The 144,179-nt window shown below is 39.9% G+C and overlaps 6 protein-coding genes across 10 annotated transcripts in view; all 6 read left to right on the top strand.

Annotated features, from left to right (window-relative positions):
• Nucleotides 1-3,300: 3,300 nt before the first annotated feature.
• On the top strand, nucleotides 3,301-11,762 carry stip1 (stress-induced phosphoprotein 1). 2 transcript variants are annotated; one of them, XM_039778274.1, is made up of 14 exons: nucleotides 3,301-3,448; nucleotides 5,224-5,433; nucleotides 5,531-5,672; nucleotides 5,991-6,132; nucleotides 6,444-6,609; nucleotides 6,752-6,878; nucleotides 7,902-8,004; nucleotides 8,330-8,450; nucleotides 8,639-8,735; nucleotides 8,835-8,959; nucleotides 9,067-9,103; nucleotides 9,231-9,334; nucleotides 10,991-11,163; nucleotides 11,251-11,762. In XM_039778274.1, exons 1-14 carry the CDS (start codon nucleotides 3,440-3,442, stop codon nucleotides 11,321-11,323), a joined length of 1,629 nt encoding a protein of 542 aa, XP_039634208.1. In that variant the 5' UTR covers nucleotides 3,301-3,439; the 3' UTR covers nucleotides 11,324-11,762. The 2 variants fall into 2 exon arrangements, with proteins under 2 accessions (XP_039634208.1, XP_039634207.1); XM_039778273.1 differs by lacking the exon at nucleotides 3,301-3,448 and adding an exon at nucleotides 3,494-3,556.
• A 2,365-nt stretch (nucleotides 11,763-14,127) lies between these two features.
• rps6ka4 (ribosomal protein S6 kinase, polypeptide 4) lies at nucleotides 14,128-26,878 on the top strand. Its single transcript, XM_039776746.1, has 18 exons — nucleotides 14,128-15,200; nucleotides 16,192-16,263; nucleotides 16,758-16,825; nucleotides 17,001-17,151; nucleotides 17,349-17,464; nucleotides 18,411-18,518; nucleotides 18,668-18,748; nucleotides 21,383-21,486; nucleotides 21,766-21,916; nucleotides 22,021-22,182; nucleotides 22,437-22,562; nucleotides 23,639-23,772; nucleotides 23,933-24,026; nucleotides 24,193-24,363; nucleotides 25,592-25,783; nucleotides 25,868-26,027; nucleotides 26,318-26,481; nucleotides 26,591-26,878. The coding sequence occupies exons 1-18, from the start codon at nucleotides 15,113-15,115 to the stop codon at nucleotides 26,876-26,878; spliced, it is 2,430 nt and encodes an 809-aa protein (XP_039632680.1). The 5' UTR covers nucleotides 14,128-15,112.
• Nucleotides 26,879-30,091: 3,213 nt separating this feature from the next.
• flrt1a (fibronectin leucine rich transmembrane protein 1a) lies at nucleotides 30,092-100,749 on the top strand. Of its 4 annotated transcripts, none has more exons than XM_039777574.1 (3): nucleotides 30,092-30,866; nucleotides 85,306-85,536; nucleotides 96,500-100,749. In XM_039777574.1, the coding sequence occupies exon 3, from the start codon at nucleotides 96,577-96,579 to the stop codon at nucleotides 98,629-98,631; it is 2,055 nt and encodes a 684-aa protein (XP_039633508.1). In that variant the 5' UTR covers nucleotides 30,092-30,866; nucleotides 85,306-85,536; nucleotides 96,500-96,576; the 3' UTR covers nucleotides 98,632-100,749. The 4 variants fall into 4 exon arrangements, with proteins under 4 accessions (XP_039633508.1, XP_039633507.1, XP_039633506.1 ...); XM_039777573.1 differs by lacking the exon at nucleotides 30,092-30,866 and adding an exon at nucleotides 59,100-59,732; XM_039777572.1 differs by lacking the exon at nucleotides 30,092-30,866 and adding an exon at nucleotides 59,100-59,736.
• Nucleotides 100,750-123,166: 22,417 nt separating this feature from the next.
• zfpl1 (zinc finger protein-like 1) lies at nucleotides 123,167-127,625 on the top strand. The gene is made up of 8 exons (XM_039777594.1): nucleotides 123,167-123,354; nucleotides 124,723-124,830; nucleotides 124,923-125,034; nucleotides 125,527-125,720; nucleotides 125,913-125,991; nucleotides 126,100-126,291; nucleotides 126,467-126,590; nucleotides 126,715-127,625. The coding sequence occupies exons 2-8, from the start codon at nucleotides 124,729-124,731 to the stop codon at nucleotides 126,899-126,901; spliced, it is 990 nt and encodes a 329-aa protein (XP_039633528.1). The 5' UTR covers nucleotides 123,167-123,354; nucleotides 124,723-124,728; the 3' UTR covers nucleotides 126,902-127,625.
• Nucleotides 127,626-129,464: 1,839 nt separating this feature from the next.
• si:dkey-273o13.3 (repetin) lies at nucleotides 129,465-139,522 on the top strand. Its single transcript, XM_039777563.1, has 9 exons — nucleotides 129,465-129,483; nucleotides 130,013-131,339; nucleotides 131,733-132,017; nucleotides 132,282-135,024; nucleotides 135,596-135,618; nucleotides 135,885-136,046; nucleotides 136,812-136,878; nucleotides 137,091-137,195; nucleotides 137,437-139,522. The coding sequence occupies exons 3-9, from the start codon at nucleotides 131,809-131,811 to the stop codon at nucleotides 138,217-138,219; spliced, it is 4,092 nt and encodes a 1,363-aa protein (XP_039633497.1). The 5' UTR covers nucleotides 129,465-129,483; nucleotides 130,013-131,339; nucleotides 131,733-131,808; the 3' UTR covers nucleotides 138,220-139,522.
• A 2,032-nt stretch (nucleotides 139,523-141,554) lies between these two features.
• rom1a (retinal outer segment membrane protein 1a) overlaps nucleotides 141,555-144,179 on the top strand; it is a 5,167-nt gene continuing 2,542 nt past the window's right edge. The window contains exons 1-3 of the mRNA XM_039777590.1: nucleotides 141,555-141,693; nucleotides 141,955-142,187; nucleotides 144,046-144,179. The exon at nucleotides 144,046-144,179 is cut by the window's right edge and continues 297 nt beyond it. Coding sequence (XP_039633524.1) covers nucleotides 142,038-142,187; nucleotides 144,046-144,179 — 284 coding nt within the window. The 5' untranslated portion in view covers nucleotides 141,555-141,693; nucleotides 141,955-142,037. The remainder of the gene's footprint in view (nucleotides 141,694-141,954; nucleotides 142,188-144,045) is intronic.

Below are 144,179 nucleotides of genomic sequence, written 5' to 3'. Positions count from 1 at the left end.
TCCCCTAGCAAGCTCGGAGGTCCAAAGACTCACGTAATTCAAAAACATTTTTTGAAAATAACAGTAAAAAAACAGTATTTTTTGTAATTTACAGTGCTTGTTTGTGGTGCATTTTAAAATAAGGAAACATATTTTAGGCATATGTCACTGATGTTACTGTATGCCTCATATTGAAGCCTATACATAGTCGTTTATGCATCACTTCCATCACTTAAATGTTCGCCCTCCCTCCTCTTTTACCACTTTGTTTGAGATAATTGTAAAAGAACACAAATCTGTTTGGCATTTTTTATAATGTAATCAGGTAGTACTTAGCCAGTAGGCCTACGCAAAATTAAAAACATTAGGGCTGGAGTCTTATCGCATCTTAAAGCCCCCCAAAAACGCGGGCGGTGTGAACGCGCCATTAGACATGAATTAAGCAGCATCCGTGGCCGGGTTGGTTCAGTGGTAGAGCAGGCACATATACTTTGAGGTTTATGTCTCGACGCAGAGGTCCAAGTATCGAATCCGACCTGTGACGATTTCCTGCATGTCTTCCCCCGCTTTCTCACCTCGCTGTCCTGTCAAATAAAGGTGGAAAAGCCCCAAAATAATCTAAAACAAATTGAGGAGCATCCAGGTTTTTGAGCCAAATTATTTGACTTTATTGGTCAATCTTTAGACTGGTATGTATAACCAGTGATCAGGATCAGGTGATTTGTCCAAGGATGCTAGTTTTACTTTGCACATAGAAAAATAGTATCAAGATCTCAATAGTTGAGGCATTACCTTCCACATGAAAGAGGGATGAAGTTGCTGTGCAAAATGAAGTGGAGAAGGGAGAATGAGATAGATAGAGAGCACACCTACAGCCAGCTGAGACTTTTTTTTTTATCCTAGTTCTGAACACAAGTGTCAGTCCATCTCCCTCATCCATAATAGGATCCTCTTAGCCACAGAAAAACACAAAATTCCCATCTAAATCCTTGTTAATCAACTGGAAATCAAGGCACATGTTATAAGCTTCATCTCATTTGCTACAGTCCAAGTATGGTTGGTTGCAATGCTCTACTCATATGTGGACCTCAATGGATTCCTGGTGGTGTTTCAGCAGATTAATTAAAATAAATAGAGATGGAGGCATCTTGTCTGAGAGACTATAAGGAAAGACAAAGGAAAAGGCTGCACCTGCTCTGCCCTTCGTTTTGCACATAGCCTGAGGCTGATCTCAGCCTCAGAGTTTCTGTGTGACATCCTCACTGAGAGTCAGAAGGTCACTCTTTGATCTTAACACATGGCTTCTCTGTCTTGTGTTTCCTCGATCAGTGAATCCATGGCAACAGCAGCATGAATGGTCTATTCAGGATGGCCTCCACTACATCCTTTGCCTCTGAGAAACTAGGATTAGCAAACAAGTTGTGTAATGGATTAGACTTTATCCCAGGTGAGAAAAAAAAAAAACTCAAATTTTTAGCTGCTTTCTGAATACTCTGAATCTCTTTAATTTCTGCTCTGGAGTCCAAAAATAATTATTCAGTTACTAAGTCATGATTGCTATAGCACCACTTAGGTTCTGAAGTAAAAGAATATGATATCTTTATGGGTTTTGTTTATGCAGTTCTGGCTAAATGGAGATCATGCTATTACAAATAAAAACAGTTCAGATGTGTATCGCCCATACACTGTTTAAAACAGGTAGCACCCTGTAGTTAATGAGTTGGGACTAGTAAAATGGGCTTGTACCCCACTTCAAAATCTGGGGATGAAATCAGGATGACAGAAGCATTTGCCTACATCTGGTCCCCTGTATTGTAAATGCTGGGATCTTTAGTAAATCAAACCCATTTATTAATTTCAATTTCTGCAAGTATACTGTGTATGTTCACACACACACACACACACACACACACACACACACACACACATATATATATATACCATCGCTAATAAATGGTAAATTGATAGTTAATTAAACTTAAGTTAATAGTTATTTTACTGTTAACTAAATGATAATTAATAATGTTTACTAATTGTTATGCTATAATTTGTTATTTTAACAGCTTGTTCACACACATCATAACATTTTTATATATTATATTAAGTATTTGTTAATGATTAAGAAACTGTTTATAAACCGTCAATAAACATTATTTGGATGGCTATTATAAAGTTGCATCTGATGAATACAATACTTTGTTAATGGTTAATAATTTTTTGTAAAGCATATAAACAGGATAGTTATTATCAGTGTACAAATAATCAAATAATCATTGCTTTTATAGATTGCCAAATGAATGTTACTTGATGCTTTATAAATCATTTATTAATCATTAACTTATTATTAAGCATTAGTTGCAACTTTACAATAGCATCCAAATAATGTTTATAGATGGTTTACAAAACAATTATTAACCATTGACAAAGTATTAACTATCTAAACTATCTAAATGTATAAACCTATTATTTTATATTACACTAATCTATTGATAAAATAGCATGAATAAGGCTATAACATTACTAATAATTAGTAAACATTATAAATCATTTCATTGTTAAGTCTCCCCCATGAGGAATTCTAAGTAATGACAACAAAACTGTCGGCGCGTCCACATGATACAAGCCTTCCATGACCTCTTCCACACAGTTGCTAGTAACCAAGGAGGACACGGAGGATTAAATAAACATGGTGGACTCTTCAGAAGAGGTAATTATCTTCACTCCAGTTTCTGCCCGGGAAAGTCACAGTTGCCACAATCTTCTGAACACAGCCATACAGACAAATACAGAGAGAGTTTTGGCAATGGCTTGAATGTAACGGACGTTCATTAATATAAAAAATGTATGCACTAAAGCTTTAAAATAACTATACAATAAAGTTTAAATTACTATCAATATACAATTTATTAGTGATTGTTATTAAGTGTTACCTATGTTTCTATTAATAACACCATGATGACATCACATAACCTTTTAAGTTTCAATAAAAAGGCCATGCACTGTACAGCCTATAGGTTTTACTCATGGTGTATTAAGATATTATTTGTGTGTACGTCCTAACAACTGTCAAATTAAGCATAAAAGATTTAATGATTGATCTACACATGATTTGTTTGTTTTTTACGCTTAGCTATGTGTTGAGACTTGCTCTATCATTTCCATCAATGGTCCTCCACTATCTCAGCTATCCCCAATGTACCATCTATGATATACTATCAGTCAGCCAAGTATCTACAGCTAGGAGAGCATGTAGCACTTTCTTGTTTATTCCGTCAACTTCTGGAAGTTTCAATTGATGGGCTATATATTGCCGCTTAGAATAAACCTCTCGGGTAAAACGTAAATCTGAACGTTGATTACTGATTTTCTACACCTCAAACTGGCAACCTACATGTTGTTCAAGGGGAGGAGCTAATTCACACTCCGCAGTAGTTTCTGGAAGGAACCTCATGCTTGCACCATGGAGAAAGTGAGTGTCATACAACTATCTTCACAATTCTTTTTTAACCTTACGTTATCTTTAGAAATAATGATGAGTTCCTTCGATTATACGTGTCTTTACAATAATGCTTTGGAGGTTAGTGTAGTAAGCCACCTCTTTTCACTTGGACTTCACAGTTTGCTAATATCAGACAGCTAACGTTAGCTAGCTTGCTATTTTAGCGTCAATCCGGTAGTAATGTGTTTTGGTTGATGTTGTCCGATTGGGCTTGAGGTTGTTACCCAGCTCAAGGTATCTTGAAAACGCTAGTCTGCAATGTAACGTTAACGTTAGCTAGATAAACTGGAACCTAGCTAAATTGTGCAAACTTATCTAGCAAGGTTAACCGTTTGTTAATTTGTGTACGGCTGTGGCTAATGTATGATTGCACACGGCAAGGTTAGCTAACGTTAACTGTTAAGCTAACGCATATGACTTAAATTTATCACAGCTGCTTTATCATTGAGGTTTACCTGCCACTGCAGCCATTGCCATTGCCTTGATATAGCAATATACGCTAGCAAATCACGACAAGATACCCTTAACGCGAAGTAACTCCTTAGTTAGCAAATTATTGTACCCCAGCTAACATTAGCTAGCTCACAATGTGAACGCTATCATTATTAAGGTGACGGACAAATGAGAGCCATAATTAAGCCAGTAACGTTAGGTAAATCCCTGTGTGTTGAAATGTGTCAGAGGACCAACAGCTAAACTGCGACAGTCTGTCTGTAGCACATGCTGCAGGAGTATTTTTGGATCGGCTTCAGCGTTGTCCTCAGTAGCCTGCACTCAGACCAGAGGATCTTTCTAGATGCACACGGCGCCGCTGTCATGGCTACAGCCGCATTTTGTCGTGTGCCGCGTCCTCTCGAAAGTTCTGCAACTGGCCAGTTCAATTATTTGGGTGTATATAGTGTAATATCCTTCCAGACTCTATTTTCATTTTGACCGTATCTATTGGTTTGTGATTATGTGTGCATTCATAATGGCTAATAGAAGTGTACTGGGGTTTCTTGATGCACCAATGACAGCCTCCAAAAGAAAGCAGCATCATCATCATCATCAATTGCTAGACCTCACTCAGATGAACATTCAGAGTCAGCTTTAGTGGCCAAGAAAGTGTGAACACATACAAGGAATTTGATTCTGGCTTTTTGTTGCTCTTAAAGTACATACACAGAAATAGGCATATGGCTAAAAAGGACATCAAAGCTGACAAAGGTAAATGTATTAATTTGACTACTATACACAGATAAAACTTTGTATATAAAATAGTGTACATATACACATTCATATGCATACACATACATACGTACACATGTAGCTAAACAATCATCTCTGATGAGGATCTCTGAGCATTGTAAACAGTAATACAATAGGGCAATGCAAAGTGCAAATGTCCAGTTCTTGTCCATCCCTTGCTTGACTTGAGAACAATTACTTATTGTTTTTTCTTAATATTTGAGTATAGCCCTGGTTTTCGAAGTACACAGCTGCTTACATGGCTTTGGCTCATATTAATTGTGAGGACCATGAATTTACATTAACAAAATAAAGACATATGTTCTGGGTCTAACATGAACAGCTGAGTGGTTTTTTTTCAGTTCTGCCAGTGGCAGCTGCGAAAGATGTCTTCTCTGTAGTCAGATCTATATAGGGGATTATGTGCGTGTGCTTTTGTGTAATAGTTATAGAGCAGTCACAGCAGGAGAGCTGTAGTATTGTGAATGTGCCTCTGATTGAATTTTTCTGGCTCATAGGTTTCAGCATTGAAAGACCAGGGCAACAAGGCGCTGAGCGCAGGAAATATTGATGAGGCTGTACGTTGCTACACCGAAGCTTTGGCCCTTGACGGTTCGAACCATGTCCTGTTCAGTAACCGCTCAGCTGCCTACGCCAAGAAAGGCAACTATGAGAATGCTCTCCAGGATGCCTGTCAGACCATCAAGATCAAGCCTGACTGGGGCAAGGTGAGGTGTCATTTATTTTGCCATTATACTGTATGTATGACGTGTAAGAATACAAATTGAGAAGGCAATCTATATTCTTTCAATTTTGATCAACCAGGGCTACTCCCGCAAAGCTGCAGCATTGGAATTTCTTGGCCGATTGGAGGATGCTAAAACAACTTACCATGAGGGACTCCGGCAAGAGCCAAGTAATCAGCAGCTAAAGGAGGGTTTACAGAACATTGAGGCCCGGCTTGCAGGTAGGAACAGTTGATTTTGTGATGTCTTTTATTCTACATTACAATGTGGAAATTGTGTGAGTCACTTTTCCCTTCTACGTGGGTACAGGATTTAGCGATAGCTGCTGACAGGATCACTGCAGTAAAATCACATTGGGAGTGCTCAAGTTTTCAAAAGGAGAGTAGGCATTCCACTTAGGTTTTGAGTGTGATTCATTCAGTGGATAAGTATAAGGGGTTACAGAGGAGAGAAAGCTCTGTTGAATTTAATCCTAGACCAGTGCAAGATGGACTGGCCATATTGTTTTTACTAATAAACATAATTGTTTGCTTCACCAGAGAAATCAATGATGAACCCCTTCGCCCAGCCCAACTTGTATCAGAAGCTGGAGAGTGATTCTCGGACCAGTGCGCTACTGTCAGATCCCAGCTACAGAGAACTCCTGGAGCAGCTCAGGAACAAACCATCGGAGCTTGGCACGTATGTGCATTTTCAAAAATGTGTCAGCTTTAACGACAACGACTGAGAAAAAAAAAATAACTATCTTTTTGTTTCGTTGGGTAGAATTGCACAAACACTCTTACATAGTATTTGTAGGCCCACTGTTCCATATTCTTTTGATATTGTAAAGGATCCTCCTCTGTGTTGTGCCTCAGTAACCATTAGCATGTATAATATTGAGAAGGGATGGATCAGAATCAAAAATCTCAAATTAATTTGGAAAATGTGCATTAGCCCTGAATACTGTGGTATTAGAAATGCATTTGTTTGTTTGCCTAACTGTTTTGCAGGAAACTGCAGGATCCCAGAGTGATGACCACTCTCTCTGTGCTGCTGGGACTGAACCTCTCTGAGATGGAAGAAGAGGAGAACCCTACTCCCCCTCCTCCCCCCAAACCCAAAGAGACTCAGCCACCTCCTCCCAAAGAGGAAGACCTTCCCGAAAACAAGAGAAACGTAAAGTTTGATTAACTGATTCATCATACTTTTTTACTTTAAATGAGTTTTAGCCATTTTGCCTCTTCTGATGAATCCTTATTCTTAGTTGTTTTGTTTTTTTATCCTCCAATTTCCTTTTTTTATTTTTATTTTTTTGCAGGCCTTGAAGGAAAAAGAACTTGGGAATACTGCATATAAGAATAAGGACTTTGATGTGGCGCTGAAACATTATGAAGAAGCAATCAAACATGACCCCACCAACATGACCTATATATCTAATCAAGCAGGTACATAGTCTCACATGTTGGAAAAGCGATGACAGCCTCACACATTTGCACCGTTTGACCCATAAAGTTCATATATAGAATTATTCTGAGTTGTCCACCACAATCAATTCTCCTCCACAATCAGACTTTGTGATTATTTGGAGTTTCTGCCACTGGGCTAAGCACCACAACTAAATCCTCAGATTTGAGGAAACTCGTGATTGCCAACAAAACATGTTGTTGCATCATTGGGGGGAGGGAGGTATAGTCAAGTTTATTTATATAGCACATTTAAAACAACCAAAGTTGAACAAAGTACTGTACAGGTATGACATGCAACAAAGGTCCCACAGCTGGAATGGTAAACATTCGTCTGCCAAGGTGCTCCAATCGCTCAGAATTAGTTGCGCCACAGTTGATCCATGTTTTGTATGGATTTCGGTGCCACTTAAATGTCTGCGCTGCCCTCTGATGCTCCGAAACCAACATTGGAGGCAGCAGAAGCATCGCTGCATCTCACGCTAGTTAACACTAACGTTACACTTGGCAGCTGGTAACGATGTTAGCTTACCGTTAGCTAGTAGCTGGGTTAAACACGGTTAAAAAGCTGACCGCTAAATGGTGTAAAAGTGTCTGTATTTCACTGTAGAGAATTCCAACACCGGGACATACAACAGTCTGCCGCTGTAAACCTTGTGGTGCAATCAAAGTTATTGTAAAATATCCTTTTCTTATTGTTTTTTGTCATTAAACAGCAATTTACTAGTGAAGTTATTATTGTTAAAATTTATTATTACATTTTTAATAAATCATTTTAAATTCCCCTCTTTTTTTGTGCTGATCCGATCCGTGACTCAAAACTGTGATCCAAACCGTGAGTTTTGGGATCCGTTGCACCCCTACTCAGAATGCACTAAAATATTGACCCAACAGTGTTACTACCAGTTCAGTTCAGTTTAACCAGTATTTAAAACTGACATGATTATTAACTTAAAATCTTGACTTTGAATGTTAAATGTGTACTCATTTTTCTTATCACTTCAGCTGTGTACTTTGAAAAGGGAAATATGGAGAAGTGCCGAGAGCTGTGTGAGAAGGCCATTGATGTTGGCCGAGAAAACCGGGAAGACTACAGACAAATAGCAAAGTGAGTTCTATAGTATTTATTTATTTATTTATTTTTGTCTTTACTTGAGTGAATCTACCCACACTGCCCCTCAACCTTGAGTACAGGACTGGTATTTTGTGGATCTTATAGATTTACAAATTTAATTTTTTATTTTACAAATTACAAAATTATCGGTCTATTGAACTTGAATTTTTTTTCAAGAGCATAAACGTGGTTGTGTGACTGGGGTTGTTGGTATTTGTTAAGAATTTATTACTGAACTATTCTTTTCTTAAGTTAAGACCTCCCCCATTCTGAGTTTGTGGCTCTTATCATCTGTTGTCTCCTCCTTCTCTTTGTATAGGGCCTTGGCTAGGATTGGAAACTCCTACTTCAAGCAGGAAAAATACAAAGAAGCAGTTCAGTATTTCAACAAGAGTTTGACGGAGCATCGTACTCCCGACGTCTTGAAGAAGTGTCAACAGGTGCAGTGCAAGCGGGTTTCCTTGATTTTTCAACTGAATGTAGCTGAATGGCGACATTATTCAATTATTCAGACTTTACATTTTAGGTGGTTTAAAAAAAAAAGTTGTGCTAGACCTGCATGTGGACAGGGAATGAAAACATAAGTGGACACTTGACTTATACAATGATACTGTAATTGGTTCGGCAGGCAGAGAAGATATTGAAGGAGCAGGAGAAACTAGCCTACATCAACCCTGACTTAGCCCTGGAAGAGAAGAACAAGGGCAACGACGCCTTCCAGAAAGGTCTGTGTAATAGTTGTCGTGCACGTTGGTTGATCATTGTCATTTCATTCTTATTTTAAGAACTTGTATAAAGATGAACTCGTCTTTTATTTCCCACAGGAGACTACCCCTTAGCCATGAAACACTACTCCGAGGCCATTAAGAGAAACCCCAAGGATGCCAAACTCTTCAGTAACAGAGCGGCCTGCTACACAAAGCTGTTGGAGTTTCCACTTGCCGTGAAGGTACAGCCATCCTTACCACGCAACTCAGTGACTCAGTTAATGAAATTCTAACCTGACAAAAACAAATGACCTTAATAATCTTTTTTTTTTTTTTTTTCTTTTGTCAGGATTGTGAATTGTGCATCCAACTTGAGCCCACCTTCAGTAAGTAGAAAGCTTTGTATTTACCATTTAATTCAAATTTAGTTTGAAAAAGTTGTATTTTATGCTGTTAACTGTTAAGTTCAATTGTAGTTGGTTTAACACCTAAATGAAACACATCTGTCCACAGTAAAAGGCTACACGCGTAAAGCAGCTGCCTTGGAGGCAATGAAAGACTATTCAAAAGCTATGGATGTGTATCAGAAGGCTCTGGAGCTTGACTCTTCCTCAAAGGTATTTTAATTGTTACTACACAGCTCAGAAAATCATATCAGAATTTTCAAGGCCTTGAACACTACATATGTGACAATATTTTGGAGAAGTATGGAAATTTACTAGGGTATTTACATGATATTACATTTTCCAGTAAGGCTCAACTGTTGCAGGTTTAGTACTTAATCTAGTTACTGATCTAAATAATAGGTAATCACCTGAATCCCATTTTGTGATTCAAATAATGCAAAGGTCACTTTTCTGAAAACGGGTAACTTGGTAGTTATGTTGAAGTATCGATAGTGTTGGTAAGGGTTAGGTGACCATCAAAAAAAAATCTGAGCACCAAAATCTGTAAACCAGATCAAAAAGTAAGACATTTTGAAATACTCTGATGGTGTCTTATATTATGCTTTTTGGCTTTTCCCCTTTCATTTATTGTGTTAAATATGTTTTTGTGCACGTTATAGGTTTACAAAGTGAAAAAGCCCAAAGTCCACCCCAAAGGCACTTATCATCTTCCAGAGAAAACAGTGTTCACAAATTGCTCCAAACCGCTCTATTGTAGTCCAGCCTTTACTTCAGAGACAAACGCGTGCCACTTTGTAACACACTTTATAATGCTCGCCTAGCTGCTAGCATGTCTAGCACTCCCTCATACCAGAGAATGTCTAATAAGGGGAGAACTTCCACTCTCTGGAAAATTCCTGGTTGGTACAATGGGGCTAATAGGGATTGAGATGGGGAGTGAACAGGCTCTCCATAGACAGGCTCTGCTCATACTCTGCAACTGACTAGCTAGCAGTACTTACTGCGCATGTGCGTCTCCCAACAAAGATGGTACAGAAGTGAGATGCCTCACTCTGTAGCTAATACAGAGAGCTCAACACACAGGGTGAAAAGAGGAGCTGCAGCAATTTGCAGTACAACAAATATATGGTGTTTTCTGAAAATTAAACCACATCAACCTATTCTGGTACAACCTCTAAATACAATTATGAACCTGAAAATGAGCATAATATGAGCACTTTAAAGGTCCCATGGCATGAAAATGTCACTTTATGAGTTTTTTTTTTTTTAACATTGATATGCGTTCCCCCAGCCTGCCTATGGTCCCCCAGTGGCTAGAAATGGTGATGGGTATAAACCGAGCCCTGGGTATCCTGCTCTGCCTTTGAGAAAATGAAAGCTCAGATGGGCTGATCTGAAATCTTGCTCCTTAAGGAGCAAGGTTACCTCCTCTTTCTCTGCTTTGCCCGCCCAGAGAATTTGGCCCACCCGTGAGAAAGAGGCATCATGGCTTTCAAATGAGCAAAGTGGCAATTGGTCAAGGCCACACCCCCACACTCCACCTTGCCCCTCCCTCTCTCCTCGTCAATAGCTACAGACACAGAAATGGCACATACTAAGGAAAGCTCATTGTGGGACTGGCTCTAGTGGCTGTAATTCTGCACCAAGGCTGAATTTTGGGAAAGAGACTTCAGATACAGTATTATGGGACCACTAATGTCTATATAAAAGAGACTTCCGATACAGTATTATGGGACCACTAAGGTCTATATAAAAGCATCCAAAGAGCACCATGTCATGGGAACTTTAAGTGTTATTCATACTTGCTGGACAATGATCAATTGGCTTTTTTTTTTTTCCTTCATAATTTGCCCTCTCCACATTCAGGAAGCCACAGAAGGCTTACAGCGCTGCATGATCAATCAGACCACGAGGAATGACAGTCCTGAGGAAGTGAAGAAAAGGGCCATGTGCGATCCCGAGGTGCAGCAGATTATGAGTGACCCAGCAATGCGCATGATCCTTGAGCAAATGCAGAAAGACCCTCAGGCGCTTAGCGAGTAAGTTTACCAACCTTTTTTGTGTCACTTTCTGTCTCATGGCATGATGAATTTAACATTTTTACTTTTTTTCTGTTTGATCCTCAGCCACTTAAAGAATCCAGTCATTGCTCAGAAGATTCAGAAACTCATTGATATCGGACTGATAGCCATTCGTTGATGAGAACCAAGAGACTCAAAGACAACAGTGGAACAGCGTGCAAATCCCTCCAAAATATTACATCCTCCTTTCTTGCCTTCAATTTCGAAATGATGTTGTCTTTAGTCTCCCTGAGACTTGTGTGTGTTATGTTTTTAAAAAAAATCAGTTTCAGAACTTTTTCATTGAATTTAAGAAAGCATCTTGTATGTCATCTGGAAAAGTTTAGGACACCAGAAAACATAAAAAAAAAAAAAAAAACTGGATTCATGTGTAAAGATGCTCAAATACATCTTATAATAAACAGCACAATTCAGTGCACAAGTATGTGCAGTGTTTAAAGGGGAAATCCACCCTAAAGCAGATCACATATTCCTATTGGTTTATGTTTTAAGGAAATAAAACAAAAAAATAGAAGCATTTGTAAACTCAAAATAAAGAATATAATATAGATCACAAATTGAAATTGTCAACATTGGTCATGGTTCTTAACTCTCTTATTGTCCTCTTTTAGGCTTGACTAAACATGGTGCTTGCTGAGATGTCAAGTTTGTTTACATCACTTGGTCATCTCCCACACCTCAAGTGGAAAGCTGAATCTATCCTATCTACTGGCCACTCATGCAGGTCCTGAATCTTGTAAACATGTTAGGTATTATTTTTGTACATGAACTTTTTTAAGCTTGGCTTTCTTTGGTTTAATGGATGGTTTTGTGTGCAGCTAGTATCATAGGAAAGCGTTGAGCGTTACCTTGATCGTGGTGGCTAGAGTATTTATCTAGACAACTTGTAACAGACTTGAAAAACACTACTCTATTCCATTAAGAGTCTAGAGGTATTTTGCCATGAAAAGTGATTTAAGATTGGTCATTAACAGTTGAAGGTCCCATGGCATGAAAATTTCACTTTTATGAGTTTTTTTTTGGAGAAGTGCCGAGTTCCCCTAGCCTGCCTATGGTCCCTCAGTGGCTAGAAATGGAAATAGGTGTAAACCGAACTCTGGGTATCCTGCTCTGCCTTTGAGAAAATGAAAGCTCAGATGGGCTGATCTGGAATCTTCCCTATATGATGTCATAAGGAGCAAGGTTACCTCCCCCTTCTCTGCTTTGCCCGCCCAGAGAATTTGGCCCACCCATGAGAAAGGCAGACATCATGGCTTGAAAACTGGCAAAGCATGGCAGTTGGCACCCTCCACCTTACCCCCAATAGCATTTAAAGCTACAGACACAATTCAAATTTAAGATTTGAAGGCAAGACTTGTTGCCAGTTGAAGTATTAGCAAGACAAAAAAATACTGTAAGAAATTCACTTCTCTGTGAGAAAGAGCATGATGAGTTTACCTAGTAGCAAAACAGTCCACGTGATTTGACGATGAAGTTTAACTTTGTGCAGTCAACATGAGGTGCGTCGATAATTCAAAGTCAAAGTAGATACTTTTGTCTGGCTTCAAAAATTGGTTTCCCAGACCTGAAAGTAGAAGGCTGCTGGTCAAAATGTGACAACTTGCTTGCCTTAAATATTTTAAAAAGGATGGGAATACTGTGATAGTTAAATGGTGGATTTACCTTTCTAAACTAGCAACTATTGGTTGAGTAATGGGGGTCACAATTATCTCACTTCAGGATGCATCTTTAATGTTTGTTGACTTGTCTTAGAGTGTCGCAGTGCTACCTGTCACTACTTCCTAAAGTGTGTTTTGCCCAGCGAAGAAGTTTTTTTATTTAGGTAAACCGTGCCAACCTCGCATAGCAGCAGACTGCTCAGCTTCTGTTTTCAGAGAGGAAATACTGGTATGTGTTTATATTGCTAAGACACTTCAGATACCTCAAAGTCAACACATCGTCATAGTATCTCTGCTATGGTTTCCAAGAGGGACTCAAATATGTTTGAAATGAACTGTGACACCTTTTTGTTTTCACATTAACAGAGCAGAATTGCTCTATCTGGATACTTTTTTTTTTTTTTATATAACTTATGGCAAACAACACAGCAGAAATGCAGGTGTGAGAATTTCAACATCAAAGTCCATTTTAATCATAAACGACACGCAAAACAAACATGGAACTCTCATGATGCAAAATAAATTGTCCAGAGAACAGTAATGAACCAGTGGAAATCACGTGTAAAGTGAATTATACAGTATCTGAATGTATTTTAAAGGTCAGTGGTGGCTTTTTTGTCGTATAATAAGACCAACAGTGTTGACAGTGACTCAATGCAGTAGTAGACCTACAATCTATAGTACGGCCTTAGTGTGATTTTAAACCTAGCAGTGCACACAAATAAAAAGTACAATAAGAGATTCTTCATACAAACAATTATGCTTGTCATCATTTATACACTTAAAGCGTAAAATGGCATCTTCAACATACAGTACTGTTAATATGTTGTATATATTGGCAAATATAACTTTCCACAGTTTGGGCATATACAAGTTGAATGAATTCCTTGTGTCACAAAGGTTAACGTAAATGAAACATTTTGTTAGTGCTTGAAAAACCGTGATAAGTGTACATACACCGGCACATACGGTTCGCATGTCAACTGTAATCTAGTTAAAAGGTGCTGGGGACTCAGGGACCCCACAAAAACCTTATGAGCCACCCTAGACCATGTATCGTTATTGCCCAGACCCATGGTTTTTCAGCCATTTGAACGTTCATGTTAAATTATTTGGTTGTATATGGTGAGAAATATGCACAATGTATCTCCAGTTTATCATACGGATTGAAAAATGTAGCTAACTAGCTACCGTGTTTGAAAGGTTCTAGTTAATCCTGTTCTCATCTAACCCGTTGTCCTGCAGCATCGCTCCTCCCACACTGAGGGTTCACGTCATCACGTGACTGACCGTCGCCCAGGTTGTGTCGAAAGCATCCTGGAATATAGCACTTAGCTAGCTAGCTATCCGCTGACAATAAATATTAAGTGAAGTGCAAATATTTTTTACAATGGGCGAATTGTTACCGTGGCTCTAACGTTAGTGGAGGCAAAGGAAGATAAGAACCTACCCAAACTGGCATTTCCAACATGGCTGAAGAAGCCAGTTAACAAAGCTAACGTAACTATACATTAGCGTTAGCCAACGTTCAAACTTTGACGGGCAATAGCAGCAATTCGTTAGCTAGGTGCTAGTTTGCCAATTTACTACTAACGTTACCATTCCACCCAGCCAGGTAACATAGCTATCTTGTTATTGTATCAATTAGCTGTGCTAACTTAGTAGCGTCGTAGGTGTTAACACACTAGCTAACTAATTACGCGTTATTTTGATCAGTCGTTGATGCAAAACTTGCGTTAACGTTATTACTAAATAACGTCAGCTAACGTTAATTATGAATGTTTAAGTTACAACTGTTAAGCCGCTAATGCTAACGTTAGCTATTTAAACTTCACTGTAACTTTTATGAACACAATTGCTTAAAATCAGATTCAATACTAATTATCTTTCACGTAGCTAATAGTGAAAAATAAAGCGAACAGCAGCTGTAAAGTGAATAGCTAACGTTGCAAATCTGTGTTTTGTGATTACTTTCGGCCAATCGCATGTTATAAATAATGCGAAACGCCAGAATGTCAAACGCATGGGGATTAACGTTAGGGCAGCAGTATTGTCTAGAAAACACAGCTGTCCGGTCATTTCGGTAATCCTTGTATTCTTCATAATGCAGCTAACGTTACAGCTAGATGTTTATAACTGCTGAACGTGTAGTTTAACGTTAAAGTCTTGTAACGTTATACCTAAACATTTGGCTACTTGCTTCATCTTAAACAGTCTGTATAAGTCTATAGTCCACTTTAATTCAAGTTATGTCTGGGGACGCATCTGATAGTAGTGATGACTCCGATACAAAAACAAATGAAAAGGCCTGCACCGTCAAGCATCAAATCACCAATGGTAAGTCAAGTATACGGTTTGTAATCAAGCACGTTATATACACTGCGTAACCACAAATATAGAAACCCCTGCACAGTGTAATTAATTCCATCATTTAATGTATACATTTGTGAAACGTATATTTTTGTAATTGTTAAAGCTTTGTCAGTTACAAAAATACGTCGGATTGCATTACATTGCAAAGTGATTCTAACATTTATTTTATCGAACAATATTATATCGAAAGTGTCGCAATAAGTATGCAATATTTTGTTTATTTTATTTCTAGTATATAATGGATTTTTATGTCCTTCAGTAATTCAAGTAATTCATTTGAAAAGATTTTGCCCAACCATGTGCCAAGCTTTCAGAGCATCCGTGTGTAAGACCCAAGGAGACCTGTTGTTGCCTTATAGTTTGTTTATGGAAGTTGTATATATCTTAGAAAATAATTTATAGTGTTTAAATCTTTAAAAACAATCTACACAGAATCGCATAAAGCAGATAATTGCTGCTGTAATCCCTTACTGTGTTGAAAATTTCAGGTTAGTGGCAGATTTAGCTAGTGGTTAGTGGTCTCACTCGATATTTTTCATCAGCTGTGACGAGTAATATATTACTGTACTTACTGTGTAGATATTCATTAAAGTGCAACAACCTTTTAATCTATAGAGAAAAGTGCAGCAGGTGACATTGTCATAAATTATAATCCAGCAGCTGCTAACTAGTGAATCTTCAAAACATTGAATTTAATACATATTTATATCAGATGCATGTCTTTCACTCTTACAGCTTTTTACACGTATAGTAAAAGTATTATTACTTTGCCGTTATATGCTTTTTTTTTTGTAGAATGCTGAAAGTCAAACACAGTTCATGTGTTGGGCTAAATTGACAAACTCAAAGTTGGAGTATGGCATCTATTAAAAGAAGATAGCTAAAAACAGCAGGCAGCAGAAATTGAGCATATTTGCCGTATCTTTTAATTGTGGTATTTTCTTTCTGCCACTAGCTAACCTCACAGGTCACACTGAGAGGGTCGGCATGGAGAATTTTGAGCTGCTCAAAGTCTTAGGCACTGGAGGTAAGTGTCTACATGAAGCATACGATATAAATGCAGTTATTGTCAAACCTGAAGAGAAAAATTAGAAGGATGCCAGTATGAGGTATACCCAAAGCAGACAGGGTGTATTTTCCTGCCATGGTTAAATATCTTAAGGGTAAAGTGTTTCAAATTAATTTTTGTTGAGTGTGAAGAGAAAGCCTGCTGTCCCTGATGACATAAATGCTGGTAAAACATTTCTTTACATTCATATCCTGGTGTGGAAGTAGCAAATCATTAAGACAGAATAAGAACATATCTGAAAGTTTATAAGGTAGACTGTAGATGTATCTGTTGTTAGATATCATCCATAATGTATACCTATGAGAGATCTGAGAGGCTGTTTCTATCAACAAAACAACCCATGCATAAATTGTGTGTGCAGGAATGTTTTTTGCATATATTCCAGTTCAGTTTTCCTTTTTACTAGAAGTAATTTTAACTACTGGATGAAATATTTGTTTGTCTTTGTCTAGCTTATGGAAAAGTGTTTTTGGTCAGGAAGAACACCGGTCATGATGTGGGCCAGCTGTATGCTATGAAGGTGAGATTATTTGTCTAAAGTATTAAACTAATTGTGATCAAGAAAACTTTTTACGATTTCTTTTTTAATTTTTTAATTTTATTTTTTTTATGTAAATGATTCACAGATTTTGCTTTTATTCAAAATGTATTTAGAATACTTGCACAGCACAAGTTTATTTTGATTACTACCCTAGGTGTTAAAGAAAGCAGCTATTGTTCAAAAGGCAAAGACAACCGAACATACTCGCACTGAGAGGCAGGTGCTGGAGCACATCCGCCAGTCTCCCTTCCTGGTCACGCTCCACTATGCCTTTCAGACGCAGAGCAAACTCCACCTCATCCTGGGTGAGTGGTGGCACACTACAACCGCATATGGAGAACTTTCCTCAGTCTTAACAGTGCGAAATAGATGTTCTCTTTATGTTTCTGTTTATTACCGTTTGTCTATTTGTGGACATTTTGTGCACGTGTGCTTGTGTAATTTTTGTATCATGTTTCTTCATTCTCCTTGTGTATTTTCATGTGTGCGTGTGTGAGTACAGACTATGTGAGTGGCGGGGAGATGTTTACTCATTTGTACCAGAGGGATCACTTTCCTGAGGAGGCGGTGCGGATTTATATTGGGGAAATAATCCTGGCTCTGGAGCACCTGCACAAGGTGGGTGTTGATCCTTCCAGCTCTGTAACTTCAAGCTACAATTATCGGCAGAAGAAAGACAAGCACACTTACAGAGACACTACACCAACATATCACCTTTTATATTGTTATATGCTGATGTGTTGACAAGCAGTTGAGCAAGCTGTCGCGTAATTACACAAATATAGCAGACACAGAGTAACATCACCACCCCATTGGAGGCCTGACAAATGTAGGTGCCATATTTGGTGGTAACCACCAACATCTTGGTTAAATAAATGGGCCTTTAGCTGCAAAATGTTTGACTATCTTCACCAGATATTCGCTAAGTTTGTCTGTCGTTTGGTGAAGGAAGGGCAGGAAGTCCCCTCTGGGCTCTTACTTAACTGCCTGAAATACTCTCGAGCTCACCAAAGTTAACTAGTTGTTACCCAATAACGTTAAACAACTACTGTTGCTGTAAGTGTTGCTCTTAACCCAGGTCAGGAACTTCAAAAACATTTTTAAAAATGAAGTGCACAGACCACCGTGTGGAAGGGAGGTAGAATGTGTGCATTTTCAGGGTTGTTTTGAGAACATTACGAGTACACCCTGGATGTTTTTATTAATTAGCAGTAGTGTGTAACATTCTAAGTTTTGACCTTCAGCAGATGAACTGGATTCACAGTGCAGCATTTAAATAAATAAATAAATCTTGACAACATAAACAACATAATGATGACTTTTATGGGTCCTTGCTTTGGATAGCAACAGCACCCTTGGTGACTAGTATTCTCATTTCCTGAGGTGATGTTGCAATTAGGGGTTGCACTTCCATTTGTCTAGGCAGTGTTTACTTTGACAAGTTTAGGGATTAAAACCTCTCAATGGGGTTGGGTTGGCATTATACTGCATGTCAGCTCTGTTCACACATTGCTGCACTTGCAATAAATATAACTGGTCATTTTTCACTGTGTTTGTTGTTCAGCTTGGGATTGTATACCGAGACATCAAATTAGAAAACATTCTTCTAGACAGTGAAGGCCATGTGGTATTGACGGATTTTGGGCTTAGCAAGGAGTTTCTGGAAGAAGAGGTATGTAAACACGATACCAAAATCTAAACATGTGGACACTGATACATAAATTGTGAGTTATCTGTTATTGCAATCCTAACAATATTTTATTCATATAAGACAAGAACATTTGTATTGTTATACTTTGTCTTCCTGTTTTTTCATTACAGAAGGAAAGGACCTACTCTTTCTGTGGCACCATTGAGTACATGGCACCTGAAATCATCAGAGGGAAATCTGGGCATGGCAAGGTAAATGTATGAGAGTAAGGCAGCAAGCACTGAGGCCTGTACTACGAAGCAAGATCAACATGTCCTGGATTTCTTTCAGTTATCCGGCTTCACCTAACCTAACAACCGCGGTCCCGCATAACCTGTACTACGATGCTGGTTATCAACTAGTTCAGTCAACTCAGGGTTTCCCAATCCAGCGGCGCGCGCGTTCACATAAAAGAGGCGGTGTTTGCACACCACGACCAATCGCAAACATCTACCAGAGCAGCATATTTTAAACAAGAAGAGCAAACTATAATTCAACATAAATATGAAGAACACAGACAGCGGTTTTACAGGCATAACGCGAAACAGTCGCTGCTTCCTAAAACAGGAAGGAAAGCTGGCAAAAAAAATTAAATAAATAGCCGCTGTAGATGTTTAAATCACAACGCTTATTAATATCACTTCCTCATCAGTCAGGACCAAGATCTGACCATAATTACACTTGTGCTTTCCATAAACTGTCGTTGCTTTAGCCTATAATTTTAGTTGCAACCCTGGCAGTGGGAAGCGATCGTGAGAGCAAATAAAAAATATAAAAAAATAATTCAAACCGATGTGCGCATTGGCGACACACGGCTCAAGAAGCCGATATGTAATTCCCTCCCATTTATAATATATATATTTCATACAAATACCAATCAGGGAATGTTAACAGGGTTGTCGATCTCTAAATGTTTTAACTTTTATGAGCGCATCTCTCTCTCTCTCTCTCTCTCTCTCTCTCTCTCTCTCTCTCTCTCTCTCTCTCTCTCTCTCTCTCTCTCTCTCTCTCTCTCTCTCTCTCTCTCTCTCTGCACCGAGCTACGCCTGATCTTCTTTAAGAATGGTGACGCCGTTATCAATCGAGTATTGATTGGTCAGTAGGCGGTGCTTTTACACCGGTTGATCTCTGATCTCCAACTTAACCTGCTCCTGACCAGGTTAGGTGTTCAGTATGAGTTACCACGGCGATTGAACCCGATAACAACTGATCCACCTTCGTAGTACAGAAAATCCTGGGTTGAGCCTTAAGTTAGCTCGTTAACGCCAAATCCTGCTTCGTAGTACAGGCCTCTGGTGTTCAGTGTTCAGATAATGCAAGTGTTCCATTGAGATCCTTGGGACTTAACCATTTAGCTGTAGATATTTAAATTAAAGTTAAAGAGTAAATGCTGTAGAGCCGAGTTTAGACCACAGGAACTTTCCCCCGGAACTAGGAACCTTCTGAGGACTGTTTCGACCTCATAGACCAGGGTCTAAATTGACTTTTGGGGACATTTGGGGTGGGGTTTGCAGGGATGACTGATTGGTCAAACACACAGAGCGGCTGCTTCAACTCACTGACTGCTTCATTCTTTAATCAAGGAAGTACTCTTAGTATCGATTTATGACCATTTTAGGACGACAGAGGAAATTTCTCTTTGTTTGATAACATTAAAATTACATTTAGGTTTTGCTCTCAGCTTCTCAACTTATTTTAAAAGAAGACAGTGAGAAATTTGATTTGAAAAAGATTTGTGCGAGCCAGTGGCCACACTGAACTGCAGGGTGCAGACTTGTGTCTCGGGCGAGCGACTGAGAGAGCGTGGCGGTGTTGTGAAAGAGAGAAATAAAACCTTATTTTCTGATGGTCTCTCAGCGGTTTTGAGGCACAGTGAGACAAAATCCATTCATTTTCTTTCCAAGTGTTTTTTTTAGATAATATAAACTAGTTATTTATAAAATAAATAACTATTCAAAATCAACAAAATTGAAAAGGATGTTGTCTGAATGAATAAAACAATAAAGCAACTAATCTACCCTCCAAACTACAAAGTAGGCCTATGTTCAGTTGCAACAATTAGACTAAGCTCTCCTCTCCTCTCCTCTCCTCTCCTCTCCTCTCCTCTCCTCTCCTCTCCTCTCCTCTCCTCTCCTGTCCTGTCCTGTCCTGTCCTCTCGAGTCTTCTTGCTATGCCCTCTCTCCTTCTATGTTGTATACACACACAAACACTCGCCTCAAATATACACAGAGTTAATGCATGTTTGTTTGATGTTATTTGCCTGACAAAGGAACTACCTAGCCTACCAGAGTTTGCTTGTTTTCATTGACGACACTATTTTACACCAGACAAACTGGCTTGTTGTTAAGCTGATAAGCTTAACTGTGGACTATTGCATTGAGAGGTTTTGATAGTAGTTTCATTTCACAACAATGACAAACAAATCTGAGGCTTAGGGCGAACTAGGGCAAACTCTTTTTTTGTTACCTGGCTGGCTGTCACCAATGAAGCAGGTCATGGAGATGTGGATGCTGCTCTGCATGGTGCTCGTTTTGTGTGCGTTAACTGTGGTGGCTGTGACAAGGAAAGTCGAAGAGGGAGGGGCAGGGGGCTTGTGCTGTCTCACAGTCATCTAGTCAGAGGCCAAAAGGGCATGTGCTAGAGCACCACCTGGGGGCTATCTGTGCATGTGGTTGTACCATACATTAGATCAAAACACAAGATTGAGATTTGTGGTTATGGAAGGCAATCATTGTCATAAAAGACAACCCAGGTACCACTAAATAAATACACAGTGGGTGTCTTATCTGCTAAAAGTTTGTCCTTTTTCCTGTAATGTTTTTTTTTAACCTGTTTTCTCCTTCAGTCGGTAGATTGGTGGAGCCTTGGGATCCTGATGTTTGAGCTTCTAACGGGCGCATCTCCTTTTACCTTGGAGGGGGAGAGGAACTCCCAGAGTGAGGTGTCAAAGTGAGTGTGGCCAACCTCGTCTCCATAAAACATACATTATATTCAAATTATCAACCTTCCTTTTTCCGTATCTCAGACATTTTGTTGGGAAGTACCTTCTTTCATTAATCTATTTAGCACAAATTGGAATTGCAAAATTATACATGTGGTTATCGTTAACAGTGAAAATCTTAAAGCTGCTCTAGAATGTTGTCATACAGTATCATATGAGTATACTATGTTACCAAAATGGGCATTATTTTTTATCCTTGACTATCTTCTCCACCCCTCTCCCGTCAGACGTATTTTGCGCTGTGATCCTCCGTTCCCCTCTATGATTGGACCCACTGCTCAGGACCTGCTTAAGAAGTTGTTGGTGAAAGATCCCCACAAGAGGCTGGGCTCTGGACCACGAGGGTCTGAAGACATCAAAGCACATACCTTCTTCAAGGTCCTACTCACCTCAACTGCCAGTCACTTCTTTTATCTCTCTTCCCCTGTCACCTCTTCTCATTCATCCTTAACTCTCTCCATCTGCTTTTCGTTTCCTAACAGGGACTGAACTGGGCCGACCTAGCACAGAAGAAGTTGCCAAGTCCATTCAAGCCAGAGCTGAAGAGTGAACTTGATGTGGGGAACTTTGCTGAGGAATTCACTGGGATGGATCCTGTGTACTCTCCGGCCAGTACGCCACCAAGCACTGACCGCCTGTTCCAGGTTAGTCATTGCTGTCTGAACCTTGACCTTTTTTGAAAAGCTGGAGTTCCAAAATAAAATAATTGTAAATAATATAACTGCCATCTGAAAAAAACATTCTGACAAAGTGAGTGCTCACCTAATCGTGAGTTTGGGGAATTTGAGGTAGTATTTCTCTCTCGCTCTCTCTCTCTCTCTCTCTCTCTCTCTCTTAAAGCTGATTATTCAAAGTGTAGTACCTCATCATACACCTAACATTACTTCTGTAATTTTAGGGATACTCCTTTATTGCTCCCTCCATCCTGTTCAACAAGAACGCAGTTATGGGAGACTTTGTACAATCCCAGATTGGGGCTGATCGTCCAGCTTCAGCCTCCGTTCAACGCAGTGCAATGTTAGAGGTACGGATCTTGTCTTAAGAAGCCATTTTGGTAGATCTGTCCTTGATTACATTTTTTTGCAGTTGACTAACACTCATACGATTTTGTTGACTTATCGGTTAGTTTATTTAATCGACTTTCTTCACAAAGAATTATGCAAGAGCACTACTTTAAGTCTTGTGTTTTCCAGAGATGTGCTCATAGGTTTCTTGGAAATAAGTTATTCTGCATGAAAAAAAGCCTAAAACATGACTAATTGACTAAAGAACGTTCGATTAGTTGACTAATCAACTAAAAAGGGGATGCCCTAAATTTTGGATTAAGATAGTTATGTTTTTTGGGCAATTAGGGTTTTGCAAAACCAGCGTATCTTAATTGGAAGCCCTTCTGTAATCTAGACAGATGTAAAATAGCATCTAATATAGGCAGTGTTTCTTAATTGAGAAAGACAGGAAGGAAATGAGGAAAATAAACTATTTGATTAAGCCTATGTTATTAACCAAAGTTGGCTTACCTTATTTCACATCATGTTTTGTCGTATTTTATCAAGGGCTAGGCAAGATTGAAGAAATATAAACATTATCAGGAGACCCTGTTCTCAAAGCATTTTATAGTGTTACAGTATCTGTTTAGAAATGGAAAATCTCAGGTCAGCTTGTCTAGTTGATCACATTAGACTGTGTGAAGTAAAGCTACTGCATTGTTTTCAGCCAGTAATCTGAGAAATCTGATGTAATAATGTATTTGTATTCTTTAAAAAAAAACAAAAAACAGAAGTGTACATCATGGCTCGTTATATTTGAGGAAATCCCACAGTATGATTGCAGTGATACATGATTTTGGATAGATGTTGATATACTGACCAGCACGGTTTCATCTGAGTTTAAATTCAAATTGTATCTCTGTATAAATCTATAGCAAACCCTTCTCAAGTATATAAATATTGACTTTTCAGGTTGTATCACACATTGGCCAATGCACACCAAAGCCAGGTCCTTTTAACACTGCTGGAAGCCATATCCTATTGCACGAGGGAAACAACAAACGCAGTACATCTCCTTTAACAGTGTGACTCATACCATCGCTTCTTTGTTCAGGAATCCCATTTTTTTCAGCACTATGAGCTGTGTCTTCATGGGCCACCCCTAGGCGAGGGTAGCTTCTCTGTGTGCAGGAAATGCCGACACAAGCAAACTGGCCACGAGTATGCCGTCAAGATCGTCAGCCGCAGGTAAGTGGAGATGTGATGCTGCTGCACCATCTCAGTAATAACTTTGAGTTTGTGTGCATTACTATGCTCTACAGTGTCACTGTACTGTGGTGGTATAAAGCACAGAATGTGCTTGTTGACATGTGTTAACTGTCTGTCTAAACTGTATTGACTGTGTTAGAATGGAGGCAAACACCCAGAGGGAGGTTGCTGCTTTGAGGCAATGTGAGAGTCACCCAAACATTGTAAAGCTGCATGAAGTCTATACTGATCAGGTACAGTGGAGGAAACCCACACAGGATGGCATGTGCAAATACTGATATACTGTAATATTAACACAACAAATAGTGAATATACTGTATGTACTTTCAAGGATGGAAACTTAAGCAATGTGCAACAGCAAAACCATTGCATGAACTCTTCTTTTCTCTTCTCTATCAGTACCACACATATTTAGTGATGGAGCTTCTGGGAGGTGGGGAGTTGCTGGAACGGATCAAGAGGAAGAAACTCTTTGGAGAGGCCGAGGCCAGTCAGCTGTTACAGAGCCTGGTCTCAGCTGTTAGCTTCATGCACGAGAATGGAGTCGTGCACAGAGACCTCAAACCAGAGGTGGGCTGGGCTAGGCTTTGATGGCTTGATTAATTCCTTAGAATATACAGTTAAACCAAGTAAAGTGATGACTAGACTCTAATGACACAATAGCACCGAGCAGTGTCTTGTGCACAACACATGCATGTATGTATGATTCTTTATATATGAAAACAGTCAGTCTAAAATAATTGCATGCATAATTCTACTCTATCACATCATATTGAAATAAAAAATACATAAAATAAAATAAATAAATAAAAATGAAACTTCCAGAGAAGTTGGATGTCAGAAAGGAAGCCATGGCATGTGGATTTTTTTGCCCGAGTAATGTGGTTAGTGAGATTAGTGGGAATGATACCAGTGTGAAGATTTAATTGTCTCAGTATTTTTCCACTGTGAACTGCATGTGTTCTGTGCGCCCCTAGGATGTTTAGCATAAACTGGCTGAATACAGAGTTATAACCGACCAGCTTGATATGTAGGGATGTTAGTGTGTGTGTGTGTGTGTGCATTCATCTGTACATGATTTAATCGAGGTAAACACAGTGGACAACTGTATAATGCATAATGTCTCTACTGCGGTACGGCACTTTCCAAAATGAAGGCTGCAGATTTATAACACACACATCCTGCCGTCTTCAGATGGCTGTGGGATTTAATTAACTGAAGGAGAAGGCTTTGATATAGTATAAAGCTGCTGGGAATGGCAGATAGTTGTAAGAATCGGCAATTAACTTTTAGTTCTGCACAGAGTGCAGGGTACTGGGATGCCTGTTGTAATCGCATAAACTTAAATTTTTGATGCCATTCTAAATGCATTTACTGGTTGGAGGGCATTTAATTAAAACAAGTTTATCTACATTATTCCATAATTCCTGCACATTGCTTCTTAACTATTGAGCTTGCGCTTGTTGACAGAATCACCAAATGATGAATCATGGTCAGATGAGTGATGTGGAAAGAGCTGTTGTCCAACTGCATTTAATCAAATTTTCACCAAAATATCAAAAACTAATCTGTTTGACCTGTACTCCCACATTTGCACCACATGTGCTGCACTGGGCACAAAAATACCACACACACACGGGTAAAGCATACAGGAACATACCAACTTGCAGTATTTAGTGGTAGTGCTAGTATTTACTATTGGTATTTAGTAGTCTTTGCTCTGTCAGGAAAGTAGAGCGTAAAAAAGAACAGAAACATGAGAGCGGATGATCATGGATTTGATTTGTTTCCCTTGCAGAACGTGCTGTTTTCAGGTGAGGGGGAGGACTCTGTGCTGAAAGTAATAGATTTTGGATTTGCCCGCCTGTGCCCTGCAGGCAGCGCCCCCCTGCAGACTCCCTGCTTCACGCTGCAGTACGCTGCGCCTGAACTTTTTGAGAGTGCAGGATACGACAAAGCCTGTGACCTCTGGAGTCTTGGGGTCATCCTGGTAATTTAACTTAAATCTGCTGATTCTGACTCATCAGTAGGGCTAACTGAAGTACTAATGACTCTCTGTGTGTATTTTCATCAGTACACCATGCTGTCAGGCCAGGTGCCATTTCATAGTGAGCAGCGGGGGATGACCTCATCATATGCTGCTGACATCATGCAAAAGATTAAAGAGGGCGATTTTTCATTGGACGGGGATGCCTGGAAGGGCGTATCGGAGGATGCCAAAGAGCTTGTTAAAGGTATGTGATATAGTTAAAGTGACACATTTGTGGTCTGCCTTAATTATTTGGTCAACATTACAAAACTAACATAGTATGTTCGTTGGTGGTTTCTGCCTGCCCTGTTGGAGAATGTGATGGTGGATGGTGTAGGGAGTTCCAGTGCTTGTAGGACTCGTCAGCAGTCTGAGAAATGCTTTTTCCCACATCCTCTCTTTGCCAGTCAGCTTGTTTTGTCTGCGTCTCTTATATCTTGTTCTCTTGTCTTTGTGTTTCTTTGACTGTTTTATCCCTGTCCTCTATCATTTAAGGCCTACTGACAGTGGACCCAGAGAAGCGTCTTAAACTCTCTGATCTGAAGGAGAACAGCTGGCTGCAGGGCGGAGCATCCATGTCCACCACTCCTTTGTGCACTCCAGATGTGCTAGAGTCTAGTGGGCCTACTGTCCGCACCTATGTCAATGCCACCTACAAGGTAATAGCATTGTGCACAGAATTTGGCAAAGTTCTTAAAATAGATGATTGCGTGCACTTGAATGAATGAATGTTTCATTTTACTTTTCTTTGTTAATTCCTCTCACCAGGCTTTCAACCGTGGTAAGAGAGAGGGCTTCTTTCTGAAAAGTGTTGACAATGCTCCCCTTGCAAAACGCAGAAAGCTGAAGATGACAAGTACAGGTGTTGAGACCCGATGGAGTTCATCCTCATCTTCCTCCTCTTCTTCCACTTCCTCCTCTGCCTCCGCCTCTGCCACAGCATCCAAAATACAGCCAAAGCAAACTGTGACCACAAAGCAAACTGTGACCACAAAGCTAAGCCTTTGCAGGCGAGAGACAGAGAGAGCAAAAATGGAGGAGGTACGTGTGCGATGAAATGAAGCAGCCAATGTCCGCTAAGGTGGTGATAGGGTCACCCAGGCCCAAACTAAACAAAATACTGACAATTACCAAATACTGGTTTAGTTTTAGTGAGTTTAATACAGAATTGTATTCCATGTTTTAACAGCAAAGCAACTTTGTTCATCATGCTATATTCTCCCCAGACCAAACTCTATTTTCCTTGAGTGGATGGAAGAGAAGATGGTAGAAGTCTAGTTTGGCATTTTTAAGATGTGCAGAAATATGTGGCCTTGAGAAAAATATTATCAGTGAGTATTCGCTTTACCATAGCATGGTGATATCGCACACTAAAAGTTACAAATGAGACATTTACTTATTTTCACTGTGGGTAAGAAACAGTGCCTGGCTATATAGGGATAAAGGGAAAAAGGAGCCATAAATGAGCAGAAGCCATATACAGCAACACAGTGAGTATATCAATTGAGCCGTTGTGAATACACACACATTTGCACATAGCGAATGAAAGGTCTTTCCAGCAATTCACAGGCCTAATCCTTTGATTGTCTCTACTTATACTGCCACACGTATAATGATTAGCAAAAATCGGCAAACATTTTGTCTCAAGGGCTGTGCCACATGTAGGCACTCTGCTCTGTAAAGATAGCAGTTTTATGGAAACTTCATTTTTTTGCTTTTGGACTATTTGCAGAGAATGTAAATGATCAAATGGTTAAAAAAAATAAATAGGCAAACTGCTGGAAGGACTGAGCACCGAGGGAAATGCTTATGACATGTATAACCTTTGAGATTGCAGAGGATGCTGTAGTTGGATCTTCTCTATTGGATGCAGTTTTAACTTTGTGTCAGTCCTAAGGGCACTGACATTGTAAAGCAGTCACAACTCCAATACACTACCAACTCTACAGATCCCATTGAACACAACGTGGGGGGCATGTCTTGATTGATGGCTCTGATAAAGTATTTTGGCAATCAGTTTGACTTGAAGTATCTCGCAGTACTAACCAAGTGTCCAACAGTAGCACCTATAAAAACAGATGAAGACACAGAAGCAGTCATGAAACAGAGTGCGTTTTTTTTCCTCATATTTGCTGTAAATTACTCTCATTATTGTGCCGCTCTGAACATAGCATGCTAATCTGTTGTGATGAACTGTAAGAACCTTTTCTATATTTTGGTATCACAGGCGTACTAAGGAAATGCCTCAGAGAATGTTTTAATGCTATCATGTGCAGTTTGAGTGTTCGCACGTAGAGCAAAATCCATTATGGGGATTTCGCTTGTACATTGCCTTGGGCTTGTGAATTTTAAAAGGGTATTATTATGTTTTTTGTTACCCTATCAGACCAGCGCCATATGTGACTATCACAAATACAATGATTTGATACCATGAAATATTGTTGTCCCTCAGCTTGTTGTCACCTGGGCTGTAAGGGTCACCCAAATGTCTTTTTTTTACACATGAGGTTTTAAAACGTATGGCTTGAAAATTCAAATATTGTTACAGAATGAAACACTTAATCATAACTTTAATATGGTTCTAATGAGACCATCCTGCAAGTTCTGTATATACTCATCCTTGATTTTAGAGCAAAATAATTATGTATGTAATGATTTAAAATTTAAAAACTGTTTTGATGGTATATTCATTTCCTGATGTATTTTTTAATTTTTTTGAACATGTTGCACAGTCAGTTGATCAATTATACACATTTCAGCTTTAAAGGTGCTTTCATATTTATTACATGTAATTGATTTTGAATTTAATGCTGTGGTAATGGGATTGAAAATTAAATTGGCTCTTGTGTACCAGCATTGAATGTGTAATGTGTATGCGTGTGTGGCTGTGTAAGAGCATAAATGACGCTGGGAGGGTGGTTGTACTGATTTTTATTTTATTTTTTTTACCAGAAGAAGCATTATTGCAAGTTACTGTATTATTTCCTTGTTGTTTTTCGCCTTTGTCTGTTTAAAAGCTAAGTGGTTGTTTGTGTTTGAACATTGACATTTTGACATAAGAAACTGTGCTTTTATTGGTGTTGATATTCTTTTGTTGTAGTAAATGATGTTTCCTTTTCTCTTTCTTTTTTTGAGCATTACAATTTTAATGAAATGCACTGTCACTGATGTCGTAACTGGGAATTTATCTTTTGCACCAAGATTTTTTCGGTTGGTGCAAAAATAAATATGACTTTTAAATAAATGGTTGTGTGTTTTGTCTTTTGAGTGTTGTGATTGCTTTGTAAATGCGTGTGAGAGTCAGAGTGCTCATTAGTTTGAGCATGGTCAGCACCACCTACGCTGAGATCCATAAATGCTGCTGGTGAGACTTTGAATTATTGGTATCATGTCAGACACAATTAATTATACAGCAAGTTTGATAACCTTTCCATTTGACAGAAGCCATTCCAAAAATGTACCTATTTCATAACGAGACGAGACGGAAAAGCTTTGACCACAGAATGAGATCAGCTTCACTCTTAAATTGTGGAGCCATTGCCAACTCGCGAACCTATGTATGTTATTCCAATGTATCTTAAATCCACTATTCAATCTCTTGATTTTAGCATCTGTTTACAAAGACGAGTTGCCACAGTCGGTAATGTTCATAGAGGCTATAAAGTTTACAAAGTTACCTCTCTCTCGTCTGGACAATGCATTGCATACTGCACAAAAAGGACCGTAGTTTTTTGGATCATTTTTAAAAATAGGTAATTTTACTTTGATTTAAGTAGGCTTCTTTTTAATCGCAGGTATCGTGTTTTGCTACATTTTAAGTTGCATCCGTTACGGAGTAACAAGCACATTAAAAGTCCTGATAAACTGTGAGGAAGGAACAGAAGACACATTTAATAAGCCAGGGGTCTTCAACGTTTTTTAGGCCAATGACCCCTAACCTTAAAGAGAGAATAGAAGGGACCCCCTACTACATATATTGTATTAAATTGAGTTGAATAATAAACTGGGCCGACAATAAGGTGTAGTGCGGCCTAAAGCCAATACACATTCCTTTTTATGGTGCCCTACAATACTAAGCTAGTATATCATCATGTTTTAATGTCAAACGTACTTGTGGAAGGCACAGTGAATCTAGAAGCTTACCTGTATCATACGTAAGCGTATCTTAAATGTTGTTGATTTGGCGGGCCCCCTGCAGTGACTCTGAGGACCCCCTAGGGGTCGCGAACCCTCTGTTGAAGATCTCTGAAATAAGCAGTTGGCAGCAGAGAAGAGGCTGCAGGTGTGTCTGCAGAAGGCAGCTAGCTCCAGCTTCGGAGAGGTGACACTCGGAGAGGTGTGTTTTCCCCACCTAGCTAAATCCTAACCACGGAGGGGGCGCTAGCTGTCATTTTAACAAAAGGGTAAACGATATTCTCAAAACAAGCAGTCAAATCCAGCATCACGTCCATTTTGTGTATGGTTGTGGTTACCATTATTGTACCTTGTCACAGTAAAAAAAAAAAAAAAGGTTGCATCTACCAATTTAATGCACCTGGCGAGCATGCTAAGTAACCCAAATCAAACACACCCAAACATGGTTATGTTCAGGAAAAGATCATGTTTGGGGTTAAAATAGACCCTTTTAGCCAGAAAGTTGCACTTCGTTGCACACTGGGTGAACATGGGAGAAGTTTACATTCAGGGCACACTGGATCTGGCTAACAATGCTAAACATGCTCACAGTGGATCCTCCATCAGCGTCCAGTCAGGAACATTTACCTTCACTGAGGTGTGTGAGGATGTTCTGCTGTTTTTGACAATATAGCCTACTGGTAATCCCAGATGGGACTGCAGAGACTCTTTCAGTTCAAACATTTGGAATCTGAGAAGCGTAGTGGGACACAGGGACTGATCGTGTGTAGCCTACTGGTAATACTGGGACAGGGAGGCTGAGTGGACTGATATCTTGCTTTGAGAATAAACAAGCTGAGAAGCTGAACCTAAAGCAGACTGAGGAGGACTTATGGTGGAGGAGACTCCCAGAATGCTGTTCAGACAGCAGGTGAGTACAACACACTTCCTCAACTCGTGTGTGTGTAAAATGTACAGTCTCCTTGTGCTTTATGTGTGTTTGTGACTGCATTACATAACATACATAAAGTCTCTGTGCTGTTGCCTTGGTGATGTTTTATTCTGCTGTTGATTCTATAAGAAGTTTTATTTACCCGCACCCGCTGGGGTTCCTATAGCTTGTTTTTGATTGTCTGAGTTTAGTCTTTTTTTCTGGTTAATTGTAGTAAAGCTACACTAAGGGGCTCTGTAGGAAGGCAATTGCATATTTATAATTGATACTCCGATGTAGCCTTTGCACAGGCTGCAAAGTGCTGTCTATTGAAAAGGAATGTATTGTTGGTCCGGACCAAAGGGGTTATGTTGCTGATGTTCCACTAGTGTGAATGTTGACATAGAATGCAATTTATTTTGTAGCCTAAATACTTTTAATTCAAGAGTAGTATCATATATCATCACACTTTCCCTTTTTCATTTTTATGTAAGTATTTAATACTTTTACTTTTAGTACTTTTACTTTAACTTGAGTAAAGTTTCTTTAAAGTAACAGTTCTTTTACTTGAGTACAATATTTTACTCTCTCCATGTCTGGCCTTTATTCCTTGCTTATTTATTTCTGTTCTCCAACTTGATTTCGATGTTCTTGAAATTCCTGAGCTTTGTGACTGTCCAAATCTTTTACTATATTTTGTAGTAACAGTATGTTAGGTGGCAGGAACCGGAGAGTGAGTGCAGTGATTTCAACCTCTTTTAACACTGTGTAATAGTTTATTTTCAGTCAAAGAATCCCTATTTCCTGCTGATATTTTTTTTGAGCTGCTGCTCAGAAGTGATCATCTGATTGTCATGTTCTTCACTGTACATGGCACCAAAGATTACCATTCAATTCTCTTTCTTAGTTTCTCTATTCCTAGCAGGGAGCTACAATATCCTATTGTGTGTAATAAGTTTACTGTACCATTAGATGGCTGCTGTGTGCTGTCCTGTGTCCGTTGTGTCCTGTTTTATCTGTCCTTTCATCTCATCCTGTGTCAGCTGTTCCTTTTCTCATTTGGTTTCTTCTGTGAAAAGATATGAATGCGTCCCTGTGCTCAATACAAATCAATTGTAAGATACTTTTTTTTTTTTTTTAAATGGCTAATATTGGATTACTTGATTGTTTTATTAGTCATCTAGCTAAATGATGCGATGCATGACGGTCAGTGGGACAGGATTAGACAGGTTACACTTCCCCACGTGAATGTTTGAAACATTGCTCGGGACAAGACAGCAATTAACAGCACAGGGCACGGGGACACAGCCGACACGAGGCAGGACAGAAAAGGACACCTAATGATACAAGACCTTCATTACACGGGACAAGACACTAAATTACGCCTTCTCGCTATATTATACCCTTTCTCATGTACTGCCAAGCCAGGAGCCTGTAAAAGACAGCGTGAGGCTTTGTGGCCTGAAAGAGAAGCACTGAGCAAAGGATCTGTTGAGCTGATTTAAACACCTCTGTGGCCTTTTGTGTTGGATGCAGTTCTTTTTGCTAAATTAGCTAAATGGTATCAGCACGCTAACATAATAATAACAACCAAAATGACAATGCTAAGATGCTGGTTTTTAGCAGGTATAGCATTTACCATGTTCACCATCTTAGGTGCTAAGATTTGCTAATTAGCACTTAGCATGAAGTATAGCTGAGGCTGATGGAAATGTCTTGAGTTTTGCAGGTATTTGGTCATAAATGTGTGTGGGATGAAAAGTCATGGAGTTACCAGTCATTAGGGTTCATCCTCTGAGCACCATGAATATCTGTACCAGATTGCAACTCAATCCATGGAATAGTTGTTGAGATATTTCAGTCTGGACCAAAGTGGTGGACCCACAGACCGGCATTGCTATGGAGCCACAAAAGGGGATATCATATTGGTGGTGATCTCGCATGCGATAACACAAAAGCAAGGAGAAAGCAATACAACTGATTGGCATGCTTTGCAGCCCGCTCATTGTTCGCTCGCTGCAGATGAATTCCCAGCTGAGCCTCTGGGCTAATCAAACTCTTCGCTTCACATATTCTACAGAATGTGTGCCGCGGCAAAAGGCCGCTGTTATTGGCATCGCTTACAAACAGCTGCACTTTCTTGAGGGCAAGGGTTTTGTCTCTGCAGGAGGAAGCAAATATTTGCTCATAAAACTCACACTTTCAGTCACAACAAGAATGAAAGCCAACAAACTGTTGGGGGGGAACAGCTCTATTGGCATTGTAAATCGAAACTGTTTAGATTTTGTAAGGAATTCAACATTAATTAGAAGGTAGAATTAAAGTGTCATCTTAAGCTTAATAACAGTCACACTTACACCCATGGAAGGTGCCATAAAAAGCTGTTATTAGTTTTCTAGTAACAATTTACAGTCTACCAAAAAATACCTTCGAGATGCGATCCATTCACAGTTGTGGACAACAATATTTAGTAATGTGTTACAATTCTTCGTAGTGTAAGACCTTGCAGCTTTAATGAAGCGATGAAATGTAATGTGGCACTAAAACAGGTCTGTAGTGTATATGGGAGGGTTGCTACTCTTGCACAGCTGTCCAGTGTAAGCTTTATGTCAAAAACTGTACACTAAGTGTTTTAACTGATGAGGGTGCTTAATGAAATATTTAACAGCCTATTAAAATATGTGGTTTGTCACAAAATGTTGCCCATCAAGGACCCACAATGCTCTATTAGTTCCCCCATGAACTCTGACGCTGTCCGTGGTCCTGAGCGCTGCACCATAAATTCCACACCACCGGGGGTCAGTAGGGGGCTTGGCACTGACAGCACAAGAGCCACAGTGAGCAATTGAGAAGCGATGGATAACATGAATATAATGTGTCATTGAGTCATTAATCAAATCAATCCCCGGGTGGATGATTTGCACAGAATAAATGTAATATATTGAGCATGACAAAGACAGATCTGGATGGAACACTTGCTCAAAATCATCAATTACAGTTGGTGCGGCTTGGAAGTGACCCAAAAGCTGAGTGCAAATGTTTTCTCCTCCACAAAAGGGGGAAACATTTGCCGGTAGCACCATCAGAGCAGATCACACATACAGATGTGGTCTTAGATTTCTCTATTAAACATGTCAATAGATAAAAAAATGGTTTGAGTTATGTACAGGCTTCACGGGGAAGCAAGGGGCATCAAGACACTATTGACTTGTTATATAATGGAAACTGTACAGTACTATTATACTGGTTAAAGGAATAGATTGGAATAGAAGTGATGTCATCAGGGTTATCTTGATTTGGTCTTGAGACTTCAAATATTATAGTATAGTTATAAACTGAAAAAATAGTGCATTTAACAGACAGTGAGTTGAGTTGAATTCTGGGAATTGTAGGATCCATCCCCTTTTTTGAAGCTTGACCTATACTACTAACTAAAAGTTAAGATTTCTTGGCCTCTGCCGCACCAAGTTTGACCATTCTCATTTTCCCTCTTTGTAATGATATAGGCGTTATATAGGCGTCAAAAATACTGTTGTCAGTTGATCTCCAAAATGACGGGGACTATTTTTTTTAATTGATGGTCGTGCATTTCAACTTTGTGTTTATGTCATTGTGTTGAAGAGGTTTCATTAACCCAAGGGTCAACACATTCTCATGGCTTACAGCTTCCTCTAATTTAAGTTAGACATTAAAAACAACCAGTAAGAGGTTTTCACCTGGCAGTGACAGTTCTCTGTATCGTGGCTGAAAGCACATAGCATGCTTGCTGTTATGCTGCTTTGTCAAAGAGCATCATTAAGTAACAACCTTGTGGATATGTAAGAATGATCCTTTGTAGTGTACGTGTCCTTCCTCCCTCTTAACTTTGTCCTCCACTGACTCGGTGGCATTTACACAAAAACTTTAATTTTGCAGTAGCTAACATCTGTCAATGGATGTCAAAAAACTGACTCATGCCGTGAACACAGAGCTTCTTTACTTAATCATGCAGGTCGACCCAAGAGATGCTGAGAGGATAAAGAAAGATATATATATATATATATATATATATATATATATATATATATATAATATATATGTTTCTTCAGCAACATATTTCTTTACTATATTGACTGGGAAGATAGCAATTGGGCTGAGAAAGAAAGAAAAGGAGTGCACTTGAGATGCCTTTATTAATATGTCGACACAATGGGATTTCTGTTACAAGTGTATAAGAGGCTCATAGTAGATAGAAAGATTTTTACTTTAAGTTTGTCTTCGCCCCCACTAGGGCAGCACAATATATCGTTCAATTGTTCAATTTGTAGAAGAATGTTTGAAATTATTTCCTTTCATTTGTTTGAAATTCAAAACGTCATTTGTTGTATTTCAGAAGAACAATGTAACCAGTAGAAAGGCATAAGTAATAAACACTTATATACAGTGGGGAGAACAAGTATTTGATACACTGACGATTTTGCAGGTTTTCCCACTTACAAAGCATGTAGAAGTCTGTAATTTTTATCATAGGTACAACTGTGAGTGACGGAATCTAAAACAAAAATCCAGAAAATCCCATTGTATGATTTTTAAGTTGCATTTTATTGCATGACATAAGTATTTGATACATCAAAAAAGCAGAACTTTTTGTATATTTGGTACATAAACCTTTGTTTGCAGTTACAGAGATCATACGTTTCCTGTAGTTCTTGACCAGGTTTGCACACACTGCAGCAGGGATTTTGGCCCACTCCTCCATACAGACCTCCAGATCCTTCAGGTTTCGGGGCTGTCGCTGGGCAATACGGACTTTCAGCTCCCTCCAAAGATTTTCTATTGGGTTCAGGTCTGGAGACTGGCTAGGCCACTCCAGGACCTTGAGATGCTTCTTACGGAGCCACTCCTTAGTTGCCCTGGCTGTGTGTTTCGGGTCGTTGTCATGCTGGAAGACCCAGCCACAACCCATCTTCAATGCTCTTACTGAGGGAAGGAGGATGTTGGCCAAGATCTCGCGATACATGGCCCCATCCATCCCCCCCTTCAATATGGTGCAGTCGTCCTGTCCCCTTTGCAGAAAAGCATCCCTATAGAATGTTGTTTCCACCTCCATGCTTCACGGTTGGGATGGTATTCTTGGGGTTGTACTCATCCTTCTTCTTCCTGGCGAGTGGAGTTTAGACCAAAAAGCTCTATTTTGGAGATTGACCGTCATCTTGAACTTCTTCCATTTTCTAATAATTGCACAAACAGTTGTTGCCTTCTCATGGAGCTGCTTGCCTATTGTCCTGTAGCCCATCCCAGCCTTGTGCAGGTCTACAATTTTATCCCTGATGTCCTTACACAGCTCTCTGGTCTTGGCCATTGTGGAGAGGTTGGCGTCTGTTTGATTGAGTGTGTGGACAGGTGTCTTTTATACAAGTAACGAGTTAAAACCGGTGCAGTTAATACAGGTAATGAGCAGGTCTGAGCGATTAATTGCATTTGCGATAATATCGCGATATGTTAAAACGCAATTTCCTAATCGCAACGGCTGCGATTTGGTCACATGACTCGCGAGAGCAAATCAGTCTGCACTCCGTAGAGAAAGCATCAACTTGGCACTCTAACGCTACGCCATACCTTGAGCTGATCTCTGTCATTCAAACAACTCTGAGTTGAAGTTTAAAACTTTTACAGCCATTTTAATAAAATGAAGGGTTTTGTTCGGGCTTTAGTCCATACATGCAGTTAATGGATACAGGCACACAGAACTGAAGGCTCGGTTGGCAACGATTAGCTCTGATTAGCGGTTAGCTCCGTTATAAAGATATGGAGTGGAGGAGCTGCCACTGAGAGGGGTAACAATCAGACTCTGATAAATGACGTTCGGGGAACTTTCAACTCCAACGGTTTTATTAGTACAGTTAATCCCACGGCAAGACCACCAGCAGCATGCTACTTCTAACGTAACGATAGCCTCTCTGAGCAAATGCAACGTTGACGGTGTCATGCACACGGCACGCAACTTCACGAGGGGGAGGGGCTGGAGGCAGCTCCTCTCTGTGCACTGTAAAAAAATACGTGTGTGTGTGTGTGTGTGTGTGTATTTATACACACACACACACTATATTTTATCTTATTTAACTGTCTAGTGTGTAATTATGTGTTGTTCATACTATACAATGATTTATTGTTTGTCTTAAAAAATAATCGAATCGCAATATTTGGGAAAAAAATCGCAATTAGCAATTATTATTTTCAAAAATCATTCAGCCCTAATAATGAGTAGAGAACAGGAGGGCTTCTTTAAGAAAAACTAACAGGTCTGTGAGAGCCGGAATTCTTACTGGTTGGTAGGTGATCAAATACTTATGTCATGCAATAAAATGCAAATTAATTATTTAAAAATCATACAATGTGATTTTCTGTATTTTTGTTTTAGATTCTGTCTTCTGTTGAAGTGTACCTATGATAAAAATTACAGACCTCTACATGCTTTGTAAAAAAACCTGCAAAATCGGCAGTGTATCAAATACTTGTTCTCCCCACTGTAATAACTAATATCTGTTTTATTTATCGCAAGTAATATCTTTATCGTGATATTCAACAACATTATCGCATATCACATATTTTCCTCATATCGTGCAGCCCTAGCCCCCGCCCTCTCCACTCTGTAGTAAAAGAGCCTTCACTAACCGACAGGTTCTCAGAACACAGAAACTATGTATTGATTCAGCAGCTAAAAAGGCATTTTCAATTCACATACCTTTTTAAACAGCTTTCCCTGCGCTTTTTACTCCTACCAGTTCCATTAACCTCACCCTGCCCTCTGGCACCCATCACCCCTCTCACTGTCTGTTAACCCTGTCCACTTTATTCTCATCCCATCACTTCTGGTTCAGCTGAGATATGATCATTACCTTTCCGCACACGTCCATCTTTAGGCATGATTGTGCAGTGATACAAATACCAGTGTAATGTGCGTTGTAAAAATGTAAAATCACCGGTGGTAGTATCCACAGGACAGTAACATCCACTTTAACAAGCCTATTCAGACTGTTATAGATTCAGTTGGCAGCGGTGATGCCGTGTACAAACAAATAATCCAAGTCTGTTAAAAAAAAAAAAAATAGGTAAACATTATTGCAGCATATAAAAAATCCCACCAGAGCTTGAGCAGGGCAAACCTGAAAAGATGACGAGGCAGCTTATACACATGTTGAACATGTCAAACTAAGAACGTGTGGCATGAAAAGAGCTTTCATAAAGAGGAGGAAGGAGCAGAACAAAATGAAAGGGGGAAAAAATCATGGCGGGTGCACTTGTATGATTTCCTAAGCTTTTGTGTAATATAAATTATGAGGCATATCTATCTCTGCGGCATTGTTAAGTGCACCTCCTCGGTATCTGATCTGCAGGGCTGTGAGCAGTTTATTAAAAATGGAAGTCATTCTAAATGAGCCCATAATGCTCAACCCTTTCAGGAAATCTTAATGGATCCCAGCCTATCTCTGACAAGGTTAAACGCTTCAGGAGACAGCGAGAAACGTTAACAGACTAGATTATGGAGAGAGATGAATACTAACCAGCACGTAGATTCAGCTGGAACATTAGACAATGTCATGAATGAGTATTTTTGAACAGCTAAAGAATGTGTTGACTGCATACTGTAGCCTTCATGCTATCGATTCTTCATAACGTCTTACGGCTTGCACTGAATTATCCAACACAAAACCACATTGAAACTCCTCGTACAGCGCCGAAAGCTGAACACACTGCAACTCTTTGTTTTCTTACTTTGCATTACGGCACAATTCCTTTTAATTTATTTTTCAGCTCCTACTACATGAGTCCTGTCTCTGTGCGTAACGTAGAGTTGTTCCTGCGATCCTCTACGACTTGTAACATTAGACAGCCAATCAGCAGCATTATTAGATCTTGTTAGAAGATGCTGCATGCTCATTGGCTCACTGACGCTGATGAGATCTACTCCTTAGGTATTGAAATCAAGTATTGAATGACGAGGCATTTTTCAATACTCGATACTTTAGAGGCAATTCAGTCGGTGCCTAAAAAGTATTGAATTTGGTACCCAGCCCTAGTTGTCAAATTGGTGAAGATATTTTTTTTTTTAAGTTGCTGTGCATTGAGCTCTCAAAGCCAGCTTGTGCATTTCACAGAGCTGCATTTTGAATGCTTTCACTTAAGCAGAAGACTGTTCTCTGCCCAGCATGTTAACTGTACCTTTCAGAGAAGTTGAGCAGCAGTCCAGCCTCTAGAATCAGCTGCCCTGCAGGCCTAATATATTTAATAAATGTACATTAATAACTGCACAAAATCCTGTCGACCAAAGATCATCTGAGCAACCAGATTGTTGGATTGCCATTCACGCGGTAGAGTTAGTTATGTGAACTATGAAATGTAGATGTTCTACCAGGATGAACTGTCACTTCTGCCTCTCCTATATGGCCTTCAGATGACACCACTCAGTGGATAAATTCTGCCTCATTAACTCTGAATAACTCAAAGCAGAGCAATGTGTGGTACACCTTTATGACATGAGATTGTTTGAATAATACAGTGTCTTTGTGTGTTTGGCGAGGAGTGCCTTCAAAGTCTTTGGGGTAAGCTGTTCGTATGCATCTTTAATGCCACACGTCCCCATGTATAATGAATAAATATAATCTGGATATGCCCACAGATGCCATGGAAACTGTGCTTAAATTAACATCCTGGTATGTGAGCACATCCTCTGAGTCCTTTAGGAGCTTCTTGTAACTGGAATAAGATCTTGGCTGGCCTTTTGTGAATGTGATGGTTACATACTCATTAATATGTGTGCCCGATCTGACATGACTTATTGAACTCTGCTGTGAAACCTATGTAAGTTTACTTTAAATTACAGTAGGGATCTTTAAGTTTCCATTTAGGGCTGCACAATTAAACGCAATTTTATCGCAATATGGACTAGTGCAATATTTGAAAATCCCAATATTTGTTACAGCCAAAATATGTGTCAAACCATTCTGAATTTAGCATTGTGGTGCTGCAGAGACATCCCAGCCTACAAATCATATCCTACAGACTAAAGAAAAAAATCTTTGTTTGGTACAGATCTTCGCAAAAAATCACACTATAATCATTTCAATGTTTTTAATTTTTTATTGAAAATGAGAATAATGATACAAAATTCATAATTCTCTCCAATATCGTGAATCATATCGCAATTGCAATATCAGTCAAAATAATCCCAATATTTTCCTCATATCGTGCAGCCCTATTTCCATCGATACCAAATATATTCTGAGTTTGGAGGCTAATATGTATGAAATGATGTGAAATTTGATGCAGCCGTAAAACATAGGGTCATGTTTAAACATTTCACTTAAAGAAAGCATCATATAGCTGTAAAGAAATGTTGGGACAAGCAGTTACTGACTATATATGTGATTATATCATACAGTGTGGATGTGTTTTTTAGATTTAGATAAACATACAGTGAAATTTAAAGGAAAACTCAGATGTTTGTAGGAGACTGTTCCTTTATTCATGAGGGTATCAGACATGGAGGCTGTGAATGGCCAGTCTGCCTTTAAGGACACAGGGCTTTCAAAAGGACAACCTGTCATGCATTATTATGTCTATCTGTGATCTGGGTCAAGCCCTTGTAATGCATGAGTGCATTTACAGGCACACACAAGAGCGATATGCAGCACACAGGGCCGGCGTTTCAGAGGAAATACAATCACCTCTATTGTGGACTCTGCGCCGCTCTTATTAACAGTCACTAAATTGCTCTTAGCTGATGTGTATGTGTGCAGCAGCTATCTGAGCGCCTACAGCTATCGCTGAAGCCTCACAGCAACGACGCATGCATGGGCCACATTTGTGCTGAAATTGGCACAAGCTTCTGAAGGACACATGAAATGCATTCCTGCCCTTGTGCACAAACAACAAAGCATAGTAATTACCAATGAGATGCTGGATACTCTGGATGCAGGAGTAGGGGTGTGTGTGTGAGCGTGAGGTGAAGGCTGAGAGAGGGGATACTGCACGATAAGGGAAGAAATCTGTGTTGTGGTATCTTCATTATTAATTTAGTTCTCCTCATGCATTGCCTCACAGTTATTTTCATGAATTGTTTCTCACTTGCATAGATAGTACAAACCGATACACACTGCTCATGTGTGACAAACTTTCCCAAATTGAGGATGAAGATATATGTTTACTATTTAGTAGCCTCTTTGCTGAGAAACTTGGCAAAGAACAATCAACCTACACACTCCAGTTCTTTTATACTATGATGAACAAAATAGTGCATGCATAACTGGAAAACAAAAACAAGTTTTTGAAATGCAATTTATTCATTAGGAAACCCCGGGGTAGACCCAAAACATGCTGGAGAGATTATATATTTCAACTCCTTGGGAACTCCCAGGAGGAGCTGGAAATTGTTGCTGGGGAGAGGAACATTGGGATGGAATTCATTTATTCCAATCATCATGGGCACTGTAGTTATTTTTTTTATATTCGCGCTGCTGCTGGAAATACTGAAATACTTTAAGGGCACCAAATGTATATTCATCCACAGCTGAAAATACAACAAATACACTATTTACTCCTGTTTAAGTGATGGCTACTAAAAACTACAGTGCCCATGAATACTAACGAGCACATAGATTCAGCTGGAACATTAGACACTGTCATGAATGAATTCAGTGAGTATGTTTGAACAGCTTGAACAAAGAATGTTTTGTTCAAAAAATGTGTTGACTGCATACTGTAGCCTTCATGCTATCGATTCTTCATAACGTCTTACGGCTTGCACTGAATTATCAGACACAAAACCACATTGAAACTCCTCGTGCAGCGGCGAAAGCTGAACACACTGCAACTCTTTGTTTTCTTACTTTGCAGCGTGTTTTTCTAGATGCTGCGCATTGTTCTATTCTTGCATGTGCAAAAATAGAACAAATGAACAATTTAAGTTAAAAAAGAAATCATGGAATCAATTTATAAACCAAAATGTATTCTAAATGTTTGACTCATCAAAGTAACCCCCTTTGGCAGATATAACAGCTGAACACACTCGTGGCATTCTTTCTACAATGGAAATCAAATATTCTTCAGAAAGTTCTTCCCAACTCTGTTGCAGAAGTTCCCATAAATGTGTGGCACTTGTAGGTCGCTTTGCTTTCACTTTTCTGTCCAGTTCATCCCAAACCAGCTCAATGGGGTTTAAGTCTGGTGACTGTGCTGGCCACTCCATGTTTTTAAGCTTCCCATCTTGTTCTTTTTTCCTAAGGTAGTTCTGGCATAGCTTGGATCCTGGGTACCTGGGTCATTATCTTGCTTTAGGATGAACCCCTGAACAACTAGGCGCATACCAGAGGGTACTACATGGCGCTGCAAAATGCTGTGGTAGCCGTTTTGGTTCAGGGTGCCTTTCACTCCGTACAAATCACCAACCCTGGATCCAGCAAAACAGCCCCAGACCATCACGCTTCCTTCTCCATGTTTGACAGTTGATGTCACACACTGAGGAACCATCCTTTCGCCTACTCGACGGCGTACAAATTTCATCAGTTATCAAGATTCATCAGTCCATAGCACCTTCTTCCAGTCTTCAATAGTCCATTGACGAGGTTTCTTGGCCCAGGCAAGCTTCTTTTTCTTATTTTGACGTCTTAGCAATGGCTTTCTTGCTGCAACTCGATCAATCTAACCTGCAGCTCGAAGTCTTCTCTTTACAGTTGAAACTGAGACTTGTTTTTACGACCACTATTAAGCTGTGCTTGAAGCTGTTGTCCTGTGAGCCGCCTATCACGCAAGCTGTTGACTCTCAGAAACTTGTCTTCTGATTCTGTTGTGGCTTTGGATCTGCCAGACCTCTTCCTGTCAGAGTTTCCCCCAGTTTCTAAGTGCCTTTTGGTGGTGAAGAATACTGTACTCACTGACACCTTGACTTTCTTCGCAATTTCTCTGTAGGAAAGACCAACATTCTTAAGTGTTATGATGGTCTGTCTCTCTTCCATTGTTAATTAACTTTTTCCTGCCATTTTTATAGCAACACACTACTTTCCGCAGTACAATACTGTTCAAATAATGCTCACGAGGGTACGGTACCACAGTGTCTTCCAACAATACTGTTATACACAGAGGGGGTTGTAAGTAATCCAGATGAGTTGGAACACCTGTGGGAATTGGTAGCACCAACTTTCAAAGCTTGATCAACCTCCATTGCTGCAGAACAGCTTTATGTTGTTTACCCATTTCTTGTTCCCTGAAAAAGGCCTTTTTGTAAAATTCTGAAATGTACATTATTTTTCAGTTTTGGGTAACCTTACTTTTTTTTTTAACCTCAGGCAGTTCACCACTTACCTTTGTACCATTTCAAGCTATTCATTGGACTTGAACTGCTAAAATTTCAATAGAAAACTAAAAGAATTGGGGTGTTCTAAAACTTTTGACCAGTAGTGTGTGTGTGTGTGTGTGTGTGTGTGTGTGTGTGTGTGTGTGTGTGTGTGTGTGTGTGTGTGTATATATATATATATATATATATATATATATATATATATATATATATATATATTTAATCAATTAATCAAGTCATGTTTAATTTAATCCAATTGGTCCTTCCCAGAAAAGGTCATTTACTGTAAACATTCAGGTATAAAAGAGGGAACATCATCTTTTTGATGCTGTTGAGGTTTTGGCAGATGTTGACCTGGATGGGAAAAATAAGAAAGGCTTGACAGAAAATGAATGACAGCAACATCCAGAGCTGTTCTCACATCTTGGCATGAAGCCATCTACTGCACCAGGGAGGGGGGCGCAGCTCTGACCTCCTTGCAAACTCTGAAGCTTTTCTGCCTCCTTCTGTCATAAAACCATTTGACGTAGGCTAGTGGGAAATAAAGGACTGTATTGCACTTGAGACTCACTGCCTACATGCATAGCAGATCACTGGATCGATAGCTGCCCTCGGTTTCTCTCCCAAGTAGCTCCCGCTGGGAGAGCGAGTGCTGTCACTGGCACTGAAACTGCTCCCTCAAATAACACCGTTTCAAAGGTGCCTAACATGTCCATAGCCCACAACACTTTCACTGTTAAATTACAGATAACAATATTGCTATATATGTAGGCGGCGAGCTACATAGGCCTACCGTGCACCTCCCCCTCCCCCCCCCCCACCTCCCAACAAAACCATACTTTTTTGAAAGGTCTGGATGTGTAGAATATGAATCTGAATGTTAACATTTACACTACCTGTTTTAGCCCTGTGAATAGGGAAACCCTAAAAAACGATTTTAAGCGATTTTAACACATCAAGATGGTCCTAGTCAATCAGAACAGCTTTTAGGTGACCCATTACACACTCAAACTTCACATATGATGACTTAGGTCATATATCTACCATGCTGCTTATTGTTAGTTGTCTAAAATTAACATAGGTAAGGCCTTATATTGATATAATGAGCCCATTTCATGTATAGGCCACGACCTAGATACGCCTATCCTGCAACCCCAACCCCCTCTCCTAAAAATATCATGCTTTTTTGAAAGGTCTGAGTCTGTAGAATATGAATCTGAATGTTAACATTGAAATTTTTTTGATACACTACCTGTTTTAGCCCTGTGAATAGGGAAACCCTAAAAAACGATTTTAAGTCGAGATTGTCCTGGTCAATCAGAACAGCTTTTAGGTGACCCATTACACACTCAAACTTCACATATGATGACTTAGGTCAAAGGGCACCCTGTACTGCTTCCTGGTAAGTGACTACAATGAATATAGTTAAGGCCTAATGTTGATTTAATGAGCCCATTTCCTTTTGAGTTTGAGTGTCATGTTACACCTGACATATGTATGAAAGATGCATGTATTTTATTGATTGGTAAAAGGGGGTTACGGTAGGACCTATGTAGCTCGCCGCCTAATGTACCCTCTCATTTCTGTCAGGTGGACTCAATAAATAAAGCCTACGCATTGTATCTGCTGTTCAGTTATTTCCAACCACTTTGCTTAAGGCTAGCGCTACTTCATAATTTCTCAGGCCTTCTTAATTCATATACTTTACAAATATCCTGGATAGTGCTCTGCTTGTTATTATTCATGTCTTAGTCTCGCACTTCCTCTCAGACCTTCCTCCAGGTTTATTGGCATTCCCTTAAAGGTCCCATGGCATGGTGCTCTTTGGATGCTTTTATATAGACCTTAGTGGTCCCCTAATACTGTATCTGAAGTCTCTTTCCCGAAATTCAACCTTGGTACAGAATTACAGCCACTAGAGCCAGTCCCACAATGAGCTTTCCTTAGTATGTGCAATTTCTGTCTGTAGCTATTGAGGAGGAGAGGGGGGGGCAAGGTGGAGGGTGGGTGTGTGGCCTTGACCAACTGCCATTTGCTCGTTTGAAAGCCATGATGTCTCTCTCTCATGGGTGGGCCAAATTCTCTGGGTGGGCAAAGCAGAGCAAGGGGAGGTAACCTTGCTCCTTATGACCTCATAAGGAGAAGATTCCAGATCAGCCCATCTGAGCTTTCATTTTCTCAAAGGCAGAGCAGGATACCCAGGGCTCAGTTTATATCTATCGCCATTTCTAGCCACTGGGGGACCATAGGCAGGCTGGTGGAATGCATATTAATGTTAAAAAACCTCATAAAGTGAAATATTCATGCCATGGGACCTTTATAACCAATCACAATCGTCTTGGGCTGCGCTAAGCCCCAGACACAATGACGGTGCCTCTGCAATATAGCCACAGGAAGGAACTTGTTTTGGTGGAAGATGTGTACATTCAAAAGTTGTTTTAGTCGTGCAACAGAAAATTCACATTGGACAGATAGTCTAGCTAGCTGTCTGGATTTACCCTGCAGAGATCTGAGGAGCAGTTAACCATAGTCCTCAGAAATCCACCGCAGTTTAGAATACCAACACCAAGAAAGCTGAAGGTGAGGGACATCCAGCCAAAAATTAGGGACATCTGGCGGAATTTCAGGCGGCACCTGAACAAAACCCCGCAAATGAAATGTCCTCGATATAGACTATTCATGACCAAAGGCCAAAGATAGCACTGTTAAGCAAGTTAAAGAACAGGTTTACAGGAGATAAAAAGTACAACACAGCCACATTAAGATTTACAAATACTGTGTAAAGTGTCATGTAGGTACTTTTGTTACACCATGGCACCCACTGCTATAATTATTATGAGTCATATTTCTGTATTTCTGTATCGCTCTCTCTCTCTTCGCCATTGTTGCACCAAATGATTGCTCTTGGGGGGGAATTGTTAGGTCTCTGTAAATTATAGAGTGTTGTCTACTAACTCTGTAAAGTGTCCCTAGATAACTTTTGTTATGATTTTATTTGAAACATTTTATTGAATTAATAGGTGTAGGCCAACCCTCAATCACTCAGGGAAACAGCCAACATGTACTCTCCAGATTTACGGATACATATTTAACTTAAAATAAATAATGACATTTGATGACAAAAACATTTAATACCCCAATGTGTTACATGTATTTCTTTCACTTTCTTCAAAATGAAAATGAGCATATAGTATTTAAGGTTCACTAGGACAAAGATGCAAAACAAAATAAAAGGTTGCATGTGTTTTAATGGTACATTGATGTGGTCCGACTGCACTGACAGCTTGCTTCTTTTAATGCATAGCAGGTCCGACAGTGCCACATCGCACACATATGATATTGGGAACACGCAACACCACAGTGAATGCAGACAATGGTGAATATCTGTCTTCCACCAGCAGCCCAAACCTGCCTGTTAGCTGAGTAGCGCTGCATCTGGTTGTTGTTTTGTATGTTGGTTCTGATTGCGTCCAGTCAGACTGGGCTGAGAGGTATCAGCCTTTCTCTGAGCTCTGTTTCCAGTAGCAGGTCTTTCCTTCGCTTTCTCTGACAGTCACTATTTCTTTTTAATGCTGAGCTGCTGAGAAACTCCCAAGCCAGAAAGCGCATTGTGTTACTATGACAACCGGCAACCGTGGGTTGTCATGGCATTAGCTGCGGCATAACTGCATATTAAACAGTTTTCAATACGGTGATTTTGATATTTATTGTTCCGATATGTTTGAGAACATTAAACGTAGTTTGTGTGAATGTAAATGTTTTTATTGTGGTGAAACATAATCAGAAATGCAGAATAAATGAACAATGATATGATAAATCTTGGGGCGCCCTTGGTCCGTCCTTAAGGCACCCCAGGGTGCTGCGGCACCCACTTTGGGAGCCACTGATGTGGAAACTGGAAGCACTGGCTTTAGTTCTCAACTGGAAGACGCTCTAACTGTAATTTTGAGTTAACAAACCAACATGCCTGTAGGGGAGCAATCAACCAAATAAGCAGCTGTGTGCTTTTTTAAAACTAATAATTCCGTTTTATGTTTACATTCCATTTGTTATGAGAGTTTTGTGTATGAACGTAGCCTACTCTCTCTCCTCTCTATGCTGGGACACGCTGTGATACACACTGTATGTATGTTGTCCATGTGAGGAAGTACTGGTGATGTATGAAGAGAAATCAGGGATTTCCTCTTAACACTCACTCACCCCCCTCCCCTCTCCCCCCCCAAACAATATGCATCTGTGGTGATTTTGTCTCCCTTCCCTGCCTTCAGTATTTCCATCCCGTATGTTGTTCGACAGAGTAAGTCTGCTCAGTGGTGTGGAAAATTACATCATTAATTGGGAATCCTCAACAAGGAATCTTTGATAAGTAATTTAGCAGGTCTTCAGCGGTTGTGGGGGATGAGCTTCATGGTGAGAATAACTCACCCTCTATAATCTATTAAAGAATAAGGCTGGCAATATTATATACAGTATTTTTGTTATATATGTTGTTCATGAAATCCCATTAAAAGACAACGCCTTAGTCTGTCTCACACTGCTTTCCGATTTCCTGACCCTGTCTTTGGCTTTCAGTCTCAATCCCATTTAATTATCAAGTCCATCCCATTACTTTAAATTTAAGCGTCCTAGAGGAATAAATAGTGTATTTGTTAGGGACTATTTTCCGCAGCGGATTAATACACATTTGATGCACTTGTGAGTATTTCCAGCAGCAAGATGGTGTATGTTGGGATTGACTCAGAAAACTAAAGTGCCTAACTGGCATCACCAGACTTTTTCGAAAACGTGTATTAGTCTGGAACCTCTTAGTTAATTTTCGATTTCCAAGGGGCGTTATCAACGACAGACCAAAATGCCTTTGCACGTAATTGAATAGACCTACAACCAGTCAGAGCAACGAAACCGTGTAGCTCTGAGGGACATGCAAGTTGGGGCGGTTCTTGTTTTAAAGTGCCCATATTATGAAAAAAACACTTTTTCTGGTATTTGGGGTGTTCTTTTGTGTTTCTGGTGCTTCCACACACATACAAACTTTGAAAAAAATCCATCCATGCTGTTTTGAGTGAGATATGGTTTCTGAATGTGTCCTGCCTTCAGTCTCCTGGTGAGCTGTTCAAAATCGGCTCGGACTGTGACGTCACAATCCGAAATGAGCTGGCTAACCGCAACCGTTAGCTCGTAGCTAATGCTAACACTAGCATGGTACCTCGTTCACAATAGCAAAGCACTGCTACAACACACACAAGTTCACCATAATCTACAAAAGAACTACTTACATGTGCACCCTCATTTAGAAGTCTCCCAGCTAATCCTGCCTTGTAAGTGACTGAAGTTGGAGAAACAGCCTGTCTTTTACTTCTATGGAGCTAGCTAGCTGACATTATCTACATCTGAGCTACTGAGCATGTGCGAGTGCAATCAAAGATAGTACAGAAGAAGAAGAAGAAAAGAGGTCTCACTCTGTAGCTAAAACAGAAACCAGGTGAAAAGAGGATCTACAGCAGTGAGAGAGAGCTGTGCAGTACAACAAAAATATGGTGTTTTTTGAAAATTAAACCATGTAAACCTATTCTGGTACAACCTTAAAATACAATTATGAACCTGAAAATGAGTATAATATGGACGCAGGAAAAACATGACAGCCTGATCACAAACTTTTTGAAATTACACAAACATTTTAGGCAAGAAATAGACAATACAGTAACAGAATCTTGATTCAAATTTCTTGATGTTTTTTTTGTTTAATGTGAGGGAACCAGACATATCTGCCAGAGCAAATGAAACATGAGCTGGTAGATTTATCTGGTTTACAGGCCCATATTTATGGTTATGAAGAAACATCGTACTAAACAGTGTAGCTCACTGATGTTTAGAGAGGCACAGAGGAATAACATATATTATTAGGCTTTAACTACCAAACAATATTTATTACCAGCAATGTCAAGTCATTGCTGTTTGGGATTTGTTGAAAATAAGAAAAAAAACAAAATATCTACAGCCTTATTACCACTGCTGACCCTCCACAGGGGGTATTGCTGTGCGCAAACACCTCTTTAACCCAGAGTTTCTCTTCTCTTCCTCTCCACCCTGCTCGTCCTGCTGCGCCAGCCTGCTCTGTGTGCCAAGAATGCTTCACATCTGCCTCTGCAGGGTACAAATGATGGCTGCGATGTGGATTAAAGAATGTGCGCCTCTGTAAATATTTGGTTGTACCTCAGTGAGTCCTGTGGGTAAATGCCACTCTGTATGGCAAAATACCAGCAGGGCTGACTCTCGACAGTAACCCCCGCCGTCTGAAAGAGTCCAGCCTGACTGCAAGTCCTCTTCCCCCGCAGGAAGAGGATCCAAGGAATATTTAGTGAAGTAGGAGAAACAAGGTCGTAATAGATGAGACCAACATCACTTTTATGAACATATATATATATATATATATATTAAATTACCCACAAGGACAAACACAACATTCCAAGCAGTTGGGATTCATTAGTCAGCAGGTCATGTCATTTAAGTTTAATTTGACAGCTGCTTTGGGTTTAATTGAGTGGTCGGACTCATTTCATCCAGTCAAAATGACTGTTATCAATGCTGTAATAGATTACTACCCTTTGTGGTATACAGTAGTTAGATTGGTTTGTAGATCGCATGAATACGAAAAAAGGATATTAAAGTCTAAAATGAACATTTTACTCGTCCCTTCCTTCCACGCCTGTTTATCACCATTTTCTTTCTCCAGCCATAAGACTGATTTCTTTTTCCTCCTTTTTCCTCCTGTGTGTTGAGTACTGATTGACATGGTTTGCCCATCTATTGCTTATTTTATGTGTCTCTAATGTATACAAAAAGCAGCCGGATGAATGGTTTAAAGGGAGAATGAACATTGAAATTGTCTATGTAAATGGCGAAGAGGGAGACATGATTGCGTTAGTACGTAGTTTGAGGCCCCATAGAAAGGTGATGTGACTGGAAAGCTGACATTGTTATGCTTCCCACAAAACCCATTTACTTTCACATGACTGTGAAATGTCCTGCCTTCATAAGCAGTCCTTTTGAACGTTACATGCTTTTCTCAGTTTTATCTCGCTGTTTAAAATTGGATGATGTGACCGGTAGGGAAAGTTCAGCTTCACTTCTTTAATCTTTATATTGTAGAAATTCTGAATATGTAAATGTGTTTCAGATGAAGAAAGCTGTGAGCCATTTATAGGAAAAGCCCACTGTTGCAGGCTTCACACACTGTACGCTAAATTTATTATCCACAAATTATTCTGTAATTGTGTTTTATGAGGTACTTGTATTAGATCTTGAGGGGTTTTGTGGAAATGTACTGCAATGATTTATACCTTCTTTTTTTTTTTTCAGTTCCTGGGTTTACCTGAAAGGGTGTGAAGAAATCAAGAAACACACACCATCCAAAATGTTGATCCATCTCCCTCTCTACAGTGTTTTTGGTGCTGCTGTGGTATCTAATGTTTCCATTCAATACTGACATCACACTTGAGTGTGACTTCAGTCGTGGAATTGTGATTCTCATCGGATGAGCAAAGTTTTTGAACTGAAGCATCCATGAGGTAATGCCTCTGCACTGAAATGAGAAAGTAATGGCTGCAGTGTGTTTGTCCCGGTAGAATTCATTTCTAAATCACGTTACAAATAGCATCTTAAATAGTCATGTACAATGATTCCTTTAAACTGGTGGAAATATTTTGGTGACATGAGTCATGTTGTAGAAAATGTTATTGGTTTTGCAAAAGGTTTTGTCTTTGCATCTGGGGCTGTTGGAGGCAATGTATATATGATATTTTCTCTGAAAGTTGTATGCCGTGTACAGACCGCCGGTGACAAAGCCACAGGCTGCAAGTGATTTTGAATGGAAGCCGGTGACATGAAGCTACAAACGCCTGACACTGTGATGGGCGTGACACGCTAGAAATCAATGCTGAGCTGGCCTCAACCTTGTTTAGTGCTCCAATGACGAGATGAAGCGTCAACCAATCATGTTTTGGTCTGACCATCTCCGGTCACCTGCTCTTTCCTCACAGCTCCTGTTCTGTTCCGTCGAAAAAAATGGAAGAAAAACATATTCTCGCGTTTAGCCAGTTCCCAGTGCTATTTTTTTTAAACTTTTTTTATTTTTATTTTTTACCGCAACATTAACTTAAAAAAAGCAGTAGGAAGAGTAGGTAATGTATATTTTTTTGTAACGCACAATGGCTAGCTGTGATACAGTATTATTTAGCTAAATTAGCTGTTCCATGTAAACAAGCCCATGACGATAAACTACGTCAACGAGCAACACCACAACGGCAACAATATAGCTGTCCACTCTTGGCCATTTTGTAGCTTTGTAGTGTGACCATACGGTTAAAAGAAGAACCTAAAAAATTTTTTTTTTAAATCGGCTTTCTTACACTTTATTTTCTGCCAGTGTTGTTGTTTTTTCTGTGCTCTTTTTTCTCACTGGTTGGATGTGGGCGGGACTCAGTTCATTGCGTGCACCAATCAGGTTTTAGCAATACTAGAATCAGACTGATCTGACTGATCTGATCAAACCACACCCACACAGTCCTGAAGAATTAGCTCATTTTGTATTAAACTCTTGATAGATAATACAGTACCTAAGGATATTTTTTCCCCCAAACTTTAACTAAATTGTCTGGCAGTGATATACTGTAGGAGTGTAAGGCTGTCTGTTTTAAGCCAGTAAGGTTTAAATTGGAGAGTAAGATATTGTATTCTTTATGCTCTGCCTCTTGCAGTAATTGTGGTTAAATAAGTACTATTGTATTGTATAGCTTCAAAATATTTTACTGCAAATTGCCTACTAATTCTACAAGTTTCTAGCCAGACTCATACCAGGTCACAGCTACATGTTGTGTGTTCACCACTGGCTCATCAGGACGACCCAGTGCTATCATTTAGTCTGCCGTAATTAAGGAAGAGACTTGCCAGATGAGGCAACTCTTTGCCAATTTTGTGTGGTTTTACCGCTGACATGTGTGACCAGTGACAGATGCAGCTTATTTACTAGTGCACATGATCATTTTCATGTGTTTGTGTGTCTGCTTTTCGGTTAGCTCTCTTTTCCCTGCGGTGACAGAACTGTGGCTACACCCAACATCACGTCAACTACTCATTCGTGGTTGATCATTGGAGGATTCAGCTTCATGCTCCCAGTCAACACAGCAATCAGTGTCTCTGTTTCCCGTAAATCTAATATCTGCATGTCCCCATCTCCACTACAGTTGCCACTGAAGCAGCCCCGCTCCCCTGTGCATAATAGATCTTCTTTCTCCCTCTTGCACTCAAAATTCCTTGTTTCAATAATTAGGGTTTCTCTATTGTAAATTATCATTCTAGCCACACAGATTTGTTACATTCATTGTCAGGCCCCTGTAGCTTTGACTCTTGCACTCCTAATGGTCTTATTAATGCTTGGCTGTAATTTAAGTTTATTCTAGCATTACACTGAATGCAATTTGCCTTCTGTATGAGAACTTAAGCTAAATGAGTAAATGTTAATCAGGTCGTCCAATTTAGAGGAGCCTTTGGTGTTTGTGTTCTGCATGACGATCGAGAATAGTTGAATGGAGAAGAGGATACAGTCCAGGAAGATGACAAAAAAAAAAAAAAAAGATTTCAATGACGGCCCTTAATGCAAAGATTTAGTCCATGCTTTCTTTTCCATTCTGACATGTTCCTGTTTAAAATTGCTATTAACAGCTGCATCAATACTGCACTTTCATGCTGGGGATGGAGCGGCGTGTTTCCGCGCCAGCTGCTACAGTTCAGCAGGCTGTTTTTCTTGGGTATCTTGACTTGTCTTTTGGTGTGGTCATTAAGATTTTCTACCTTGCCTCACATGGTTTTCAAAAAGTCAATAAGAACCATTGTAGCTGTTCTGAGGTGGCAGTGTGAATGTAATCAATGTCCTTTTTCTCACCAGTGTTCACAGCTTTAGATGGACTTAAAAGTTAAGAAAACACAGGAACTAGTGCACCTTCAGCCTGAAAAGACTCCCTGTTTGCGGTGAATCGAACCTTAAACAGGCTGAAAACCTGTTAACAAGGAGAGAAGTGCCACACATTGGTAAGGGGGATTTATTACCCAGTCAGGGTGTTGATTAAATGACAGTAAAGACAAACTGAACTACCCTTCACTCCTCGGCTTTGCATGGTTTACAGCCTGACCTGACATAAATATCACTGTCAGCTTGCCGCTGAAGCTTCTTATAAAAGAGCGGGTTGATAACGATTACTGAACAGTAACACCGCAAAGTTTTTTTTAGCTGTGAATAACACAGCCATGATCATCTTTTTTTCATCTTTTGTTTGCATTTCCTCCATTATAGAGCAAGCTACAATACCACCATAGATTGAAAAAAAAACTTAAATGTGCATTAAAACCAATGGTGATGTCTTTAACATGGGCCAAAGCCTTGTAGACGTTGTAGTCAACTGTATTCTGTAATATAACGCCCATATGCTCCATCTCTTTCCCCCTTGTTCTCACTATCTGCTACTCTTGTTTTCCCACTGGGTAGAGGAGCTATAAATTAAAGTGGGGAATTACTGCTAACTGTTGGAATAAATTAAGGCGCCTTTGCGTCTGTAAACACCGTCTGACTGCGTAATTACACTCCCACTCCCACTGAGACGCCATGGGGAGGGAGGATAAGGAAAGAAATGCAGCATAGATGGAGAGCAGTGGCAATGGGTGAGAGGAAAGATGAACAAAGTGTCAAAAGGGCGGTCAAATATTAAATTCACTCCTTTGCTGAGTCCTGGAGACTGCCTTAAGGCACTCCTACAGATTAGGGGGGAAAGGTGACTTTGAACACCAGGATCTCAATCACCATATTGGTAATTGCATCTTAATAATATAAAGCAAAATACTGCAAACTACCTCAAAATAGCATTCCCCACTACTGCAAACTGCTGTTTCCTCTGAAGTAGTCTGGATCAAAGGAGGTAGGCTACATTTTCAGGATAATTGCCTGACATGTCCCTCTCCTTCCGCTCTGTGTGTGTTGCCGTTCTCAAACTCTATTCATCTCGGGACAACACACTTTGAGCTAGCAAGCTACACGCTGAAAATGGCAAGTTTTTAATAAAATTTGGATGGTGCAATGAGGCAGGCCTGCTTGGTTCTTTTGGGGAATGATTGTAAAGATTTACACAGAATGTATTTAGGCATTTACTATCTAACTGGGACGTTTTGGGATCACAAAACACAAAACCGAATATGTCACCACCATACAATACAGTACTTTACGGCTGTCAGTTTACAAAGTAACATTAGTCTCTCAGACAATTTGTGACAATATTTAACATATCATGAGTGAGGCAGAATACTGTATAGGTAGAAAGTATATACACATCTCTTACTCATCTATACAGACAGGTCCACGTCATGGAGCCAAAAAAAGGCCCCAAATTCTCAAGAAGAGTTTGTTCTTCATATTAACCTTATGCAGGCGCAGCCTTTCCATCTGTATGATATACACCATTTCCTTAAGCCATTGTTTAAAACAGGGTGGATGGGTAGACTTCCAAGACAGGAGAGTGAGCTTCTTAGCAACCAGCATTGCTAGGTGCAGAGCTGCTTGTAAATCACGTGACAACTCAAAAGTTCCCGTAGAGCAACCAAATATAGCATGCGCATGATCAGGCTTTAGAGAGCCAGCCGAAGATCTCTGTCCAGTAATTATATAGTGTAGGGCAGAACCAGAAAAGGTGTGCTAGTGATCCTTCAGCCGAAAGGATCAGATTTAGAAGACACTGATGGGAAGATGCGGTTCAGTTTTGTTTTTGAATAATGCAGTCCATGCATCTCAATACTGGAATAGCCTGTACCTCGAGTTAATAGAACAACAATGGATCCCTGGGTAGGCTCACCATTTTAATGACATTGACTCGTCCAATCATGGATAAGGGTAGCATCCTCCAGGACTCAATATTTGCTTTCAGTTTTTCTACTGACTCCGTGCAGTTAAAGAGATCTAAAGAGATGTTCTGGGTTCCGGGTCAACTTAAGTCCAAGATAAGTAAAACAATCCTTCACAACTCTGAAAGGTAAATTTTTTAGGAATGCATCTGTGAGTTGATCTATTAATTGCATGAATTTGCTTTCCCCCCAATTAATAACATACCCAGAAATGTCTCCAAAGGAATTTATGTAATTTAATAGGATGGGACAGAGACTGCTGGGTCAGATAAACAGACACAGAGGTCGTCTGCATATAAAGCCACACGAGTCTCTGCGGCACGAAGCTTGATACCTTTAATGTCTGGGTGTTTCCTGATGCCAACTGCCTGGGGCTGTAATGCAATGTTAAAAAGCAGAGGAGACAAAGGGTTCCCTTTGCAGGGAGAGAACAGGCTGGATTTATCCCCATTTCTTAGTACAAAAGATTGTGGGTTGGTGTATAATATTTTGACCCATTCTATAAATTTATCACCAAAGCCAAAAGAGCAATTTACGTTTAACCATGTATCCAGCTAATTTTAAATAGCTCACGTTACTGTATTGTGTGAACAGTTAACTTAATTTAATATTGTATGTGGCGTTTTCTTTTGCGGGGTGCAAATGTTCCACCAAAACAAGTTTCCTTCCCGAGACCATTTGCAGAGCCGCCGTCTCTGCTTCCAGAGCTTAGTGCCGCCCTATATGATTGTGATTGGTTTAAAGAAGTGCAAACAACCCAGAGCGTTTTTTCTCCTATCCCATGTGTTTGTGGTGTAGCCAGACCTTAATCCTGTGGAGATAGGTCTGGCAATGTGTATTCTATATCGATAACGTTTCACTTCCAGGATTGTTCAGGTGCTCCCCGAAATTCCGCCAGATGTCCCTCATTTCGGTCGGATGTCCCTCCCCTTCCGCTTTCTTTGTGTTGGCATTTTAAACTCCGGTGGATTTATGAGGACTATGGTTAACTGCTCCTCTATCTGACTATCTATGTCCAATCTGAGTTTTCTGTTGCACGACTAAAACAACTTTTGAATGATACGTTCCACCAAAACAAGTTCCTTCCCGAGGCTATTTTGCAGAGTCCCCTTTGCTCCGTGCGGAGCTCAGCACCGACCAAGACGATTTTAATTGGTTTAAAGAAATGCCAATAAACCAGAGAACGTTTTTCTCCCATCCCGGAATGTTCTGTGGACTAGACAGACCCTCCTCCGCAGCTCTGTAGAGGAAGGTCTGGCAATGTGAGACTACCTCTGGAATTACCTGCTGTCTCTGTCTCAGCACTGTTTAGGGATCCTTTACATATTTTAAGCGCTTGGGCCTTGTGCATTTTCTTCTGAAGAAAAACCTGTTGAACATCACAAAACACTGAAGCCCTCACTCAATCTGCAGTCTAATTACAATATGGCCATGTTAATGGCAAATCACATTTAGCAGCACAATAGTTCATTGGATGGACTGAAAGCCACTTTATCACAAAAGGATCTTAACAGCTGGCTATAAACAAGAGCCAGATACACACGGCCTTCAAGGACAGTACCATCATCAGCCTGAGCGTATGGCAAACCACAGTTAGCCTGTATTATGAGGACCAGGTAAATTGAATTAGCACATTTGAAAACACCCACATCAACCACTGACAAGCCATACACTCAAACAAGGTTGTAGCCAGTACAACCCAACTGAAGTAGTAGTTCTTTCAGTGCTTCAGCATGCAGCCCAGGCAGCTAAATAAATGAAGGACAGAGTCCATAAAGCTCAGCTCACCTTACTATATGATTGTACAGCAGCTGCAAAAAATCTACAGTCAGTCTGCAGAGCCACTAAAATGTCTTGACCTGCCAGCATGACCGTGATTGGACTTATCGACAGTGGTGGAAGAAGTATTCAGATCCTTTACTTAAGTAAAAGTACTATTACCACATTGCAGAAATACTCTGTTACAAATAAAAGTCCTGCAAGTATGTAAGTTTCATCAGGAAAACGTACCTAAAGTATAAAAGTACTCAATGCAGAAAAATCCTCCCATTTTTAGAAACGATCAAAACAGTTCTGTCAATCAACTAAGTGTTTAATCGGCTAATAATTTCAGCGGGACTTATAGATATATATTGTTGGGTAGTTTCATTTTGAATGTGTTTTGGTGTGCGACAATCATAATGTGTTAAGTAACTGGTAACTAAAGCTGTCAGGTTAATGTAGTGGAGTAAAAAGTACATTTCTTTCTGAAATGTAGTGGAGTAGGAGTAGAAAGTGGCATGAAAAGAAAAGACTCAAGTAAAGTACAAGTTTCTCAAATATGTACTTAAGTGCAGTTCTTGAGTAAATGTACTTGGTTACATTTCACCACTGCTTATCGATGACTTGCATGCACATAATGACAGATAGCTCCTCTGCTGTGACTGTGTTGTACAGTATATTTCTAGTATGTCTACATGTAAGGAGCGTTCACATTCAGCGTCACGCAGTTTGCCAGGGGCATGCACCTTTGATAAGCAACTGTGACAACTACAAACTAGTCTGCTTACTCACCAACCCATACATAAAAATCACCTGTCACAACATTTTTAGGGAATTGTGGCAGCTTTAATGAAAAGGTTGCAGTTCTGTGACTCCACAGTGCATATATCATTCAGATTCAGGAATATTTGGCTGCACATCCCCCGTGTATACCAGAGAGACGTCAAGCGTAGAGACAAGGCCTGTCATAAGGCTGAGAAATACCACTCCTCAAACGGGTTTAGTTTAGGTTAAAGACCTCCTTGCCTTTCTGTCTGGCTTCATCTCTCAGTGAGGAGAGCCACCCTTGTAGGTTATTTGCTCCAAACACCCAGTCTGTTCCCCTCTCTGTTCAGAGGGCTAAGGTTATCATTTGGCCACGCTACAGCACTCTCAGATGTTACAGTAATTGTTTCTCTGAGGAACACTGATCATTTTAATGCACACACAAAATTACATCAAATGCATCAAGAGCACAGGAGAAATCGTTGAGTGGCTGCATTTTTCATTTTTCAAGGTCCTACTGAATCATTAATGTTATACGCTGATGCTCTGCATTGTAATTATAAGAGTCACTGATCTTTGCCTTTATGTGTAAAATTCTGCTTTTCTACACAAATCACAAGCCTGGCTTCTCATTGAACATGATCGAGGGACATAAAACAATATCAAAACTGTAGACACAGCACATTTTGCGTGTGCTTATATAAGTAGGGGAAGAGGCTAAAACTGTGCCACACCTAATCACACTAGCTGATTCACGGAGTGCTCTCAAGCAGACAAGTTTTGGTTTTTGATGCACAACTGAAATGCAAGCAGCTGGTCTGAGCTTAGGGATTCACGACACTCTGTCCACACACGGCTCGGTTCCTTCTACGTGCGAGCCTTGGTCCACATCACTCCGGGGACTGGAGCAGATGTCCAACCAATTTGAGGACCATTTTGAAAATGCTCGCTGTCAAGGCTCGGACTAACAGTGCCATGATTGGACAGAATCATAACCTGCCCAACACGCTGCGTAGATCAGAGTGGAGCTCTAATTAAAAAATCTAAAAAACATCCATCAGTCTGACAAATGGGGAGTGAGACTAAGACCATCCAGGGCAAAATATGTGGGCAACTGTTGTTTTTCCAGAATGCAACTGCAACGTTTTTCTAGACAAAACCACTGGGCACATGGATGGATGGATGGATGTATAGATAGATAGATAGATAGATAGATAGATAGATAGATAGATAGATAGATGTTGAGTTAATTTACATTTGTAACATTCTCAATGATCTGTATAGCTTATTTTGCCCAAGTTCCCACTGCAGTTAAAACCCAGCTGAGTGAAAGGAAGGGAAAGAGAGACTTGTGAAATATGCACCGTGTCTCACTGTTATTCAAAGGACACATAGAGGAAAGGCTTTCACAAATGCGTTCCAGCCTCCTCCTCCCTCTCTTTTAATCCTCTCCATCCTTTATGCCTCATTCTTTCTCTCCTCTGCTCCTCTTCTCCAGCCTCAGCCGGAAGATTGTAGCTCGAGATTTTTTTTCTTTCAGAAAATAAAACACATTTCAGCACCTCGGGTGCAATTTATTCAGTGCAAATAGGGGATATAGCTAAGGGACCGCACACTTTCTTTTTGCAAAGGTGCACGGATGAGCAAGCACGGACCGGTCCGGTGAGTAATTGACATAATAAGGCGCACAAGTTCGCCAGCGACTCGGACACGTTTTATTTCTCAGTATTACCATACAGTATAGCCATGTAGTGCCGCAGCGGGGAGATAACCGGGCGGAGGGAGCAGTTACAGAGAGGAGACAGAGAGAGGGAGAGAGAGAAAAGGAGAGGAGGAGAGAAAGGAGCTGGCAGCACATGATCACACAGGCTATCCAGTCACTGATCAACTGGAGCATTCATAATTGCGCTTGCGACAACATATGGGAATACAACAAGGCGAGATTGTGGTCACACCTGCTTCTGGGGGACACCGGAGGACCCGTGCGGGAAAAAAGGGCGGCCAAATCTGAGGGACTTTGCATCAAACCCAGCCGAGAGAGAGCGTGGCATCCGAAGCACCATCCGGTAGGTGAGCCTTGATTGATGTGCAATGACTGCCAATATATGCTGTTCATCATCCGATCTGGCCAAAATAAAAAAAAATCATGCCATCAGTGTTTTATTGCGCCTTATAGCCCCAACTAGTATTTGACACACAATTGTCTTACGGTTTAAGAAACAACCAGGTCTGTCTGTGAAACAATACAATCGTCCTTCTTGGCAAATATGCCAACCCCTTGATTAAGGATAGCCTACGTTTCTTTTTTCTCACTGAATTGCCGGCAGTCACATATATAAGCTTCTGGTTTTGAAGGCCCAGTCTGGATATAAATCCAAAGAAAGGAAAATAGACAACATAAAAGCTACAGGGATTGGGCAGTGATGGGCATGCAAGAGAAAAAACAAACGGCATATTGAAGCCACAGTTCACAATTGTGATATTTCACACACCTTTGCACTTGTAATGTATATTTAATGGAGTAAATGTCTGCATTTTAGAGCAATCAAAACAATGCTTTCATCACTCATACACTTAAATAATATATAGCCTACTATTTTGGTTTAGGGTTAAATGATGACTGTAAAGTTGGTATGATGTGTATTGAATAACCTGAAGGTATACATGCGTGATCGTGCGCGCACACACACACACACACACACACACACACACACACACACACACACACACACACACACACACACACACACACTGCTGGGTTCCCATTAACTTATCTGACTTGTGGATAGAATGACTGCATATATTACTCCTGCAGCAGTGCCTCCCACCATGCATGCCCATTAAATTGTCATTAAGTTGGTAAAACAGTTGGATGTAATAACGCTGCGAGCTAAAATCAAAACGATGTGCTGTAAATCTAAACGTGTAAAATAATAATAATTATTATTATTATTATTACATTATGTCATCAGTACAAAAATCAAGCCGTTTTTTTCATGTAAATGTTCTGTCAATATCAACAATGGCTCTTTCAAATACATTATTAAAAGATTTTGGGAGATGATGTCGACCAAACGCAGCCATGTTTTCTATGCAGCTCATTAAATAATCCTGTGTGCTGAATATCAGGATGAATGTAGATTTGGCAAAAACCCACAGAGGGTTCACTTCACAGAGGCGGAAGCAAACAGGGTGATGAGGACTCGTGTAAATAAGAAACTGCAGAGGCTTGAGACATGCCCGCCACAATAACTTGATCTAACCTGTGCGCATGGCACTCGGGCGATAGACAAACAGATGGCATCGCCAAAGGGATTCATCTTGCGAAAGTTGGAAGAGGTATTCTTGGATGGACTACCCTCTGACTCGCTGGCACCAAGGCCTGCGTCTGGCAGTAATGATGGCAGTCACGGTGAATGGCCTCGCTGATTACATCGCTCACTTTTATGACTTGCACACGCCTTTTAAAAAAATAAAATAAAAATCCCCCTAAAAATCCACCTGTAGTTGCAGTGTAACTGTGAGCTGCAGAGTGTTGCTGAATTGATTTGCATGGCTTCATCATACATTAATAAATATGCAAGAAATTGAGGTTTGCAATTAGATGACCAGCTCAGGCGCAATGGAGCTTCTTCTAGTGCTATTAGATGACTGGGTCATTGACATGGTTATTGAATAGTGTGGCTTTGTAATTCATTCATTTGTAATTTAATTTATTTGTTGATTTGAAGTTAACTGTAGCTACTGCAAGACCACATCAGAGCATGGGGACAGTACAATACTTTTTTATTATCTGTCAGAGACTGTACAGCAGTCCTGTTGGATTTTTCATTATGTGGCTGTAAATCCAGTTCTTTCACAGTGTAGCCATGGATGCTAGTTATAAACGTTTATATGGCTGCAGTACTGAGCTGCCTTGTTGATTACTTCATTGAATTAAAGAAAAAACATTTAAAATCAGTATACTGTGTCAGTTGATGAATGTCTTTGGTAAGTAGCTATGTAATAAGCAGGATAATGTATTGGGAGCCATTCATTATTGCAATTCGTCTTGGGTCTTACTTTGGATAATGACCACCTCACTGTAAGTGTGCCTTACTTGGCAACCTGTAGCGGATCAGAGACCCGTGCTGTTGCTGCCAGTCTCAAATTATTAGTGCTCGTTTCAACTGGCTGTGAATGCGAGCTAACATTACTTACATTACTTATTCACGTTATTGACGTTTGACTGATGGCTAGATCATTGTGTACTGATCTCTGTCAGATTAGTTTCAACACGTCACACAACATCAACATGGCTTTTTCGTGTAGAAATAGATCAAAACAGGCGAGAAAATGCTGCACCAAAGATTTCACAGAAACAAGAATACATTACGCCCTTTATACAATCATTCTCAGTGTTTCCACAAAACAAGCTCACAGAATCCGACAGACATGATGGCAGTTTCAGCCCAGCCAAGCTAGCTGCCCTCAGCGCCAGTACTTTTTGCTCACACTGGGAATATTAGAACTTCCTGTCTTTAAAACGTTACAGCATAGCCATTATATTTATGACAGCACGGTCATTATAGGAATGACAGCTTTCCTGCTACCCATTGTTGCCATTACAGCTGAAAAAATTATGGTTTGCAGTGTCTGTGGTGGGCAGTAAGTAGAAACCTGTCAGAACAGACTGGAGGTGGACTGAGCAGCAGGATTAACACAGCTCATGAAAATAACTTCAGTTTGATTTTGACGGAATGCACCTATACTCACTATTCACTCACATTGCTAATTGCAAGGTAAGTCATTCCGAGAATCCCACTGTGCTATTTTCAATGCCAATGTGGTAAAACAATGCTGATTAAGGAGATTCATAAGTACTAATTAGTACTGCTCAGTAACAAAAGGGGAAATTTATGAGCTTATAGGTATAACAAGGACCGTTATTATCATTAAGTAGTGTACACCTACGTTCATCTGGTTGAACAGATAAAGTTGTAAATTTTCAGCAACCTTTTAGCCTCTTTGAGAATTCTAATTTCTGCAATATGTCTGTGGGCTTACACCTGTTTCTAAGGAATTTGTCATATTTTAACAGCATTTTGCATCCAACTGTTTTTGTTGTTTTTAATGAAAGCCGTTGTTAAGCCACTTGCCATTTGCAGCAGAAACAGAAACACAGTCCCTCTCTTCTCCACGGTGAAAGCATTAGAGGGGAGGAAGGGAAGAGAGGGCTTTCTGGAACCATTGGGGCCTTTGGTGTTGGTACCCTTGCCACAGGCCTGCACTTAGCTGGACAGCCTCTCTTTGGCCGTGACCACAAATTAATTAGTTGTACATTTGCAGGGTAAACAGCACGTTGAACCACTGCTGACAAAACTGAGGTTCATTGGATCAGTGTTGGCTGGGAGACAAGAAAGGGGCAGCTTGTGACAGGATGTGTCTCTATACCACCAGCTAATCAAGCATCTCCATAGCCCAGTCTTAGCTCACTCTCCACTCACAACATCCGTCTTTCTCTTTTTCATGTTGCAATTTTTTTCATTCAGATGATAAATACATATTAACTTAATTTACATGTAAATGAAGGTATTACATCATCTCCTTTGTGCGACTTTTTGAGCATCCATTAGCGTATTTCATTGGAGAAGAGTTGGCAATGCTGTCTTTCGTGGATTTATCCAGACATTTATTGTAAACTTCCTGCCATTCTGTGCAGCAGACGCCTGAGTTTTATGAGAGCTATTTATTTGGCAGAACGGGAGTGGCGATATCAGCACATGCACTCCAAACCGAAATCCTTCCAAGGCAAATAAACTACAAATGGACATGAAAACATTTCCAATTGTTCCCTAATTGCTGTTGATTGTTGTAATGCTGATTGCAAATTAGAATGAAATATGATACATAATTAATCAATATTAACCACCACAAAGGTCTAAATATGTTCAACAGTATGTGGTCTTTACTGCATTTGTGTGCGAGGTAATTCATAGGATAGCAGGTTTGGTAAACTCAAACACAATCCTGTGTTAAAGCCATCCATTCTCTACACTGGCTTTATTTCTGCAGCTTAGTGTGTCATTTAACAGCCACCTAAGACAAAAAGTCTTTTCAGGTGCTGCGATGCATGAAATTTGACATTTCGTTTCCAATAATCAAAATGTAATGAAGTCAAGCACTGAAAGCATGCAAATAGACCTTAGGTATATCACATATTACACAATGCATGGTGTAACCTGTTTTGACATGAAAAGAGACACATATAGTCACATATCTTACAACTGAGAGAAAACATAGTCCACCTTTATTTGAGTGGACTGATATGGATGTTTATAAACAGGGAATCAGTTCATTAAGATGTCACCGGGAAGAGCAGTAAATACCAAAGCTGGTCAAGAAGTTAAAACCCTTCAAAAACAATGACATGGCTCCAAATTCATCCAGCCAGACAATGGGGGAGAGATCTCTGTTTCATACCTCTCAATATGGACAACATCCTTGACTCAGTATCACATGTTTATGCCCGTTTTGTACGTTTTCTTTTTTCCTCCAGTTTGACCTGGTCAGGGTGTTTGAAGCCTGATGGATCAGTTGTTTCTTCAGCTTCTTGTAGATATTGGTGGTGCATTGGAGCGGCACGGCTCACATTATGCTTCCGTGGAGATGTTGCAGCCTTTAGCTCGACAAAACGTGGGATTGCGGGGTCCTAGATCGGTGATTCCCAACCAGGGGTTCTCATACACCAGGGGTTATGTTTGCTAGGGGGGTAGTGGAAAGATTGCAGAGTGGTTAAAAAAAAAAGAAAAACATGTACAAATCAAGTGTAACACCTGATACCAAGTGTTACAATTGAGAGTGCATCAAACTATTTAACAACAGAGAAGAAAAGTTGTTGAAATAATAAGGGATAAATGTTGAAATAGTTTGCTAAAAGTAATCAAACGGTTGAATAGGTGACTGAAATATATAGATAAATGGTTGAAATAGCTCAAATGAATGAAACAGTTAAAATAATTGTAATAATTCCCACTTTTATATAATGAATAGTATTCAGTGACAATCACTTTAAACACATTTGAAACGAGGGGTGGTGAAGGTCCATCTAGTTGGGAACCACAGGAGGTTAACCACCAGTGCTGTGCCTGCTGTCTAACTGCTCTAACAGCCAGGCCTACAGTACATAGACACTCCTATAGATCCGACTCATCAGACCACAGGCTTTGGTAAATATTGCAAACAAGGTTGTGAGGTTCAAGCTCACATTCTAATATTGAATCTAAGCCAGTGCAGGTGCAAAGATGAGAGATGATGACAATTTCATGATATAACTACAAAGAGCAGACAGGAACTGCTCTCCCTCCCCTGCTATGCTTCAGTCTCGCTGTGTGCGCCGTGCATATCTTTCCCTGATTACATCAGCTGTGGTGCTGATATAACCATTTACTGTGGTTTGAGGCTAAAGAAACACAGCTTCCTGCATTCATTTTGTCTTTTTCGAGTATTCAGAATGTCTGCCTTTTTTTTTTGTTTTTCTTTTTTACAGAAGAGAAAAACTCTTGATGCCTCAGTCTTTTCCAAACACGACGGTTTAACGAGGAACTGAGGAGCTATACTTTGGCTGTGCATGCAGAGTGACCAGTTCATCTGTAGATGAAAGCCATTCGCAGATGAAAGCTGTGCGGTCATCATTGCATTGACATAGTCCAATATGTGGCTTTACTTTTAAAAGTGGTATCCTTGTATCTGTGAATTGAATGTGGAATAACAATAGCTGTTGGAACAGACATCAATAGCTTGAAGCTGCTTGTGAGAGTGTACTGAGCTGGAATAAAATCACAATTCTTCTGACTCAAAAGAGCCTGTGTTGCTCTACCACAGGCAATGTTATTTCCTCCTTCTGCCATGTTGACAGACTGAAAAAGCAAGCTGCATCATCACTCAATTTTCATTTTGGCTTTCATTTAAGGAACAGGCTCTACAGTATAGGTACATTGATGCAGAAGACGCGATAAATCAAACCTTCTGCCTGCTTGTTGGTGCATGCTTTTCCCATTGGAAATATGTTCTTCTAGCAACTTAATTTGCTCTGCGCTACACATTCACACCGACATCTTTTAAACAATATGTAGCTCGAAACCGCTTCAATACAACATGGAGCACAACTACTGTATGTAAAAATACGGTTTATCTGAGTATAATAGCAATATCTCTGACAATACAGTCCCATGCGCCCTTGATAAAAATGTTTCTGCTTGTACACATACATGCTGGGTGGATTTGTGAAATATTGCTCATGTTGTGTTAATCTAATAACTCTTATTGTGTAACACAGGGGAGAATGCCGGAGTTTGAGGCCTAAAGTAAGGTGAACAGTGAACATGCTGATAATTATTATTTGCATGAATTTTAATTAAAAAAACACATTTAGAAATCTAAAATGCAAAACACCAGCAGCGAATGGTGGTTTTCCTTTTCTATGTTAAGGCTGTAAATGAGACATGAAAGAAGCTTTCTGGGGCCGAATGGTATTGACATTTGTAGACACTAATGCGTTTAAATCCAGCAAAAGGAAGAATGTGTCTTCCAGAGATTTAGTGATCTGTTAAGCCCTCTTGTACTGTAAATCAGTGTCTTATGAAATGCCCAAGCATTCATTCTCAGTGTCGTTTGTTAGTAACGGCGCTGTATCTGACGTGTTGACAAAAATACACGCAAATTCAGTAAACTGTCAGAATCACTGAGTAGAGTGCCGCTCAATTGCAAACCTTTGTATGGCCCAAATGTATTAAATATTGATGTTTCCCATGAGGTGGAATATGAGTGAGTTGTATAGTATCTGCATGTGTGATGCCTGGTTGTGTAACATGAAAGGCTTCAAGAAATCTATTAATCTGTAAATCTGCTGCAGCAGAGCAAAGAATATCAAGTAACTTAATGTCAAATCCAATGTACAGTATGTGCTGATATAGAGTATTTCAAACCCACACATGCTGCTGACACCTTTCTTAGAGTTAACTAAGCTGAAATGTTCCCTGTGCCGTGCTGTGACTGCAGTTTGATTGATGGTCCAAAAGTCAGAGAGAGAAGCCATGACATCAGATTTTGTACACTGTGTTGTTTAGTGCAGCAGGCTCCATAAAGGGGTTCACAATAGTCCTCATTCATCATACAAGAGTAGAAAACAAGCATTTTTTAAATGGACTGTTCGTTTTTCTGCTGTTTACTAGTAATTGTAGTTGGATCATAATGGGGCAGCCCACCTCCAACACATTTACATGCACATATTCTGGTTTTTGCCCTTATTCCGGAAAAAGACAGCATTCCGACTAAGCTGTTTACATCGCTAATGAAAATGAATATACCATTAATATTCCCGTTTACGTGCAGCCGTGAAGTTTTCCACCGGTGGCAGACTTGTTTGACAGTGCCAACATAGCCTCCCTCTTTCGTTCCTTCAACCACCTTCTTGAAAAGGTTGGCGTTGCGATGTTTGCGCATATGCATAAACGTGTTGATACCCAAGTCTTTCATATTGTTTTAAACGTAGGTGTGTGTCTTCTTCTGACCAGAAATGTGGGCTTTTCTTTTGGGCATACATCTCTACCACAGCTGGTAGGCCGGTTGGTTTGTGTACAACCATAGCAACACACAGAGCTGACCATAAGCCTTAAACAGGCGAGAGGCCGTAAACTGACTATAAAGTGTCACAGACTGCGGTAAAACCCTGATTGAGACGCATATTCCAAATGCGCTGTACACATGTCCAAAGAATGATCCTAAAACCCAAATAATTCCGGCATATGCCACGTCTTAATCTTATTAGGCCTTATTCGGAATATCCAAACGGAATGTGCTGTTAAACAACCTGTTTCAAATTCGGAATATTGTCATATTCTGAATAATAGTAGAATATTATTGTGCATGTAACTATACTCATGTGAATGACTCCACTTGTAATTCACTGGAGTGCATACAGTATGTGGCATCAAGACGAGACCCTTCACATCACATTATACACATTAAAAGCATGCATAAAATACCACATTGTTGTATACGGTTAATGTCGTGGTGAACCCAAGGGTGCACTCATTTGGACTAATGCATTCAGAATCACTTTTGTTGTGGTAATTGTGCCACATACATGAACACACACATTTCCTCACTCTCTCTTTCTCTCCCTTCAGCATTTCTCTCTCCTCTTTCTCTCAGACGTCGACCTCTCTTCTTTCTTTCAGGCTGCCATGTTATTTTTTTATTTTCATCAGATAGACAAATGAGAAACAAGAGAGAAAGAAAGCCTCGGGGCTCGTGTCCTCACATCATCACCACTCCCTTTATCTCCCCTCCCTCCCTCGCGTTCTCTATCCTCCATCTTTCTGTCTTCCTGAGTGACAGCTGGCAGCCAGTAGGGTACAGTGGGCATGCCAACTCTGGTGCAGATATTTGCCAACTGACTTGAGAAAATACACATTTGAACGTGACTGGCTATTGCGTGCTGTAGCCGTGGATCTGTCCTATTGCTGCTCTTTTCTGGATAGCTCAAACACATGCAGCACACATTACATTCTCTGCTGCCCAGAGAACTGTGTGGCCATTAAAACATGCAACAGTACATTCACAAAAGGCCTGTAAATGAATCCAGGGGGACAGACTCGAGGCAGAGACAACGCAGGCAGCTGCCATAAAATCCACCATTTAAAGCAGCAGGGCGGGGAGAAGAATTGATTAGAAAAAAAACAATTACATGTGGGCTGATTTTAAATTAAGATTGATTTTTTTTTAAATATAAGGATGAAGATAGATTGACAACCTTAAATCCATTCCTTATTTGTTAACATATGATGCAGATGTTTGTGTTTATTGCTTCTGGAAGGCTACTACGTTTGGTTTCTTTTTTGTTGTGACTGGAGCAATAATTAAGCTCCGCTTTGTTGCTCATGTGGCTTCTTTCCTCTCTTTTTCTTTCTCCAAAAAAAATAAATAAAAGGAAGGCGCTTTGCATTTAAATTCAAGAGCTTTATAGCACACAGCAAAAGGAAGACATCTCCTGTAATGACTCTGCAATATGCAAACAGCACCTTTATTATACAAACAGTGTGACATCCCACTCCCCCCTGTGCAGTAACAGTCACAGATATATACACACATATATATATATATATATATATATACACATATACATATATATATATATATGTGTATATATATATATATATATATATATATACATATATATATGTATGTATATATATATATATATATATATGTATATGTGTATATATATGTGTATATATATATATGTATATATGTGTATATATATATATGTATATATGTATATATATATGTATATATATGTGTCTCACACTTCAGACGGTACAGTTGATACTGAGCTGAGTCTTAAATATGTGACGTTGTGACTGATAAGTGGGGTTGAAAACAGGAGAATCAGGCATAGAAAAGGAACAGCAGTTATTATTTCATAATTTCCAAAATGTTCTTATTTTAAATAATTTCCCCAATGGCAGACGTTCTTTTTTTCTTTCTTTTCCTCATTTCTTCACTTTAAATGGGAAGTGACATGTGATTTGGGTCAGGTTCTCTGGTTGATGCAGACTGAACAGGAGCTCTGGAAATCCAAGATCTGATTAGTGTTTTGTGGGGCCTGGATTGCAGAATTTTACAGCAATTTACAGAGGTCAGTGGTTGCAAAGAGGAAATTACAAGACACAAGATTACATAAAGCATATTAAAAGAAAACAAAATGTGTGTCTATACTCACACTCAATATCGCTGTGTAATCTGGGATTATTATAGTGCAGAAGGAGGGCATGTCCAGCACTTCATGCAACGCAGAAATGCACAAAATAAAAGAAGAAATAGACAAAACACAAGGCTCAGACTTGAACCTTAAGGGATAAAGCAAGACAGGCGGTAATGAAAAATCAGGGATTTTTTGTTTTGCTTTGATGGTGGAGACAGGCAGAGAGAGAGAGAATCTGAGTCAGAGACAGAAACACCAGTAACAACAATCTCCTGGAAACATGAGACAGTTCACAGACATTTCTATCACATCTGATATATGTGCTCTTAGCACCAGTTAAAGGTGTTAACATCCAGCATCCTCACACTGAGTGCTACCATTTCTACAATAACAGCTGAGACATTTGTTTAATTGCCAAAACAACCAGGGCAGCCACCACAAAGCCTTTACACTACAGACGGCATTATGTTTTCTCTGCATTTCGTTATAAAGCAATTTATAACAATTTATATATTTTTTTACAACTTCCTGGTATTTTATAGATCAAACAATGAATCTTTTCAACTAGAAACCTATCAGAGTAATAAGAAATGGAAATAATTGATAGTTGCAGCCCTAATCTTTAGCCTAATTTATTAAAGTGACAGACAACCGTTTGTCTTTAGTATTTCCATGCAATGCATTGGGAGCATTCCCAGTGTCAGACGTCACATTTGCATCATACATTTCCCTCATCCATTCTTATTTCTTATATTTTTAGCCCCCCCAGCTAACATCCACCATTTCCAACACTCTTTTTGACAGAGAAAGCAACAGGAATGAGGGATGTTATAAACTAAAACCAGAGTGATGCATTTTTTCAGCCTGCTGGTAGATCACGTCTGCCTGCTGAAGCTGCTCCGCCCTTTAGTCATTTAAGTCACACTATAGGTTTCAGTGGTCATTGGAATTCCTTTTTACGAGCCCACTGATCAATCCATCCCGTAATTCAATCCCCGGTCAATCATGTTTAAATGAATAATTCACAAACCATGACAGAAAGCTCAGTGAAATGGCTGACGAGCAGGGCACTGGCCTTATACTGCAAGGAGACCTGGATGGAGTCTAAAATAAAAGTGGATAAGCTCACAATGTATAAAATGAAAAGGGAACATTTGTGTATCACTGTGCTGTGTTCAGATGATCTGTGAGCAACATAATCAACATGTTCCCAGAAATCTGCCAAAGTGGACAAAACTGATTTAAATATTGTTGTGATTTTGCCACTATCAAAATTAAGGCAACATTTCAAAGCTTTGTTGGCATATGCACAGAGAAGAGGTTGCCATCCATAGAACAGAAATATTTAAGGCCCTGAAAACCTATTTTCTCATTCAGCTTTTTATTATTAGGGGTCCAACATGAACATATTTTTGTAAAAGTGAGGATAGTTGTTGGTTATTTCATATTTGAGATTTTTGTTTTTTTGCTCTGTGCTCTTCTCCCTGGTTTGAGGTGAACTCTGTGACAAAAGAGTGATGTCACATACGTCCATGCACCAATCAGGAGGAGTATCTGGTTCAAATGTTGGTGAGTTGTCCCAATGAGTCAGATTAGTTTGTGTGTGTTTTTTTTTTTTTTATCTTAAAGATGTTTTTTTTAATTATTTGATTGTTTCTCATTTAGTCATGAATGTGGAATGTTGTAGAGAACAAGCAAAACTGGAGAGTAACAGGAAAGGAGAAAATTACTTAGATGAGCATTAATGCAAATGTGTGCCGTAACTCAGGTGTGAAACAGTATTATGACTGTGTACAGTACATTTAGATGTGTAATAGTACAGTACTTTGGGTGGATACATTCGAGACAAGCAGTGGAACAAATGTGATAATTGGGGTCGCTGTAGTAAAGTCTCAAAGTCAAACTTCATAATGACCATGCTGCTTGACTAATGAACATGCTATATACATTTATAATTGGCATGTATTATATACATTGCAACATGGCGAACAACTTTGCCTGTAGGATCCATTCGCTTCACATATAAAACTTTCATTTTTATTATTAAAAGTGAAAATTTCTGCTCACAGCTTTGTTTTTCTCGTGAAATTTTCACTTTGTTGTTACAGATTGATGCTTCCCAAAGACCGCTCGTGAGCAGTCAGCTATATATATATATATATATAGCAGCACAAACATTAACAACTAGCCTGTGCTAAACCTTTGTAGCTTCACAAGACCAGAACATAGAAGCAATCATAGCTTGTTGCACCACCCACATTAGGTCAGATTACAGCTACACATCAGCCGCTCGCAGTGTGGAAGCCCCGTCAGGGTGCAGTAACCAGCAGCCCACACAGACGGGGTCCAGATGGACAGGTTTACTGTTTCTGATTTCCTTCCCTCCTCCTGCCACCGAGCAGTCCTCTCTTTGCGCTTCAGGCTTTGTGCCTTGTGAAATGAAGTGTGATGATCAATTGCGCTGAAAATTTCTCAGAAGGTATAAAATGGAGTTCTGTGGCGCCGGTCTGCCTCCTGAATTTTTTAACTTTCCACTGTTCAGAAAGACAAACTGCTACCCTTTATGGAACAGCCTTAAGCAGTTTGATTATTAATACTGTCTGTGTTTAATATTACAGTAGAGAGTTGTATAATATGTAAACAAATTACAGTACATTTTTATAATTTATGAGCTCTTTAGAAAATTACATTACACCCTTTTTATACAAGTATCTGGTTTCTTTATATTTCTTAACTAATAAAAGAGGAGCGCTTGACCCCTCTGGGAGTCCTTCATCTGTATTTTTTCAGTGTTATAGTTTTCAGTGTCAGAGTCACAATCTGTCATATTGCCATGGATCTCTTCCAGCACACGCACTCTCTGAGAATAAAGCAAATTAAAAATAAAAAAAAGCCAGGAAAACATAAAATTTCTTGACTTTGAGGTTATTGGCTTTGTGACTGGAGAGAAGGTTTATGGTGGGGAGCTTTTCAAAGGCTAAAAGGAGACAAAGGAAGCTAATCTCACTTAGAACGGTAAAATCTGCTATATAGCTAATGAAGTATTATACTGTGTTCAATGAGGTAGAGGCACTGCAGAGAGCCTACGCAGTGTGTGCGTGTGTGTGTGTGCGCTTTGTTGTATGGGTGGGGGTTTGTTTGTCAGGGGGCTGTGGTGATAATGCTGCCATCAAGAAGTGAAGTCTTTCAAGGGAGAATGAGCATGTACGTCAGGAGGAGAGGGAGAGAGAGCTGGTGATTTTAGTTCAATAGAAAGGACATAGTGAAGGAAGTGTAAAACCAAAATAAGAAACAGAAGGGTAGTGAGAAAAAGCAATATATTATGACCATGCCAGTGTGTTTGCTAATTTCAGACCTTAAACTACAAGTGATGTAGAGTGAAATTTAACTACTTTTTTAACTGAGTTTTTCATTAATATCCATATAGGATAACAAAACTAACATACTGATATTTAGGTGTATGTTTGGTCACGATCTTATTGTACAGTGTTAACATGCTAAGATTTGCTAATTATTACAGTTTATACTAAGGGGGACATTAAGATCCATGCAGCTGCCCTGGAAGACGATGTTGGGGGATTTAAACACCAAACACAGATCTAAACCAAATTGCATGGCAAGCCATCTACTAGTTATTGAGATATAATTTATATCTGTTAAGGAAAAACTCAGGAGCAGCACAACTTAATTCACATACGTGAAGAAGGTTTTTGGAAAGTCCCAACTCTCTGAAGTTTCTCTTCCTGAAGGACTATTTAAACTTCAGTGTAAACAAAGATATTGCAGGCGCTGTAAACACAGATGCTTAACCCAAATTCTTCAGCACAGACAGAATGTGTTCAGTGTTTACTTCCTCTATGGCCTTGGCAGGATGAGGGAGCACTGTGTAATCATAGTTGTTATGTCACCCGTCATCTAAGGAGACACACAGTTGAAGGACTACTGTGCTTGGAAAGGTTATGAGGTTATGTTGAACACTGACCTGAATAGGGCTGGGTAGGCATTGACTGAAATGCCTCGTCATATAATACCCAATTTTGAATACCTAAGGGGTAAATCTCATCAGCGTCAGTGAGCCAGTAGGCATGCAGCGTGCTTCTACCAATATCAAATAATGCTTTTGATTGGCTTGATTGACATTACACGTTGTAGAGACACGCAGGAAAAACTCTAGGTTACACAGAGATGGGGCTCACGTAGTAGATTTGTGCCGTAATGTTGAAATTTCTTTTTGTTTTATAAAATTGGTATCATTTAGGAACAGGTATCAAAGCCACGGTATTGGTATCGGAAAAAAATTGAACGATACCCAGCCCTAGAACTGAATGAGACCTGGATATCACTGTCTCAACTTACATAGCATGAGTTTGTAAGCGGAAAATTCCAACTACAATATCAGTCTGGACCAAAGTGGTGGACAGACGGACAGACATTGCCTTTCATAGAGCCATTCATAGAGTCTTGACACCAGCATGGCTAAAAATCAATTAGTGGACTCTTGAGACCTGCTCGAGAAATTAAGCACAGTGAACTTCAAGTCTGTATTACTTTCTTATGGGTTCCCGTTCTTCTGTATTTGGGTCCTATCCCTTACCTACCTTATTCACAGCATCGTGACATGAATGCAAACTTGAAATGGCTATATTCAATATTTTTATATTAACAATGGCTCACATGATTGTATGCAAAAACCCACAGAGATTTACAGCCGAGTCTGCAGTTCTCCTCAGTTCTATGGAGCTTTGTAGCGTCTTTCAGCTCACTGCTTTGCTCTTTTCAGCCTTGCAGCTTTACTGTTTGGTTCCGTCTCACCACTCTCACAGCATTGTTTTCAGCCGCATCAGGCAGCTGTTTTTAGTGACAAAGCTCTAAAAACCCACTGTACTGTACACTACCTGCCAGAACCAAACCACAGACAGACACAGTCATAGACTAGCTGGTGAACAAAGTGGAGAATTTAGCAATATTTTGACTATTTCCCTCAGGAATTGGTGGAGACAAAAAAGGGAGTGAATATTGGACTTCATCAGGTGGATAGAAACACGACTCCAGATGAAAGTTAATGTTGCTCCATAACTGCTGGATGTGTCAGTGAGCAACTTAGAATGTGAAATGTTGTCAGTGTTGTGTTCACAGCTTCAGGAGCCATGTCATTTGATTTTCATACCATACAGAAATTGATCCAAACTTATTTTTTAGACTAATGGCTTCCATTTTAATCTGAAGTAGTTCACATTTTCAACCATACTTTTGTATACGATTGTTGATGTGAAATGTATTAGCTGTAAGTCCAACAAAGGAGTACGTAGGAGTCTGCAGTAAAACATCCATACAGATAACACTATTACAGCACAGTATATTTTCACATTACTGTAACTGTAAAAACAAGAACATGGTAGTGCTATGCTGAAGCGATTAATCTAGTGAAAAAAGTTAATGTTATTTAGTTCTGTAAAATGCTGTCAATGTGATGATCGGACACATGTCAAGGTAGAGTTGCTCAGAGTCAAGGGCATGCAGTTTGAAAGATGACGACTATATTTTTCTCAGCAGGAGAGCAAATGTCATCAGTCCTGGAAATATGGCTGAGCAGCAGCGCTGTGGTCAAAGGTCATTAGAGACAGTGTTATCACAGACTAATAGAGAAAATAACAGTTTTATTTTTAATATGTCAATGACATGATGCATGTTTATTTTGAATTTAATTTCGATTTTGCCTGCATAGGCACATAGCACTGTGTTTTTTAGGCTCTTGATCATCTGAGTCTCCAGAGTGATCTGAGGATACTCTCAAGGCTTTTTCTATCAAGAATGCCTCAAGAAAATGCTTGAAACTGTTCTTTACCTTGGGTTCTTGTTTTCTGCTGCTCTCCATTTGTCAAGTCCTGCTCTATCATTTTATGCTTAGCTCTCTTTTCCTATTACCTCATGTGCAAGACAGTATGGCAGCCCGTGGGATATGTCAACAGACTCATTAAATTATTAGACCTTGTTTTTTATGAACTCTGTAGCATACACAACTAGCTGCAACCTCTTAATATTCATGCAGCATGACCGAGGACCACGTGTATCAAAATAATGCAGTCGCATACAGAATAAGACAACCAAGTACCTATTTTGACATGTAGCTTTTTTAGTATTTAGTGCCGTTACGGGTCAGGATATACTTTAGATGCACACAATGCACAACAAGTCTGTTGTTCTGTTCTGCAGTCAGTCTGATTGACGTGGCCGGTTGGATCAGCTTGGGCTATTTCTGTCTCTTTTGGTCCGAGCTCGCTGCAGGCAGGCGAGGTTGGAACACGGTCTGCTCGGCTGAGTGGTCGAGTGAGGGCGACCCATCACGTATACAGGGAAGACTTTTTTAGAGGAAACATTTTGGAAGGTGAAGGCACTCACTGAACTGCACCTCCTGTGAGCTGCAGGCCTTTGAATGACAAGGGAACAAGCGTAGTGGTCAAAGCAGCGAAAACATAAAGAATGTAGGTGGTAGCTCACCTGGTTGAGCGTGCGCCCCATGTACGAATGCTCAGTACCTACTGCAGTGGCCCGGGGTTCGATTGTCATTCCCCTCTCTCTCTGATTTCCTGTCTTCAGCTGTCATGTCAAATAAAGGCCTAAAATGGCCAATAAATAATCTTTAAAAAAAAAATTAAACAGTGGTCAGTGATATAGCACGGTGTGTTGCTCTCTCTCTCATGGGGCTGTACATGTGTCATTAAACAGGCCATCCAGACATGAGTCATTTGTGAGATTAGTCTTTGTTTTCTGCATGCTCTCTGTCCCTCTCTATTCTTATCCTGTCTAATTTCCTCTCCGTCTCACACGTCCACCCCCACCCCCAGCATGTCGACCTTGTCCCTTATTCCAGCTTGTTCGATTGTGAGATGGTCAACTGTTTGTGTGTGTGTGTGTGTATGTGTGTATGTGGTTGAGGTGTATGTGTGTATGTGGTTGAGGGGACAAAGAGGAAACCTAGAGGTGGGAGAGAGAGCCATGGAGAGAGAGCAGTGAGGTGTCCAGCACTTAAATTGCCTGTTTATTTCCAGTCATTGCATCAATTACACTGGTACAGCTTGCAAACGAGCGTGCCGAGTGTTTGTGTGTATGTGTGAGATGGGGGTGGAATAGGGAAACAATTAAAAATGATACATATGGACATTTTTGTGCTGTACTGTGCAATTTCTGGCGAGTCCCAAAAAACACACGGGGCTGTTACCAGCGAGAGAAGCAAAGAGAACTCAAACTGTATTTTGATTGTGATACGTTGGACAATCAGTGAAGTCATGCATAGAGAGCGCACGTCTGAGTGTGTGTGTGTGGAGTAGGCAGCATGAGTTTGTCCGTTAGGTGTGTGTTATAAGGGCTCGGCCAGTGGCTGCCCTGAGATCAGGAGCGTGATCGCCGGCTCTCTGGGGAAGAGGGGCGTGTCTGTGACAGGCTGCAGTGATTAGTGGAGCTCAGCGGGCAGAATTTATCAGACTCAGCCGAGGCCATGAACCATTTCGGTCTGCAACTCTGCAATTTGTCTACCACTTGGCGTCACATAACAGCCTCGATGCGGCTTGCTTGTGCACGTTTGCAACATGCACGATTGTCTTGCCTTGTGCATTTCCGAGTGTCCTCCTGTCCTAACGCGAGGTGTATTGAAATTCATAAATGGTGAGATGCAACTCACATGTTTGGATGACAAGGCCTTTTACAGGAGGGAAATGTACAGTATCGCTGTCAATACAATTTGATTTATACTTACTTCAGTTATTCTATGACTTTGCTTTAAATGCATGTCGAGAGAAAAAAAGACAATATTGTTGATTAGTTTATTTGTAGGACTGCAACTAAGGATTGTTTTCAAAAAAACTATTTTTCAATTATTAGTTGCTCTGACGATCGATCGACTAATTGTTGCAGCTCTAGTCAGTTGACAGAAGATTCATCTGAAACAATTGTGATAGCCAATTAATCATTGAAAGTCATTTACAAAGTAAAAAAGCCAAAGTTTAATTGGCACCATCTTCTCAAAAAGGACTAAACATGCTTGGGTTTTGGACTGGTTAGTCGGATCAGTATCGTTCATTTGAAGTTGTGTTTCTGGCCACCTATAAGTCCAATAATCGCTATCTTTTCGCTCCTTTTTTGGTCTCCTCAGAGAAATATCTGTCTCTTGAGCTGCTTAATGCTCCACTACTGTTTGTTCACCAGGTAGCTGCTAGTCTATAACGATGAGGGTTCACTTCCGGGATTGTTCAGGTGCCGCCAGAAATACCGTCGGATGTCCCTCACCTTCCGCTTTCTTTGTGTTGGAATTCTGAACTCGATTTATGAGGACTATGGTTAACTGCTGCTCAGATCCCTGCAGGGTAAATCCAGACAGCTAGCTGACTATTCAACCTGAGTTTTCTGTTCTGTGCAACTAAAACAACTTTTGAACGTACACGTTCCACCAAAACAAGTTCCTTCTCGAGGCTATTTTGCAGAGGCGCTGTCATTGTGTCCGGGGCTTAGCGCCACCCATGACGATTGTAATTGGTTTAAAGAAATGCCCCAAAACCAGAGCACGTTTTTCTCCCATCTCGGAATGCTGTGTGGACTAGCCAGACCCTCCTCCGCAGCGCTGTGGAGGAATGCGATGCGAGACTAGGTAGCTGCTAACTGTGTCTGTCTGCTGTTTGGTTCTGAGCAGGTAGTGAACAGTGGGTTTATCAGAATTTTTTGGATGTAAACAGCTGCCTGCTGCGGCCAAAAACCACACTTTGAGAGCGGTGAGTGTGAACCAAAACAGTAAAGTTGTGGGACGAACAGCTTAACAATGCTGCTGAAACTCTCTATAAAGCTCTGTAAAGCCAAGGGAGCAAATTCACAACAAGCAACCCATTTCACATTGTCACTTTGTCTTCACATTGATTGTAATTCTGAATATAAAAATACAGGCCATAGCCGCTTTAATACATCGCCATGGGTTCTTGGACCTGTAATGGGCATTTATTCACATTTCTTTCACATTTTAACAACGAAACGATTAATGTATTAATCAAAACAACTGAGAGAGGAATTGCTATTGAAAATGATTATAACTTTCACCACTGTTATGAAGCCATTAGATTTCCTGCGAAAGAAATGTCAAAGTAAATCCATGTATTAGAGGAAACTACTTTTAATCAGCCGCTGAACAGCCAATCATGCTGGCCTGGCTCATTACTGTCAAAAGCAGAGAGCATGAAAAAACATGGATGACAGATTTAGTGGCCGGGCTCTATCCCTCTGGGATGCATACACCGTTTTTATGGTAAGGGAAACAATTCATCACAGAGTAATTCATCAGTGGATAACTTTTAATTAATGTTCAAATGTGGACCTTTTTAAAACAGCAACCTCAGTTCGCCCCCCCTCTCTGTAGTGTTTGTTTCCTTCTCCCGACGTCCACACCTCTTCTTCGTCTTTTTCCTCCTTGTCCTTTACTTGCGGTTGGTCTATTTACTCATCTGCTTTCACTTCAACACTATCCCACTCTCTTTTCCTCTCCACTCTATATTCCCTCCATGTTTACATTAGTTTCACTGGCAGGTCCTTGCAGCGCGGTCCCTGCCAATATTTGTGTTGTGGTGAATGCTGCCCCCTATTTCCAACATTTTATCATCTTAATATCTCTCCCGAACACCTCATTTATTTTCCTATGTCCATTTGTTTTTCTCCTCTCCATTTTCTCCCCTCTGCTCTGCCCTGAGTTAGCAACATCAAGGCTGAGAATGAAAAGAAATGGACGACCAGAGAGCACAGAGGAAGAGGAAAGTATTGGAAAGGCTCAAAATGGAGCCAGCAGGATCAAATTGGACATAAGCACAGCGTAGATGTAGACATCCACATAAGTCCACATAATAGGGGAAAAAAAGAAGAGTCCGGCAGATTAATTCTGAATGAAATTTAAGACGAGAGGGAGAATGAGATGAGTATATTGAGCATTACATACTGCATTACAGTGTCTGTTAATTAACCGTGTAAAAGCTTTCTTATTAGGACTGATGCACTGCTCAGTTAACGAGGGAAGAGAGAATGCTCTTTCAGTTGTCATTGAGATGAGCCTCAGAGGAAAAAGTGAAACCACAAAGCACTGAATAGGAATGAGCGAGTACAACTTTCGGCACAATGATAAAGAAAGGTCCGCGCTAACTGTCCATGTGAAATCATCTCACTTAGTGGGCTTTGTCTCAATTATCTGTCATCTTTGTCATCCCAGTCTATGCTGCCCTCCGCCACCTCCCTGTCACTGAATAGACATTATGTGCAGCTGCGTTGAAAGTCTGATCACATCGCAGGGTATCTGTGTGTGAGGATAATGTGTGTGTGTGTGTGTGTGTGTGTGTGTGTGTGTGTACACACACATTCTTTTATTATAATCTTTTATTGACATCCAAAAGGAAACCGTAACTAAAGGATTCACTATAGCAACAGAGATATGTAACAAAGCCTGATCCTCAACATGGACACCTGATATTTTGTAGGCAAAAATGATCACTATACGATTAGTCATCATCAGATGTTTCCACAGCATGACGTACAGATTATGACTTTCATTAATAGTTCATGTTTTGGGAGATATGACGGTTTGCATTCTGTCTGAAAATAATATGAGCAGATTGTTATAAATTTCATGTTGTGTGTTAAAGAGCAACTTGCAGGTTGAATCTATACTATATACATTTCATAGAAATAATCATTTGAAAAGTAATGTATGTTGTACTTACAAGATCTAAGGGCAGAAATCAAGTCACGTAAAGGACGTATGGTGTGTGGTAGTTACAACATGGTGAATTACTGTGTTTGTGCAGGTGGCACAGTTCCAGCCTGTCTGTACAACGAGTCTGGACATGTTTTTTCAAGCTGCAAGAAATCACTCCAAAGCCTACTCCTTCCTTCCAAAATGTCCTTTTTACATTTCTGTTCATGTGACAGCCTGTAGTGCGATTTGCAAAAATCCACCACTCCCTGTTCAGATGCACCAATCATGGCAAGGGGGCTGTCTAACGTTTTGGGCTTTAGCAGAAAGGAGGGAAGGACTGAGAAGTCGTTGATGTTAAAATGTTTTGGCTAAGTCCTGGATCTTCACAATCCTACCTACAGCACCTTTAACGCAAAGACAAGAGAGTCTCACAAGACTGGAAACAGGGCAAACAGCTCAGTTTGAAGTTAAAAATACACTTGGCAACACCGATAAAACTGTCTTCTTTACACGTTTATGGATGAAGCAAACAAGATACAGTGTGTTATGAACTTTAGAGGTTTGTTTCCCCCTGCTTTCAGCCTTTGTTAAGCTAAGCTAACTGGCCCCTGGGTGTAACTTCATATTTACCGTACAGACAGGCAAATAAACATATTTCCCAAAATGGCACTATGCTGTTTCCCCACTATAATTATCCAGTCATTTTGACTTAAAGAACAAAATGGAGGATAAACTGGCAGGAAATACTGCAAACTTGCACAGATGCCTTTTAATTGGATTTTTAGAAATTTGCTGTTTTCTAGCTTTTGATTCCTCATTTGGGAAATATTAATCCAAAGCTTCAACGTTTGAGAAGGATAATGTAGTGGCAATATGTTTACACTACATTAAAGACTGTGAGGACTGGCGCTTAACAATTTGAAGTATCTCAAATCAGACCTGCATACACTATATCACCACTTTTTGTTACAGTAATAGGAAACAAGCCCAAGTACATTTTGAGGTTTAGTTTTAACTGTCTTCTTGCAGTTATTTTCAGGTTGCTGAGCCAGATCAGAGCTGCAGCAGTCCAGATGGGAGACAAAGAGTGTTTGCACAAGCAACTGCGCCTGAGTCAGCAGATTTTTCACAACAGCAACTCTGCAATAGCAGCTGTAGCAGTTGGCTGTCTAAGATCAAACTAAACGTCAGTCTGGGAAGGAGCGACTGTGCCGGTGTCACTGTGATTGACGGCTCTTGTTAAGGGCGGGATTTCTAAGAGGGGAACAGCGGCTCAGTCTTGTCAAGGGCAATCAAGAGGTGTTTGGCAGAAATCCAATTGGAGATTTCAGCTGGAAAATTGGAGATATGCAACCCAACCTGTTTGTCAGAGCTGTGAATCAAAAGGTCAGATGAGTGTCATGGCAATGATAGAAGGAATTATGGGATTTGGTGACAGTGCCAAGGAGTTTAGTGTAGTGAAAGAAGACAGTTTGGCCCTGTTGGACCTCCTCGGAGAGGAAGACGCGGCCCCTTTTCATGATACCTACTGCACAATCTCTGCTTCGGCTGTCTCTCCCAACATTATGCCCCTGAGTTCACTTAGTAACAACAAACTAGAGTTGCTTCTCTGATGGCCATAGTGAGTTACGGCAATTATTCATATAATAAAAATGTTGCTTTTCTTAGATGTGTTTGTTTCTAGCTGTCATAGCAGGGCTGCACGATTATGGAAAAAAATCACAATCACGATTATTTAGGTCAATATTCAACTCACCATTATTTAACACAATTACTCATTGTCTTTTGGAAAGATGTTGCATTTATTGAACTGAAAAAAACAGTGAAAAGGTGAAACAAATTAACAGTGAAAACACCTTGAACAGGGAAATTTCCCTTAATGCTTTTACCGTTTGACTTTTTTTCCCCATTCAGAACACAATACATAATAAGAGTTTACTTGCAAAACGTAATGTGCAAAAATAATTGTTTTTCTCGATTACTCTGTTTTTGTGATCGTTAGGAGACAAAATCGTAATCGCAATTAAAATTTTGATTAATTGCACAGCCCCATGTCACAGGTGTATAAAGTTGCTCTTTTCTCGGATCTAAGTTTAACATAAGTACCATGCTAACCAGGCCCTCGTGTTGCCCCTGTGTGTCACTTTGATTGCACTCAGTATGCTGCACTGACACCCAGGGACGTCACTAGGATTGAAAGACAGGGGGGGGGCTTAGCCCCCAGGGTATTTGTAACTTGCGTTTGCAAAATCTTTGCACTCACATCTTTCGTTACTGTATTAGAGCTACACTTATGTCAACCACCAGTCAATAAACCAATATGTTGACAAGTCAAAAGTGACAGACATATCCTCTTCTTCCATTTCTACCCTGTTCCTTCTGTCTTATCCTTTAAGATAAAACAAAACCCTGATGCTAATTTCATGACTTTGAAATGCATATTGGTCACATGAAACAACATCCAAAATGTCCAAAAACAGACTAATAAGTTGGTAAGTTAAACAAATATGACAAATAGCAGTACAAGAAAAAGAAAAAAAATAGGCATCACTGCATACTTTATCATGTAAGATATTAATACAGATCCTATTTAAAGTGGCTACTGTCTAAATACGATAACCTGATGGCGGAAGGAATAAAAGATTTGGAGTAATGATTACTGTATATACTGTATGTAGGATTGCTTTCATTTTATTTTCACATGTGTATCTGTGGGCATGTGCTCATCTTTAGCCTAGCCTACATTTAGGCAACATCTACATATTTATTTAATTTATCACAGCCAATGAATGCAGAAAGTTAAATTGGTTAGAATATAGCTAGCATATATAATAAATATAATGAAATAATTTAGTTACGGCTATGCATAGTGCCTAGGCCTGCCAACAAATGCATATTGTTACAAAACGATCCTTAGACCTTGACAACAACATTCTATGGGGATTGATATTGTTTTAGAATATGCTTACTATAGAGATATTATTGGCAATGAATAAAGAGTTGTGATTAGCTTGCTAAGTTAATAATTTCTTGTATTTCCCTCGTTCACTCCAGCTAGATTATAGTTTTCCATAGCAAACCAAAATATCCCCTTTCCTTTACCTCAAGAAAACGTAGCTAAAGGTAAGCAGGTCATTAAAACAACTTACAATTTCACTCTGTATCACTACGTGTAATCAGTCTTCCTACGTGTAATCACTCTTTGTACTTCTGTCTAACTTCTGACTTTTCGGCAATTTTTTTCTGCGTCTAAATATCAATGAGGATAAATCAAATTGTTATTGTTGTTCTTATTATTTAGGGGGGCTTAGGAACATTTTGGGGTAGCTTCAGCCCGCCTAAAATAGGCCTAATGACGTCCCTGCTGACACCTGGCATGGAAGATCTTTTAATCACAACCCAACCGTATAACGGGTGGTATACTGGAATTAAATCAAGGTGCACTGTCTGCCCAGCACATAGATATTTGGCAGCTTCTGCCATTGTTTTAGTTCCAGTTTAGTGGCAAGATTACATTTCTAACTCCCAAGTACTGATTGTCATCTACATCTTTTCCCCTTTTAGAGGTTTTGGAGTGGGAGATTTGAACAGAGGGAGAGACATAATGAGAAGATACTGTTTGACATGCAAGGGACAGGTGTAGGTACAACAACAGGAAGTTAGTTATTGTAGTTTGAGCGCTGATTTGGCCCAATCACCAACACAATCAACAGTTGAAGCCACAGCAGTGGTTTTCACACACAGCCCAGGGAGGCTATTAAGAAGCTTCACAACTCTTAGCACCCGGTTGTCGCAATTAGTGTAAAAAAAAATGGCACTTGTTCTCTGAGTCATAACTCATATAAATCCGAACGCAGACACACGTTACACACATTTCAAGATTCAGTGTGGCTTACACTTTTCAGAGGATATGATTGTCTCCAATGTCCATTGCAAATAATTGTCCATATATCTGCTTAGAAATCAAAGTAGAAATTACGCTCCTTATAACTTCAGAACTAGCCGAAATTGCCGAAGTTTTCTTCAGCATCAAAGTAATCCAGTAATAGCTGTCGGTACGTTCATTGGAACATTGCAAAAAAGGAACTGGTAATAGCCAGTTTTTTTTTTAATACTTTTACTGGTGCAGGGCGCAGTGGGGGGCCCCACAGTGTCAGGCTTTGAAAACCCCTGATCTACGTGAATAACTTCTGCAGATACTTTGTTGAAACGCTCCAACAAGTGTCCTTGTAAGTTTGTTTGTTGGAAAATAATTTTACAGAGCTCATTGGAGGCAGCATGTTCAATCCTGCTTAGTAGCTTTAGATGTCTGATCAGATAAGGTTTGGTTTCATGACAAGAGCAGTTAAGCTGAACCGACTCGAAGGAAGACGGCGTGCTGTCTCGTGTCACAACACAGTCGATGTGAAGGAAAGACAGTGAGATCAGGGTGGAGGGGGCTGCTGGCAGAGTTTCAAGGCCTCGTCTGGAAAAACAAGAGAGATGGTTGGTGGTGGTTTATAGTTGGGAGCTCCGATGTCATTAGCCATTTTCTTTTCCAAGTATGTGACAAAATCTGCAAAGGGGAAGTGTGAGAGAGACAAAACTTTGGTTGCCTTGGTGGAAGTCTTCTACGTCAACATATTTAAGCTGAAATTCATATCATTCTTTTAACAGTTTTTTGATCTTAGTTTATTCAGCAACCTTATGACTATCATGGCGATGCAATCATCAGCTTACCGTAAAAGAGCACAACATTACATTTGATGTAAAATCAAGGGGAAAGTAGTGGGTTTTTAAAGTTTGCTGACTTGATACTTTTATAATTTGCATTTAAACCACTTACACAGCAAGTTCAGTCAGATTTCTTCCTTTTTAGAAGTTATTTTGATTAAACAGAGTCACAGTCATTACAAATGCACATCTGATTTATTTGGAATAAATGTAATGACAGTTTGGTAAATGAAGAATAAATCATTTAATCCTCTAACCAAGACTAGATTAAGAAAAGTAATAAAGATGGAAACTGGAGGACTGTATACAGAATGACCTACAGTAACAACACGTGGCAGTCATGCAGAAGGATCTGTAATGCCATTACAGTTTCATCAGAAAATGTAACATCTTGACATTTTGATTGGCATTGATGGTCAGTTGTGTTTCCTTACGATTTTTCTGTCACTCTGTTTCTCCACAGAGAACTGATCTAAAGCCCGTGGTGACAGCTGATCGACACCGAAGCTGAACATAAAAACACAGAAGTAAGAGTTCTTCCTGAAAAAAGTGAGAAGGCGCACCAGAGTTTAAGGACTACATGTCGACAAAATTCGGAGAAGATACAGTTTGGAGACTCTGAAGGAATCGTGTTGGGAAGAATAGTGCAAATGGTGCTGCAGCACCTCCTTCCCTCGCAGCCCCACTTCAAAAAGTAAGCACGTTTTCACTTATTCATTTCAATGCATTTGAAATAGTTATTACTTTATAGTTTATAGCTTTTACTATGTAATCAAACCATAAAGTATTTTCTTCTGAATTTAAATCAGTATTAGAATGTATCACTGACCTGTATTGTACATCTCCTTACTCTATTTTAACTATATAGCCCCACATATTAACATTACATTATAGTCACCGTGCTAACCATCTGTTTCTCTGAAAATAATCACCCTTTTGGGTTTGTCAAAGGTCTCCAGGTACTTAACAACAAATAACAGTGTTCTTTAGATAATTTCATAGAGCTTCCAAAGACCCCTCTGTCCACTGCATGATAAAACTATTCCCCGAGTTCTGTCTCTTTTCCCCAATCCAAACAAGATGGTAGCTAGAAATTAAATATCTACTTGCTACAATTTGGACCATAATTCAAAATTTCTTTCTAATATTTTACATTTTCATACACAATTAAATAATAATATTTGGCTTGTTTTTTTTGTTTTTTTTACAAAAGTAACAAGGATGTAGGGCAACAAGTAAAAAAAACAAATTAAATTAAAAAAAAAACGTTTATACAGCAAACAGGATATGTTTTCAGTCTTTTTTTATTCTGGTACCTTCAGACAATGCCAAGTGTTGTCTAACAACCTTCTGGGGTTTTCAAAGATAGGCGAGTAATTATTTTTCAGAGAAATGGAAGTTTGTGACTCAAACGAATGAACTCGGGCTATATCAACCCCATCTACTGTGAATCTAACGCATCGGGCCTTTGTATAAGGATCAACATTTCTAAAGCATTAGCCTGCAACTGAATCGCTTCAAAATGCAACATGATTGCTGCTTGAAAGTAAGGAAACTGTCTCTGTACCAGCAGTTCTTTCATCATTTTAGCATTTTTATGAAAGAAATCCACTCTGGTTCACGTAGAGAAGTTGAAAGTAATGACACCTTAAAGCTATGGCAAACAGAAACAAAGCCAGAGGAGCATCTCGACTGTACAGTACACCTCCTTTTCAAATGGCGGCAGTAATTATAAGAGATAAATGAAGCCATTAAACAAACAAACACTTATCAACAGTTAAACAGTGGGCAATAAAGCTTGATTATCCCCTCATTTTCTACTTTTGGGCAGGAGGCCAAACACAGTATCAGTAAAGGTTGCTCTAAAAGCCAGCACCCATTAATGAAATATACTAACTCCATGACTGCCTCAATTTGTTTTTCACTTCCAAAGCCAGCACATATTGGTTCACAGCGGCAGGATTTTACTTTTCTTTTTTCCTCCTGCGTTACTGGTTTCAAATATAAGCCATGATTCTAATTGAAAGGTGAGATTACATTGAATAATAACAATTTTCATAGACGCACCTTCTAAATCAACAAAAATATAATATGTTCAGTTTGGGCCAGTCTGACCAGATTTCAGCGGTGAAAGTGAGATCATTTCAAGTCATAAGAGAGTGAAGAGTTCTGAACGACTGTGCGAGGCGTCTCGGGATTCAAAGCAACTTTTTGCTTAAGATCCGAACCCTCCCACAGCTGATGTTTCAAGTAGGAGAAACCCACACACACCGAGAAGTCATAGCCAAGGATTTTTTCTGAGCCCCGGAGGCGGCCTGTATCTATTTATCTACTGTGATTTCTCACATGGTAAAAGAAAAGTGTATACAGCTCCAAACAAACAAGCAAAAGCCTGCATACATACACTAGTGCTTTTATAGCTTTAGTGACCTTTTTGATATTAATGGACGTACGTCACATTCAAGCCATTGCCAAATAAGTTGATAAAAAGCTAATTAATTATAATAATAATAATAATAATAATAATAATGAATATATATATAAAATGAATCAGCTCCACACAACTCTCTCTATGTTTCTCAGTATGACTGTGTTCAGAAGATTGTGTTGTTCGGTGACTTTTGCACGCAGAAACTCGAGTGAACATAATTACCTCTTCTGAAGAGTCAGTCATGTTTTTTTTTTAATCTGCCGTGTCCTCCTTGGTTACTAGCAACTGTGTTTGTGTGCGTGTGTGTGTGTGTGTGTGTGTGTGTGGGGGGGTTGTCATTACTTAATTCCTCATGGGGAAGACAGATACTACGCATTATAGGTACAATTCCAACTCACAAACGTTTCCTCACATTTATTCAATTACAATTAATGGCTCTGTTAAGAATTTTGCAAAGTTGCACTGCTGCAGACGGACAAGATTTTATGAGACAAAAGTGGATTTTAACAGGATGGTATTTGCCAACATTTGTCGTTTCAGTCAGTTCAAGGAAAAGCAAGTATTTGTTTACCTTTAGATTTTTGTTGGGACGATAAAAAAATGGGATTAAGCAGATGTTGCATAAAGAGAGTTATATAGAGGGAAAAAGAGAGAGAGAAGCTGCGACAGATTGAATGCTATGGAATAGAATAAGCCAAAAAAAGAACAAAATTGCAAATGGACAGATGAAAACGACAGTCGACAAAGCATTGATATTTTTAAATGTAACACAAACAGGTGTCAGGCCAGACAAAAGAGAAAGGAAGATGTGATCGTAAAGCGAGGTGTGATGATGAAGCAAAAGAAAACTGGGTCCCAGTCGGCCGCCACATCGTTCCCAAAAGCCACACATAAGTGGCAAAACTGTTGCAGGGAGAGTGAGGAGAAAAATCTGTTTCTTCTATTACAAAAGCAGGCACGTAGATTGTTCAATCAATGCAGACTGAAATTGAGCCCTCAGATGTCCAGGTTGTGTGTACGAAGAAGTGCACAAACATGTTTGGATTATGGGAAGTACAGTGTGGGATTTGATGTGTAATGTCAGAGGGTGTATATTAGAATATGAAGACCCAAGTAGCTGACAGCGATGTGAGTAGATTGGGAGCAGCAGGCTGAGCTCATGGCACCAACATGTGATACACTCTGCTTGTACTTTTTTTATTTTGGTGGATTTGGGATGTATCCATGCACAGTCACAGTATAAAAAAAAACAATATTTATTTATTTGTTGTTTATTTGAATAGGGACAGACACAAAAAACATAGATTATTACATAAAGAACAATCCGATGCCTGTATCACAGTCTATATATAATATTAGGTTGGCAGAATATTTTCAGTACACTGTACAGCAAAGAGAAACCTGAGAAGCAAAGCAAAAGTTATACTCAAAAGGCAGTGGAAATAGCTTTGCTACATGTTCTGAAAAGCAGCAGAATTCTGAGCCTTTAAAAAAAAAAAAATCTTTCTTAATGTTATTGTCACTCCCAATAATCACAAACTTGCAGGAGAAAACATAAGCAGCCAATCACAGTCCTTGCGGTCTCCACATGGTATCTCTGTAGCTTCCAGCCCTGATGTGTAGTTCCCTTTCTTTGAAGAGGAGTAACTTTGGAGCCTACACAGATAGCTGCTGTAGCTACACCATTACCCCTTTAACGCACTATAGCCCAACCCATACTGGATTTTTGAGGTCTATACTGGGATCAATATTTGTGACTTTAAAAAAATAGAAAAAATTAAATAGCATAAACACATACATCAAATATAAACAATGCAAACAATAAACATCAATCTTGACACGGATCACGTAGCTTTAAGAAATTGTTTAAGAATTTTGATTAGAAGATACATACAAATTGGGCAATTTTTTAAGTGTAAAAATCAACTTGTCACTGCTTTCCAAACAACTATGACAAACTATGTAATGAAAACTTTACTTTGAAAATCTGGATATGAAAGGCTTAATTAAATTTTCACTTTTCCTGGAACAAAAAGCCATTATGATGTTGACACAAACACACATTTCTATATTGGTCATTGTGAGTACAACGACAACTCTGCAACAGCTGCCTGCCAGAAACTGAAGTCAGGACATTAATGCAAACCAAATACCACTGTCTGCTTATTCAAATAGAAAAAGTGCAAAGTATGTTAGCTTCCCTTTTAATGTGGACTTGTCGACTTATATTCAGATTCAATACAACAAAAATACAGACCTGACGTGAATCCCCCCCAAAAAATCAATTTGATTTGAAAACAAATGTTAACTTTATTTTTTAATAAATACATAAATAAATTAAAGGGCTACTGTAACATCTGATTACACGTTGAACAAGAACAGCCACAAAAAAATAAGTATATAAAATACATAAATAAATTACATTGAAAACAAATAAAAAGATGAAAGATGCAGTTGTGCAATGTTTAAAAGTAGCCTCACAGCTGCTGCTAATGTTGATGATGTGTGAAAGTCCGCTGTGTTACTACGACAGGGCGGGTAAGCAGCAGTGAAGTGAGCAGTGGTCAGGTGGCTTACAGGCGTTGGACCTCCAGTATACCTGACAGCCCTGTAAAGGTGTCCGATACAGAGAGCTTTTTCATTAATGTTGTCTTCTTCCTGTTGTTTTTTTTCTGATGTGGATTAATTTTCACCCTGAAAGCACAGCCTTGTCATGTGACTCAGCAGCCTGGGCCTCCCACAGCCCTGTATTTATATTGAAACTTGTCAGGGTTGAATTGAAATTTAACCAATTTAGCTAACCAACCTCCCTCTCTCCCTTTCTCACAAATAAAAAGACTATCCAATCTAGAGTCCTAGCTGAAGCGTGACGACCGCAGCCTGACTCCCTCACTTAAAGGCAGATGATACATTTCCCTTTATAAGGCCCATTAAAAATGATCAAGTATGTTTTCTCAAAACGGGGAAGACTCTTCTTGAGAATAAACTGTTTGCTCTATTTGATGCAGCAGCAGCATTACTGGAAAAACCAGCAACATTACGAACAGAGCAAATGATTTGAGAAGCCAGTGAGGCATTGATCAAAGACTGTATTATGACCACTGACACAGACTGACTCATCTAGGGTTTATTTGCCGGCTAGTCTGCCAAGCTCGTCCTATCTCACTGCCTCATCCACCAGTGTGGCACAACAGAAAATCTCCCTCTAAATATCAAGACCTTTATTTTTAAATTGCTTCATAGATGAAATCCAGAGCCGTGTAGGCCAGTTGTTTTTTTCCCCTAATTAGCGAAGAAAGGGAGGGAAAACTTGCCTGAGAATATTAAAGTAATTTGAAATCAGAAGGGCAATTTTTAAGTTTCAAAGTTGAAGGTTCAGGTTTATTGTCATTATGCAATACAGGATTGCACATGAAATGCAGACACACACACACACACACATAAAGAAAATGAATAGAACAAAACAATAAGAAAGTAGCACTAAAGCAAGAAATCGATTTTTTAAATATATTATTATATTCTATATATTTACATGCTGATGATTAGCAGGTATCGATCTTGGAACCCAACGGCTATCACTCTGACGACGATTTAACCTCTGGGGGCAGCGGCTAATATTTCGGGGGTTCCACTGTAGTCAGTGAGTATCAAGGCAAAGACTTCCTCTTTCGTTTGCCTGGTCCTGATTAGCAACTTGAGACGCAAGAATGGAGTTGGAGTTGATAGGCGATCGTCAGACGATAGTCGATGGTTTCGGAGATTGCATTTCAGCCAATGCATTCCCTCTCTTTTGCTCTTCACACAGACTATGTCCCTGCATGTAACCAATGCCCGCTCAAACGTGATTGATCAATCCTACTCGGACTACAAATGGAAACCGTAACGCTTCCGATACCAAAATCCAGATTCTGCATTCATATGCAGATATCTGTTTATTGAGATGAGGCAGGTATAATGTTTACCATGTTTGTCATAGGTCAGTGTGTGAGCATGCTACCATAGGCTAATTAGCACTAAACAAAAAGTACAGCAGAGGCTGATGAGAGTGTCGCTTTGCAGGTAATTTGGTCATAAATCAACATATTGGACAAATTCAAATTGGAACCCCCCCAAAAAAAATTGACACAATGCAGGAGCATATTGCTGCAAGGAGCTGCGGTCCTTTTGTTAATGCTGAAAGGATTTACCTGTAATCTGGCTGTCACTGAGAAACACTGAGCCAAAAGAATTCAGAGACAGCAGCAGCTGCAGTGGGAAGGACAGGGAATTAGACTGATGCCACGCCAAAACATATTATAGTGCTGTAAAGATAAAACATGTTATCGTGCTCTAGCTCCATATTTCAAGTCACTTCAGGGTCATGTGAGCTCCATACCCACCAGCAAACAAAAATCCCCAAGATGAAGGTACAAAGTACATCCCTGACTGTGAATTATGTGAAGCACTCTATTGCTGCTGTACTATCTCTAGTACTTTGCTATAGCATTGTTTTAAAGCAATACTGAGTAAAGTACACAATATTAACGGTTAATTTGTTGGGTCAATATTGATTTGTATTGTTATTCTTAAACGTGATTGATCAATCCTACTCAGACTACAAACGGAAACAATAACGCTTCCAATACCAAAATCCAAATTCTGCATTCATATGCAGATATCTGTTTATTGAGATGAGGCAGGTATAATGTTTACCATGTTTGTCATAGGTCAGTGTGTGAGCATGCTAACATATGCTAATTAGCACTAAACAAAAAACAGAGGCTGATGAGAATGTCGCTTTGCAGGTAATTTGGTCATAAATCAACATATTGGACAAATTCAAATTGTGACCTTGCAGATGTTGAGATATTTCTCAACTAAAGTGGTGGACTGACCAATAGACTGTTTGAAGAATTGTTTGTTGGATTACTCAACGTTATTATTTTTTTTCTTTAAATTGGACGATTATTAAGCAAAACATATTTTTGGAAGTTCATTTGAGAGGATTGGTTCTGTTATTTATTTATTTATACGTATGCTTATTATTTCATATTTATATGGCAATCAAGTACACACATACAGAGTCTCTTTGAGTCTCAAGTGCTTTGCATTATGATAATCTTACAGTCAAATGTGTGTGTTGAAAGATTTGGCCTGGTTTTAGTTAAATATCTTGACTCTAGATCTGATTGTTCATGTGCAATATGTAATTTATTAGGAATGGAATTTAATCATTGGTTTGTTTGTACATGTAATTGAATAATTTAGGCTCTTGGTGGAGTTTTCTTTACTTAATCCATCTCAACACAACAGAAAATACAGGTATTTTTCACTTGAGTGTTAATATAGACTATATGACTCAAAGAAGACAACTTATTTTCACAATATTCATGTTCACAAATCTTTTAACATACACTGGGTCTTTGTGTCAGCAGTTCAGATGAGAAACTGCTGAGTACAAATCCAATCACTCCTTCATGCCAGGAAATTGGTGCAGCCTTTAACATGTTATTCAGTCTGCCTCTATAGCATATTCACATGGCGTGTTTTCAAAGAACAGACGATAATAAGAGATACAAAAGGATTGTAGTGCTTGGCACATCAAATAATTCATGATTTTAAATTATTTTGAGCTACAAACGCAGGGATGAATGTGATATGTGAGGCGATGAATACAGATGGCTTTATTCAAAACACTTGAACTGTAATGTCTGTTTATTTTACATAAAAATGACAATGAAGATCATGATTTTGCATATGTGAAAGAAGCAAACTGTGGAAAGGAAAATATTTCAGTTTGCACATTTGCGCCTTGTTTGTTTCTTTTGGGGATTAAAGTCCATTCTTTTTTATCTCCATATTTTAATAGCATGAAGATTATAGTACATTATTACAAAGACATGGTCTCTTAGCTAGAGTATTTCAAGAAATATTGCATACACACACAAATAAAACCCCACAATCTCTACGATTAACCAAAATAAATAGGCCATGCTTTTCTGGCCTGCCTTATATTTTTTGCTATCTCAGATCCGAGTAATTTCTGTCATCACCATAACCATCATGTTTTGCATCATCCTTTCCACATGTCCAATCTTTAAATCTAAAATACGATCCATGGGCATGGCATGTAAGATAAGCTGTGGACCATTATTATCTTTTCCCTGCCATCAGTAAAGTGGATTTCCTGATACATCAGCTGCCCCTTCGGTCATTCAAAATCCAGTTTTCCAGATTTCCCAGTTCTATCCCTCTGTGGGGGTCTTAATGGGGAGATGGGATTCAAAGGTCTTGCTCAAAGCTGCTTTCTGTCACTCTCTCTCCATCCCTGTTTTTTTTTTATGTAAATCGATCCAGTCTTGGGTTCCAGTATTAGATTGGGGGTTGTCGTGTGTGCTGTACGCTGCCTGAGGCGGCTGTCTGTCTGGCTAACACATTACCCCACATCCCCGATTTACTCCCCTCTACAGATAACTGTAATGTAGACTGCGACTGACTCCCCATAAGGGTTAATGTTTGCAATTTGATCGTGCATGGGTAGACAAACACACAGCATGTCCGAAGCGGAAACACACACACACACACACACACACACACACACACACACACACACACACACACACACACACACACACACACACACACACACACACACAAAGACACACACAAACACAAACACAAACAAACAAACAAACACAAAGAACAGTCAGGTGCTTTTAATGCTTTAACATCATTTCCTAATAGAGGAAGAAAAATGAGCAACCATAGGGCAAAACATCCCAAAATGAATGTCTGCCATTCTTCTTAGCGCAATCCAAAGAATCACAGCTCAATATGCTCTATTAATCTCTTTGGCACTGTGCACCACTTCAATCCCACACCACATCTATGTTGTTTTTAAAGGGCTGACCCAAATACTCCAGTGCTCAATGGACTCACTGCTGAAGCTCCTGGGATTCAAAAGTCCTCCATTCTTTAGCACTCCCCACACACACACACACACACACACACACACACACACACACACACACACACACACACACACACACACACACACACACACACACACACAAACACCGAAACCTTGTGAAGATTCACAGAATACAGTGGATAGCCTTCTTAATCATAAAATCAACCATATCAAACTGCACCGAGTGTATAAACAATACCAGCTTTTAAAATTTCAGAAATGATGTTACTCCTCAGGCTTCACTTAAAGTGCACCAACACCACTTCACTGTGTCAAGAGGATTGAGTGAAAATAGCCACGAGCTCTGAGTTGGGAGATGTTTTCGCTGATGGGGACAGACATAAATCAAGAAACAAGAAATATAAAGTAAGGCTTGAACAAGGACAGTAAATGCAGTGACAAATGGTGACATTGTTAATAACAGCACTATTATGCATCTATTTTCTACTGAAGCTATTTTTCTCAAGTCCTAAGCCTGATATACAATGAAGACATATATTCATTTGTTCACACACTTTTTTGGGGGGGGCTTTTCCCTTTATTATAGAGTGACAGTGGATAGACAGGAAAGGGGGAGAGAGATGGGGGATGACATGCAGCAAAGGGCAGCAGGTCAGATTTGAACCCCCCCCCCCTTTAGAATAATGTGAGGGAGTGGGTTTCAGAAGCCATTTCCCTATCCAACACGCAGGCAAGCACTGCTGAAGAAGCATACTGGCAGATTAAAAGTGCCTCAATAGGTTTGACAGATAGACCCTGAAGTCCAAATTGAAATCTTTTATAATAGTAAATTAGATGGTCGGAGCTTACATCAACTCTCAATAAAGAGCAAGTGCAATCCTACATTTATGAGAACAATTTACAAAACATTTGAACTGACAAAGGATAGACAGTGATTACTATTCCATTTAAATGATCCCCGAACATTCACAGCTGAAGGGTTTGGTGTTGCTTATTTTTTTCAAACGGTGATTCATTACACTTGAAAATGAGTGCAGTGTCAACAAAGTTTGCTCTCCTCATTTTCAATATTTTGGTAATGAATAAGCACAGATTAATGTTTACAAATATATATTGAGCAAAGTCAACTCCCAGCAGAGTTGTCATTCATTTGGTTAATTATCATGCTGTCTGACGTCTTACACTCCTGGGAATCCTGTAATATGCATGAGAGCCAACTGGCTCTGGCAGATCACCTCGGATTTGTGAGGAAATCAATACTACAGCCTGACTATGTTTGCTGCTGTGTGAGCCTTAACAGTTTGACTAATGGCCCTGGTTATTGAAGACTGTGATGGGCTCAAGTTGTCACTCTGTTGCAATTTACCAGTTTCCAAATCTCTGTCAATAATGTACTTACTGTTATGACATCTCTCGCTTAATCAATAATGACAACAAATCGTGATGCCAATCAAGTTCTGAGTACAGCTCACGTAGACGCCCACAACACAATTGTGGTGACTAAAAATAGTTAATTAGCTGTCACATCATGCATTCTGCTGCAGAATAATCATTCCCATTACTATTTTATTGCACTTTATTACTTTGATACAACTACATTAGGAAGACATGATTTGTGTAGAAGTTTTATAGTGCCCAGTGCCATCTCGACTGCCTGATGAGAATTTAGATCTTGAAGACGATGGCTTTTGAGCTAAAACATGTTGTTCCGTCTTGATAATGAAAAGTATCTTCAGCTCTGTCTGGCTAATGCAGCCATCTGCTGGCAACTCCTAATGGAGTTATAGAACCTCTCAAGACCTCTTAAATAATTCAGAAGTGAAGACTTCATATTCATGCGCAGGGCTTAATTCTAAATGTACGATTGGATTTGTCAACTCCAGAGTTGCTTTTCCTAAGACTAAACATTCGCTCTGCTTTAAACATTGAGTACAGAGCACACTAAAGTTTTATAACTGACTGTAATCTTGGATTACTGTTGCTAATTCCACATAATGATGGTTGGCTATGCAGTTGTCTTTCTTTTTTTACTCCAAATTGATGGAAGAATGTTGTGAGAGGCTGAGAGAAAATCCTCACAGATCCTTGATAATATGACTATTAATTGTGTTCAGATATGATAATTTAGCCCCTGGGGATGTCATCTTCTTCTTCTTCAATTGTAGCATGTTCCTCGACTCTAATATTGTTTAGACATGAGGCAATGAAAGTAGGAAGCTGAACTGAAACTTTTCACTGAAATCACCTTATTTGTCTCATCACCTGTGACCATCATTTGTGCATCAGTTCTTACTGTAATTTCTCTTTCTCTCTCAGGGTGGAGGTCACAGGATTCCAGCTCACTGCAACGATTTGAGGATTAACAACAGACCTGGAAAAGAGAGACAGTGCTTATGTTCACCATAATGGCACCTGTAGGTGTGGCTAAGCTGCGGACTCGGCTCTTCCTGCTGTTCCTTATCTTGACACTTCGCGCCGGCATGCTTCAGTTTGCTACAGCCACGATACAAGGGTACATAGGAGACAGGGACATAATATGCCCATCTGTATGCCGGTGCGATGAGGACTTTATCTACTGTAATGATCGTGGTCTAAGCTCCATCCCGTCGCTGCCTCCTTCGGCGTCCGTCCTCTACCTTCAGAACAACCAGATAAACAACCCGGGTTTGCCCACCTCCTTGGAACGCCAGCTTTCAATCCGTGTGGTCTACCTCTATGATAATGAACTGGATGAATTTCCCATGCACCTGCCACCATCCGTCCGTGAACTGCATTTACAGGACAACAACATACGCACTATTCCTCGTAGTACACTGGCTCGGATGCCCTTGCTAGAGAAGCTCCACTTGGACGACAATTCTATTTCCACTGTCAGCATTGAGGACCAGGCCTTTGCTGACAACCCACGGTTGCGCCTACTTTTCCTTTCACGCAACCACCTGTCCAGTATCCCCTCCGGACTGCCTGCCTCTCTGGAAGAACTCCGTTTAGATGACAACCGAATCTCCACTATCCCAACCCACGCCTTCCGAGGCCTCGCCTCACTAAGATGTCTTGTCCTGGATGGGAACCTTTTGGCAAATCAGCGCATTGCCGATGACACATTCTCCCGCCTTTCCAACTTAACCGAGTTGTCCCTAGTCCGTAACTCCCTCCAGACCCCACCTGTCAACCTGCCCAGTGCCCATCTGCAGCGCCTGTCTCTACAGGAAAATGCCCTGACTCATATGCCACGTGGGTCCTTGGATGGCATGCGCAGGCTGCTGAGGCTGGACCTGTCAGGAAACAACCTGACCACCCTGCCTAGGGGACTGTTCAAAGACCTGGACAGCCTGGGTCAGCTGCTAGTGCGAGGCAATCCTTGGCACTGTGGCTGCAACCTGCGTTGGCTGTATGACTGGCTGCATGCCCGTGGTAACTCCATCACTGTCAGAGGTCTCACCTGCCATGGACCTGACAGGGTACGAGACATGGCTTTGATAGACCTGACCAGCGAGATGGAGGAGTGTGAGGTGGTAAGGACAGCAGGGACTAGAGACAGAGTGGGTGGGGGTGGAGTTGATAGCTCTACCACTCTCACCCCTCCACAGGGCTCTCTCTTCACCCTCCACTCAAAGCGACCTGGCCTGGGGCTTCCTGACTCTGGCTTAGACTACACTCTTAGCAGCAGCGGTGTAGGGAAGAGTCTGGCCCTTAATGTGAAGCCCCTCTCTCACAACAGCGTCCGTGTTACCTGGAGTGTGGCCCAGCCCAGCTCCTCCTTCAGGCTGAGCTGGCTCCGATTGGGTACTGGGAATGCCATGGGATCAATCACAGAGACTCTGGTCCGGGGCGATCGTCGAGAGTACCTGCTTACCTCCCTCCAACCACGCTCCAGCTACATAATCTGCATGGTGCCTCTCGCTGCCAGTTCAGAAAGCAAAGGAGCAATTTCTGGAGATGCTGACTCGGATGAAGCTCTGGTGTGTGCAAAAGCTGAAACGTCTGACCTCACCCCTTTGGAGGAGGAGGATGAAGAGTCGCAGCAGATGACAGTGCTGCCCCTGGCAGGGATTATTGGTGGGGCTACTGCCATTGTATCTTTGGCTCTTATTTTTGGCATCTTCTGTTGGTATGGACATAGGACTGGGCATTTGTGCTCCCGTGACCACTATACACGCAGCAGCTCCAGAAAAAACAAGACCTATGATGATTACATTGAGTCAGGCACCAAGAAGGACAATACCATCTTGGAGATTCGCAGTCCAGGGTTACAGATGATGCCTCTGGCAGCTTGCCAGCCAATGCAGCCAAAACCCCTACGAGAGGATTACATCATTCATACCATATTCCCCTCCAATGGCACTGGCCTGTACAAAGGTGACAGCCATGTTTCTAATGCAGGACATGGCACCAACCGTGGCTATAGAGAAGGAGGAATCCCAGATATAGACTACTGTTACACATGATGTACTGTACCAGATCCTGTTCACAGTGTTATTGGTAAACTGTATAGATGCACAATTTCCCTTCGCATGGACACTTCTGAAGCACCCCTCTGTGCCTTCTTCTTCTGGTCTCCCATTCCAAAATACCTGCTGTTCACTGCACTGAAAGTACTGTATGTGATTAACTGGAACTGAAACCATGTGGGAACAGTTCACTGCAGGAAGCAGCAGCCAGTGCCCCAGGTGTAAATGCACAGCTGACTGTTCTTTACCATCTTAGTAATGGCCTGTGTATGTTTTCTTTTCTGCTCTTTCCGTGTGACATGTAAGCAAAGAATGTATACACTATGGAAAGGTCAAAGTTAGCTTAGGTGAAAGTTGAGTTCCTCTTTTACACACAGGAGCCACAGCAGTCAATTCAAAATGGATTAAGAAATGATGAAATAACAGTTTTTGGTACTCTTTTCCTGCTCACCGGTCATACACAGTATGTAGTCTTATCAAGTCATTGTTCCAAATGCCTCAACTATATTGATGTGCCCTACCAGCTATCCAAGGAAAGGGCTTTGTAAAGCTGTGAATTGTTCTATTTCAAACGACCCAATAACCACTTGTCTTAAAGTAGGCTTGTTATTATCTTATTCAGTAGTTGGCACGGTGAAGATGTTATCATGGCTGGCCAGCCTTGGTTATACCTCTCAAGATCATTCACCTAAGATCTGTATTTTATTGTTGCATCTGATGAGATGCAGCACAAGCGTGTAGATAATTTACTTAGATACCGACTGGGCTGTGTTTGAAAAATGCTTTGCTATTTTCATCCGTTGTTTTGTTTAGTAATCAAATCCTGCACAGCTCTCTTTGTTTATTTATTTTGTTCCTTATGTGATGGTTTATGTCTCTGCTAAAATTGCAATTTTTGCCCTCATATTTGTCACTACTGATGAAACGCAGCTTTGATGAAGACAGTGGATTTGTTTCATCGAAACAGCAAAATACAAGAAGTGAAGAAAATATCCTGAAGGCTGTCTCCAGGTTCATGTTTTCTTAGAAGCAGCAGAGTGAATTCTTGAGTGAGACTGTTAATATTATGTAATTTGGAATTAGACCCCACCCGAAGACTAGCATGTCAGTCCACTGAGACGGTAGAGACAAACAACCTCAACCCCTCTTTTCCCATTTTGTGCCTGTGAACTTAACCTGTGACTTCAGTTGGTAACTATTGGTTACAAAATGTTTTCTCCACATTCTTAAAGCGACAACGGCGTTCACAGAGAATCCAGACTGGACAAATGACTAATGTGGAGCCACCTGTTTGAGGCAGACTCTTGTGAGTGAACCTTGATATGAGAGTGGGAACTGTGAGTGAAACTGAGGAGACTCAAACCGCAACACTGTTGACCTGCACTGTGGAGCAGTGGCCAAGCTGGGGGGTGGGGGGAAGATGGACTGTTGGGGGAGTTTGTAGATGGGGGGACTCCTCATTGAGATGTTTGTTTTAGAAATGGTAAAAGGCCTCAACTCATTCCACCTCTTTTATTACTGAGCAGCACTTAAAATGTAAATGTGTTAGCACTTAGAGAACAGGGATAAATGTAATGACAAGCACGGTGAGACAGAGGCTAAAGAAACATCTCCAGGCACTGAGAAAGATGAAGAATTGATGGATCTGCCGCAGCATAAATCAGTTTGTCATACTCAGCTTCTCCCCTTGGGTTTAATATTGTCCATCAGTTGTTTACCACTGTGTTGCTTCCAAAGGGGAAACCAATTGTGCTTCCTTAACTGTTCTGTCCGCCAGAGTTTAACACCATCGTCAGACAATATGTCAGTGGAATGTATATTTTATCTTGCACCCAAAATCACTGGCTTAAACATCTTACTGGCCCGGCTAATTCTGTTTTGGGGAATGTTGATACAGTGTAATTGCTATTTTACAGTGGGTCTATTCAAGACACGTACTTCCTCATCATTTGTATAAATAAAACCATGGCCACAGCCACATGAATATTTTTTCTGGTGAAATTATAGAAAGTAATGGTGCCATAAAAAAAATGATGTAAACCTGAGATATGTGTGGAAATTGCTTTATAAATTCATCTTCAGAGGGGATCAATAAAAAGTTTTATAATCTTGTTATTACAGCAACCTGTCATTTCACCTCATGCTTGAGAAAACAGAATACTTTTATAACTCACAGAGGTATTTGTAAGGGGATAAAATTTGATCCCAAGAAGCCGACTTTCATGCAAAAACTGGCTTGAAGTTTCAGTTCAGTTGAAGGGCTGTGCCTGTGCATCAGCTGAATACCCATCTATTACCTCTGAATTTCATCCACCTATGACACAGCCATTAGCTAATTTTGTAAAGGAAAACGTTCCATTTGCAATACAAATTAGTACAAATCAGTTAATAAAAAACTGTACTGTCGATAGGAGAAAAAAATGACCAAAATTGGTGCTAACAAACTGAAGTTGCTGCAGCTAATGGCCAGAGCTCCCAGTTTGCTAAAATGCCAGTTGTGGGGGCATGTTCTAAAAAGTGCCAATGTAAACACAGTGCTCTCTCTCCTGCTGAACACCATAAACAAACAGCAGTGGGCCCACCCCGACAGTGTTGATATAATCGCAGGAGACTTTAATAAGGCCAACTTGAAGCACAGAAATTTTAATTGCATTTTGTGTCTGTTAAGATGCCCCCACAACTGGCATTTTAGCTAACTGGGAGCTCTGGCCATTAGCTGCAGCAACTCCAGTTTGCTAGCACCAATTTTGGTAGTTCTTTTTCCTATCAACAGTACTCGGAGACATCTAGCAATCAAGATTCAGGTAAAAATCGGCTGGAGTTGTCCTTTAAGAGTAACTTTGTTTGGTCAGAATGTGCTCTATTGCACCTTTAACAACACCCAACAATGTCACATTGTAATGATACACCCTGGAGTACATTTGAGAACTTAAACCACTGGTCAGCAAAAACAGGACTTTTATGGGATGTTGAGTTACTCTGTAAGCAAGCAAAATAGATTCACCTCTGTATATTCTCTTCTATTGTACATGACAAAAAGCGAAACATCTGTCAATTACATCATTGCAAGCTGTAGAAACTGAAACAACGCCTCACATTTAACTCCTTTGCTTGTAAACCGTGAACATTGATTGAGTAGACATTTTGAATCCATTGGCAGCCTTTGTATACCCATCATGATGTGTTTTTTTTGCCTATTGCTAACATCTATGGCCTGAATAGTGGAAATAGGTGTTGGACAGAGGAGAACTACCAACTATAAACTTGAGGTACAAAAAATTGAAACTGCCATTGTTTTATTTTACGTTTTTCTTCAATGCAATTTGAATTTATTCCTGTCACACATTTGATTGCCATAGAACTGCAATGTGCTGCCGTTTCTTTCACTGTCTATGCCCATGGGAGTGTGGTAGGTCTGTGAGAGATTAGGGATTGTGATCAACAATGTTACTGCTGTTGTAAAGCATTGTGAACAGTTTGTTCACAATGTGAATAGCAGCTGAATTCCCCATGCAGAGCAACAGAAGATGATTGGATTATCCCTTCCTCAACATGCTGGAGATGTGAGCCAATCCAACACAAGTTAATTAATTTCAAGGGTGACAGAAATATATAAAGTTAATAAATACTATACATTACCTCTCAGACTCTGAATAAAGAGCCAAGAGGGAGCAAAACATCTGAAAGCACTCCTCTTTACTTCTCCAGCACGTCTATTGGCTTTGGGCAGGTATGGTTAAGGTAAAACTTGCTTAAAAAGCACATGAATTTACAATCTGCATACATCACCTCCTATATGACCAATAAGGTCTGGTTTTAAAGGTTGTATAGTAAAGTCTGATAAATTGCCTCAAGGGGGTGTGGAGGTAGAAGGATGTGAGGTTAACAGACCTCTGTAGCTGCTCATCTCTGCTTGAGACAAGTGGCTCGAGGCTATGTTAGCTACTACTAGCTACTAGCATAACACACCGAAATCACCATTTTAACCATTTTCCATTGTGAGTCCCACAGTGTTTTAGGAATACCGTTCTAGTGAGTATATGGCTTCTAAGTTATAGGAACCTGAACAAGTATACTGACTACTTGTTTACTAGTCTATATCCTCGACGTTCCACTTCCACCTTCCTCTTTCTCTGTGTTGGAATTCTAAACTCTGGCGGATTTCTGAGGACGGTTAACTGCTCCTCAGATCTCTGCGGGATAAATCCAGACAGCTAGCTAGCCTATCTGTCCAATCTGAGTTTTCTCTCGCAAAAACGATTGTGATTGGTTTAAAGAAATGACAATAAACCAGAGCACGATTTTCTCCCATCCCGGAATGCTACGTGGACTAGCCACACCCTCCTATGCAACTCCACAGTGTGTAGAGGAGGGTCTGACAAAGCGAGACTTGTTTACTAAAAGAGTCAAATTTATGGAGTAAACTTGTGAGTCAAAATAATTTAGAAGAGGCTCATGTGTCTGAGCATCAACACCTTGGAGATAAAGATGCTTCCATCAGATATCAGTGGCATTACATAAACGATCGGAGAAGTGGCGTATGTAAACTAGGATTGCATCAAACAAGATAGTTAAAAAAGAGTATTATTTTCCTATTGCAGCCTATGTCTTAATGAAAGCCCTCTCTGTCTTCATGGTCATCTTGGAAGTCTTCACTGCCAGCAGTACATATGTCTCTGCTGGTCTTGGACAGCGCACTCCCCCTCTCAAGCACCTTTTGTGCTTACAGAGACGAACGAGTATCCTATTGTCATGGTCAGCCGGATCACAACTCAAATAACTGTGACCTGAAGGTTGGGCAGTAACCTATTTCTTGCCTCACTGCTGGACGATTTAAGGTTGTCCTCTGTAAATCTCATTGTGCAAAGAGAGAAAAAAGGCAAGGGGAATATAATATGAGAAATATGATATTGGAAATGAGGCCAAAATATAATAATAAGATATTGCAGTGAAAGAGATTCTGGAGATGTTGGTGATGGGAGTTGTTAAGGAGTCTCACAGCAGATGGCATTGCTTGGTTTCTAATGCAGATGGTTTAATTATGTTTCACAGTTACAGGGTTGATAAGCTGAAAGTCTGATCATCTTGGATACAAGTAATATAATACTGCATTGAACACCTTGTCTGAGCCTTGATGATACTTAGGAGACCATTGGCTACACTCACAACACAATTGCTAAAAGCAGAGAGACAAACTGTATTAGTGTCTCTCTGCATGGTAAGTAACGTAGTCGTCCCAAACTCAGTATTAATATTATACTATAGTATTTTCCTTTTTGAGAAGACACAATAGAACATCCCTGGACCTCAAAGTAGTAACTGCAACTCATTGCTAAAGATCAGGTAAGATCATCTTGACAAAATCTAATCTAGGAACTCAGAGTCCTGCGGTATAAATAGAGAAAGCAATCCAAGGTCTCAAAAATACCCTCTGTGCCATATTGTTGTATCTTGCTTGGTCATTGCACAAACATAATACATGAGAGATAGAAATACAAAGATGAAGAGCATTCACTACTGTACATCAGGAGGAACCTGATTATGATGTGGTCTTTGGATTTGCAAACAAATAGACAACTTCAGATGTGAGACGTGGCTAAGCTTGTTAGCTAGAGCTCACTTGGGAGACTGTGGCATGAAGTGCTATGCTCTATATTATATATCAGAGTTACAGTATATGCTCTTGAACCTGTCGTGTCTCCAACTGAGCTCTAATTGTGATGTGTTGGTAGACAGTAAAACCACAAAGGCAGTTTTAAAGGTGTCCAACCTTTTTCAGCCGGGATTTCTTGCCTTCAGACATTTTATGTCTGCACAACAATCCTTCAGTAATACGATACCAGCCCACTCCTGTTATTCTTGTTTGTTCCAAGGTCTCAGAGTAAGCGTGTCGCAACGATTCTCGGAAACATGTTTAGCTTTAACCTGCAGACATACTGTATTGCTTTCTTGATTTGCTGCTGTTAAGCTTGCATTCTTTTTTTTAATTAGTTAATGTAGGAGAGAAATGGAGACAGAATATTTGTGCGTAGGTGTGAGAGATTTTCTCCAACTGTGGGCTGAAGCAGAGTATTACCAAAGACAAATGCTGTTGCAGCACACATCTTCTGTAGGTAACCTGACATCTGTATGAAGTGTGCTATTTATTGTGAAGTGGTAGTAATCATGGTGATGTGACTCAAATTACTGAGGTAGTGCTCCAGACTGGAATTGCATTTTGTAAACCAATTTAGCCTAGCTGTTTTACAATTAGATCAGGGGGATATTACTGACGCAGTTGTTCTGGATGGGCTCAGATAGTAAATAGACTGCAGGAGTCACTTAATAAAACTAATAACATTAAGAAAAAGGTTGTGCGTGCTGGCAGAAGTTTCTAACTTGACTACTTGAAGCACTTAGTATTTCTGTACCAAACACCTGCTGTTACATTTACAGGGATTGGACAAGCATTTAGCATGTGTGTTTTAACGTTTTTGTGTGTGTGTGTGTTGTGTGTGTTGCGTGTTAGTTTGCCAGTTTGCTTGCCTGTATTTGTGATTTTTAGATGAATTTCATTGTGTGTCGTGATGACATCAAACGTGTGGGTCAAAGTGTAGCACCTTAAAATTAACACATGATACCTTCAATTTAAATAAAATAAAATAAAATAAAACGTGTTCCAGAAAGAGGTCCTTAAAATAGCCACAAAATCAAAATAAAGAAAAATGCTTTCTTGCTGCAGTGTCTTGCTGCAGCCCAAGGAAAGCTTTGAGTGAAAGCTTCTCAGCCAATCAGCGGCTTCTACCCCACGTGTGGACTCTTAAGCCCGCCCACAGGCTGCATCGTCACCAGCAAGTGATCCAATGAAATGAATGACGTTTGCGCGCAAGCTTTTCAAGCTAGCTCAATGAGACAGACACAGACCGTAGCTATTAGCTAATATGAAACGCAAAGCAGCTTGTTTTCATTTAAATTCAGCAAGAAACGCAGGAGGCGGACATTTTAAGTAACGCGATTATAAGTGACGAGTTACCATCCTGCTCGGCCGCCCTCTCCCCATCAAGTCCTCCCATAGCCACCCCCCCTCACACCAGCAAGGCAAGTAGGCTAACAGTTAGGCTAACGTTATCGTTAGTGTCTGGCTGTCTGTATGCAGGGGGAACACGTTTTTTTTTGGCTTATTTTAACTGGCCCATCCAGTTTTCAGGAGGCCCACCTACAATCAAAATACTGGCACCACTAGTGGTTTAAAGTCCAACGGCTTTTTAGAAGTTTGGATTATTAGAAGTGCACTAATACCTCTTGAGGTAATAGTAGCTCGTTCACTGAAAACTGAAGTAGAATGCAGAGTCCTTGCTGTGCAGGAACAATATCTTGTTGAAGTGTTTCAATCCATGTGAGCTCCAGCATCAAGAGTGTGCACGTGACTATGCTCAGCTCTTTGCCCTCTATGCACTGAGACTGCCCTTTATTGGTTACTGAAGGATAGGGTAATAAAGGGTCTCTGTGTGTATGTGTCGCTTCTCTCTCTCTCTCTCTCTCTCTCTCTCTCTCTCTCTCTCTCTTTCTCTCTCTCTCTCTCTGTGTGTGTCATGTGTGTATTCATCTTTGCTCAAACTTGATCTGGAAAAATAAAGAAATAAAGCACAAACACTAGGCTCCTGGAATCTGTTTCTTAATGATGTGTCAAGATTGCTCAGGAAACTGTGCTCATCGGTTTACATCGTCACATCTTTCAACTGCCAAACCTGCATGTGATTTCAGTTCTCAGCCAGCTAAGGGTTTTCAAACAGGATTATCTGTTTTAATTCTGCTTAGGTGAGAATCATTTTATCTTTTTTGTCTAATCATAATTCCTTTTGTGTGATTTTGTAAATAATCACGCTGAGGGGAAAAATAAATATTTTGTAGAAAGGATGTCTTGTTGCTATGTGAGAGAGGTCTGGGACAGACGGAAAGGCCATTTTGGTTTCTTCAAAACAGTTATTATGCATTGTTACTTCGAATTCAACAGGTTTAGCACTGATGAAATTCAACACTTACTAGTGCAGTGCCTGTTGAAAATGTGCCTGTTTGGAACAGGCGATTGCTTGGCCTGTGGTATTGCTGCTTTAGAATTCTTCAAAACCAAATTGTACCCCAAAATTACTTACAGAAGGACCCCAAACCACTTAATGTGCAACTCCACTGTATAGCCTACTACTGACTTACAGTGTAGGTTATACATACACAGATATATATGTCTCGCTACCACTTGTCTGTAGCTGGCTGTGCTTTACATATGTGGGATTCGTCCTTAAATTCGGGAAGTTTTGTTTCTTTATTCAAAGTTAAACAGTCTAAAGTAGTGCTTCTTTGCACCTTTTTGTGGGTCTGAGGTGTATGTCACATTTTAGCTGCCAAAGCTCTGCTGCTCTCTGTCTCTGGTCCTCAGTGTGAGTGGGGGAGTGGCCAGCGGCTACAGCAGCAAAAGCCAATGTGTGCTACTTTTACCTATATATTTAACGATATCTTTTGCATTTATAATCCAAACAACGTCAAACATGGCACTGCACTCACTCGTGCCGATAGGAAGACACCTGTCAAGTTTGAAATCCATCGGTTTGAGAGATATGCGCATAACGCCCACACACACACACACACACACACACACTGACAGACGTTACTGCAATTTATAGATAGATAAATTACTCTCAAAATGTTTCAGTTTGTTCCATCTTCTCACAGCCATTGGTTTTCAGTCATTCATTAAAGCTATCTGTAGCCAAGCTGGCTGCATTCCTCTGAATTTGTCCAATACTTTATGATCAAATATCTGCAAACTATAGTGCTTATTAGCTTTTGTTAGCATGCTAACAAGCTAAACTAAGATGGTGAACATGGTAAACATTATACCAGCCCATGCTATACATCAGCATATATGTGAGCATGTTATCATGCTGATGTTAGCATTTAGCTCAAAGCACCGCTGTGCCTACGTACAGCCTCATAGAGCCTCTAGCATGGCTGTAGACTCGTAAGAGCTTTCACACTGCACTTAGCCCCAGGCTAAGGGAGCTGTTAGCCTGGGGCTAAGAAAGCTTTCACACTGGCATCTTCCAAAGTGTGCAAACCCTGACTTAGCCCAGGGCTTGATGCCCCTGTTTTTTGTTGTTGTTTGTTTCTGTAGTTGAATCACGGGACATCTTAGTCACATCATCAGAATGTAAATGTCACAAAGTGTAGCCAGGCAGTTAGTGTTTTACTATTTTTATTGTACATAGTGTGGTGTTTTGGTTGTTTTATTGTATAAAATGTTTGTGTTTTGCTTGCCTGGCACAGACACTGAGGACTCCTCCCAGCACACCTGAGGCACATCTCCTAATCAGGGGAGATGCTGGATGGGCACGAGGACGCGCTCCAGCACACCAGTAGCGCATCTCCTAATGACTGGTTGAGACGTGAGATCGAGGAAGGATAAATGTTCTGGTGGGGGAGAGCCATAGACTGTATATATTAGAGAGCAGACAGAGAAGTTGTGAAAATGATCTGAGTTGGTGCGGGGCTGGACAGTGGTGAAGGACTACAGAAACGCACACTCTGGGGGTGCAGGACGGTGCGAGGCTAGACAGGTTGGACACAAATTTACGAATCCTACTATGGCCACGCCAAGACCCACCCTTCAATAGCATTTATTGGCCAGGCATCCATGCTTAAAGGTCCCATGACATGGTGCTCTTTGGATACTTTTATATAGGCCTTATACTGTATCTGAAGTCTCTTTCCCTAAATTCAGCCTTTGTGCAGAATTACAGCCACTACAGCCAGTCCCACAATGAGCTTTCCGTAGGATGTGCCATTTTTGTGTCTGTAGCTATTGAGGAGGAGAGAGGGGGGCAAGGTGGAGGGTGGGGGTGTGGGTCTGGCAGATCGGCGCACCAGCATTGCAGAGGTGCCCTGACCAGGAAGAGCGGACTGGATAGTATGGGTGCCGCTTGCCGCTTGCCCCTTCCCCATCTCCCTCATGGTAAAGACTATAGTCCCTTTCTACAGACTGCTTTAAATTGGATCTTCTATTTTTTGTCCACTATAAGAATGTAGGCTCCATTTTCTGCTAGAAAAAAACTAAATGAAAACTATATAAAGATCATTTTGAAAATAAAACCAACGTTTCTGTGTGTGATTCAAGCCTGGGAATTTTAAAGGACCTTTGTCACATAAACATTAGTCCTGTGTTCCAACAGGCATTTAACCCATGGCAAGTATATGTGCAGTATGGATCATATATCCCTGGGCTTAGGTTTACCCTGGGTTAACAGACTAACAGGCAAGTTATCTCAGGCTACGTTTACACGTGGCCGGCTATTTTCATAAATGGACATTTCAACCTCTCTGTTTTCAAAAATAACATTGTGCACTGTCATTCTAACTCCCATAACCTCATAATACACTCAAATATAAATAGGCTTCCCCTTTAGCTTACACCCTCATTCATAATCTGCTGTACACATTGTCATACTCTAAAATTAAAAATTTAAATCAAATTGTCTCATTTATGCAAAAAACTATCCAACCAGGCCAATTCAATGAAAGGAGTGGCTGCTGAAAAATGTTGGCAGTAGGTGTTCGTAAGGCAGCAAAAAGAATAATAGCCACATAAGATGAAGAGCAAGCTGTGTTGTGCTGGTGTTAAACTTTTCACATATGGTCCTGGAGGAAACAACATCTGTCATTACTGACACTGACCCTACTGGATATCTAAAAGAGGGAAAAACTCTCCGCAATTTGTTTGAACTCTTTAGCCACTGGCCCACTTTTTCTACTCAGGTCTTATTACAGTTTTATCCTTGAAAAATCTCAGTGGGTAGACTGTTACCAGGCCATGTGTCAGAGAAATTGTTATGACAAATTCACAGTGACTCATCTTTATATCAAGAGTTATTTTCTCTCTACAACAGATCCAGGGAGTGTTCACTTTTAATCACTAGAGACTTGAGCGGCGCTCTGATATTGTCAACAAAGCTATTCTGATCAAACACCTTGAAGGTAGGTGGTACTGACACACACTTTAATGGTTGATTTCCCTCTGCTCTGAATTAACATATCCATTACACTGTTGAAATTATTGTCATCCACTGTGCTAAAAACAACTGTGTCCTCTTGGTTTTAGCCACCATCCCTTTTGCTCTACACTGCATTAAGGAGCAGAGGGTGTGGTGGACATACAGTATGTAAACAAATGGACAGGGTTTTAGCATGGCAGATGTCTTTGGTGTTTGTGCATTGACATTGAATGGTCAAGTGCAATTTAAGCTCGGTTAAACAGGCCCTACCAGAGCCACTGGGTGAGGAGAGTCACAGATGGCTCACTAACTCTCAGACAGCTGCTGGACATTACATCAACCCAGAGAGTTCCCAGTTCATAGCCTGCAAAGCCCTGCATTCTAACGCTGTCCCATATAGGAAAAGACACAATAAAGCTATTGATGTAATAACCATGGCGCAATAGGATCTACCACTGTTCTCCACCTTCACTCATCAGAAACCCAAACGGAATCTGCAGATTTATTTTTACAGTTTTCAGCGGTGATCTGAATGAAAATCTGTGGAATTTAGCTGACAGTTTTTCTTTTTGTGTTAACATTCAGTTTTCTTTTTTCTTTTTATTAGTTTAAAACCTGCGGAAAATTCTGTGGAAAACTGAAACTTGGCTCAAACTGCTTGTCAACAGTGTTTCAGAGGCAGAAACACCAGACCTTCTTGGTCCCCAGAGGATGAATCCTACTGACTTTGGTGAGGTCAGGTTAACTTTTTAATTGGTTTATGATCAAATATCTGCAAAAATAATGAAATTCCCATCAGCCCTTAGATGTACTTTTTGTTTAGTGCTAATTAGCAAATGTTGCATGTTTTAGCATGCTAACCCTCTAAACTAATGATGGTGAATCTGGTAAACCTTATACCTGCTTAACACCAGCATGCTGTTGTTAGCATTTAGTTCATCACTGTGTATACAGCCTAAGCTGCTAGCGTTGCTGTAGGCTCCTTAACTCTTGTTATAATAGCCAACTACACTCACCTAAAGGATTATTAGTATTACTACTAATACCGTGTTTGACCCCCTTTCACCTTCAGAACTGCCTTAATTTTTTGTGGCATTGACTCAACAAGGTGCTGGAAGCATTCTTTAGAAATGTTGTCCCATATTGATAGGATAGCATCTTGCAGTTGATGGAGATTTGTGCGATGCACATCCAGGGTATGAAGCTCCCGTTCCACCACATCCCAAAGATTTTCTATTGGGTTGAGATCTGGTGACTGTGGGCGCCATTTTAGGACAGTGAACTCATTGTCATGTTCAAGAAACCAATTTGAAAGGATCCGAGCTTTGTGACATGGTGCATTATCCTGCTGGAAGTAGCCATCAGAGGATGGGTACATGGTGGTCATAAAGGGATGGACAGAAACAATGCTCAGGTAGGCTGTGGCATTTAAACGATGTCCAATTGGCACTAAGGGGCCTAAAGTGTGCCAAGAAAAAATCCCCCACACCATTACACCACCACCAACAGCCTGCACAGTGGTAACAAGGCATGACAGATCCATGTTCTCATTCTATTTACGCCAAATTCTGACTCTACCATCTGAATGTCTCAACAGAAATCGAGACTCCTCAGCCCAGGCAACATTTTTACAGTCTTCAACTGTCCGATTTTGGTGAGCTCGTGCAAATTGTAGCCTCATTTTCCTATTTTTTGTGGGGATGAGTGGTACCCGGTGGGGTCTTCTGCTGGTGTAGCCCATCCGCCTCAAGTTTGTTCATGTTGTGGCTTCACAAATGCTTTGCTGCATACCTCGGTTGTAACGAGTGGTTATTTGAGTCAAAGTTGATCTTCTATCAGCTGGAATCAGTCGGCTCATTCTCCTCTGACCTCTAGCATCAACAAGGCATTTTCACCCCCCAGGACTGCAGCATCCTGGATGTTTTTCCTTTTTCAGACCATTCTTTGTAAACCCTAGAAATGGTTGTGTGTGAAAATCCCAGTAACTGAGCAGATTGGGAAATACTTAAACCAGCCCATCTGCCACCAACAACCATGCCACACTCAAACTTGCTTAGATCACCTTTCTTTCCCATTCTGACATTCAGTTTGGAGTTCAGGAGATTGTCTAGACCTGGACCACACCCCTAAATGCATTGAAGCAGCTGCCATGTGATTGGTTGATTAGATAATTGCATTAACGAGAAATCGTACAGGTGTTCCTCATAATCTTTAAGGTGAGTGTATATGACAATGGTTAGAGATTCACTGATGATACACCAGATCAACTGTCACCCCAGTCTTTTCTGTCGATCAATCACAGTCGGGGTGGACCCCACTCTGCGACACCCTACTAACGTTTCTTCATCCATCCTGAGATCTACGTGGGAGCGTTATCTCGCACTCACTGAGGATCTCACATTGGGGAGTGTCAATTTAATTTACTGTCTCATAAAGCGGGGCCCCTTTGAGACTTAAACAGTTATTGCTGGCCATCCAGAGACCCAATAACAGTGGAGTGCTGGGATGGGGAGGGTACCTTCATCCTCTGCACACCTTCACTCCCTTTCAGCCACAGCACTTGATCCTTACCTCGATGCTGTCTGTCTTCACGGGTGAAACTCCACTGTAAACACCAGGCACTGCTTCATCTGATCCGTCTTTATTTCACAGAAAAGATAGGGGCAAGTTTCTCTCTTGTTTTTTTCGTTTTTTTACCTGCAGAGCTGGCATCTTTACTTTCTGTCATTTCAAGAAGTCTTGAATTAATAATTGAACGTTGGGTCGATCTGGTCGTTGTGCACTTTGGATTTGAATAACGCCATGCTGGGACTTCTTCCTAATAGGCTGAAGATGTGTATGGAAATTGTTTCAGTCTTAAATGGCAAGAGGAACCAATTATGAGGTAGATAGGGGATGCATACTAGGTGGAATACCACACATTTGAGCTGATTAATTGAAACTTTGCAGAATTCTCTGCTGGGAAAATGCACTGCTCAGAGCAATAGTATACACCAGGCATCTGTCAAAAAAATTATTCTTTAGAAAATGCTGGTGTCTTTTCTCTGTCAGCCAATGTGTCTGTGTGTGTTTATAAGCGAGTGAGTGGGAGAGAGTCTGGCAGTCACACAAAAAGCACCAAATAACCAACCATTAATTTTTTATTCTTGTTAGTAATTATTTTGTTGTGGAAAACACAGCTCTTTCTATTTGTTAAACCAAATGAAACACAAGGAAAGCATTTGCACAAATATGCTTTATATGCACATTATATACGCACAACCTGAGGACCTATACTGAATGCCATTTGTGCAGCAGTGATGTTTTATGTTTTAACTCCCACTTTCCTCGCTGAGCTCAGTGACGAGGACAGTCTAAGTGCTCCAGACCTCTCGGTCTTTTATAAGATTACAGGGTCCAAAATTAAATAGAGGCATGTGCAAAGGTTGGAAGGCCAGGGAGGAGTCAGCAGGGCCGAGGTAATGTCACTGTGTTTCTGATCTTTATTGGGAGCGACACAGACAGAACCTCCCTCCCTACCTAAAAACACACACACACACACACACACACACACACACACACACACACACACACACACACACACACACACACACACACACACACATGCATTTCCCCTATATTGATTAGTTGGGGGGGGAGAAAGGGTTGAGGTCAGCAGGAATATGTCTGAAATTCGTTCTCTCTGTCTCTCACACTCCATTTATCTCTGTCTGATTCAATGCTCTCCTTCCCCCATCAGGGGGCCATGCTTCATCCATATATCTGCGACTCCCCTCCCCTGACCCGCTCTTACAATCTGCGGTTTCTTTTTGTTGGTCTCTTTGCCCTTCACTTGACATACATAAATCAATCACTCAATCCAATTTGGTTCAGAGCAAAGCCTGATGGATTTGCTTCTGAGCCAGCGTCCTGATAAAGTAACAGTATTCACAGTGTAATTACAATACAAATTAAACGATGTGCTTATAACCATGGATTTGATTTTGCTTCATTTTCAGTTTTCACACACATAGAAAAGGAACAACAAAACACATACAAACAAATGAATAGCAACCAGAAAGAGAAACATTTCATAGCTCAAGCTCACTGTCAAATGGGGTAAACACAGTAGTTTTCATTCTGGAGACTGGGACCCCCCAGAGGAGTGCTAAATTGTTTCAGATGGTTATTGAACAAAATAAAGCACATTTCTTTTTATTTCTTCTCTCAGATAAATGCTGATTGTTTTCACATGTTTAAAATGCGCCATCCACAGTTAGCACAACAGGACTCCACCAAACAAGGAATGTTTTTTTCATTGCTTTGACACTTTCAGCTCATTCAAATTTAGTCACTCAACAACACTCGCATTATCTGTTTTTAAAAATAGATGCGCATAAACTCAAATCCAAACCTTAAAATTTCAAATGGGTGACAGTTTACAGTGATTCATTTGTCACAAATGCAAGTGATTCACATGTCTTGAGATCTATGTACAGTAACAAAGATACTGAAAGCCTTTCAGTTTCATGACCATCTATAAAAAAAAAACATCCTTTGGAATGATTTTATTTATTTTTTATATATCCATGAGTTGATCTGATCTCATATATAAACTGAAGATGTGCACTTTTAATGCTGTCAATAATAAAAACAAAGCTAGGATGAATAGCCGTAGATACAGGAAGGGGCCCATACTGTAGAATGCCAGAGTACAGGGTCCATAATTTTGTACTACGCCGTACGAGTATTGATATGTCTAATAAAAAAAAAATTAAAAAAGATCAACATTTCTGGGAGCAACGACAAATGAAACCAATCCAGATGGTGTACAGCACATGGTGCATCTGTGTGCAGCTGTGTAGAGAATAGCTGGAGTATAGGATGTAACCTTATATTTAAGGTTACATTTGTAAACATGAGATGACACAATATGTAGAAAATGATCTTCCTACTATCTTCTGAGACAGACCCTAATCATCCATGTCTAACTAAACTAGCTGAATGATAGTACGGGTTGTAGGTACCAGCCTGTGATTTTGAATGGTGTTTAGAGTTATTTTGCAGTCTTGTAAATGCAACCTGTTTAAAAGGTATTACACATAAAAATGAAACTCCTGTAAGCAACAGCCTCCACAGACCATCTGGATTTTCAGCACCCCTCTGATTTAGGGCCAATCCCTGTACGGTAACATCAGGAAACTGATTCATTAAACAAGCCGTGCCCGAATCTTAACGCTTTCCCTCACAGATAGACCTGATAGCTGATCAATAGTTGCCAGACTTCATCAATCAATGTCCCCACGGCCAACCCGGCAACCTCTCTGGTTCACTTCAGACCCAGCTGCCTCCGCTGCAGGGCTGATTTGTCCTCCAGTGTCTCTGTCATTTGTCTTTAGATTTCCCTTCCATCTGATAGCCCCAGCGCTTTTCAAATGCCCTTTCCACACGTCCTTTCCCCCCTGTCAGTGATTTATATGTGTGTCTGGTCATCACTGAGGACACTACAAGTTCATGCTCATTTGTACAAAGTAATTTAGTCTCCTATTAATTTTTTTTCTTTAAAGAAGTTAAACAATTTGCTACTGGGGGTGAGATGATCCCACACAAATCCAGACTTGTTTAAGTATGCTTTACTCAATTGTTAAATTTAACTTCATTAAAAGAATGAGAGCGAGTAATTTAATTTGCGAATGTTTTGTTTTTACTGCCATGCAAAATTTGATGGATTTTACACTTGATGCTTCATTAAACAACTTTTTATTACATGCAGCATAATTTGACTCGGTGCTTTAAACCTTGTAAGATGCACAGAGCACCTCTGCCTCCTTCATTTGCACTTATTGGACTGCAGCTGGTTTTTTTTCAGCTATTCCCCATTTTACTCTCATTGCTTCCCTCTACGGGCAATTCACATGTGCAGTGAACTGTGACGGGAAAAAAAGTACCCTCATTCTCAAATACATGCATGGCCCTTTACACACACAAGCATAAATGCATACTCTGAAGACCAAAAGTCATTATTATCCATGTACGGGCAGCGTCATGCACACATCAATGTCATTACCATGCATTTAAAAATTGCTTGTCATGGCTGGATTGAGAGCTAACATGGTCCAGAGTCCTTTTTTGAGCAGCGGCTATGAATTGTTGTAACACTGTTGATGTCTATTAAGGCCTAGGCTTATGACAAGTCATTTCCTACATTTACAGAGCCTAACTATCTCTTTCAGTCTATTTCCATTTCTGACATTTGGCAGACTTTCTCTGCCAGACCGACTCAAAATGTGCTCACTAAGACAACGCCATCAGATCCAATGAAGACACATTTTGCTGCAATCAAATTGTCCCAGTGATTTGCTACTTATAAGTGCAACAAAAGCTACACTGCTCTGTCATAAAATCTGTTTTTCTGTCTTTTTCTTCTTTTCATTGAGTCATTGCAGTGAGTCACAGGCTTATGATCATAGGCCCCTGCAACCACTGATAATCTATATAAAAGGTCCACACGTACACAAAGAAGATCAATAACTTATATCTGTGATAACTATGTTGGGGTCTGTTCTGAAAGGTTAATATCTTTATCTACACAGACAGTGTTGATTGGTGAATGACTGAATCCAGCATTCTGTGTACTTTTGGTAAAAGCCAATACTGTATTGACTGTCAGTTTTTACACCCTCTGCTGACTAAAAACACAAACTGCAATTTGGTACAAAAAGGCAAGAGAACAACACAAGGAGCATGTTTGCTGCTGTCTAGCAAGGAAAAAATGGGAATTTGTTAGACTAAATGAAAAATTGAAAAGTATGACAGTTTCATCACTTTGATGCCTCTCCTCCACACTAAAGCATTTCTGCACAGAGGCTTTAAGTTGACATTTTACAGCATAGGTAGGCCTATCCCTATGTCTATAGAAGTGAAATGTGCAGCGTAAAGGATGGGAAGATGGGATGTTTCATTTACAGTACACATTTAAATAAATCATAAATCACGACGGCCACTAGACTCACAGAGAGAATCTGTTACAAGAGGGACATACTGTATGGTGTGGATAATGAAGAATTCCTTGTGAAGTCATACATCTCTCTCTGGATATAGAATCAATCAAATAGATAAAAGGTACAAAATATATGAGGTCACATATTGTCTTCATTCATATATTTCACAGTATCAGTGTATGTCTTGCACTACAGTTTGGATGCTATTAAGCACCTGCGCATGTAAAATAAAGCAGAGCCTCCCACAGTACAGTATGAAGTGACAAGCCTTGTTTTAGCCACTATTTTAAGATATGCAGTTAACAAGAGAAGAAGAAAGGAACAAAACCGGTGGTGTGAAGATGATAAACAAACAAGCTTTATATTGCCAGAGTAAAGGTGCCGATTTTTATTTTATCCAAGAAACTCATGCTTCTGAAACAGATGTATCATTTTGGAGGAGTCAATGGGGAAGAGATTCAATTCAATTCAGTTTTATTTATAGTATCAAATCATAACAAGAGTTATCTCGAGACACTTTACAGATAGAGTAGGTCTAGACCACACTCTATAAATTCCAAAACCCCAACAATTACAGTAATTCCTTCAAGAGCAAGCATTAGCAGTGGCTATTGCGACAGTGGCGAGGAAAAACTCCCTTTTAGGAAGAAACCTCGGCAGACCCAGACTCTTGATAGGCGGTGTCTGACGGGGCCGGTTGGGGGTGTGATGAACAGTGGCGATAATAGTCACATTTAAAGATAATGGAACAGTGACTTCGAAGGTCATCGTGGAAGTTCATGTCATAGCAGGGCACATTGTGTCATACTGAGTAGTGCAGTCTCCTATACCGGATCCTGACTACTCTGTGTGTATGAACATCGCAGCAGGGCGTTGCGGGATGTAACGTGGCGCCGCAGAGCATGGGTGGATGCGGCGGACGGCAGCAGGACGCAGCAGGACGCGGCAGGGAATTGCAGAGAATATAAGGACTCCGGGGAGTAAACTCCCCATAGCTAGGTTAGTAACAAGCCTTTCTGGGACAGGATGCATACAAAAGGAAAAAAGTGAAAACAGAGATCAGGCTGTACTGGCCTGCCTCCCTCTACTCTCGCTATATTATTGATTATATGATAAGTAAAACTGATCTGAGATGAGAGTGTGGTTTTCATTTGGCAGTGATAGGTCAGCAGGAGTCGCTATACTGCAGGGAAAGTTTAAGGGTCATGTCATCAAGCACCTAATAGATACAGATGGTAGATGGATAATTCTTCTTGTAGACATTGACCAATCTCAGTTTGTTTTGGTTAATATCTATGCATCCAATAATAGACAAAACAATACAGTCATTTTTTCAAAAGTATTAATCACCTCTTAATGGTATTTCCTTCAGCTAAAGTGTTATGGGGGGTGGGGGGGGAGAAGAGATTTTAATACAGTAATGGATGAAAGTATTGATAGATGGCCACCCAAAGACAGAGCACCACATGAATTAGGAAATATATGTAATCGATTGGACCTAATTGACATCTGGAGACATAAACACCCAAACCAAAACATATATACTTGGAATAATAAGGATAGATCTCAACAATCCCGCATAGACTTCTGGCTGGTCTCATCAGACATATAGAATAAGGTGGACTTAGTGATGATGAACCCGCAGTTTTTACAGATCATAAGGCTGTAACAATTAATGCCAATGTTGGGATGGTTAGACACAATCCTAACAAAGATTACTGGAAATTAAATAAATGACTTTTACGAAAGAAAGAATTAAAAAAAGAAACCCAAACAATAATTGACAGATACTGGAGTCAAGCAAAATTACTCAATAATTTTGGAAACTGTTGGGAATTAATGAAATATGAAATTAGGAATTTGGCCTTATCTTTTGGGAAACGGATTGCTAAAGCAAAAAAAGAAAGAGAGTCCCAAATAATTACAAAAGCGATAACATTATCAGAGAAAATAAGTTTATCCGGATAAGAAATGATTGAGCTATCATCTCTACAACTTGAATTGGACAAAATATACGAGGAGAAGCTTCTTTATCAGATCTAGGAGGAAATGTCTTGAACAAGGTGAAAAATGCACTAAATACTTTTTCAATTTGGAAAAGAGAAACTTTGAGTTGTCTTCCCCGTGTAAACTCGAAATTAATAATCTAATATGCGAAGATGTAAAGGGTATTTCACAATATGTAGCTGATTTCTATCAGAAGTTATATGCTGCTGACTGTAAAAATGAAAGAGATATGGATATGAAGATATGGAAAGGAACATTAAATGTGTTAATGACAGTTTTAAATCAGTTTGCTTCAAGAAGATTAGTTTAACAGAGGTACAAAAATGTATTGACTGTCTCAAAGAAAATGAATCTTCTGGGAATGATGGGTTGATAAGTGAATTTTATAAAGTATTTAATGAGTCATTAGCACCTTTTTTAGTGGCTATGTTTGTAGAAGCCATATGAAAAGGAGAATTACCTCCAACTCTTCGACAAGGTCTTATTAAATTGATTCCTAAACAAAAAAAAGATAAACTGAGTATTGAGAATTGGAGAATAATTAGTCTGTTAAATAATGATGCTAAGATATTCACGTTGGTCTTTGCTAAAAGGTTGAAATCAGGATTGCTATTCGATTGATTGATATTATTGATGAAGAACAATCTGGATTCATGCCAGGAAGAAATATTTGCAATAACACACGAATAGTATTGGATATGATTGACTATGATGAATATATATTGGACAATAGCTTTATTTTATTTGTAGATTTTTACAAGGCATTTGATACCATAAATCAATGATTTATGTTTAAAGTTATTAAGTGTCTTGGATTTGGGAACCAATTTTTGAAAGCTGTCAAAACGCTACATAAGGGTTGCAACAGTTCAATTAAGTTAGCTCACGGTACGACTCCTAGATTTGATATTGGTTGTGGCATAAGACAAGGTTGTCCACTTAGCCCATTCTTATTCCTCCTTGTTACACAAATTAGGGCTATACATCTTAAAAAAGATAATTTCCAAGGTATAGTTTCCTTAGGTAGAGAATTTATAATTATCCCAACTAGCAGATGATACAAAACATTTTCTAGCTAATAGACATGAAGTGATAAAAGCAATTAGTTGTATTAAGGAATTCTCTGATGTGTCAGGTTTAAGAATGACTTTGAGTAAATCTGTTTTATTACCACTTAAGGAATGTGACCTATCCGAAGTAGAGGGAATCCCTGTGAAGAATACAATTACATACCTGGGTGTTATCATTGATAAGAATGAAAAAGGTCGCAGTAACGTAAATTTCAATCCTATAATTGAACAAATAATGAAAAAATTCAATATGTGGTTGATGAGAGATCATTGAATGGTAGAGTTTTGTTATCAAAAGCTGAAGGAAGGAATATCCAGGTCTGTCTATGTATCATTATCATTGAACATCCCTTCTGAAATATCCAAAAAATTGGATAAAACCTTTTCAACTTTATTTGGAGAAACAGATGCCATTACTTGAGAAAAGACATCATGTGCAACATTAGAAGAAATGGTGGTCTAGAAGTATTAAGTTTTGAAACCTTAAATAATACTTTCTACTAACTAACTAACTAACTAATTTGATGGAAGAAAATGACTGTATTTGGAATACTTTCCCTAAATATGTATTTGGTTTAGTTGGTGGAGTCAAATTTCTGTTAACATGTGATTACAAAATTGATAGATTACCTGTAAAGTTATCACATTTTCATAAACAAGCTCTGCTGGCCTGGAAATTAATTTACAAGCATAATTTTACACCAACCAATTACTACATTTGGAATAACAAGGATATTCAATATTCACATAAATCTCTGTATTATGGAAATTGGGTTGCTAATGCTATTGTATTGGTAAAACAACTCCTTAATGCTGACGGGCAGTTACTAAAGTATAATGAATTCCTCTCCAAATTCCGGTTAGCAGTCACACCAAGAGAATTTGCAATAGTTGTTGATGCTGTGCCTAGGAGTGTGCTGCAACTTCTTAGAGTTTCAGTAATGTCAGTGATGAATCCGTTTAGTAGTGATGTATTCCTTGGGGGAATTGACATCACCAAGAATAAATGTTCAAATAAACACATCAGGAAATGCAAGAGGTAACTCTGCCCTCAGGAAGATTCTTTTAGGCTTCTATCTATGGATAAATTAACTGGCAAAAAATCTGGTTAATTGGAGACACATTCTGTCTTAATAACAAAGTAAAAGAGGTTTCTTTTAAAATCTTGCATAAAATATATCCAGCAAAAAGGACATTAAAGAGATTCAAACTTGATATTGAATATTCTTGCACTTTCTATGAACTAGAAGAAGAAACAATCTGTCATTTGTTCTTTCACTGTATGTATACTAAAATATTTTGGGTAGCTGTTCAACATCTTATAAGACGGAACACTGGGCAATCAATTCAATTTAAGGATAAAGATATTTTTATTTGTTTTGAAGGCAATGAGATGGACAAAGATGTTTTGTTCAATTAATCTTGTTATTGGGAAAATTCCACATTCACAAGAAGAAATGAGCGGACTCCAAACCAAGCTTTGAACACTTTTTCAAGAACTGCACCAATGCGTCAACACTATAAGAGACATTAAGAATAAGAAGGCAATTAAGACTTGAATTGTGTTTGATAAATTTCTCATGTATCGGTGATACATTTGACTTAATATGTACTAAACTTTTCTTTTTTACTTTTTAATTTATTTTCTACATATATACATATACATATATATATATATATAGACAATATATAGAGATAAAAAAAAATATATATATATATGTATATATATATATATATATATATATATATATATATATATATATATATATATATACGCACCTCTGGTTTTGAGTTTTTGTATGTGTACATACTGGCGATGTACCTATGTTCTTTACTAATACATTTTTATTTATTTATTTATTATACATGTAGCTAAACGGTGCGTCATATGTCTAATCAAGTCACATTTTTATAGTTGTATAAAAAAACATACTGTGAATTACCTAAGCCTAATTGAAAAAATCGGCAATTTTAAAAAGGAATCCAAAGGAGCATACACTCCAGCTTCAGACCTGGATGTTATTCCAGGCCCGTGCTCTGAGGATTTGTTTGGGGTAGATTAAAACTGCACCAGTTTGTGCTCTGCAAGTTGAGACAGGTGAAATGCCGTTGTGGCTCCATAGGAAACAGCTTATGGCCAATTATTGGATAAATTTAAAAGGGCATGATGAATGGCATCCTACTGACAGGGTATTGGAGAATTGTTGGGAAAGGGGTAAAGAGCGAAAGGCAAGTTTTGGATGGATAGGCGAGGAAATAGCAGAGCAGATGAAAGTCCAAGGACTTGAATTTTGCTCAACTGTTCTGTGGCCTGTGATGCCAGCCTGGATGCTGAATATTGCTTGTGTAGACCTGGAGCTGCTGAATATCAAGCGCAGGAATAAGACCATAGACATAGTTCAAGAATATTACGACTATAGAGATAGAAACTATGGTGATTAAGTACAGATTTTTACTGATGGCTCGAAAGATTTACTGACAGGAGCAACGGGGGCTGCAGTGGTGATTCCCAGTTATCAGACTGGAGTCAGTAGGAGAACTTCAGACTATTTAAGTGTGTATGCAGTTGAAATGCTTGGACTTCTATTGGCCGTACGATGGGTGGAAGAGGTGATGCGCAATGTACTCATTTGTAGTGACTCAGTGTCAGCGCTGTCGAGTCTCAAATCAGGATCAGCCAGGAATCACCAAGAACTAGTGTATGAAATTTTGTTTACAAATTCAAGGTTCGTCGATCAGGGTGTGAATGTGGTGTTCATGTGGGTCCCTGCTCATGCAAGAATACCAGGTAATGAGCAAGTGGATAAATTGGCAAAGGAGGCGGTCAAGAAGGGTAGTGTTGAACTGAATACTAAACTATCAAAATCAGAGGGGAAAAGCATTGTTTGGAAAGAAATTTCCAAACAGTGGCAACAGTATTGGGATGGTGGAAATAAAGGGAGACAATTGCATATGATACAAGCTAAGGTAGGCCAAGGAGGGGTGAGGTACAGTGGGTTTAACCGACAAGAACAAGTAATTATCAGCAAACTGAAAAAAAATTGGTCACAGTAGGTTAAATAGTACACTTTTTATATTGGGAAAACATCCGACTGGTCATTGCAGTTTGTGTGTGGAAATGGAGACAGTGGAGCATGTCTTGATGTCATGCAGGAAATATATTCCAGAGAGAGGGGTCATGTTTGCTGGATTAGGTGAATTAGGTCTAGTGGAACTCAGGTTTACAGATGTCCTTGAAAGTGGAGTTACCATGAATGGAAAGCAATATTTATTTGCGTTTTTGAAAGGCACTGGACTATTTAGGAAATTATAGTATAATGTATTGGCATGAATAAATAGGTAATGGGTAATTACCAATAGGAGGCAGTAATGCAACGACTTGGATGCCAACTGCCGTTAAACTCTAAAGAAGAAGAAGAAGAAGAACATACATCTGTTTGATGAGTGACAAAAACACACGAAGAAGACGCAGAAGCGGAAGAGACGTGGCACATAAACAGAGAGAGGAAGGAATCAGCTAGCTAACTTTACTGATGACAGCTTCTACAGCCGCTTTCCACGTGAATTTGACAAGGAAGCTTAAATGACAGTCGTTCAACATAACCTGAAACGAACGGGACTTGATTAAAGTTTGTTTGACAGGTAACATGTCATTGTTTATCATTTGCGTTGGCACTTCCTTAAATCTACCAGCTTGCTAGCTAGATTAGCTCGCTAACGTTAACGTTACCTCACCTGATAACTTCCAGCGAAGGTAGCAGCTAACGTTAATGTTAGCTCAGATAAATCTTGGTATTGAGCTGCCAAAGGTGTTGTAGCTAACAAGACGTGTTAGTCGGTGTTGAAACATGAAATGTGTACGATAACCACAATATTCTATTTGCAGCCAGTTACAGCCGAATGTTAAATAAGTACAAATCACACCAACAGACATCTCGGGTGGGTGAATAACTAGCTAATAAGCAAATTATGTGTCATGTTAAGCCAATAGCCTGTCGCTATCGCTGGTGATAATGTGGCGAAGATTTGACCGTTAAAATTGGTGCTCTTATATCTACTAGGGGTAACATTACTAGCCTCGTTTGGGACTGCCCCATCCAATACTTGACATGGCAATTTAGGAAAAGACAACATATATACTATATCATGGTGACTAAAATACCTGGAAATACTAACCTAGGATAGGAGTAGGCAGTATGGCTAAAATCCTCTTATCACAGTCATCAGTCTAGTCATGTCATTTTGTGTCGCAACATTGCAAAACAATCAGGATTAGGTTAAGTTTTTGGAACAATCAATCAAAAAGCAAAATAATTGGACAAGACTGGCTGTATTCGGCCAAACCACCAAATGAAATACCTATTAAATAAATTACTTCATCACACAAACAAATACAGTCAGTTATTAATGGCATATATACCTTGTTTCGATTTATACAAATTTACATGGTATATATTGTCATACTGCCCCACCCACTACTGACATATCAACATATATCCAAGCCACAATTATGTAAAGTACAAAGTGCATGTTTACATTGTGATTTTTATTGCCTTTTTGATTATTTCCCTATCCACATGGTCAATATTTAGGCTATGATTATCTTCAACATTACTGGCAGCAGAGATGTACAAACTCTTCTCATGACTTTTTATTCAGAATATAAGGAAAGTGAGGAAGCTTACAAGCAAAACTATGCCAACAGCCAGTGTGTCTGGGGATATTCCAGGTTGTCGGGGAAAAAAGGGAAGAGATAAAGTCATGTCAGTATTTGCCTCTAGCCTGTATTAAATACAACATTAGCCTCAGGATACATACATTCAGTGCAAACCTATTAATGTCATTTTGCTTGTAAATGAAGACACATTCTTCAGCTTCTGCTCATACTAAACCGGAGGACGGTCTGTACTTTACATAATGATAAGAAATAGGATCCTCAGTCAGAGGAATTTGTATTGTATACATCCATAACAAACCTATATTTGTTTGTCTGTCGTCAACACCACGCAGGTGGCTATGGGTCTCTGCAAGTGTCCGAAGAGAAAGGTGACCAATTTATTCTGCTTCGAACATCGTGTAAATGTGTGTGAGCATTGCCTGGTCTCCAACCACAACAAGGTCAGTGAGAGAACCAGTATCGCATGATGTTTGTTTGTACAAAACTTGTAACCTCACATTAAAATTCTGTATGTTGACTTGCTGCCCTTCAGTGTATCGTGCAGTCATATTTGCAATGGCTCCAGGACAGCGATTACAACCCCAACTGTACTCTGTGTAATAATCCTCTGAATGCTCAAGACACCGTCAGGCTGGTCTGCTATGGTAAGATGATCATGTTTTGGTTTATTATATATATATATATATATATATATATATATATATATATATATATATATATATATATATATATATATATATATATATATATATATATATATATCCCAATTTGATTACATTTCTGGTTCGATTCTATATCAATTAGGTTGGGGAAATTTCAGTTACAATACCAGTTTTGCTTGGATATCAAAGAGATTCTCAGAGAACTTAATGCTGTAATTGTACAAGCTAGACACAACCCTCAAATATTTTTTTTATAACGCACCAGGTTAATGTTTACATTAGGAATTGACCTCCAAAAAGTTTGTTTAAAGTACTTTATACTCATACATGTTGAAAAGGCATATACAAAATTTCTGGATTTTATGAATCCATATCAGATCACTCAAACAAAGATCGATTTTAATTGGATAATCGATTATTTTAACCCAGTCCTAATTGGGTTGCTGTGACGTGAAACTGTTTTTCCTTCCACAGATGTGTTTCACTGGTCCTGTCTTAATAACTTGGCCTCTCGGCTGCCCCTCCATACGGCTCCAGCGGGATACCAGTGTCCCACCTGTCAGGGTCCAGTGTTTCCCCCTTCAAACCTTGCCAGCCCAATTGCTGATGTGCTGAAAGAACAGCTGTCATCTGTTAACTGGGCTAGAGCTGGTTTAGGGCTGCCGCTGGTAAGGGCCCATTGTTGTTATATACCTTGTTTGGTGATCTCACAACCATTAGACAGGCTTCCTGTAAACAAATCAAGCGAGAAGAAAATACACATTCAGATCTCTGCATTTTCTGGTTGTATTTAAAAAGCAAATCATACAGATGTAATGTTCTAAGATGTCTACAAAAATATCATCATCTTTGTCTGACAGATTGAAGAGCCTATTGGGGTGCTTGAGGAGACCACAGCTAATGATGTCACTGATTATACTAACTGGTCAACATTTGATGGTGAGCCTTAATGTTTACTTTTCAGCACATTACAACGTGCACATTTATTAGGGATTTTTTAGGGACTGTTATTACACTGTATTACTTCAGCGGTTTGTTTTTCCACAGCACAAGAACAAAGTAACATTTACCCCAGCCACTCTTACAACACCAGCCTCAGCCCAGCCCCAAATTCTGTCTCACCTCCAGCACAGGAAGACCTTGGAGGTCCTCGTAAAAATGTGGATCCAAATGTGCAGGAGCACTCTGTGGTCAACTTTACTACTGCCACTACCTGTGACACAGTTACACTACACACAGGTGAAACAATGGAGCGCCCTCTAAATCTACTCTCTCCTACTGCTTTTAAAGTACTGCTTGTCTTTCCCTGTGCCCTAATACAGCTAAAATGTTTTAAGATCACTTTTGTGCACATACTGAACATTCAACTTTCTATGTTGAAAGTTTAACAATATCCTTTGTCGTTATCCTCCAGCATCGTCGCCAAGAAAGATCTACGACACACGGGACATCGATCACAGCTCTGCCACACGGATTGACTTTGATGATGACAAGTACCGGAGACGACCAGCGTTAAGTTGGTTTGCTCAAATTCTCAAGTAAGTATCATAATCTGTTTTGAAACTAGAGCTCTCTGTTATTACTTTGTTGCTATGAATACATTGCTACAAATGTCATTGTCATCCCTGATCTTTGAGTTTTTTTTTTTTTTTTTCTTTTCAGAAATCGCACAGGTGGAAAGCGGACCTCTCTGTCCTGGAAACAGCGGGTCTTCATGCTCCTTGTGGTCGGAGTTCTGGGATTCTTTACGTTGATAATCATCATGGCTAAACTTGGACGTGCCTCTGCTGGCTCTGACCCAAATTTAGATCCTCTTCTTAACCCTAACATCCGCGTGGGGAAAAACTGAAAACAAGCATCGTTTCCTTCTTTTCCTTTTGTGTTACACAATATAAGCCTGTGTAGAACAATCTGAAATGGGACTTTCTAATACATGGTTAGCCCAACAGAGGGAGCCGCTTACCCAACTTGAATGGAAAAGAGAAAGCGACACTGCACCTGTGTTAGAATGGTGGCAATCTCTGGCTCCATTCATTTGCATCAGTCAGTAGGGACATGTCAGGGCCCCTTCGAAGACCATAACAAATCTCACAACATTCAGAAGTTTCCTGTGGTTCAAGCAAAGCAACCGGCAAACTCCAAAGGTGACCAAGGCCCGGTGCATATAGACATCTCTACAATTCAGCTAACATTTGTCAGTGATCTTTGTAAGCTAATTTTTTTCCAAGTTCAGTAGAAACTAATTAAACACTGTTGATGTTGAAAGAACATCTTTAGCTGGCAGAAAAGTCAGAATATATCTGGCCAGCAGCAAAACGTTCAGTAACGTCTCCATGGTTATAATGAAGCGATTCCCCTTGATTTGATTTGAGTGGCCTTGTGTGTTTCTCCTTTAGAGAAGATGTGGCCCTCACAGCTGGAATCAAATATACCCCACACATGATTAATACATAAGTATTTATGGGTGTTTGCATTACTTCTGAAATTGAGTGCATTGCTTTTAGATTTGTCATACATACTGTATGTAAATTGTTCTGTTTTTGACTGTCTATTAAATGGGGAATACTACAGAATTTCAGTATTATAATGTGTATATAATTTTTAAAGTCCATAAATCATGACTAGGGATGGCTACCGAATTCAATAGTTTTTAGGCACCGACCGAATTGCCTCTAAAGTATCGAGAATCGAAAAATGCCTTGTCACTTGATACCCAATTTCAATACCTAATGAGTAAATCTCATCAGTGTCAGTGAGCCAATAAGCACGCAGCATGCTTCCACCGAGATCTAATGCTGGTGATTGGCTGTTTAGCGTTACACGTCATAGAACCATGCAGGAAAAACTCTACGTTACTCAGAGACAGGGCTCACTGAAGAGATTTGTGCCATTGTGTGTAATGCAATTTTGGTATCATTAAAAGTATCGTTAATGGAACTGGTATTGAAGTCAAGGTATTAGTATCGGTACCGGTATCAACGTTTTTTGACTGATACCCAGCCCTAATCATCACCATTATCTACTGCTGTGCATAGGCTAAAAAGAGTGAAGACTTTCTGAAATGTCAGTTGTGTTGTGCAGCTTCAATGAAAATGAATGCCGTAAAAGAATAATAAAATTACAAAATGCATTAGCGTTGCACATTTCAGTGCAGAAGCTCAACCAAAAATGTTATTCCAGTGCCCAGTTCTCATGAAGCCGGTGCTGGCTGTAAGCAGCATATTGATGCAATCACAGACCATTGATAAGAGTAAAGAAGATCCCACACAATAGATGCAATGTGTAGTATTTGTGTACTATGCTGTAAATTGCTGCACTCCTTTTTAAACATTTGCAGTAAAGTGACAATATTCATGAATATTCATGCAGTAGTAACCACTCTCTTACTCTCGTTTATAGGACCTGACTATGGCAGGACACTGTATACATGTCTGTCTTCAAAATAATTAAAAATGTTTCAATTTAAAGATAGTGCAGTTTGTGCCTTATTTCAACAGGCAAAAGTAAAGGCTTCACTTCTCCGATGCATTAAGCTCAGACCACCTTTAAAAAACTTGCATGCATCATCACCTGGTGGGATATGCTTCATAATGGCACAGCCCAACCTGCAGGTCAAACTCCATCAAAATGTATATTTTTAGTGTTCAGATTGCAAACGTTGTTCAAAGATGCAGTGGTGAAATTCAGAAAGCAAAAGGGCAGAATAAGAAGAGTATCTTTAGTGAAGAAAGCAATACTTCATTAAAAATGTATTTTGTGCATTATGTTGTATCCCAGTTTATTTGACAGAAAAATATCTCCTGTCCAAATATTTTTTGAAGGAGAAGTTGGATGTTAGATATTTCCACCTTGTGCTAAACCTCATGAACTTTAAAGGGGCAGCCTTTAGATATAACCATAGACTGTTAATATTTACAGTCAATGGATATAACCTAATGAATGAACTCACTGTGGCGCTCAGCCATGACACATCTCTGCAAATAGTTTGCTCACCACTCCCCCTGGTGGTGCGTCCACCTCAGGACCTCCCTAGTAATGTCGTGTGGAAGTCAGTGAGCTCAGTGATAGGACAGAGACAGGGTCAGGTCTGTGGACGGACTCTGCTCCTTCAGTGGCTTTGAATGGCTGCAATTCTATACTCCGCACCATTCATTACTGTATAGAATTGTATTTTTATGATGATTACATTGATTTCATTTTTTGTCATTTTGAACTTAGAATGGCTATATACTTTCTTTTATAAGGAAATTACAACATTGTCATATTCATTATATTAGAAATGCAATCTTGTTGAATGACATGCATGAGTTAGCTCTCTTTCTTTGTATTTTTATCCAGTCAGTTCAAACCTTACCCCAATGCTCGTTAGTTTCTTCCTTGTTTTATTAGGTCTTTGTGACACATGGAAAACTGGCATTTAAAACCTCACAGGTCAGTGAATTAATAGCAGTATCCTTAAACACTTTACTACTTTCGACTAGTCGATTTACAATTTAATTTCAAATTCACTATAAGAGGTTTGTTTCATTATGGAAGTGCCTCACTATTTATTAGCAGTGTATGGTTGTGTGCTGCTGTATGTGTGACGCACTACAGCTATGGGGTGGCTGCGTGTTGCTCTGATGTGAAATCTTATATTTGTCACAAAACCGTCAATGTTCATTCACCTAATAAAGAGTTGTTAACAAGTACATGTAGAGGCCATATTTCCTCCTCATAATTTTGGAGTTATTTTAATGAAAGTTATAACAATGATTTTCTTGTGAAAAATGTGTTCAGTAAATAATTCCATAGGACACTGGCAGTGTTACAACACTGAGAGCGCAGCATTCATTATTGAGCCTATGATCCTGTATGATGCAACTTTGTCACATGCTGTCCTTGCAAATCCTCGTAATAACCCCCTTGACGTGTGAGTGTTAGTTGCCTCTTCTAACTTTCCATTGCATTTGCCAAACAGTCACAGCAGTGTGGGTCTGCCATTGATTTTCGGTGGATGCGAGCCATGTTGCGATGATGCAGGGAAAGCTGCCGGCGGCAACGAAGCTACATGCTGTCAAATTACAACGAGGATGACAAAGCTGGCACTTGCATGCACCACAAAGCTGTGGTTTGTATTGTCAGACATATTTCTTGACATAAAAAAAATGATTTAAGTTACAAGTGGTTTAATATAACATCACAATGCTATGTGATGTGTAATTGCCTTTGTCACTCTATTGGAGTTCAATGTATTTCTCAATAACTCTGAGTTATTAGATTGCCAATTGCACTGACATAATAGGGACATCCTGATCAATAACTTAACACTCTGTAGTTAACGTGTGCAGATGTTTCTGTTTCTCTGCTCTGTTCTCAATCATAGGTGGAAACATTGTCTTTGTGATGAACTCTTGATATGTTGAGTGATTTTCTTTTTTTTATAATTCAAAGTTTTATGGTTCTGAGCTCGCCCTTTACACAGAAAGAATTATCATATAAGCAAGCACTAACATATTCTGACTATAGTGAGAAAGTATTTTGTGAATATTTAAATCTTAAGTAATACAAGACGAGGTGACATCTGACACTCACCCATTACCATGCCTCAAGTTACGCAGGCTCACTTCAACAGAAGAGTTTACCTCTGACATGTTTTCCTCTGTTTTGATGTGCCACACTGAATTCATTGCATTCATTACAAGTTGATTAATGAATGCTGGTACAGTCACTCAGATCCCAGACATTAGACATTAGGACATCCATACATCATTATTTTCTCAGGGCATCTCCAAATAAAAATATCATTTAGATATGCTGAGATTCTCAGGAAAGCCAAACTGTAAACTGTAACAGAATGCTTTTTTACATTAATGTTTGTCAGTTTAAGTCGATACTAAACAAAATCCTAAAATATTCTTGAGTGAATTTGCTAAAAAAAAAAATGAAAAGAAAGCAACATGTTTTGGTTTTTAACAAAAAAGAGTTATGACCAACAAGTACATGCGAATACGGGAAGAAAGTTTGTATTGACCATCTCTTATATATGTACAGTACGTTACTGGTATCTTTAAAATGTTTCAAAGTGGTTGTAACCAGTCATATACAGAACAGTATAGTGGAGTTTAATAAAGTTCACAGTAGCTACAACTGTCTCCTCTCTCATTGGATGGCACAGCAGTATATATTGATGTGTGAGTGTGTTTCACATGTTCTTCCCGGTTTAATTCGACGGTGCATCACTGGGAGAGTCATTGTGTTTCAGTGAACTCCACTGACTGTTTCATTCCTGTGGCTTCTTCAACAACGTAAGTACCGATATGGGCTGCATTGTAGATTAGACAAATATCTGAATTAACTTCTGTGTAACTGCTTTCTGAACAGGAATCAACTTGCATTAGAAACCTAGAACTTGTTTTGGAATTAAATGTTTCATAGCATTTTTTTTGTAAATTTCCAAAACTGCGTTTCCGAAGTCTGCATGGTACTGTTTTATAAATTGCCTTTTCACTGCATGCAGCACTGCATTAATTCTGTAATTCTGTAAATTTTAAATACTTGAGTACAGTTCAGATAAATCTGATAAGCGATCATGTTATTGCTACCAATGTTATTGATTGTTTTCCTAATTTACCAGCATAATAGTGTGATTTAAAAAGTGAAGTATTAACATGTTTTTTTTTTTGTTTGTGAATGGACAGAAAAATAATAGTTACGGCATAGGGGATCAATATTGTGCTGGTTTCTGAGGACGACTTTCAGCTGCAGCGCCAGTTGATGGAGAAATATTTCAGACCTTTGCATCCTCATCAGGACACAAGAGGCGTCAAGGGTCAAAAGTCTAAAATGTGTGACCGTCAAGAAAAAGGCCACAAGCATGGAAAGACTTCTAACTCAAAATCTCAACCAATGAAGCACCATCACCAAAGTCAAGGCCATCGTCATCGTCAAAAGTTGCAACAGTCTGATGACAACGATAGCCATGAGTAAGTTTGGAATTTCTTTTACACTGTTTATTGTGCTCATGTATAGAGTCTATGCTGAAAATTGTCTACGATACGTAAACCCTCTGTTTTTATTTTGTTTTAGTTTTCGTCATAAGAATGATTAAAATAGCAGAGAGCGATGCCCTTCTTAGTTTAATTGTTATAGGAGTTTTGAGTCATACATTTGCTCTGCTATTACAAATATAATTATCTTTATCATTAGCTTGTCTCAGGCTTGTGTTGTTTTCTTTTTTTTTTTAAAAGCACCCATTCAACAGCAGAGGACAGCCTTTTCAGTGATCACCCCCCCGACCATCAACAACAGTGTGATGATGACAAGACTCATCACTCTCACCATTACCATCGCAAGCAAAACCATCACCATACTTGTCTTTCAGAAACTCCCCTAAGTTCCTCAACTGGTTCCTCTTCCTCCTCCTCCTCCTCCTCCTCCTCCTCTACTTCTTCTGGTTCATCAACACCCTCGTCCTCCTCTTCATCCTCCTCCTCCTCCTCTTCCTTTTCGTCCTCCTCCTCAACATCTTCCTCTAGCCTGTCCTCTGAGGCCAGCAGTGAGTGTTTAGATAAATATCCACTTAAGAAACCCCAGCATTCACTTTCCTGTAATGACATTTCCAGGAAGAACAAGTACTTTGAAGAAGAAGACGACACAGCCCCTTTAATAAATAAAAGAGGAAATCAAAACAGGCTCCCTGCCAAACAGAAGAAAGAGAAAGGGAAGTCCTCTCACAGCGGCTCCACTCAGGGCACCCTGAAGAACACACAGAGGACTACAAAAGGTTCCGAGAATGATGGTTTCCGCAAAGCCAAATCAATGGAGGCTCTCACTAGACCCAAAGAAAAAGAATGGCATGGAAATGGAGATGGAAATGAACAAGAGAAGAGAAAAGGCGAAGCCAGGAAGAATTTAACAAAGGAAAAAATGAAGTTCTCGGCCTTCCTTAATGAGATCACTCGCCAGGTGCTCAGCCCGATGAGACTCACCACTCTTGGGGTAACAGATGCTCAAAGACCCTGCAGTCCAGGGCAAGGCTCTGTTAGATCCAGTAAGGTAGACAGCAGCACTGAGAAACACAAACAGCAGCAGAACCAGCATGCCAGTGCAGACTCAATTAGCTCTAAGCACTCCCATAGCAGTAAGCACTCTTCTCACTCTAAAACCATCCACCACCATCAGCGTCACCATTCTGCAGACTCAGCCCATAACATGAACCACAGGCCCAGAAGCTGGTCTCAGACTTCTCAGCATCGTTCCCCTTCTCATAAGCACAACCGCCACCATCACCAAGGAGACCATCACACTTCTAGTCATCATCACCTTGGTGACAGCAACAACCCATATTATCGCCATCATCGCAGAGACTACCACAGCACAGCAAGTCATCACCATCACCACAGTCCCGTCCATCATCATGGAGCTCACCATAGCCACACTCATCACCATGGTGACCACCACAACACTTCTCCCCAACACAAAGACCATGACAACACCTCCCATCACCATCACTATGGAAACCGACATCATGGAGACCAGAGCCCAAATCATGATGGAGAGCACCACAGTGCAACTCATTATCATCACCATGGTAACCATCATAGCCCTCCTCGTCGCCATCGCCATGGAGACCACCATGGCCATGCTCATCACCATGAAGGTCACCACTCCCCAAGACATCACCATGGAGACCATCACAGTTCAGGTCATCACCCCCATAGCAACCACCAAAACATTGAATGTCCTACTACACCGGGTCACCATGGAAACAAGAGCCTAACCAATGACCTTGGAGTCCACCACAGCCCAACAATTCATCATCACCATGGTGACCACCACAGTGAACCTCATCGGTATCACCATGGACACCATCACAGTCCAGACCATCATTATCACCATGGCAACCACCACAGTCCAGACCATCCACATGACCATGGAGACCACCACAGTCCAGACCATCCGCATCACCATGGAGACCACCACAGTCCAGACCATTCGCATCACCATGGAGACCACCACAGTCCAGACCATCCGCATCACCATGGAGACCACCACACTCCAGACCATCCGCATCACCATGGAGACCACCACAGTCCAGACCATTCGCATCACCATGGAGACCACCACAGTCCAGACCATCCGCATCATCATGGAGACCACCACACTCCAGACCATTCGCATCACCATGGAGACCACCACAGTCCAGACCATTTGCATCACCATGGAGACCACCACAGTCCAGACCATTCGCATCACCATGGAGAACACCACAGTCCAGACCATTCGCATCACCATGGAGACCACCACAGTCCAGACCATTCACATCACCATGGCAACCACCACAGCCCCGACCATCAGCATCACCATGGAGACCACCACAGTCCAGACCATTCGCATCACCATGGAGACCACCACAGTAAACCTCATCTTCATCACCATGGAGACCACCACAGTCCGGACCATTCACATCACCATGGCGACCACCACAGTAAACCTCATTTTCATCACCATGGAGACCACCACAATCCGGACCATTCACATCACCATGGAGACCACCAAAGTGAACCTCATCTTCATCACCATGGAGACCACCACAGTTCAGAACATTCACATCACCATGGAGACCACCACAGTTCAGAACATTCACATCACCATGGAAACCACCACAGTCCGGACCATAAGCATCACCATGGAGACCACCACAGTGAACCTCATCTTCATCACCATGGAGACCACCACAGTCCCGACCATTTGCATCACCATGGAGACCACCATAGCACAGGTCATCACTCTGAATCACATCTCAACCAGCCCTGCTCCAAAAACATTGATCTTGACCATGATGACCTTGATGACCACCATCCTCATTTAAAGGGCCATTCTGCTGGCAGTCCCCCTTTACACAGGAAGCTGGAGTCACCCAGGAAGACCAGCAGTCCCTCCAGTCAGGACGAGGAACAGACAAGCTTCACTGGCCCATCATCACATAAAGTATGGCATTTCTCTTGGGGTTAAGCCTGTACTCATTCATGAAATCCCATATTACAGTATGTTCATGAAGTCATTATTGGCAAGCCAATAGTTGCCCGTGTTATACGTGCTTGATTAACTGGTTATATAATAATGTTCCTCTAATTTGCTTGCCTATTGATTTGGGCACGAGTGTGCATGTCACGGTGGACACTAGATTAGTTACAGAACAATAGATTTCTTAATTTATCATCAAGGCCACACACAATCTGTGGACGCAGAATTCACCATTTTCTGCAGATTTTAAACAAATTAAAATAAAACTCAGTTCAAGCAGAAAAACAATCTGCTAAATTCTGCAGACTTTCATAATGGATTACCGCTAAAAACTTTAAAAAAATAAAAATAAAAAGTCTGCAGGTTCCTTTTGCATCTGCTTATCATGCACAAACTAATGGTAATCAAATTGACATTTCCAATTGATGTTCTTTATTCTTCTTTCAATTTCTTTCACTTTATTATTTAGGCATCATCAATATTATTTCTGAATGTAATTTTTCTTGTAAAAGTAATTTTATTTTCTTTCATACAGGAAAAGGCACATGAACTGGGCATGTAAGTGAAATGTTATTCTTTTGGGTTTTTTGCCTAGTAAAAGTCACAGTCCAAGTGATAACCATGACTGTGAAATTGTACATAGATTAATTGGTTGCACACTTAAATGATTTATGGATGTTAATATCATAGAAACGTCTAACCTGTGTAATTTTAAACCCAATGTATTAAATGAGAGTAATACAAGAATAGATTAAGAATTATTAAATTAATTCATCAAATGTCTTTCTCTATTGTATTTCTCTTTTGTGTATCCATCCTAATAGGATACTGCAGGAGCATAATGAAGGTCTGCATCAAAGTTTGCTGAAGACAGCAGTGAGGATGGAGTGTTTAGGAGAGGAATTCATGAACAGCCAAAAACTTCTGGAAACAGAGCTTCAGAGGACACGTATGGAGCTTAGTAACCTCACCGAGAGGTTTAGGAGGTAACAAATGCACAGAAAACACTTGGAGTTGATCTCTTCTCACCTCTAATACACAGATCATTGAAGTCATCTCGATTTATTTTCTTCATGAGACAGGTCATTTGTAAAATAGACAAAATCTTTTATAATTTTTAAGACTATGCTATTGTTATGAATATGCTCAAAGATTGTAGGCCAAACACTTGTCTCAGAAAATGAAGCTGCATATAAAAATATGACATCAAATTATTGTTTATGTTTTATTAGGGGAATAGCAATTTGCCCTCTTAAATAGCGAGTTTAGGGTCACACATGTTATACTTAATAGGCTGCTAAATCAAATTATTCCTAAACCAATCACCCACAATTATAAAATTGGGCTTATGCAACATTCTTTTTTAATGTGCAGTTTGTCAGGAAATGTAACACAATGGTGACATGTGGATACCTGTGTTTGTCAGACAAAAAAAGCAATTGAATGATATGCACTGCAACTGGGATGTATTGTTGAACCTGAATGTATTTGTCTATGAAATGGAAATATATAAAACTACAGAGATCTGAAAGTGTAATCAATCTAATCAGTGTGAACAAGCTCAATCTGCTGGCCCTGATCTGTTATCCTCAAAAAGAAGCTTTGAAATGAGATTTGTTCTGTTTCTGTTTTTACTATCTGTCTCATCTCTTAGACCTACTAGTAGTTGCAACTAATGCATTACAATGTGTATGAATGCTGCAATATTTATCTATTGTTGATTCTCTCTATTTGTCTGTGCCTTATTTCAGACTACACGACCACTGCTCCTCCACGCAACAGACTAATAATCTCCTAGAGCAAAAGCTTCATTCAGTGGTGAGATTGGAAGCATTCCTCTGTGCTTGATCCTAAATTATTAGAAACATGAAAATGGTTACAGAAACATGCTTTGATACATATAGTGTAGGAGCAGATTTCTGAATAATTAAGGTTGACTGAGCTCATTGAAACTCTTGGAAAGGGATATGTGATGTAAACTCCCCACTTACTGAAAGTGACAACTGTGCTTTCTGTACTTCCTGTGCCAGTGTCAGAGTATGGAAGGAGAACGTGAGAGGTTGAACTGGCGTATTTCAGCGCTGACGGAGCAGCTCGCTGATGCAAAATTTGCCAACAAAGTGGAAACATTTAATGTAAGATCTTTACCTCCCTGCTTTACCTCCCTCTTAAGGTTGGCCAATTTCAATTAGTACAAATTCCTTGTTTGTCTACGCAAACCTGGCCAATAAAGCTGATTCTGAAATTCTAGGCTGGCAGTGGCTTAACAAATGCTTTCAGAGGCAGGGGAGGGAAACCGGAGAAGGGCACAGCCTTTATTATTATTGCATCATTTAATCAATAAACTGATCAATTTGTAACTTCTACTTACTGTAGGTACACAAAACTGAGCCCCATTTTCAGTCAGATGATGGCATGAATCAGGTGGTTCCTCCCATCACTCCCCCTCCAGCTCAGTTCATGGACAGCCATAACTACGAAAATGCCAAAGCCGGGGGGCAGGAGCAACCTCTGGGGTCAGTTCCAGAAGAGGAGGAATCGGACTGGTCAGAGATGGGAGACGAGACCCCACGATTTATACTGACAGGGTCAAACAGAGGTCCAGTATGGAGACACAGGGAAGCAGACGGGGACAAAGACAGCGAGGGTGAGGAAATTGTCAGAGGACACTCTCCACGCCCAGTGCAGATACCTCATGTCCAGTTCACCATGCACAATGAGAAGCGGTCTGACGGCATGACAGGTGAGGGCACTTACAGGATGCCCACAAGTCCAAACCTGGGCTCTGCCATCCTGATCCGGTCAGCTAGTCTGGAGGAAATCCCTCTGGCACGCCATCACATGCACAAGGAGCTCAGAGGCACGGAGGCCATGATGGACCTCCACCACCAAGGGCACGAAGCAATCGAGGATTTAGATAATGAGATCATTCATCACTGGAGAACAAGCAATGCCAGAGACGTGGCTATTGGGAGGCCGATAGAAGGCAGGATGTCAGAGGCAGAAAGCAGCATGGCCGGCCTGCAGTCAGCCGAGCGGATGCTCAACCACTTCACATATGGACCGCAGCCCGGGGAAGGCCAGGGCAGGGCCGAGGTGCGTGGCTGGACAGGAGGGATTCCAGATGAGGTGTTGAAAGGGGAGCGAACCAAGCTGTGACAGAAACATGAGTGCACAGTTCACTGTGTCGGAAGTCATAATTTACTTTGATCTTTATGTACAAGGAAAAGTTCAATGAAACTCTTTTTTTTAGTGGCTCAGTGGTTCAGTCCCTTTATTTAACGATTTCGAATTCAGAGACTTACTGGATTCACTTTGATAGCCTGTCTCTAATTAACCCTTATCAGATAGCATATTGGGCTCCCTGATTTGTTTCTTAATACAAATCTAATAATTGTATTATTATTATCGTACATTAAACACACATTACCATTTTAACCAAACCGATTAAACATGAGATCAACACAACCAACATTTGCCAAGTGGAATTGGAGGCAGATTACTAATATATGTATTTAAACACTAACTGTATATTTCTGTACATTGAAATATCCTCTACAGCTTAGATTTGGTTATTTAATGGAACAATGTAAATGTATATTTCCGTTGTATAAATGCAATTATAGGCATTTCCTTTTCTGTTCTTTCATCTCTGTGGTTCAGTCAGGGACACTCTCATCATAGATTTAACCATTTATTGCAACAAATGGAAATACAGTTATACTTGGCGATGATGGCTCTGTTCTGATGATTCTCCCTGAATCAGCCAAGCCGCATGCTAAGATGACACAGGGAGCACGATGCTGAGACCCCCCCCCCCCCTGTACACAAGAGTAGGCCCAATCCAAGACATAGTTATGATGACACCCAAAACCAGGAAGGTGGAGGCAAGCTTTGCCAGCAGCAGCGGTGTGAGGCAGCATTGGAGTAGCAGGAAGCAGAGAGGAATAGGGAGACATGTAAATGGACCGCCTGATGTGAAAATGGCTGTGATTGGTTGTGACTGGCTGGAATGATAATTCACTTAGTGGGCCTATGACTTCCGTGTCCTGCATGAACTAACGCAATGCTTAATAATACAAAACGTAGGCTAGTTTTTGTGTTATCAGTTTTCTTTATTGCATGAAACATTATGTATTCATATAAGATGTACTTATTGAGTAGGTAGCCAATTATGCATTGTTGAATGCTATATACTACGTTACATAAACTAAAAACATAGCCTTATTAGGCATGTATTATAGAACATAATGTAGCCGGTATACAGTTATGAAATACCTTTAAATGTGTGTATAAGCCAAAATAATTATCCTGTGATTGTGCAAAACATTTATTTCCTCTGCTTGCTATAATTACCCTGCCAAGCGAAAAGCATGCAAGTGAACTAGTTTCACAAGCTTGTGTAAACATCATCCATGTAACTCTGTCCATGTTACGTCTAATAAACCAAAAGAAACCCTAATTTCAACTGTGTTCATTTGTTTTATTGCTTAGCAACTTTCCTTGAAAAGGAATAGATATAGATGAAGATTGATATAGGGAGGATTTGCTATACATTTAGTCACATAGGAAAAGTTCTGGAAAGTTACTGACAGACGGATTGTCCAGGGACATTGTTAGAAAGAGGGGGAGATACTTTGCTGAGCTAAACTTGCCAGGTGTTCTGTGAGTTTATTTTTTATGACAAGGCTATATAAAAATAATTGACTTGACTAGACACTAGTGTTAAGCATGCAGAACTGAAAGTATATTGTTAGCTACATTAGCATTGTGGCTCTATGGATGGCGGTGTCAGTCTGGGACACAACTTTGATCCAGATTAAAATATCTCAACAACTACTGGGTGATGGATTGCCATGAAATTTGGTACATATTCATGTTACCAGTGGTGGAAGAAGTATTGAGATCCTTTACTTAAGTAAAAGTATTAATACCATGGTGTAAAAAAATACTCTGTTACAAGTGAAGTCCTGCATTGAAAATGTTACCTAAGTAAAAGTGTCATCAGGAAAATGTACTTAAAGTAGTGAAAGTAAAAGTACTCCTCACATTTTAGAAACTGGAAACATTCCAAACAGTAAATCAATGAAGTGTTTAATCAGCTAATCATTTTAGCTGGACTTCAGCTGGACGTGTTTTGTGTGCACAAATCTTAATGTATTAAGTAACTAGTAACTAAAGCTGTCAGATTAATGTAGTGGAGTAAAAAGTACAATACTGTATGTCTCTCTGGAGTAGGACTAGAAAGTGGAATGCAAAGAAAAGACTCAAGTAAAGTACAAGTACCTCAAATTTGTACTGTAAGTACAGTACTTGAGTAAATGTACTTAGTTACATTCCACCACTGCATGTTACTCTCAGGAGGAATTGTACTAACTTTGGTGATCCCCTAACTTCTCATTTACAGTAGCACCATCATCAGGTCAAATATTTGGTGGTTGTTTTGCTAAACTAATGGTATTCCCATCAGATTCAGCTGTACTTTGTGTTTACTGGTATGATAACACTTTAAATTAGGATTGTAAACATGGTAAGTATTTAACCTGCTCATTGGGAGCGTCCAAGTTCCCAGGGTCCTACGTCCCCCGGCTCAATATCTTCATTAAGGCAACATTTCAAACTGTTATATGTTTTCAGCAATGATTTTTTTCCCTGTAGGTCAAATGTTCAATGTATGTTTTACTGGGTCAATTTGTTGAAATCACCCTCCTACAACTAAAAGCCTACTGATGTTATACTAAACTCCTCATATTTGCGAGCAAGACAGTTTTTTTTTGTTTTTTTTACTTTAGACATTGATATTTCCTCAGTGGCACAACATATTTTTACCATTCAAACTGCATTTGGAATGTCCATGTCACTTCGTTCTTTTCCAATCTGCACTTACCAATCTCCTACAATGTTAGTTTATATCAAAAGTATAGGGCGCTGGGAACATAGGGATGACCACCATTTGAATAATGATGCGACTTCTTAGCTTAGGGAAAAAACAGTGAAATAACCACATAGTCAGTGACTATGAATGGGACTTGAAATGAAAGAAGTGATTTGAATCAGAATGGTTTCCACCTCTACTCGCAGTGCTCCTACACTGTGCGAGGGCCACTGACTCTGGGTCAGATACAGGACATGGACTATTTCTCTCCCAACTGGCCTCAGAGTGCTTTGGGAGCTAAATTAAGCTGCCCTGTTGTGACCCTGGCCTGGATGAGCAGGATGAATATGGAATTATGGATCTGGACCTGGTTGTGGCTTGTATAAAAAGGCAAGGTACCAGGGTGGCAAAAAGCCCCTCTTCCTGCTGTCTTGATTCTTAATCTCAAATTTATTTTAATTTATGTGTGGATTCCAAGTTGTGTTGTGAGGACAAGTGTTACACAGTTATCCATCTCTCTGTCAGGTTCAATTTGTCATTCATGTCCCTCTGTATGAGTGATGGGTGCTCAGCAGACAATGGCCTGGATTCACAGAGCAGTTTAATAGGATAGGTAAGGCATTAGTGGTAAGAAGCTCCCTGCATCCAGGTTGGCCAAATCCAGTGTGCCAAATCCACTGTGTGGCACACTGGACGGTACATAGTGGTCAGTGGAGATAACTGGACTTTTTTCAGCACTTTTTGGCGAGACAAATAAGGTGAACTTTAATACACTAACATCTGTTTAACTGGAGATGCACCACTTGTGAAGCTGTAAAACCTTTTTCCCCAGGATGATTGCACTTACCTCTCTTGACTTTTTTCATTTTTGGATAAAAGTTTGCTCTCAGAAAGCTATTTGTTAATTGTACTTGCTCTGTTTTTTTTTTCCATTTCAATTCAATGTTGAATTTCAGTTTTGTCATCTTTATCTCTGAGCCTTCAGAGTCCTGCCTCTGACCTGTCCTTCTTCCTCGCAGACAAAGCACAGCATCGGCCCCCGTTCCTCATCGCTCTCCTTCCCCTATTCCCCCGCTAAGACTCGGATTCCCTCGTTGCAACCATGGTGGTGATGAAGATGAAGTTCCCCTTTCAGAAAAGGGTGAAGCTAGCCCAGGGACTGTGGCTCCTCTCCTGGTGTGCCACAGTTGCCGGGGCTATCACCTTCACCCTGGGCTGTATCCTCAAGACGGAGCTCCGCAGGAGGGCAGAGGTACTCAAGTTTTGCATTAGACTTTAAAACTTAGTTCATAATTCCAAAGCTTTGCTGTTTTCAACTATTTTTAATGTATAAGTTATCAACAAATTACAACATCAATAGTGTAATTACTTATAATTTAACAAATTTTAAAGTGAGTGACGTGATGATGTTTCACTGTAACTACATAGTAATGTGAGTCGAACTGTGTTCATACTGGGGAGATAAACAATACGCCTAGTTGCCTTTGGTCTGATTATACTCATGAAAGAGAAAACAGATAACACACTACTTAACCCTAAGTACCAGTAAAGATCTACATTAAGGGGCGGCATATTTGGAAGTTGTACCGGTGATACAGTAATAATAATAATTTACTGATTTAGATGTGCCTGACTTACTTTTAAACTGTCTGTCGGCACAATCTTTTTGGGAGAAAATTTAATTTGATACTGTCAAATAAATGTCCTTGTTGGAGACCAACCAGAGGTAAAACCTGTGACCCACTTTGGATCCTTACTCATCATTTAATAAACCAGGCAATGTCAGTCTTAATCACCCTAATCCCTGCTCCTGATGGCCGTCATTACAACTATGCATTAATAACAAACCTGCACAGTTTTTATCTTATTTGAATGTATTTTATTCCAGATTTAAATAGTTTGCACAATTCAATTATCTGCAGGCACAAAAACAATCTTTGCACAACTATGGTATTACAGCTTTCACTGTGTTATTACCGCTATATCAGGTATTCAGCTATAAAAGTAATTTTAAAAAATTTTCCTTTTTGACCTGTTTTGATTGTTTCATCCCTTGACAGCTGGGGTTATGACAGTATTCTGTTTGCATGGCTATAAAAAAAAGTGTAAATGGACATACGAATGAAAAAATAAAAGACACATAGCCTACTATAAGGACAATCTCTCTACACAAAGAAGGGCTTTTTAACAATGCAAGCTTAATCAACTATTGTCTTCTTCAAAATTACATTTGACTAAAATCAACCACTTTAGTCACTTTGTACGAGAATTTCTGGACTTGTGCAAAGATCCTCTGCAAAAAACCATTGGAATGTAGTTTAACCTCACTGTGTTTTCATAACTTTTGGTTTATGTATTTGTTCACATTAGAGAAAGAGAGCATTTTTGAACAATGTTGTTATGAATCCTTCTAGAAAAATTTGGACTGAGTGAGTGAATGACCTGCAACTGCAGTTACTCTGCTGTAGGTGCCCTTGAGCCACACAGCTGTGCTTGAAGTGAGCTGCTCAGTGCTCATTAAACTATTCAACTGAGATGAATATTTGTGACTGACTGTAATGCTGCTGATGAAATATATTATGTATGCATTTAGGAGATCTCCCCTTTAAAAAATTAAGGTTGAACTCTCAACCCTTTTGAAAATTTGAGAGTTCATCAACACACATGTTGTGTGGTCAAGCATTGTTGAATCCCACAGAACTTTAACAAAGTCATGCTGAATTAGTCGGATATGATAAAATGAGGCACAACACAGCTATAATTTACACCTATACATTTATAATTGCAGCCAGGTCTGGGTATTTGATTCATTACCTGCAACATATAGCTTCAGTAGGAACAATTTTCTGATTAATAACTAGTAGAACTTTAATTATTTGTGAGTGTTTGGAAATTGATGCCCAACATATATTTCCAGGTGAATTGTCTGGTTATTTGAGGAAAATAGCCACATTACTTCTGTCAAGTACTAAAGTTTGTAAAACAGCATATTTTCACACATTTGTTGAAAAATTATGCATAATATTAATAAGGTATGTTGATTCCCTTGCATCCTTACAGCAAACAAATATCATCTTTATTGATTACATTATTGTGTGACTTACTTACAGGTAATGGATAACTCGGACATACATGTTGTGCCCAATACCCTCATGATTGTTGGTCTGGCCTCCTTGGGTATCAACTACTTTTCTTCAAAGATCTGTCAGGATGCTTTGGATGCCGGACGATTTCCTCGCTGGAA

This window comes from Perca fluviatilis, chromosome 16 (assembly GCF_010015445.1).
Source record: "Perca fluviatilis chromosome 16, GENO_Pfluv_1.0, whole genome shotgun sequence".
Lineage (NCBI taxonomy): Eukaryota > Metazoa > Chordata > Actinopteri > Perciformes > Percidae > Perca > Perca fluviatilis.
This window is presented reverse-complemented; position numbering and strand designations above follow the sequence as displayed.

Bases quoted from the DNA above. Each gene is read 5' to 3' on its own strand.
- stip1 (XM_039778273.1), top strand. From the start codon at position 3,509: ATGATGAGTTCCTTCGATTATACGTGTCTTTACAATAATGCTTTGGAG. The intron at 3,557-5,223 runs GTTAGTGTAGTA...TCTGGCTCATAG, and splicing joins TTTACAATAATGCTTTGGAG to GTTTCAGCATTGAAAGACCA. The intron at 6,133-6,443 runs GTATGTGCATTT...ACTGTTTTGCAG, and splicing joins AAACCATCGGAGCTTGGCAC to GAAACTGCAGGATCCCAGAG.
- rps6ka4 (XM_039776746.1), top strand. From the start codon at position 15,113: ATGTCTGGGGACGCATCTGATAGTAGTGATGACTCCGATACAAAAACA. The intron at 17,152-17,348 runs GTGAGTGGTGGC...GTGTGAGTACAG, and splicing joins CAAACTCCACCTCATCCTGG to ACTATGTGAGTGGCGGGGAG. The intron at 22,563-23,638 runs GTACGGATCTTG...TTCTTTGTTCAG, and splicing joins AACGCAGTGCAATGTTAGAG to GAATCCCATTTTTTTCAGCA.
- flrt1a (XM_039777574.1), top strand. From the start codon at position 96,577: ATGTTCACCATAATGGCACCTGTAGGTGTGGCTAAGCTGCGGACTCGG.
- zfpl1 (XM_039777594.1), top strand. From the start codon at position 124,729: ATGGGTCTCTGCAAGTGTCCGAAGAGAAAGGTGACCAATTTATTCTGC. The intron at 125,721-125,912 runs GTAAGGGCCCAT...TTTGTCTGACAG, and splicing joins CTGGTTTAGGGCTGCCGCTG to ATTGAAGAGCCTATTGGGGT. The intron at 126,591-126,714 runs GTAAGTATCATA...TTTTCTTTTCAG, and splicing joins TGGTTTGCTCAAATTCTCAA to AAATCGCACAGGTGGAAAGC.
- si:dkey-273o13.3 (XM_039777563.1), top strand. From the start codon at position 131,809: ATGGAGAAATATTTCAGACCTTTGCATCCTCATCAGGACACAAGAGGC. The intron at 135,619-135,884 runs GTAAGTGAAATG...CCATCCTAATAG, and splicing joins AAGGCACATGAACTGGGCAT to GATACTGCAGGAGCATAATG. The intron at 137,196-137,436 runs GTAAGATCTTTA...TACTTACTGTAG, and splicing joins ACAAAGTGGAAACATTTAAT to GTACACAAAACTGAGCCCCA.